This window comes from Notamacropus eugenii, chromosome 2 (assembly GCF_028372415.1).
Source record: "Notamacropus eugenii isolate mMacEug1 chromosome 2, mMacEug1.pri_v2, whole genome shotgun sequence".
NCBI lineage: Eukaryota > Metazoa > Chordata > Mammalia > Diprotodontia > Macropodidae > Notamacropus > Notamacropus eugenii.
The window spans coordinates 376,532,599-376,676,777 of NC_092873.1; the positions used below are offsets into that span (position 1 = coordinate 376,532,599).

The 144,179-nt window shown below is 41.0% G+C and overlaps 3 protein-coding genes across 10 annotated transcripts; all 3 read left to right on the forward strand.

Moving 5' to 3' along the window:
• The first annotated feature begins 41,938 nt into the window (after positions 1-41,938).
• Positions 41,939-54,962, forward strand: LOC140528805 (uncharacterized). Of its 2 annotated transcripts, none has more exons than XM_072646977.1 (2): positions 41,939-41,960; positions 53,356-54,962. In XM_072646977.1, the coding sequence occupies exons 1-2, from the start codon at positions 41,954-41,956 to the stop codon at positions 54,552-54,554; spliced, it is 1,206 nt and encodes a 401-aa protein (XP_072503078.1). In that variant the 5' UTR covers positions 41,939-41,953; the 3' UTR covers positions 54,555-54,962. The 2 variants fall into 2 exon arrangements, with proteins under 2 accessions (XP_072503078.1, XP_072503079.1); XM_072646978.1 differs by lacking the exon at positions 41,939-41,960 and adding an exon at positions 51,662-51,764.
• Positions 54,963-66,359: 11,397 nt separating this feature from the next.
• Positions 66,360-97,122, forward strand: LOC140528806 (uncharacterized). 6 transcript variants are annotated; one of them, XM_072646980.1, is made up of 7 exons: positions 66,391-66,741; positions 70,899-70,972; positions 75,123-75,277; positions 79,813-79,926; positions 81,555-81,769; positions 83,600-83,763; positions 96,467-97,122. In XM_072646980.1, exons 6-7 carry the CDS (start codon positions 83,681-83,683, stop codon positions 96,993-96,995), a joined length of 612 nt encoding a protein of 203 aa, XP_072503081.1. In that variant the 5' UTR covers positions 66,391-66,741; positions 70,899-70,972; positions 75,123-75,277; positions 79,813-79,926; positions 81,555-81,769; positions 83,600-83,680; the 3' UTR covers positions 96,996-97,122. The 6 variants fall into 6 exon arrangements, with proteins under 6 accessions (XP_072503084.1, XP_072503081.1, XP_072503082.1 ...); XM_072646983.1 differs by having other exon boundaries at positions 66,360-66,741; positions 79,813-81,769; XM_072646984.1 differs by lacking the exons at positions 66,391-66,741; positions 83,600-83,763; positions 96,467-97,122 and adding an exon at positions 66,753-68,391 and having other exon boundaries at positions 75,149-75,277; positions 79,813-82,286.
• Positions 97,123-120,458: 23,336 nt separating this feature from the next.
• On the forward strand, positions 120,459-138,165 carry SPRR4 (small proline rich protein 4). 2 transcript variants are annotated; one of them, XM_072646985.1, is made up of 3 exons: positions 120,459-120,534; positions 130,166-130,241; positions 137,423-138,165. In XM_072646985.1, exons 1-3 carry the CDS (start codon positions 120,506-120,508, stop codon positions 137,675-137,677), a joined length of 360 nt encoding a protein of 119 aa, XP_072503086.1. In that variant the 5' UTR covers positions 120,459-120,505; the 3' UTR covers positions 137,678-138,165. The 2 variants fall into 2 exon arrangements, with proteins under 2 accessions (XP_072503086.1, XP_072503087.1); XM_072646986.1 differs by lacking the exons at positions 120,459-120,534; positions 130,166-130,241 and adding an exon at positions 134,816-134,962.
• The last annotated feature ends 6,014 nt before the right edge of the window (positions 138,166-144,179 follow it).

The window sequence follows — 144,179 nt, forward strand, 5'->3', positions numbered from 1 at the left end:
GCTGCTTTTCAGTACACGCAACTTCTCGGTCTCCAGGTCTATTTAGAAAAAAAGGTAAGTTATTTTCAGGACGATAGTCCTCTCTAGATTTTTGCTAGCTTCTGTGACTCCATGGAAAGGCAACTGGACATTTTAGATTAGAGGACTTTGCAAGTCCTTTTGAAATACTGGGAAGCTTGATTTTCTAGGAAGCCTTATGTGGTTAGAGTGAGTAGGGTGGACTAGAGAATTGTCCCAGTTGGAGCTGACCTTAAGGTGCCAGTTCTCCTTTGAGTATTTAGCTCTTTCTTGAAGTAGAGGGTGCTGTAGAATGGAGGACAGGAGCAAGAATGTTAAGGAGAGGTCTGGGGGAGGTGGAATTCCACATCACTGAGAGTCTTCATGGAGAAGGAAAGATGACCATTTGTCAGGGATATTACAAAAAGGATCCTTGGTGAAACTTGGATTTACCTAGATAACTTCTGAGAGCCTTTCCATCTGAATTTCTGGAAGGGAAGGCACTGGTCATGAAAAAAGAAGGGGAGAAAGAATAGCAGAAAACAAGGAAGTAGAGGTCTGAGAATCAGAAGAAACCTGCATCATTGGTTAAGATCTGGACCACATTTCTTTGTTGTACAGATGTTGCCTTGAAGCCTCTCAGATTATGTAGGATAGCTTACATGGGGCCCAAAACAAGGGCTCAGAAGTGGGGGAACTTGAGAGTTCTTTAGAGTTATTGTTGTTGTTGTGTTTGTCCTTTGTTCTTGAAGAGGACATCAAGATGATGACATGACTTGCAGTTGACTTTGATTTGAGTGGGGGAGGGCTGTGCAAGGTCACCAACCTCCCTTTCTTCTCCTGAGCCATCTGGGTCCAGTGGCCTGATATTCATAAGGATTATTGGAGGTGGCCAGGATGCAATGGGAGGCCCTGGCCCTTTTAGGATAAGGTCTTATCACATTTTCACTTTGAGTGAGATATATTCATTCAAACTTGTTTAAGTAGTTACTCAAGGGATGGCCCCTTTCAAAAAAAAAAAAAATCAAACTGGGAGGGGAAGACCTTCAGGGTTCCTGGGTAAAAGAGAAACAACTACGATTTAGTAATTGTAGAGGGTTAGGAAGGAAGGAGTTTCCGCACATTGTGGCCATTAGCCATAGGCTGGTATAACTGTAGAATTAGGGATAAGGAGCTTCATCCCAGAATATGGAGGTAAGAGGAGAGTCTTGGAGTCTCGTTCCAAAACCTGAACTTCTGGGGAATAGGAAGCAGAATTCAGAGTGGGTCCTGACCTGAACACTCTCCTATTTTGGTAGCTTGAGGACAGATGTTATTTACTATTGAGGGTGCTTCCTGAATTTAAATCTGGCCTCAGGCACTGTGTGACCCTGGGCAAGTCAATTAACCCTGTTTTCCTTAGTTTCCTCCTCTGTAAAATGAGCTGGAGAAGGAAATGGCACATCACTTCAGTATCTCTGCCAAAAAAACCCCAAACGGGATCACAAAGTTTCAGATACAACTGAACAACAACAAAATCTGGATCCGAAGAGTCAAAGGACGACTCCCTGAGTTCGTATTTTTAAAAAGAAGGGAGGTTTATATTTATTGAACACTAAGACTTTTGTATTTTCTTTTAGGTTCTCTGACCTTCTGCAAAGATGAGCTGCCAGCAGAGCCAACAACAGTGTCAACCTCCTCCCAAATGCCAGATCCCCAAATGCCAGACCCCCAAATGCCCTCCCAAGTGTCCTCCCCAGGTCCCTGCTCCAATCCCTGCTCCATGTCCACCCCCAGAGCCTTCTGGCTGTGAATCAAGCTGTGGAGAATGCTGTGGTCCAAGCTCAGGGACCTGCTGCGGGCCTAGCTCCGGAGGATGCTGTGATTCTGGTCTTGGCTCCGGGGGTGGCTGTTGTCTATTTTCCCACCGGCCCCGGAGATTCCCTCGATTCTGGAACTATGGATCCAGTAGTGGCTGCTCTGGGAGTGGAGGCAGTCAGGGAGGCTCTGGGGACTGCTGCTAACTTTGTCCCCTTGCCCACCACCCAAGGGGTAGCAGAACTACATTGGCAGAATCTTCAGCGTGGAAGAATCGAAGGTCAATAACCCTGTTCCAGCCTGTAGCTTTCCTTCCTACCTCACTCCTTCTGGGCCTATTGCTGCTGAGATGTTCCAGGGAAGGGCTCTAAGCTTTATCTATCATGGCTATCCCTAGGTTTCCCTAGCAACATGTACCCACCTGTGTTCTGACCTAATATCCCTTTTTCTTGACTCTGCAAACCTGGGCCAGGGAGGCCTGGGTTTTGGGATTGTCTCAGCTCCCAGCTCTCTCTCTCTCTCTAAATGACAATAAAATTCAATGCTCCCTAAATGAGTGAGTAGTTTCTTGTCTTTCCCTCTCATTCATTCCTCAATCTCTAGTTCAGTCTCTGTTTTTTTTGGACCTTTCAGGGAGAACAGATACAGAGAACAAGTCAAATACTGCTTTTATCCTCTGGGAATCATGACATACATAGCTCAGGCTCTCCAGTGCTGGGTCTATGGAAGGTGGGGTGTGGATCTTCATAGCTATGCCTGGAATGTTAGAACACCCTTGTCCCAAACTGATGGGAACTTATCTCCTCTCCTCCCTTCTCCTCCTCTCCCTTCCCCTCTCTTTTCTTCCCCTCCCCTTCCCTTTCCTCCCCTCCCCTCTCCTCTCCGTTCTGTTTCAGCTGGTCAAGTGGGATGCTCTAAAACAGACTGTTCAGGGTATCCCTTAGGATATTGGGCACATTTAGGCTTTATGTTCATAGGGGAGTCAAGATTTCTAATCCAGGAGAGTCAAAGTCTTGGGGCCATATTCAGGGTCTTGTTTTCCTTCCTTCATCCAAAGAATTAGTCAAGGGTGGGGAACTTTCCTGGTCATGTTACTTATATCCCAACCTTCCTCCTCTTTCCCCCTCTTCTTCCTCCATCTCCTCTCCCCATATTTATAGACTGGGAACAAGGCCTCCAGGTAAATTCTCATTCACTATTTTCCAACCACACCCCTGGATGTCCACAAAAGTCCTTCCCAGCTTTACTTTAGGTATTGTCTCTTCCAGAGGGGAAGGGAAAGGGATAAACGTTTATTAAGTGCCTACCATGTGCAATGCAATGTGCCATGTGCTTTGCAAATATTGTCATTTTCATCTGAGAATTGTTAGTTGTTGATGGAAGGGATGGTCTTGTTTGCTTTCATTTGTATCTCCTGAGTTTAGCACATAGTAAGCTATTAATCAATACTCTCTTTTTCTCTTCTCTGTCTTTCTCATCTGTCTACTTACCTACTTAGTTCAAAGATGGGAAATACTGAGGTTAGGCAATAGATTTAATTGAGAAGCTGGAGTTAAATTCATATAGGTTCATGCACACAAGCACATACATACACATACATACACATTTGCTAGCTTGTTGCCAAGGTAACAAATATATTTACCTAGCAAGCTGCTATCTTGAACACAGGGACCATTTTACTTATAGGCAAAGTGGTTCACCACCTTCCAAGTATCATGAGGCATTGTGAATGGCACGGTGAATAGTGTTAGACTTGGAGGCAGGAAGGCCTGAGTTCAAATTCTGCCTCAGTCACTTAGTTTTATGCCTCTGGGTAAGACACAACTCCTCTCAGCCTCAGTAAAATGGGGGTAATGATAGCACCTATCTCAGGCTTATTTTGGGGATCAAGTGAAAAAACCTATAAAGTGCAGTAAACTTTAAAGTGCTATGTAAATCCTATTACGTTTTATCATCATTTCAGAAATGTCTCTTACAGAGAATGGCCATGCCCACCAAATATCTTTCCTCCCTTGTTCTATTTCTTTTCATTGCTCATTAAAAAAAAAAAAACCCTTCTTATCTCTCCTTACTATTCTCTGGAATTCTGCATTGAATTGGGTATATCTTTCCCTTTCACTTTCATTCTTTCCTCTGTTATTTGAAAAGCCTCATCAGACAGACATGTAGTTTTCTTGCTTTTCTTTTCACTGGAATATATTTTGTTACTCCTCCCGTACAATATTGCTAACTTCTGTTCATAGTTCTTCAGGCACCTTTTCTACCAGATCTAATCCCTTAAATCTATCCCCTCTACTTTATGTTCGTAAGGGATTTTATTTAGATAAATAATGATTTTTCCCTACTTTCTTCAATTTAAATCAAAATTTTGCAATAAGAAACTCATGATCTGATACATAGTCAGCTCCATGTTTTGTTTGAATCGACTGTATAGAGCTTTAGCTGCAAAGTATAAAATCAATTTGACTTCTATATTGACCATCTGCTGATGTCCATGTGTAGAGTCCTTTTGGGTTATTGAAAAAGAGTGTTTGTTATGACGAGCTAGTTATCCTGACAAAACTCTGTTAGTCTCTGACCTATTTCATTTTACACTCCAAGGCCAAACTTTCCTGTTCTTGCAATTATCTTTTGATTCCCTTCCTTCACATTCGAATCCTCTATGATGAATGTGACATCTTTTTTTGGGTAATATTCCTAGAAGATGTTGTTGTTCTTCATAGAACTGATCAACTTCAACCTCTTCACCCTAAGTGGCTGGAGCATAGACTTGTATTACTATGCATATTGAATGGTTTGCTTTGGATTTGAATTGATATTCAGTCATTTTTAAGATTATCCCCCAGGATTGCTTTTTTTTCACCCTTTCATTGGGTATGTGGGCTAGTCATTTCTTCTAAGGGATTCTTGCCTAGAGTAGTATATATAGTGAGCAGCTGAAATTAATTCACCCATTCCTGTCCATTCAAGTTCACCAACACCCAAGATGTCAACGTTTAATTTTTTCCATCTCTTGTTTGACCACATCTAGCTTACCTTGCTTCACAGATCTTACATTCAAGGTTTCTATGTAATATCGATTTTACAGTATCGGACATTCCTTTCCTCACCAGACGCACCTGAAGATGATCCTCCTTTAGGTTTTGGCTAGCTGCTTCTTTAATACTGGAGCTCCTTGTTGTTGTTCTTCCCCAGGAGCTTCTTACTATGGCCTACTCCTCTGATTTATTTTTTTCTCCTATCAAGTCACATGCTTTCTCTTCTGCCTGTTTGGCCTCATTCACTATGATGGCCAGGAACAGCAGAAGTAGCAACTCAGCCCTCCGGGGCTGTAAAAGAGGAATTCTGTGTTACTGGGGAAAAGAGGGGAAAAGCACACTGTCCTGAATTATTAATGAGAGCTCATGAATATTAATCAGAGCACTCCTTTTGAATCTTCAGTGATTCTGGAGTTGAGTGAAGGGAGGAGGGGAGAGTTCTGGGTCCTAGTTGTGTTCTCTGCCCCATTGGCCAGGATTTCCTGTATCAACTTACAATGCTCTGCTTCTGAAGGTCCTTTGAGGAAAGGTTGCAGAACTGGGATCCTGTAGGAACTCTATTTATTTGACAGGGTAAAGAATAATAATGGGGGAATCTAAAAAACTTGACTGAATAGAGTCAAAATTAGGAATTCTTGTGACTGGAGACAAATATACTGGGGAGAGGGGCACAGAAAACAGTATGCTCCTGGTGCAATTGCACAGGGATATGTGGGCCATCATCCAAAGAGTCTGACTTACCCCTCTATCCCTTAAATCCCAAACCCTGAGACATGGCAGAGTGGGGGAAGGGAAGACCTAGGAAGAGGCTGTTATGACAATAATATTCTGGGGGTGGCTGGCTAGGACTAAGGGAAGGAGTGGGGAAGTTTGTATCTCTTGAGGAAGACAAGACAATTGAGGTGTGAGAGACTGGGAAGGGCAAGTTAGAAGACAATTGTGGAGAAGATGTGAACCCCAATCTGGATGTCACTATCTGAAGCAAGACTCCAATTACCCTGACCTAGGGATAACTCTGTGACCAAGTAAAAAGGGATACTAAAAGGTAGATAAAATACATTTTTTCAGACCATGACATGATATAAATAATAATCAATAAGAGGGTATGAGCAAAAATCAGATCTATGTGGAGACTAGTTAATGACATTCTGAAAATGAATAGGTCAAAAGCCAAATCATAAAAAAATAGTAAAATAACAAGTTAAAGGCAACAATGATTAAAAAACAGCTAACTAAAACTTATGGGATGCAACTAAGCAATATTCACAAACATTTATCTTTGAAATCTTAAAAAAAAGCAAGAGAAAATATATCAATGAATTTAGCATGCAATTCCAAAGAATAAAAAAAATTGGCATTCTGTAAAGGGAATAGAGTAGATAGGTGGCAGAATGAAATCAGGAACACTCATCTTCCTGAGTTCAAATCCAACTTCAGGCACTAGCTGTGTGACCCTGGGCAAGTCACTTCACCCTGTTTGCCTCAGCTTCTCGTCTGTAAAATGAGCTGGAGAAGACAATGGCAAACTATTCTAGTATCTTTGCCAAGAAAACCCCAAAAAGGGATCATGAAGAGTCAGACACAAGTGAAATGCTTCAGCAACAAAGCAAGGGACACAAAAGAGGAAATGTTAAAAGTCGGAGGAGAAAACGAAAGAAGTTTAAATAAAAGTGGGACTGATAAAGTGAATAGCTCCTTAAAAAGAGTAGCAAATTAAGTAGCCATCTAATCTGATCAAGAAAAAGAGGAAAATCAAAATATCAAATGTGTCCTTTTATATCAAAGAAGAAATAAACAGAATAATCAGAAACTACTCTGCACAGTTACACAGTAGTAAATATGAGGACCCAAAAGAAGGTAGATGTTCAAAAGTATTTGCAAAAAATATAAATCTAAGAGAACAAGGAATTGAGCTATTAAACAAGTGGAAAAGAAACCAATCAAGTCATAAATGATCCAAAGAATTTCAGCTCCCATCTGAGGCCAGATGAATTTATAAATGAATTCTATCAAGAGCTACTGAGGAGCTCTTGATACCTATGATACACATTTAATCATTATAACAAATGACTTTCAAGAGACAAATATGAACCTAATGCCCAAGCCAAGGAGAGAAAAAGCAGAGACAGAGAACTGTAGAACATTCTTACTTGAATATTCATGTGAAATACTTAAATAGTCTTCAGAAGGAGATATAGCCAGAAAATAAATTATGACAAAATCTGATTCATAACAGGGATGCAAAGATGATTCAACATCAGGAAAATAATTAGTATAATTAAACATATGAACAACAAGGATAACAAAAATCCCATGATTATTTCAGTAGCTATAGGAAAAATGTACAAAATTCTCTGCTCACTTATGTGGAAAGGAAAAAAAAAGCCTTCATTGGACATGTATTGTGTTTCAGGAACTGAGCTAAGCACTGGGATACAGACAGAAAAAGTGAATCTGTGTAAGGGTGGGGAACCTGTGGCCTTGAGGTCACATGTGGCCTTCTAGGTCCTTGGGTGTAACCTTTGGGTGTGGTCCAAGTTTTACAGAACAAATCATTTTATTAAGGGGATTTGTTTTGTGAAATTTGGATTTGGTTAAAGGATTTCACTTGAGGACCTAGAGAGCCATGTGTAGCCTCAAGGACATAGGTTTCCCACCTCTGTTCTAGGGTCAGACAAAATACAGGAGTGGGGGCCACGGCAGGGTGTTTTGTTCAGGGAAGTTACAGAACTGGTGAGTGGGATCATAAAGTAATTGGTTGACATGCCCTTTCCAGGAATAGTAGTGTTGAATTTTACTATTTTTCTTAGAACTAGAGGTAGAAAGGGGGAGGGAGGTGATGTTCAGCATTACATAGCGTGACAATGGTAGAGAAAAGCAGCATGGGAGTCTAGGCTGGGCTATGAATGTGAAGGTTCATCAATCTAAGGCAAGGAATCTAGTGCAATTTGGTGGAGTACTCAAGTCCTAATGGAGTTGTGTGTGTGTGTGTGTATGTATGTCTGTGTCTGTGTATGTGTGTGTGAATATGTGTGTGTATGTGTGTGTATGCATGTATGCATGTATGTGTGTGTGTGTGTGTGTGTGTGTGTGTGCGGTCTCGCCCATTTCAAAGTAAAGCATTTGTTGCTGTTGGGTTGTTTCAGTTGTGTCCAATTCTCCATGATGCCATTTGGGGTTTTCTTGGTAAAGATACTGGAGTGGTTTGCCATTTCTTTCTTCAGCTTATTTTACAGATGAGGAATTGAGGCAAGCAAGGTTAAGTGACTTGCTCAGGGTCACACAACTAGTAAATGTCTGAGATCAAATTTGAACTCAGGTCCTTCTCATTCCTGGTCTAGTACTGTATTCACTGGGCCACCTAGCCTCCCAAGTGCTCTAGAGAAAGGCTTCAGAACATAAGATTTCGCTTTTGTCTTTGTTTCCTTAGTACTTGACACACAGTAAACATTTAATAAATTCTTGTTGATTGAATACAGTTTGAGATGAGATAGGGCAATGTTATGTTATCTCCATTCATACTTTTTTCATTACATCTAGGTCCTCATTAGTATGAACAATGAATCTTGTGAATGTGAATGTGAAGTGATTGCATTATTCAAATATGCATGGCATATTTCCACTGGATTGGAACCAGTTACCACAATTTATGTAATTATAACTTGGAATGGTGCTAAGTTGAATACATGTAACCAATTAAGAAGATACATTATTCACAATCATTGAGACCTATTTTTATTGAGATTACAGATGTTTGGTTTTTCAAATGTAATTATCAGAGCAGATAGGTGGCACAGTGATTGAACACTGGCTCTGAAGTCAGGAGGACCTGAATTCAAATTTGACCTCAGATACTTACCAGCTTTGTGACCCTGGGCAAGCCACTTAACCCTGATGGCTTCCCTCCAAAAATGTAACTGGCTATTACCTTATGTAGTTCTATAAAATATGCATTCAGTAATTTGATGAGTATAGTAGGAAGCTTGTCATTTAAATTAGATAGTACAAGAATTTTCATTATATTGGCACAGTTCAACCATAGACAGTGAATAGTTTTTTCAATTGTCTCTTTTAATTCTGTAAAGAGTACTTTTTAGTTGCAGTTAAAGAAGTTTTATATGTTTATAGATAAGTTAATTCTCAAATATTTTATCATTTGGTTGTTATTTAGCACAGTGCCTGGCACTTCGCTGGCACTTAATAAATCGACTGACTGATTTTAATGTAATTTTCATTTTTATCTTTTATCTCTGATTTCACTATTTTCTAGTCAGGATCATGCCCCTGGGCTCCATATTCTATCTCTGGTCCTTCACTCCACTGCAGCTCTCTAGTTCCTTACATGTCTACCCCTGCATTGTTGTTCCCAGGCATCTTCACACCATGCTGTGTTTAAGTACATCCCTTTCTTCTCTACCCCATGCTTTCTACCTCTAGCTCTGGGAACACTTCCATTTCACGAAATTCACAATCAATCGCTTTATAACTTTAGTCATCAGCTCTGTGACTTCCCTAAGACACCCAGCCATGGCCACTGCTCTTGTACGTGTGCTGCCTTCCCTTATTAGAACCAAAGCTCCTATAAGACTGGAACTATTTTTGCTTTTTCTATTTGTATTCCCATCACTGAGCATGGGTCTAGTATACAGCAGGTGCTTAATAATTGCTTTTTCATTCATTTATACAAGTATAAGCAGAATATATACAAAATGAATATAAGGTAGTTTGGGGAAGGGATGCATTAGCAGTTAGAATGTTCTGGAAAGAAAAAAGTATCCTAGACAGAAAGTAGACTCGTTCGAGGAAACTGGAACAGATGGATCCAAAAATAAGATAAGAAACTTAGATTTGTGTCCAATATAAGGCAAACTTGGTCCAGCGCTTTCTTTTTCTCATTCTGTCTTACTTGTCTACAAACTAATAGTTTGTACCTGTTGCCATCCTCTCTTCATAGTTATTGTTGAGAGGACTGAAAAAGAGAGAGTTTTAGGGTGTCTTGCAGTTAAGAAGATATACTAAAAGGAAGGTTTCAGAAAAAAGGAGAGGACTAAGCTAAGTTTCTAGGTCCTAGCTTGGAAAGACTGAATTAAGGCTGAGAGTAATCAGCCAGACTAAGCAAAAGACAAGAGGAATAGGCAAGGACCTACTATGGGGGAGACACAGATCCTACTCTTAAGGGATATTCTCACTCATGGAGAAAGGGAGAGCACAGTTCTTTCCCTCAGAGAGTTATCAGCATGCTGTGACAAAACAGTAGCCACTGCCAGGAAATACAATCTGAGAGAGTTCTGCCATGTTCTTCGTGACGCTGTTCGAGGTTTTCTTGGCAAAGATACTAGAGTGGTTTTGCCTTTTCCTTCCCCAGCTAATTGTACCAATGAGGAAACTGAGTCAAAGAAAATTAAATGACTTGCCCAGGGTCACACAGCTGATAAGTGTCTGATACTGGATTTGAACCTAGCTGATGAGACACAGTTTTTATTCTTGGAGAGCTCATAGTCTGATAGACAGGAAATAATTCTGATCTCTAAAGAACTAATCTTAAAGACAAAGGGATCCTCCAATACTGCTTTGCCTGTTCATAGAGTTGACTGGCAAAGATATAGCTATAGACAGAGTCAGAAACAATGACAGAGACAAGAGACAAAGTCAGATGATCCAGTCATATGCAAGAGGTGCAGCATGTCTCTTAGAATCAGAAGATGTGGGTTTCCATTTCTACTGACACAAGCTGTGACCCTGTGCAAGTTACTTCATATCCTAGAAAGTCTCAGATTCCTCCTGTATTGTTGTTAGTCCTTTATTTTTGAAGAGGACCAGTTAGGAGGCCATTACAAGAGTCCAGGCGAGAGATAACAAGGGCCTGAATTATGGTGATGGCTGAGAGAAGGGAAAAGATGAAAGAGAGGTGGAGGTAAAATGTACAGAACATGACAACTAATTAGAGATGGGATGAGAGAAGACTCAAAGAGGACTCTTCTGTCTTGCACCTGCATGACTGAGAGGAAGAGGAATATAAAATAAAAAAGAATAGAAATCAATAGAAACAGAAGTACTTGAAAGAGACTTAAAGAGAAAGATGGTTAACTTAGTCTGAAATGTCGTTAATTTGAGATAACCATGAGATCTTCAAAGGGAGATATTCAATACACAGGAGGAGATAATGGGACAAAAGTTCAGGAGAGGAGTAAGGGCTGGATACAGAGATTCAGGAGACATCTTGGTAGAGGTGGAAATGGAATCCATCAGAAGGATGGAATCACTAAAGGAGAGAGGATATGAAGAGAGGAGAGGTCCCACGACAGAGTCTTGGGGAATACCTACTGTTAGGGGTCAGGAGGCAGATGACAAAGCAGCAAAACAGACTGATAAAGAGGAATTAGATAATTAGGAGAGCTGGGAGACAGAAGTGTCATGGAAGCCAAGGGAGGAGAAAACATTCAGAAGAAAAGGGTGATCAACAGAATTGAAAAGAGCAGAGAAGTCAAGGAGGATCTGGAGTGAGCAAAGACATTGGATTTAGGACTAAGAGACCTTTGGTAACCATGGAGACAGTAATCAGAGTAGAATGATTGGGTCAGGGCTAGCTTAGAAGAGGCTGAAGAGTGAGTAGTGCAGAAGCAGAGGCAGCCAGTGTAGACTATACTTTTTAGGAGTTTAGAAGTAAAGAGAAGGGTAGATATGATGAGGTCCTGAGGGGATATTTGGATGTAATTGTAGGCATGAAGGAACTAATAATTTGGGAGTGCAGTGGGAGGGAATGAGGGAGAGAAAAAAGAAAAAAAGAGAGGAAGAAAGAAGAGAAAGAGGTTAGTTTAGAAAGGACAAGTGTCAAGGAGGCAACTAGGTGGCACGGTAGATAGAACATTGGCCCTGGAGTCAGAAAGACTTGAGTTCAAATCCAGCTTCTGATACTATCTGTGAGACCCTGGGCAAGTCATTTAACCCTGATTGCCTCAAAAAAAAAAAAAGTGTCGCTTTATCTTTAGCAAGAATGTGAAAAGAACTCCAGAATTCGATTTAATTCAGCAAGTACTCTTTACAATTTTACTCTGCTTTTGATGGGGATGGGATCTGGACCCTTAAAAGAAAAAGACATGTTTTTGGAACCTGGACCCCAAAGCTCCTGAACCCAGATCTTTAGCATTCACCCAAGGTTTGTGGCCCACCTTGATTACCAAGTTTACTTGCCACTCCTTAATTCCATCAAAATATTCCCACAATCTTTTTCCCTAAAAAAATATCAGTCTTGTCGCTATCCTATGTGCAGACTCATTAGGAGTCTAGCCTGCTCGTGCTGGTATCACAAGTAAACCCACTACTTTGACTGGAAGGCTTTAATAGTTGAATTCTTTCAGTGCAGAGCCATGCCCCATACCCTTGCATTGTGGGGTTCCTAGAATCCATAGACTGAAACACTTTTAATGTTGCTACATGACATTAGTTTCCAACATTACCTTCCCCCCTCACTGTTAGCCAAGACTACCACAAATATCATTTAAAAGCAAGAGACAGAAACAACAATTCAGCAAACCCCATCAAACACATCACCTAAAAGTACATGCAGTATTCCTTACTAATAACCCCCACCACACTTCTGCAAAAAGGTTTATTTTCCCAGCTTCTTTCCACAACTTTATTTTCTTATTCTTTCCATAATCATGTCAACAAGCATTTATTCAAGCCCTTATTAAGCTAGGTTTCAAATAGTTTCCAATCTACAGGATGAGGGGAGTTTGTTAACAAGTGGGTAGTGGTTAACAGGGGCTAGGGGTACAAAAGGGGTGGATTAATTGAACTGGGTAAAGATGAGAATGTTAGCAGGGAAAACACAGTTTTTCACCTCGACAGATAATGATGCAGGGTAGAAGGATGGAAGGTAGGAATCTGTTAGATTGAGATTAAGAGACAGAGAATTTTTATGAACACCATTCTCTATAGTTCTCCTTTGTTGTTCTTTAATACTCTAGCAATTCCTTGAGGACAGAGATAATATATCTCTCTCCTTTCCTCTATTCTGTTGTATTGAGGTCCTCGAGAACAAGGACTGTCCCTTGATTTGAAACTTTCTAGGGACAATGTCTGTCCCTCAGTTTTTCTGAGCTAGAGGCAAGTTCATCATTCTGCCACCAGATGGCAGCATGTGAAATGTTGTGAAGCACCTGCCTGGTAATAGAAAGCTTTAAAGGTGATTTCTGACTCCTAAAACCTCTCAGGTAGCTGGGAAACAGAAATGAAGACATTGCTTAACGCTGGCTCAAAGTAGACTGAGAGGGGCTACAAAGACAGAGAGAGAAGAAAACTATTGAAAAGAGAGAGGGGTGGGGAGAGTAGAGAGAGAGAGAAGAGAGGAGAGAAATGGAGAGATGGAGAGAAGAGATAGGAAAGAAGGGAGAGAAAGGAGAGAGAAGAAAGAGGGGAGAGAGAGGAGAGAAGGAAGAGAGATTCGTTTAGAAAGTTAATGTTGCTTTTGTTATATTATGCTCATTTCTAAACATTACCTACCCCTTCCTCTATGAGACAAAACTGTTACAAGGATTGTTTTAAAAGCAAGAGAAAAAAACAACTGCTTAGCAAAACCAACCAAGCTCATCTGAAAGTACATTCAATATTTCACACTGAGTACCCCACCTTTGGAGAGAGAGAGACAGAGACAGACAGACAGACACACACACACACACAGAGCAATAGAGACAGAGACAGAGAGAGACAGAGACAGAGAGGAAGAGAGAGAGAGGAGACAGGAAAGAACAGAGAGAGGAGAAAGAGAAGAAGGAGACAGGATAGAGAGTGAGGAGAAAGAAAGAGGGAGGGAGGGGAGAGAAAGCGACAAGAGAGAGGTGGAAGAAGTGGGAAGGAGACACACACAGAAGCAGAGAGAGACAGAGACAAAGAGAAAGATACTTAGAAATACAGAGGAAGGCAGTGAGACAGAAATTCTACTATATAGAAGAGAAAGGCTTTGGGAGAGAGGGTCACAAGGAAGCTCCAGAGTCCAGACTTTCTCACTTGATATCTCACAGAGCAGAGGTTTTTAGTTTATATTTTGTGCCTTAGATCCCTTTGGCTGTCTGGTGAAGGCCATGGGACCCTTCTCAGAATGGTGTTTTAGAATGCATAAAGTAAAATACAGAAGATTACAAAGGAAACTCATTATATTAAAGAATAACTAATAATAATAATGCCTAGAATTTACACGGCCCTTTAAGTTTTACAAAGTGCTTTGCTAACATTATCTCATTTGATCCTCACAACAGCCCCGAGAGGTAGGTGTTATTATTATCTCCATTTTATAGATGAGGAAACAGAGGCAAACAGGGTTAAGTGACTTGCCCAGGGTCACACAGCTAATAAGTGTCTGAGGCCAGATTTGAACTCACAAAGATAACTTCAGGCCCAGCACTTTATCCATTGTACCACCTCTGTTATAATGCTTAGCACTATATGTCAGGTCAGACAGGGATGGTAGGTGGTGCAGTTCCAGGCCTAAAGTCAGAAAGACTCACTTTTGTTTAGCTGAAATCTGGCCTCAGATACCTGGGCAAGTCACTTAACCCCTTTTGTCTCAGCTTCTTCATTTGTAAAATGAGCTGGAGAAGGAAATGAGAAACCCTACTACAGTATTGTTGCCAAGAAAATCCCAAATGGGGTTGCAAAGAGTCAAATTTGACTGAACCATTACTAATTATATCAAAAGTCAGACAACAAAGGTAGTGGATCATTAGATGCCTACTCTTTCAGTCTTCCTGTCACTTGTGCTGTAAAACCTCCCCCAGTCCAGTGCCAATATCTGGTATGCCACTGTGAGAAGAGGGCCACTTCTGGGCACTGGGGATGGGGGATTCAAGAGAAAGAAATGAGGTCTCTCTCTTGCTGAATTCCATTGTTATGGAGAAACACACCCTCAGACCTTGGAGAAAGGACTCTTACCAGAGGTTATACTTAGTCTTTGGAGTTTTCTGAGCAGGGAAGTGACATGGTGAGACCTTTGATTTAGGGATATCACTTTGATTTCTACGTGGAGGTTGGATTGAAGAGGGAAGAGACAGGAAATTGGGAGATCAATTGGGAAACTATTGCAATAGTCTGGGTGAGAAATGAAAAGGGTCTGAAATAGGTGATGACTGTATGAGTAGAGAGAAAGGAATTCATATGAAAGAAGTTGTAAAGGTAGATTTGGCAACTGACCAGAAATGAAGGATACAGGAGAATGAGGAGGCAAAGATTATTCTGAAGTTGCATATCTGCCTAACTGGAAGAACGGTAGTGCCCAGGATAGAAACTGTTGCTGTTCAGTTGCATCTGACTCTTCATGAGCCTGTGTGGGGTTTTCTTACAACAGATACCACAGTGGTTTAGCCATTTCTTTTTCCAGTGGATTTAGGCAAATAAAGGTAAAGTGACTTGCCCACAGTCACACAGCGAGTGAATATCTCAGGCTAAATTTGAACTCAGGTCTTCCTGATTCCAGACCCAGCATTCATCCACTGACCTATCTAGCTGCCTCTTGATAGAAATAGGGGAGTTCAAAAGGGAGTGGAGAGTTCAAAATGGAGTGGTTTAGTTTGGAGAATGACAGCAAATAGTATGTTCTGTTGTGGCTGAGTTATGTGTGAGATTGCTATAGGACTTCAAGACTGAAATGTCCAAGGGGCTATTGATCATGTGGAATTGGAGTTCAGGAGAGAACAGGCATATAAACATATACATACATATATACATACACACACACACACATACATACATACATACATACATACATACATATACATATCTGAGAGTTAACTGCCTAGACATTAGAGCTGGGAAGCATAGGATAAGATCCAAGAAATATAGTGCAGAAAGAAGTGAATCCAGGACAGAGCACTGGAGGACATTCACCGTCAGCTTGCAAGATAAAGGTGGTGGGTGATCTATCCAAGGAGAGTAAGGAGGCAAGGTAAGGCAGGAAGGAGGACAGTGGAGAGAGGAGAGTCATAAAAACCCAGAGGGAGACAACAGGTTGTAAGATACTGAAAAGGGAACAAAGGAACTATAGGTAATAGTTAGGGAGAGATAGAAGTTTGGAAGGTGGAGGATTATTGTGGAGGCAATTTTCTAGAGGAAATGAGAAGGAATGGGGATGAGAGTAGAAGGAAAGAGAGTGCTTGGTCTTGGTGAGGAGAAGGCTCCTATCTTTATCAGAATGGAGTAACATGGCACTTTACAATTTACAAAGCACTTTCTTTTAAAAAATGTGTCATGCAGGTGTGTGTTAGAGGAACAACCTAGACCTGTGGTTTCATTATTATAGGTGATAGGGGATGGGGTTTGAGCTGGACCCTTAAAAGGAAAAGATCATGTCTTTGGGATCTAGATCCCAAAACCTCTCGACCCAGATCTCTGGTGTTTGCCTGAGGCACCTAACCCATCCCAATTAATAATCCTTTCAACTGTCCTTTCATTGTGTATTAAAGTACCAATTTTCTGCTTATCAAATGTATTGATTCTTAAAATGTGGCCCTTTTATATTAGGGTTACAAATAGTGCAGATTCACTAAGAGTCTGGCCTGTTTCTATTTCTGTTACAACAAACTCACTTACTGGATAGGCAAGGTTTGAGTGATCAAATTCTTTCAAGGCAGACCCCCTCCCTGTATCCTTAGATTTTGGGGTTCCCAGCACCACAAACTGCAACATAGGGAACTTCCAATGTGAAAACTCCACAGGTGCAAATTATCAACTCACATATGCTATAGAAAGCTGTCTGGGTTCAAAGTCAAATCCGAACCCAGTTTTTCCTGGCCAGAGACTGGCACCACACTGCATGTATGAACATGCCCATTTTACAAGTGAGAAAACTGAGGTTTATAAAGGTTATGTGATTTGTCCATGATCACAAAGATACTAAGTAAAGGATGACATAATCACAGTGTTGGAAGGGGTCTCTGGGGCCATCTAGCCTAACCTTGTCCAGAGCAAGAATCCTCTCTTCAGAATCTCCAAAGAGTGGTGACCCAGTCTTCATCTGAAGGGCTCTGGCAGAGGAGAGCCCTCTGTCTCCCCAGATAGTTCGTTCCATTATTAAGCAGCTCTAATTTGGGGAAGTTTTTCAGCCTAAAACTGTCTCTCCACAACTTCTAATCACTGTTCCTAGTGATTGCAGTTATCACTGTTTGCCCTCTGAGACCAAACTGACTAAATCTAATTCTTCTCCAAGAAAGCCCTTTACCATTCTCTTTACCCATCTCAGAATACTGCCCAGCTTGATCCACACTTGCTAAAAGTTGTGGCCTCCTCACAGCAAAGTAGATAGGATGATCATATTTCTTGTTTTGGTCACTATATGCTTCTCATGCAATTCTAAGCTAGTATCTAGCATTTTTGGTTGTTTGTTTGCTTTATCATTCTTTCATTTATATGGATCTCAAAGTCCACCATCAATAGATTTGAGTAGAGATGGTAATTAAGTTCATGGGAGCTGATAAGATCACCAAGTGAAGTAGTATCCATATATTCCCAAAGTGGGTGATAGTGCCTCTGGAGGCTGGCAGTAGCCTTGGGTGCATTGAATAAAGCTAAGGGGGGGGAGGGTGGAAGCATAAGGAAAGAAAGGAAGATAAGAAAATTTTGAAAAACAGTTTGTACAGGTTTCAACATCTGTGTAACAGAGTTAAAGTTGTAGTGATTGCATTATTTTCTAAATAAACACAATACAAGTTCTAACCTATCTGCGGCCAAGTCTACTAACAGGTCTTAACAAGCTAGTGTTGGCAGGCGAGCATATTATGCATTGTCAGGAAGTCCAGCATGTATGGCAGGAATATGTATGTTTAATGACTTTACATTATGTTTATAATGTTTTGTGTGCTTTATATTGTACATATACAATGTTTAATGACTTACATTATGTTCACAATGTTTAATATGCTTTAATGACTTTACATAATATTTACAATACTATACTATACAGTTACATGGTACAATATTACATCATCAAAATTTCAATGCAGGAAAAATCTCACAAATTTATAATGAATTATTAAACTGAAGGTGCATCATTTACAAAATAGTTTATGTTTTTTGAAATGACACAAATTAAAAAACAACGACTGTTAAAGGGTTAAAGAAAGTAGATTTCCAGGGTGGGGGGATGCTGAATAATTTTGTTTTGAAAAGGATATGATAGGCCAAATAAGTTTGGAAACCTCAGGTACAGACAGAGAAGAAAGTCTAGGACAGAACCCAGAGGTACACCTATGATTAGAGGGTGTAATCTAGAGGAGGATCCAGAAAAGCAGATAAAGAAGGGGTAGTCAGATAGGGAGGAGGAGGACCGGGAGAAAGGGGGTATTCTGAAAGCCTAGAGAGAAGAGAGTATCAAGGAGGAGAGGGTCATCATCAGTGTCAAAGGCAGCAGGGAGGTCAAGGAGAATGATGATTGAGAAATGGCCATTGGATTTGGCAACTAAGAGATCATTAGTAAGTGGAAAGAGCAGACTGGGGGAATGATAAGGTCAGAAGCTGGATTTTAAGGGGTCAAGATGAAAGTGAGAGGAGGAAAGTGGAGGCAACTATTGTAGATGGCTTTTTGAAGAGTACTTGTGTGAGTTCATTTTTAAAATTCCAAGTAAAGGACTTTTAAAAAGACTTTTACTCTACTAAGTTTTATCTTTAAAAAAAATATTAGCTTTGTTTTTTGAGAATGAGTCTCTCTATTTTGCCCAGGTGGAAATGGAAGTGTAGCTGTTATTTTCAGATCCAGTCCCAACACTGATCAGCAGGGAAACTTTCACTTGCTCTTTTTCTTTTTTTTTTTTTAACTTGAGCTAGTGTATTCCTCCATGGTGGTCCTTCATCGCTTGAGACCTCAACCTATTTGTGCTGACACCTGATTGTAAGAACACCTGATTGGCTTTTGACCTACTGCAGTTCAGAAGTCAAGAACTCAAGCAATCTACCAGGCTCCATTACTGCTAGTAACAGAAATTTTTACTACCACAATCAAGAGTTTCATCTTTTTAAATGGTGCTCTTAGTAAGTACCAAGCTCAGAAAAATCGCTGGAACTTGCAGAGGGGGAGATTAAGGCTTAGTGTAAGGAAAACTTCTGGAAATTTAGACATGTTTACTTGTCATTGTTCAGTCATTGCTGACTCCTTGTGACCCTGTGTGGGGTTTTATTGGAAGAGATACTAGAGTGGTTCATCATTTCCTTCTCTAGCTCATTTGATAGACGAGGAAACTGAGGTAAACAGGGTTAAAGTGACTTGCCCAGAGTCACACAGCAAGTAAATGTCTGTAGGAAGATGAGTCTACCCTCTGCACTACATAGCTGTCAATGTTTACTTGGTAAGTGACTAAGTGGAAGACTTAAACTCAAATCTTCTGACACCCAGCTTTTTACTCTGAGGTAGTCAATTCTCTTTTACCAGAAATGTTTAAACAGAGGCTAGATTACTTCCTACTGTAGAGGAGATTCACAAATCAGGTATGGAGGTGGACTAGATGACGTAGGAATTCTCTCCCAGAGCTATGATTCTATATTTCTAAGATACCTTACCAGCTGACGCTTGTGAGCCAAATATGTGGACGGGAACTTAACAAATATACACATATTCCAATTTTAGCCCCAGCCAAATAGGCATAAAGAAATTACAATCTAAAATCAAGCATTTCCTTTATTGGGATCCCAAACCCATCCCCCTTCCATTCTATATGAATACAGACATGCGGGGGTGGGGGGGGTGAGGGTAGGGGTAGGGGATGGGGAGAAGGAAGTCCAAGGTACTAGGAACAACCTTGCTCACCAGGCCCTTGGGCTGGGTGAAGTCTTTGCTCTGAAATCCTTTGAGCTCTAGGTGCAGGAAGGCCAACAGCATCCTCTTTCATCACTTCACTCAAACATCCCTACCCTGTTCTTCCTCTCCCAAGTGATGAGGCCCTGTCAATCATAAAATTAATCAGTAGACATCTTTTAAGGTCCAGGCCAGGCACTGTTTGGCTCTGGGAGTGCAGAGATAAGTTTATTACATTCTTTGGGGGAGACAGGATGTATGTGTGCATGTGCATAAACATATATGTGTTATACATACATGATATATAATGTGCGGTGTTTGTTGTTCAGCCATTTCAGTCCTGTCTGACTCTCTGTGACCCCATTTGGGGTTTCCTTAGTAAAGATAACTGGAGTGGTTTGCTACTAAGTGTCTGAAGCCAAATTTGATGTCAGGTCTTCCTGACTCTAGACCTGGAACGCTATCCACTGCACCACCTAGCTACCCTTTGTATATAATGTACACATGCAGAAACAGTGCCTGACATATATGTGTGTATTTGTATGTGTGCACATATGTATATATATATGTATATGTACATGTATATTATATACACATACATTATTTATACTGTATATGAATGCACGCATGCACAATGCCTGGCATGTATGAGTGTGTGTGTGTGTGTGTGTGTGTGTGTGTGTGTATGAGTCACAAAGAGGCAGTTAGGTAGCACAGTGCATAGAATACTAGGCCTAGGGTCAGGAAGACCTCTGTTCAGATCTGACCTTAGGCACTTACTAGCTGTGTGGCCCTAGGCAAGTCACTTAATTCTGTTTGCCTCAGTTTCCTCCTTTGTAAAATGAGCTGGACAAGGAAATGGCAAGCTGTTCTGGTATCTTGGCCAAGAAAACCTCAAATAGGGTCACAAAGAGTCAAATATGACTGAAACAAGTAAACAACAAATGTTACACACACACAAACACAGTGCCTGGAATGCATGTGTGTGTGTGTGTGTGTGTGTGTGTGTGTGTGTGTGTGTATAAAATACAAGATTGTTTGGAAGCCTGGGGTAATCAAAAAAGGCTTCATGTACAAGGCACTACTGATTGAGCTAGATCTTGAATTGGAAGTAAGGGATTCTATGAGGCAGAGGTGAGGAGGGAGTGCATTCCAGGCATTGGGTATGGTTCTTACAAAGGCATGGAGGGAGGAGATGAAGCATCATATGTGAAAAACATCAAGAAGGTCAGTTTGGCTAGACTATAGAGCGAGCAAAAGAGAGTAATATATAATGACACTGGCAAGGTAGGCTGTGGTCAGTCTTTAAAGGGCTTTAAAGGAAAGGCTTTAAAAGAAAGACAGAGGAGGTTAATCTTTTACCTTAATAGGAAAACACTGGAGTTCATGCAGTAGGGCAGTGATAAGGTCAGAGGCTCCTAGAATCTCCCCCACACAAGGCTTAGTCTCATAGATCTAGTACTATCACAGACATTTAATCCAATCTCATTTTACAAATGACAAAACTGAGAAGTGACTTTTCCAAGGTCACATAGGTATAAAAGCATCAGTGCTTGCATTTGAACCCAAATCCTCTGACTCTAATACTAGCATTATTTTGGTTTAATCCTCGTATCACACTTGTGGCCTCATGAGTCTGAAGACAGAACAAGTGTCTTTCCTCTCTCCAAAGTGCCTTGGACCACCTTCTACTTCCTACCTCCTACCTTCCATTTTGTTGGAGACTGGTGTACCAGCTGAGGCTCTCAAACTTTTCAGTCTCAAGACCCCTTTATACACTTTAAAATTATTGAGGACTACCCTAAAGAGTTTCAGTTTATATGGGTTTATTGTATCAATATTCACTATATTTGAAATTAAAACATCTTAAGTATTTTTAAAATTTTATTAATTTTATTTCTTTTTAGTGTTTTACAATCACTACCATATAACTTAGGTTTTTTTTCCCCTCCCTCTTCCCTAGCTCCCCCCTCCCTTGCCAAGACAGCATACAATTTTATATAGGTTTTACACATACATTCCTATTAAATACATTTTCACTATAGTCATGCTGTGCAGAAGAATTAAAATGAATGGGAGAAATCATATAACATATCAAAATGTAATATATACACACGAAAAAAAAGATCTGCTACATTCTGCAATTGAATTCCATAGTTATTTCTCTGGATGTGGAAGGCATTTTGCCTTAAAAGACCATTGGGAATTTTTTTTAAGTCCTTGCATTGCAATGATGTTCCAAGTCTACCAGAATAAACTCTTGCACACTGTGGTCGTTGCTGCGCACAAAGTTCTCCTGGTTCTGCTCCTTTTGCTCAGCATCAGATCATTTAAGTCTTTCCAGGCCTCTCTGAAGTCTTGCTATTCATCATTTCTTACAGCACAATAGAATTCCATTACATTCATATAGCATAATTTATTCAGCCATTCCCCAATTGATGGGCATCCCCCTGATTTCCAGCTTTTGATTACCACAGAGAGCTGCTATAAATGTTTTTGTACATGTGGGACCCTTTCCCATTTTTATGATCTCTTGAGGATACAGTCCTAGAAGTGCTATTGCTAAGTCAAACATCTTTAGTATTATTATGAAAATAGTTTACGATTTGCAGGTACCTGGAAAGGGTCTCAGACCCTGGATCATACTTTGAAAACCACCATGTTTTGGTATACAAAGAAAGATAAGTGTGATATAGCCCATAAACCTCAGAGGAGTTTACAGGTAGCCTCTGATGGTTCAGCTTTAAAAAATTAAATTAGTGTGCAAGGTCTATATTTCAGTTCTAGAAAAGGTATGCAATGTATTAACAATGACCTGTGGTTGCCATCAAGGGCCTCTTTCATCTTTAACTACTGTGAGAGTGTATTCTGCATGCAGATGGAAGGGGTAGAGCTGGGCCCTGACATGGGGGGCTTCTGAGGGGCCTCCACTCTATCCATGTCATGTTTTCAGTCTGTTTCCTTACAGACTATATATCCTAAAAAAGTGCACTCAGTCCAACAACCTTACTCAGATTCAGCTCCTTGAGATGTTCTAGTGTTGTCCCTCAATGGTTCTGTGTGTAATGTGATGTATTGAAGATACACAACCACAACCATAGGATGTGTACAGAATAACTAATGCTGTTTACCCTTTATTTCTTAGTGTTATAAACTCCACTTAAAATTAATAAAAGTGACACAGCCCATACCCTCAAGCATTCTAAAAGAGAAAGCCCCCTAAAATAACTGGAAATTATATACCACTTTTAGGTTTACAAAGAATTTTATATACATTATTTTTTGGTTTCCTTACAACCACTCTAAGGTAAGTGCTGTTAATAACAACAGTACCACCTATGATGTTGGCAATAATAATAATAATGTTTACATAGCACTTTAATATTGCAAAATACTCATTTTATCCTCATAATAATCCTGTGAGATAGGTACTGCTATTATCTCCATTTAAAGAAAAGGAAACTGAGGCAGACGCAAGTTAAGTGACTTGCTCAGAGCCACACAGCTTGTAAATGTCTGAGACTGAATTTGAACCAAAGTCTTCCTGACTCTGAGCAATGTTCTATCCACTGCACCACCTAGAGGTCGTTATTATTCCAGTTTTACAGATGATGAAACTGAGAGCAGGAAAGATTGAATAATTTGCTGAGAGTCACTCAGTTATTAAGTGTCTAAGGCTGGATTCAAATTCAAATATTCGAATCCTCAAGTCCAGCACCCTAGTCACTATATCATCTAGCTGCCTTGGTAGACCAGCCTTTCCAGAGACTCATTCACTGCTTCTCACACTTTGGTCAGTTACTCAAAAGGGTATCCCATAGGCATATACAGTATAAATTTAAGGAGAAAAAAAAGATCCAGCTTGATTCTGTGGCAGAAGGCTTGAACAGCTGGGGAAAAGGCTTCATGCTGACCAGGTTTATTCTTGGTTGTGGTCCAATGTGTGGTCCAATTGAAGAAACATTGACTCTAGGGGAAGGGTGTCAAACCCAAATAGAAACAGTCATACATAAGAATCCTTGAAGGTTGCATAGTGACTTAGGCCTAAAATGCAATGTCACGTGTGTTTTATTGCATTTTTTTCCTTATTTTGTTAAATATTTCCCTTTTACATTTCAATCTGGTTCAGGCTGCCATGTGTTTGACACCTCTGCTATGGGAGATATGGAATCATTTCCAACCTTTTATGCTTACTACCTATGTGACCTTGGGTAAGTCATTGAGCCTCCTAGGGTCTCAATTTCCTTTACAAAGACCTCAGAGATGGGAAATGGAGCTTCATGTATGAGGTACTGGGTGGAGTCAGGAAGACTTGAGTTCAAATCTGGCTCAGACACTTACTAGCTGTGCGATTTTGGGCAAGTCATTTAACCTGCTTGCCTTAGTGTCCTCATCTGTAAAATCGGGATAATAATAGTACCTACCATCCAGGGTTGTTGTGAGAATCAAGTGACCATGATAATTGTAAAGCCCTTAGTGTAACACCTGGTATATAGTAAGTAGTACATAAATATTAGCTGTTATTATTATTAACAATAAAAAGGGCATTTTGACTTGTCATTGGAGAACTTAAAGGGAAGTCATGTGTATCAGGGCTGGAAAGGGAAGATGGAGTCAAGTTGTAGAAGATTTTAAAATGCCAAACATTTAAAGAATGGTTCCTGTGGAAATTGGTGGGGTTAGTGTCTGGGGACCTTTTCTAGAAGAAGATATGCCCAGCTTAATCTCTTGCATCTCCTGTCAGTCACTTGGTCTCCTGGCTCTGCTTTGGAAGAGATTTTTGACATTGAGGAAGAAGCAAAGTCAACTTCATATCAACTATGTACCTGCTAACTTGGAGCATCCCTTCCCAGGGCAAAGTTATGGACAAGGTGATGAGAGCATGGAGAGGTATAGCCAGAAGAAATGGAGAACCAGTGCTCAGGCTGACTGAGAAGATAGAGTCCCATGGGGAAGCTTCCAATCAAATAGAGAAAACACTCCACTGAGGGAGACCCCAGTCTGATGAGAGATGCTATGAGAGAGCTCTTAGACTGATAATAACTAGTGTTTACATATGGTTTTGTTGGCTTGAGTCATTTTTTCAGTTGTCTGATTATTTGTGACCCCATGTGAGGTTTTCCTGGCAAAGATGCTGGAATGGTTTGCCATTTCCTTCTCTAGCTCATTTTACAGATAAGGAAATTGAGGCAAATGGGGTTAAATGACTTGTCTAGGGTCACACAGATAGCAAGAGTCTGAGACCAGCTTTGAACAGTCTTCCTGACACCACCTAGCTGTCTTTACTCATTAATCTGTTCCACTTAAAAGTAATTGCCTTCGTTAAGTAAGAATGCTTCATTATGGAATCAATCAGAATTGCCTGTGAACAGTACTTACATACCTTGGAGAATTAAAGTCATTGTGTGAAAGAGCTGGTCCTTCTGTGACAAATTTCTCCATCATATTTGGTCTGTAAGGGCCCTTCTAGCTATAACATTCTGTGAATCTGAGTATGGATTCGGAATGATCTGGCATTTTGACATCATCTGTGCCTCTTCTCTCTAATACTCAACAGTAGTCATATCTTCTTAGGGCCATTGCTGCAAGTGAGATTACTTTGATTCTGAAACTCCAAATAAGAGCCAAATCTCATGTAAGTCTCTCTCTTACAGGTGGTGCACATCTGTAATCCCAGCTACTGGGGAGAAACTGAAGTTGACACATGCCTTGAACTCAGAAGTTCTGAGCTTCAGTGAGCAACTGATTGGGTGTTAGCACTAAATTCAGCAAAATTAATACAGGGAAGTCCCCAGGAGTGGGGATGGAGCGCCATCGGGTTGCCTAAGGAGAGGTGAACTGGTCTAGGCAGGAAACACAGTGGGTCAAATTTCCTGAACTGATGAGTAGTGGGAGAGATCCCATCGGTAGAGCCTAGATTTTCAACCTGAGATGAGAGAAATAGTTTTTTTAAATTAAATTTTAAGAATAATGAAGTCATAGAGTTCTCTGTCTTTCTCTCACCCGCGTGTGTACGCGCACGTGCGCGCGCGCGCGCACACACACACACACACACACACACACACACACACACACACACACTGCCTCCCCTCCCTCTTCACCCCTCTTTTAGCTAGTTAGCTCTCTGTCAGAGAAGCAACATCTTGACTTAGTGGAGTTCTTCCTGAGGGAAGGATCCTGGATTGCATCACAGACACGTTGCTAATACTGGGTTCCTAAGGCCATAGAGTGAAGTGCCAGGAGGGTCATAGAGGCATTACAACAGTTTCTAAAACAGCAAAAGCAGAAAGTGACACTTCTTTGGCTCCCTATCTTTGGAGTCATGGAGAATTTATTCTTAGGAGCAAGGTTAGGTTTAGCCATGCATGGTTGTTGCCTTCCTACTGCTAAATCCCCTCACCTGGGAAGTGAACCTGTGGCCTCCAGATAGGCCACAGGTTAGGATAATGTAAAAGAATGCTTAGAATGTGAATAATGTCTCTCCAGGAGGCTGAGCCTGGGACTGGAAAGTTGGAACTCCTTGATCCACCTGCCTTCTTCCTGGTCTGTGGTCAGTTAATAGGGGATGTCATTAAAAAAAATACCTATAACATTTATTAACCTCTTCAGAACCCCACTCCATGCCCCACCTCCCCAAACATTGTTTTCCCAAACATTCTCATCTACTATGCACTTCCAATGAGCTCAAAAACTTCAGCACTGCTTCCAAAGAAGCTCATATGACTAGTGGCCAGTAGAGGTGGGAAGGGGAATGGGCTAGAAAGGGGAGGGAAAAAAAGGCTTTGTTTTTCCTTTCATAGTATAAAATGTTCATAGATGAAGAGCTGGAAGGGTCATCCAGTCCAAACCCCCTTATTTTACAAATGAGGAAACTAATACCACTCCTAGGTCTGTATCCCAAAGACATCATAAAAAAGGGAAAAAGAACTACAAAAATATGTATAGCAACTCTTTTCACGGTGGCAAAGAATTGGAAATTGAGGGGGGATGCCCAACATTTGGGGAATATCTGAAGAAGTTGTGGTATATGATTGTGATGCAATACTATTGTGTTGAAATGATGAGCAGGTGGATTTCAGAAAAACCTGGAAAGACTTGTATAAAGTGATGAAAAGTGGAGCGAGCAGAACCAGAACATTGTACACATTAACAGAAACAATTATTGCAATGTTCAATTATAAATAACTTAGTTCTTCTCAGCAATACAATGATCCAAGACAATTCCAAAGGATTCATGATAGAAAATGCTATGCATATCCAGAGAAAGAATGATGGAATTGAAGTTTTCTTTTTTACTTTTTTTTTGTTTTTTTTCCTCCTTTTGCTCTGTTTCTTCTTTTGCAACATTACTAATATGGAAATATGTTTTAGATGATTGCACATACATAACCTATGTTAAATTCCTTACCATCTTAGGGATGTAGGAAGGAGAAAATTTGCAACTCAAAATTTAAAGAAAATGAATGCTAAAAATTGTTTTTATATGTAATTGGAAAAAAAATATAATACTATTAAAAAACAAATGAGAAAACTAAGGATCCACAGATATTAAGTGATGTTCCTAGAATCAAATAGGTAATAAGTGTCTGAAGCAGTATTCAACCCCAGGTCTGCCAGACTGCAAGTCCAACATTCTACCTACTACAACACAATGCCTCTAGTTTTCTTTGGAAAAGAGAGGGAAATAGAAAGTATTTGAGGAATTTGGGAAGGAAAAGGTGTGTATGTGTGTGTGCGTGCATGTGTGTGTGTGTGTGTGTGTGTCTGACTTTTGAGAGTCTCTTGGACAGTAAGGAGGTCAAATCAGTTAAGACTTAAAGAAATCAATTGAGACTACTAGCTTGAAGGGCAAATACTGAAGATGAAGTTTAATACTTTGTGGTAACATAATGAGAAGAGAGGACTCATTGGGAAAGACCCTGATGTTGGGAAGGATTGAAGGCAAAAGAAAAGGTGATGGTAGAGGATGAGATGGATAGATAGTGTTCTGGAAACAGTGAACATGAACAGACTTTAGGAGATAGTGGAGGATAGAAGGGACTGGTGTGCTATGGTCCATGGGATCATGAAGAGTTGGACATGACTGCATGACTGAACAACAACAAAAGGTGTGGGGAATGGTGTTCCCCTGTGCTTTTCAAGGAAGAAGCATCCATGAGTATGAATGCTCCTGGTTTCTCTTCCCAGTGGCTTGTCTTCATGAGAGATGTCAGATTTTCATTTTCATAGCAAGGAAACAAGCATTTTTAAAGCACCTACCATGTGCCATGCACTTTACAAATATTATCTCATTTGATTTTCACAGATTTTATCCTGAGAGGTAGTGCTATTATTTTTCTCCATTTTAGAGTTGAAAAATCTGAGGCAGGTAGGTCAAAATGAGTTGCCTGGGATCACACAGCTAGTGTGTGAAGCAGGATTTGAATTTATGTCTTCTGGACTTCAGACCAAGTCTCTATCCACTGTACCACCCAGCAGCCTCTAGGAAATTTGTGCCTGTTTTTGAAAGCCTATCCTCACCTAAAAACCTACTAAACACACTGGAGAACATAGGAATAAAAGGAGTATTCTTTAAAATGATAAGCAGTATCTATCTAAAACCATCAGTAAGCATTCTCTGTAAAGGACATAAGTTAGAAACCTTACCAATAAAATTAGGGATGAACTGAAAATGCCCACTATTACCACCATTATTCAATATAGTACTAGAAATGTTAGTTATAGCAATATGAGAAGAAAAAGAAATCAAAGGAATTAGAATGGGCAGTGAGGAAACAAAACTATCACTCTTTGCTGATGATATGATGGTATACTTAGATAACCCTAGAGAACAAACAAACAAACAAAACTACTTGAAATAATTAACAACTTTAACAAAGTTGCAAGATATAAGATAAACCCACACAAATCATCAACATTTCTTTACATGACCAACAAAGTACAGCAGCAAGAGATAGAAGGAGAAATTCCATTTAAAATAATTGTAAACAATATAAAATACTTGGGAATCTACCTGCCAAGACAAACTCAGGAACTATATGAACATAATTGCAAAACACTTTTCACACAAATAAAATCAGATCCAAACAATTGGAAAAATATCAGTTACTCATGAGCAGGCTAAGCCAATATAACAAAAATGACAATTCTGCCTAAACTAATTTACTTATCCAGTGCCATACTAATCAAATTACCAAAAATTTATTCGATAGAACTAGAAAAAATAACCACAAAATTCATCTGGAAGAATAAAAGGTCAAGAATATCAAGGGAATTAATGAAAAAAATACACTATACACATACATATTTATAGAGTGATGGATCAGTGGAATAGATTAGGTACACAAGGCACAGTAGTAAATGACCTTAGTAATCTAGTATTTGATAAACCTAAAGACCCCAGCCTTTGGGATAAGAACTCTCACTGTTTGATAAAAAAATGCTGGGAAAAGCAGAAAACAATAGGGTACAAAGTAGGTATAGAGCAACATCTCACACTGCATAACAACATAACATTAAAATGGGTACATCATTTATACATAAAGGGTGACATTATAAGGAAATTCAGAGAGCACTGAATAGTCTACCTGTCAGACCTAGGAGAAAGGAAGAATTCATGACCAATCAAGAGATAGAGAGCATTACAAAATGTAAAAACAGGTAATTTTGATTATTAAATTAAAAAGCTTCTGCACAAATAAAACCAATGCTACCAAGATTAGAAGGAAAGCAGAAAGCTAGGAAACAATCTTTACAGCAAGTGTCTCTGACAAAGGTCTCATTTCTCAAATGTGTAGAAAACAATCAAATTTATAAGAATAAAAACCATTCCTCAATTGAGGAATTCCTCAAATGGTCAAAGAATATGAACAGGCAGTTTTCTGATGAAGAAATCTAAGCTATCTATAGTTATATGAAGAAGTGCTCTAAATCACTTTTGATTAGAGAAATGCAAATTAAAACATCTCTGCGGTACCACCTCACACCCATCAGATTGGCTCAGATAAGGAAAATGATAAATGTTGGAGAAGATGTGGGAAAATTGGGACATTAATGCATTATAGGTGGAGTTTTGAACTGCTCCAAGCATTCTGGAGAACAATTTGAAACTATGGCCAAAGGGTAACCAAGCTGAAAGCCCTTTGATCCAGCAATACCACTACTAGGTCTGTATCACAAAGACATCATAAAAAAGGGAAAAGGACCTACATGTGCAAAAGTATTTATAGCAACCCTTATGACAAATATTGGAAACTGAGGGGATGCCCATCAATGGAGGAATGACTGAACAAGTTGTGGTATATGGTTGTAATGGAATGTTATTGTGCAATAAGAAATGATGAGCAGGCAGATTTCAGAAAAAACCTGGAAAGACTTAAACAAAATGATGCTGAGTGAAGTGAGAAGAACCAGGAAAACATTGTTATCAGCAACATTGTGTGATGATGAATGTCTTAGCTCTTCTCAGCAACACAATGATCCAAGATAGTTCCAAAGACTTATGAAGGAAAATGCTATTCACATCTAGATAAAGTACTGACAGAGTCTGAATGCAGATTGAAGCATAATTTTTTCACTTTATTTTTTTGTTTTTTTCCCTTTTGATTTGTTTCTTCTTTCACAACTGTGACTAATATGGAAATATGTTTTACATAATTACACATATATAACCTATATCAAATTGCCTACCATTTTAGGAAGAGGGGAGGGAGGGAAAAATTAGAAATTCAAAATCTTGTAAAAATGAATGCTAAAAATTGTCTTGACATATGATTGAAGAAAAAATACCATTAACAAATGAAAAAACAAAGTCCATCCAGAGACAGAGTCCTAAAATCAGATTCATTGGGTGTTTGGGAAACCAAGAACAAAACAAGATCACCTAACCTTCCCCCTGATTCTTTCAGATTCTCTCAGATAACAGATAGCCCATCATTGTCAATAACAATTCTGTCAACCAGTCAAATGCCCAAAGGCCAAATTATGGAGCCCAGTTGTGTGGTGTACAAGTGTGTAGAGCCCCAATGTGTGGCATCCTGATTTGTGGAGTCCCAGTGTGTGCTGCCTAAGCACTTGGAGCTCAACTGTGTGGTGGCCAAGGGTGTGGAGTGTAGGTATCCAGAGTCCCAAACTAAGATGCTTGTGCCACAGAACACTGGTCAGCAGAGTCCTGAGCCTATTAAAAAGGACAACATCATTCACTAGAGCTCCAGACCTGAATGACAAACCCAGCATATAGACCCAGTAGCCACGTATGTGTCTGGTTCCAAAGTTACTCTTCATAAGATAACATGAAGGACTGGTTCTGCTAGCCTCTTCCCTCCTTCCTCTTACTCCTAACACCTTTGCTCCTACAGGGCCATCCAGAGTTACTCTTTAACTTGTAACCTGCTCTCAAATCCACACCCTTCCCTAGGAAGGTTCTGGCTGTCACTCTCTCTTCCTCCTTGGTATGCTACAATGTGGAAAGACTGTTGCTGGAAATGTGAGAAGGGAGAATTGAAAGCCTTTGCTCTGCCTTGGGGGCTTCTAGCCAATCCATCCCTGTACAAGGACAGATGCTAATAAAGTGATCAATTCAAAGGAAAATGTCTCCAGCTCCTCCTTGGGGACCCCCTCCCCATCCCTTCTCCAACAATGTTAAAAGCAGCTTCTTGCCTCAGTCTCCCTTTACTTCCCTCTTCCTGGAGAAAAGCTTACAATATGTCAGGAAGAGTGGTGGGGATGGGTATCATGAAGTAACTCTGGTCTGAACTCAAAATTTGTCCTATTTAGATGCAATAAAATGCTCCAGGTCTCAAGTGTACATCAGGCAATTGCTTTACTTAATAAGATAAGTAATGAATGGGGCTACCCACACGCAGTCTTTCATTGTCTTCTACTGTGTTTAATCACCCTAGTAGAGGTGGCCTGCCTAGAGCTAGAGATCTGAGGAGTTCCAGAGGAGCAGGCAGAATAACCTCTACATGTTTCTTGTCTCTCCAGAGACACATCCATCCCAGTGCCCTTTGCTAGCTGCACCTCAGGTGATCCACTTGGGGAATGGCTATTGATAGCTTTGATTTCTTCTCTTGAGAACTATTCATATCCTTTGACTATTTATCAATTGGCCAATGGCTCTTAGTATAAATTTGAAAAAACCTGGGTATATTCCCTGAGATGTTAAACAATGCTCTTACATTCTCTGAGACCTCACACAAGATATACCCACTCCTTTCAGCACCTCCCAAACTCCTGGTTGCCTGGTTGCCTGGTTGCCAACATCGAAGCGCTTAGACTTTTATACTAATGACTATATATGACCCTGGGACATCCTCTAAGCTGTCATATTCTGAAGTCTTTCTTCTCATTTACATGACTGACCATGATCTCAATAATTCCCATGATCTACACTCCTTCCCTTCCCTCCTCTCCTCTTAATAGAACCTTTCTTTGTGTCAGAAAATCATAATAAGGCAAAACAAATCAATGTCTCTGGGTCATGCCTGACAATATATGCCTCCATTTGTAACTATAGTACATCGCTGTTGTACAGGAAGAGAGCAGCATTGTCAGCTTTCTATCTCGCACTTTCAGGCCCAACTTGGATAGAGCCAAGGCTACTGAAGCAATAATAATTAATAATAATATCAATAATAATGATAACTAGCACTTAGGGTATGCCAGACTGTGCTAACTGCTTTACAAATGTTATCTCATTTCATCCTCAGGACCCTAGGAGGTAGATGTTGTTATTATCCCAATTTTACAGATGAGGAAACTGAGGTTAAGTGACTTACCCAGAGTCACACAGTAAGAGTCTGAGACTGGATTTGAACTCATTTCTTCTTAACTTGAGGCTTAGCGCACTATCTACTGTGCTACCTAGTTGCCACTAACTGACAGTAGCTGGGAATTTGGACCCAGGAGTTCCTGGACTGAGGGAGAGGAGTCTTGAAGTTCCCCTCAACATCTTCTCACTCTCACTGGGCAAATTAATGTGAGTTGTACAGCAAAGAAACCCAGATAAGCATTAGAACAAGGCATAGCAGGCTGTGGTAGGTTGGATACCTGAGGAGGGGTGGATCTTTCTCCTTCCCCCTTCCCACTGCTCTGAAGGGTAGCCAGGAAGAAAGTAGCCAGACAGGTTATAAGGGACATCTTAGTTAGTCAGCAAGCATTTATAAATGCCCACTATATGCCACATATTGTACTAAGCACTGGGGACACAGGAAAGGCAAAAGCATGGTCCCTTGCCCTTGAGGAGCTCACATTGTAATGGGAGGTTATTTTTATACAAGAGATATGGAGTAAATGAGAGCTAATCCCAGAGGGAAGGGGAATGGGACCAGGTAGAGAACAAGAAGTCTCTTGTAGGATTTGAACTGAGTCTTGAAAAAAGCCAGGGAATCTGGGAGGCAGAGATGAGGAGTGAGAGAATTCCAGGCAGAATCAGGAGGAATAAAAGTGCTGCAGACTAGACCCTGTCAGTTTCACTGACCCCAGTTTGATGATTTGGCCCAATCTACTCTCTATATCAATCCCCTCTCCTTGACCCATCCAGAAGTATCTTCTCTTATCTGCTCAGTACTTCACTTCCCAGTCTGATTTCTTGTCCTGTTCCATGTTCCATTGAGGAATGACAAAAGGTACTCGATGTCCATTTTCCACACCAGGCTCTTAAGGAAGAGCTAGAACTTCAGGATTACCTTTCCTCCTTTTCCTCTTGATTTTGTGGCTTCCTTCTCAGAAGGATGTTCCTTCTTAGGTCAATGGCCAAGAGTTGGGGCACTCCCATGTTGCATCTTGAAGCCCATCAAATCTCTGTGGCAATGTCTATGGGGGAAGAGTTATATGACATTCCATCTCCAATTTCTGTGACCTTGTACATACTGTCTCGGATGGCTAGAATGCCTTCTCTCTTAACCTCTGCCTCTTGAAATATGATATAATATAAAATATAATATGATATAATATATAATGATAATGGTGACAGTTAAAATTTATAGAGCACTTACTATGTGCCAAGCACTGTGCTAAGTATATTACAATTATTGTCTCATTTTATCCTATAAAAACCCTGAGAGTTAGATACTATTATTATCCCCATTTTTACAGTGGAGGAAACTAAAGCAAATAGTCAAGCGCCACCTCACCAAGAAGTTTTTACTGAGTCTCCCACTTGTTAAAACTCTTCCTATCCCAGAAATCACTTTGTATTCACCTTGTATATAGTTTGTATTTATCTGTTAGCAGGTTGTTTTCCCTTAGTGAATTGTGAACTTGATAAGGGAAGGGATGGTTTTCATTCTTTATGTTTTTTGTTTGTAACCCTAGTGACAAGTACAAGGCTTGGAACTCAGAAGGGATCTGGCTTTCATTGAATAGCATTTCAGTTCTGCTGGGACATTACAAGTTGGTCAAAGAAGTAGAGCTATCTTTTTCTTTTAGTCTAGAGAGGAGGTGGATCAAGATGCTAAAATTGTTTTGGAATAAGCAGAGGTCTGTTAAGTTCCTCTTGGGTGACTCCTAATCCATTTTTCCTTCCTCCAAGTGAAATCATGATCGTAGAATCATATTATTATGATTAGACTCTAAGGTTAAATAAGACCTTTCAAGGTTCCAATTCCTGATGCATAATTCTGGTTGACAAGATCCTTAACAAGGGGTCATCTGCAAGACTACCAATGATGGACAGTTCACTTTCCCCATCTTCCAACTTTCTATGATGCAACTTAGGCTATTTTGGATAATTCTAATTATTAATTATTCTAATTATTAATAGGGGCAGCTAGGTGGTATGGGGTGGGGGAGACAGAGCACCAGGTTTGCAATCAGGAAGATCTGAGTTCAAATTTGGTCTCAGATACTTAATAGTTGAGTGCTCCTAGGCAAGTCACTTAACCACTATCTGCCTCTGTTCCTAAATTGTAAAATGGGAACACATTGGAGGAGGAAATGACAAATACTCCAGGAACTTTTGCCAAGAAAACCCTATGGATAAGTCCATGGGGTCATGGATAATCAGATCTAGCTGCCCAATGGTAAGAATACGACTGGCTTAGAATCTGAAACATGTTTAGGCCAGCTAGATATAATGGGCCATACTGACATATTCACCATGTGTGGGATGGCTTGGATCTCTACTTAAATTAATTACTCAGAGGCCTCTCAAAGTGATGACAGAAAGATTTATTTATTAGGTTCTCAAGAATCGGGCAATTCTTGTACTAGTTCACCTGGAGTAGGAAAAGCTGAAGACAAAGGAGAAGCAATGATATATATAGACTCTAACTCAAGTCCCTCCCTCCCCACTGACCATTATCCTCATTAGCTGAGAATATGATCTTACATTCTAGACATGAAATCTAGCCAATCTTCTTTGAAATGAAGACATCGAAGAATTATGTAAGTTTCATCCAATCATTGAGACCCTAATGTACTACACAGTTTTATATCCTTATACGGAATTATTCCACTCTAAAAATATTGTAACCTTGAGCCTCTTGGTCTTACCTCACCCCTGGGAGAAGAATTACAATCTGAGAAGTCTTCACTAAACCTATTCCACTCAACCAGTTAGGATGGCCTAGGCCCTAGAGTTAAAATTTCAAAGATGAGTGGATTAAGTAACCCCAAGAGTATGGTCTCTAGTGGTCTGGTGGTCTAGAGGACTCAGAGGCAAGAGAAAACTGAGGTGATCTAAACATATAAATATCATATCTGTATTCTATAGCTAGGTCATAGGGTCATAGAAAGTTAGAGCCAGAAAAGATCTCAGCAATCATAGGAAAATAAAATATAGAACTGAAAGGGACCATTGTTGTTGCTATGTTTGCTTGTGTCTGACTCTTTGTGACTACATGTGAAGTTTTTTTTAGCAAAGATACTGGTTTGCCATTTTCTTCTCCAGCTCTTATCCAGATAGATAAGGAAACTGAGGCAAAGAAAACTAAGTGACTTGCCCAGGGTCAGACAGCTACAGTTGAATTTAGGTCTTAATGACTGACGCAGTGCTCTATCCACTAAGTTACCTAGCCTGGTCTGACTCATTCTAGTCCAATTATAAGGGCTTGGAGTTGCAACAGAGTGAGGAACTTACAGACAATATAACCTTTAACAAAAGTAAATTCACTAAATAATAGCATGGAAAGGACATTCAGCAAAGATATGACCTTGTTTGAGCTGTGTGCAGCTCTCCTTGACTCTGTATTTGCCACAATGGTATATCCAGTCAGAAGCGTTAACTCACATATGCATTGGGCTTTTACGACTTAGTGACTCAGAAGTAACATTGGTGGTTGTTCACTCATTTCAGTTGTTTCCAACTCTTCATGATCCCATTTGGGGTTTTCTTGGTAAACATACTGGAGTATAATTTCCTTCTCCAGCTCATTTTGTAGATAAGAAAACTGAGGCAAAGAGGATTAAGTGGCTTGCCCAGTCACATGGCTAGTAGGTATCTGAGGTCAGACTTGAATTCAGGTCTTCTTGACTTCAGGCACTGGGTCACCTAGCTGTCTTGGCTTGAGGATGACTTTATTGCCCTTTTAAGGAAAAACTAGCTGATAAAGCAGCTGGTACCAGGGGTCCCAGACACATTAGTAGTAGATGGTGCTTCTACCACATTTAATCGGAGTTCTCTCTGAGTTAACCCAGCAGGAACAGAGATTTCCTCGCTTTTTCCTTAATTTCTAGAGTCTAATATGATAAAGAGAGCAATAAACTAAGGGGTGTTTTTACCAGCCAAGAGTAGGGGAAGGCATATGGGATATAGGAAAATGTGTGATGGAATAAAAGAAATTCAAGAATTACTCCTAGTGAGACTATTATCAGTCAAAACATGCCTGATTTGAAGCCAGAGGATTCAGATTCAAATAATTTTGCTGATACCTACCATTTCTGATCTTGGGTAAGTCATCTTACAATCCTGGCCCTCAGTTTCCTCATTTGCAAAATGAGAGGATTAGACTAGATAGCCTTTTTAGCTCCTACATCTCTGAATCTCTGATTCTCAGGTATTGGACAAAGGTCCAGGCCTTGCATGCTTCCTTCTCCCTTAGAAAGTTCATCTTCTCCCTCCACCCCTCCATGACCGCTACCTCATTGTCTCTCACCTGTCCCTAGCCTACAAGGAAATATCCCACCAATAGGTAGGTTGAATTTGCTAAGTCAGTTTTCTATCTTCCTTTTTTTATAGTCATAAAATATTTTATTTGTAAATGTGAATCCTCTGTTTCCACAGATTCCAAAACCCATAATACTTTGTATACTTCAAAAAATTTAAAACTTTTTTTGTCAACATTAGGTACTATTATATAGAACAGAAAAAAAAATCCTGTAAGACAAATACTGGTAGGATGTTGGAATATTGTAGAAAAAAAGAAAAATATTCAAGAAACATTTCATAAAGCTATTTATTAAGAGAAAAATATATACCATTGATTTATTCTGTAAGATAAAAACACGTCATGCTATATAGATTACAAGTTTAGAACTGTGTCACTGATGTACTAACAGTTATACAATCTATTTTAATTGTGCATACACAAAAAACTTCATTTTATACTTAGCTTGTGAAGTGTCAGTATCAGAATTTTAGATATAAAATACAATAAAAAGCTAATCAGGTTCAAAATGCTGATTAAGTTTCTACAAACAAACAGAAACAGTGTTATTTATTTTTTAAATGCAACCAAAAACAGTCCATACAAGCTAGGTGAGTTTTCTAGGCTCCACCACGCCTGGCATTCCTCTACGGAGTGGAGTTCTTATCCCCAAAACAGCACAGTTTCCGTAAAAGGTTAAAGAAGACTCACTCAGTAGTAGAATGTAAACTGCTTGAGGCCTTTTCACCTTTATTTTTGTACACCTAGGTCAAAAAAAGGAGAGTTACTGATGACTCAGCAAAGAACCTTCTTGTTACCAAAGTCCTTCCCATTGTTAAATGCTTCTGCATCAGAAGTGGACATGATTTTATCAGTAGAAATGGCATTTAAAGATACTGTATCATCTGCTCTGCCACTGCGTGCCATGGGAACTTTCTATGTGACTTGCAGCTGAAAATTTCCACATCTATCGTTATCCTCATTAGAATGTGAGCAAAGATTGTTTTAATTTTCCATCTGTAAAACCCAGAACTTAGCACAATGCTTTACACACTGTTAAGTGTTTAATAAATACTTATTTGAAGGAATAATAGTTGACCAATGATTACCTATTGAATTGAAGGCTTGGGGTTTGAAAAGAAATGTCTTCAGTTGTCTTCAAGTGCTTGAAGACCCACGATGTGGAAGAGGCATCCCATTTGTTCTACTGGGCCCAGGGACAAAACTAGAGGCCAGAATGGGCAAAACTTGCAAGGAGGCAGATTTTGGCTCGATGTGAAGAAAGGACCCCAGAAATTAGAGCCATCTCCAAGAGGAGCAGCCTCCCTGAGAAGGCTTCTTATCCCTAGAGAGCTTCAGTCACAGTTGGATGAACACTGGCTGGGGATGTGGTGGAGAGGATTTCTGTTGAGGGGACCAAGTGACTTCTGAGGTCCCTTCTAGTTCAAGGAGTCCATGATTCTGACATTCTGGGTTGACCCTCGTGATGGAGTAGAACAGAACACCTTGGACTATGGAACTGGAATCTTTTGGTTTGCTAGCTGGCTACGTGGAGGGAGAGATGTGTCCACTTAGTACTGAGAGACTTTGCCTGAGCTAAGCCTGAGTCTCACCAAACTTTGCCTTCCTTTGCTATGCTCTGGCCTATTCTTGCTCTCGCTACTTTCTATTGAATTCTCTGTCCTGTTAATTGAGTCTGATGAGCAGGACCTGTTTGAGCCTGGAAGATTTGGAGCTTCCTGACATTCCATGGAGCTGAGGAAGACAAGTCATGCATACTTGTTCAGGCAGACTTCCCAAATAATAGGTATCCAGGCAATGTGAATGTATAAGTGTTTTAATGTGGATAAAAAATAGAGAAATAGTCAGACTGAGTCAGGAATGCCTTCCTGAGGGGAGGAAAATTTTGAACTGAATTTGGAAGGATCAAGCAGAGGGCAAGTGGGATTATTTCATCAGAGGTAAAGGGGGAGGTCAGAGAAAACATTTATTAAACTCCTACTATGCAGCAGGCTAAGACTTTTACAAATATTGCCCCATTTGATTATCGCAACAATTCTGGGAGATGGGTGCTATTATTATCTCCATTTTACATTTGGGGAAACTGAGGCAGAAAGATATTGAGTGACTTGTCCAGGGTCACACAATTAATAAGTGTTTGAGACTGGATTTGAACTCAGGCGTTCTTGTCTCCAGGTCTAACACTCTATACACTATACCACCTTGGATAGTGGTGCTGCTTAGACAGTGATTCCATTCTCCTTCCTCCCCTCCTACCAAGCCAGGTACTAGTCCTGGCTCTGTCATTAATCAAGTTTGATCTTGGGCTTGAGAGGAAGCATGGCATAGTAGAGAGTCAAGAAGGCCTGAGTTCAATTTCTACCTTATCAGCTCTATAACCTTGAGTAACTCCCTTAAGCTTTATGTACCTCAGTTTCCCCATCTGTAAAATGAAGAGATTGGAGTTAGTGGCCTTCAAGGTCCTTTCCAATTCTAAATCTATGATACTTTGAAATCATTTGTCTTGGATTTTGTTTTCCACATCTATAAAATGATCATGAGAAAGGAAGTGGTTTGTCAAATGAGGAAGTTGTATCTGATGACTTCTCCCTTCCTCTCTAGTTTCAATAGTCCCACATTAATCTAGATTGTCTATACTTATGAGAGTGAGGATGTGGTAGTGGTGATAGGAAGTGGGGAGACGGAGGAGTTGGGAAAGAGAAATGGAAAGGTAGAAGAGGGAGAGAGTGATGACTGGTTCATCTGAAGCAGAGTTTCCGGAGTCTTCAGCTGAAGTGAGATTTGAGGATATGGCGGAAAGGGAAGGGCTGGTTAACATAAATTAACAAGTGTGTATTTGCCTTGGAAAGCCCTGAGCTCCGATTTTCCCTTTGTCCACTTCTTTTTTTCCATTTTTGGTTTAAAAAAAGAAAACTGTAATAAAAGGATTTAGTAGCAGCAGCAGCAGCAGCAGGAAACTGGGAACCATCTTTCCTATCTTCATTCTCCCATCTTCCTAAACTAAAGCTCAGACCTCATTCACACCATTATAGGACAAGCTTGACCCTAAAATCAGCATTCAGATCTTTACAAGGTCCCAGACTTGACATTGCCCAACCAGACTCACAAAAGCTTTCCTTTATAAATCTCACCCATCTTTGCTCTCAGTATTCTTACTTGTCCTCTCAGGGTTCTTCTACTTAGTTGGCATTCTATTGATTTTAATATTTTTCTGCATCCCATCTCTCTCTTATCCCACTCAAACTGGGAGCTCCTTGAAGGCAAAGATAGTGTCCTTCCCATTAGATGGAGGGGGACTATGGTCAGGGTGATCACGGACTATGTCATTCCCATCAGATTATGATTTTTTATGGTTACGGTCTTTCTCCTTGATCAGATTGCTTCCCCCACTCCCTGATTAGGGTAGGGACTGGGTCTCCTCTATCAAACCAGGAGTGGACTAGGGATAGGGACTCCATCTTCCCCCACCAGATTGGGGTTTTCAAAATGTGGAATCTGTGTCTCCCTCCTGCTGGGGGCTCCCTAAAGTAGGGGGCTATGCCTGTTCTATCAGACTGGGAGTTGCTCTTTCACCATCTAGTGTCAGAAACTTAGAAACTTCTAGTAAACGGCCATTGCACATAGTGTTAGGATCATTTTGATCCCCCATGTGGAAATTAACTCTCAGTATTTCCCCCACAGCCTAGGGAAGAATTTGTTCTTGCTATACTTTTACCAAGGATAAGGGGAGTAACCATGTTCTCTGCCTGATTGACCTGAACATGACTGGCTGATGATATGAGGGAATACTTGGCTTGGTATTAAATCTGAGTCTCCACTTGGGTGAGCAAGTTACTGCCAGAGGGCATTTGGCTGCACTCTGGGTCCCCACAGGACTAGCTCTCCTAACCCCGACTCTACCCAGCCCCCCACCTCCTCAGAAAGGTCTTTGAAATCATTCTCATGAGCAATTTAGGAAACAATTATACCTGCCAAGAGGCAGCTGATGGAGGATCAGGTGATCATACCCACACCCCCTCACTCCCTAATTAACCTCAGAGGAAGGGAGAGAGGAGGAAGACATGTGGATGATGGGTCTGAGCTGTTGTGAGCCCAATCTGAAGATTCTCCTAGGGGTGGGGTACAGTACTTGAACAGATGAGTAAATTCAAAGTCCATTGAGAGGGGAGGCAGCATTAAGAATTAGAGGGATTAGAAAAGGCACCCCTCCTCCCCAGTAGCATACGAGGGGACCCTTCAAGGATTCTGAGAGACATAGGAGAGCAAAGTATATTTGAGGTATATAGTGGTCTGCCCTTACAAAGGCATAGAAGTGAATCATATTATGGCATCATGCCATCAGGCTGAGAAACTAGTAGGGGAACATAATGGATTTTCAAGCTCTTGAAGGGCTGTCATACAGAAAAGAGATCAGACATGAATTGCCTGACCCCAGAGAGCACAATTAGAGGCAACCAGAAGTTGCTGAGGCAGATCCAACCTCGGAGGTGGCTAAGTGGCACAGTAGCCAGAATGTTTGTTTGGAGTCAAGGAGACAGATTCAAAATATTCCTTAGATACGTATTAGCTTTGTGACACTGGGCAGGTCGCAACTTCTCAGCCTCAGTTTCCTCACCTGTAAAAAGAGGATAATAATAGTACCTACCTTAGGGGACAAGCGAGGTTAACATGTAAAGTATTTTGCAAATCTTAAAAGAATTATATTAATGCTAGCTATTATTGTTATCTTGATATAACAATCAGTGGTATCCCAAAGGGATATGGGCAGTGTTAGTATTAAGCTCCCCATCACTGGAGGTTTTTTTAGTGAGGAGGGGGGGGTGTCAGAAATGCTATAAAAAGAATTCTTTCTTAGATACAGAGTGTGCCAGATGACTTTTGAGACCCTTTCCAATTCTGTGCTCAGGGGTATGTTAGAGCCAGTTCAGACCAGCTAAAGAGCCAATTGTTAAATGATCAGTATATTTTATTAATTTGATTATCTTGCCTTAAGAAAGAAATGGAGAAAATTGTTAAAAAAGATTAAATTTAAAACTGTATCCTGCTTACATTTTTCCCCAGCGGTCTGGTGTTAAACATTAACCAGCACTACTGCTTCACTTGGTGATCTCATCAGCTACCATGGATCTAATTACCATTTCTATGCTGATGATTCTCAAATCTACTTTTCTTGCCCAAGTCTCTCTGTTGACCTCCAGTTTCACATCTTAAATTGCTCTTTAGACAACTCGAACTGGATGTCCGGTAGGTATCTTAAATTTAACATATCCTAAACTGAACTCATTATCTTTTCCCCTAAAAACTTTCCCTCTCTTACCTTCCCTATTACTGTAGAGGGCAACATTATCCTCCCAGTGCCTTAGACTCTCAACCTAGGAAGTCATCTTGGATTCCTCACTATCTCTCACGCGCTGTCAATTTCACCTTTGTAACAGTCTCTTGAAAATAACCCCCTCCTCAACACTGTCACCACTCTGGTACAAACCTTCATCACCTCACATCTTCCTTCCTTCCTTCCTTCCTTCCTTCCTTCCTTCCTTCCTTCCTTCCTTCCTTCCTTCCTTCCTTCCTTCCTTCCTTCTGTCCTTTCCCAAAACCTTAAACCAGTGTACGCTGAAGTCCATAGATTGCACACCAATAGGTTCCTGCCCAAACTTCACTTGATGGCTGTTTTTGGGACCCTCCTGGCTTCAGAGTGATTATCAATAATAACTGTTGCTCTTTTCCTCCCAGCTTGACTTACTTATTTTTTTCTTTTGCTTATTAAAGGGGCCATTCCCTGATTACTTCTTAGAGAGGCTTAGTCACTGAATGGCCTTACCTCATTCTAAGTGAGTGCCTGAAAAGGCCAAGGTCTCCCATTGCATTCTGGGCCTTCTCCAGTCATCCTGATGAATATCTGGTCACTAGGTCCAGATGGCTCAGGAGGAAAAGTGAAGCTGGTGACCTTAAACAGCCCTCCCTCACTCAAAAAGTCAAGTGCCAGTCATGTCATCATTTCTCTGATGTCATGGTCTTCTTTGATAACCAAGGACCAACACAGACAGATTCTCATGGTAGCAAATCTTAAATCTCAGGTTGCCTTCTTTGAGAAATGAATTTCCCTCTGTGATTGTTGATGGGATTTGCAAAAAGCCCAAGTGTAGTAACATAACCTTGTAGTCCTTGCTGTTTGTGAAGGCCAAGGCTAATCACTTGAGGTTTGGAGCTCTGAGTGGCAGTAGGGCTAAAGAGGACCAAGCGTCCACCTTAAATACAGTACTAATATGCTGAGACCCTGAGGGTGAAGGACCACCAGACTGCCTAAGGAGGGACAAATCAACCTAGGTCAGAAAAATAGAGCAGGTTAAAGCTTCTGAACCAATCAGTATTGGGATGGGATCCATGAGTGGCCACTGTCCTTTAAACCCAGATGAGATAGGGAGAACCAGTCCCCCCCCCCCAAAAAAAATGAAGAAGAAATTGAATGTGCCTAGTGAGGGACAGACTTTTGTCATAGTAATGAATCTCAGTTTCCTCATCTATAAAATTAGAATAATGATAACTAATATTTATATAGCTCTTTAAGCTTTGCAAAATGCTTTATATATATTCTCATTGGACTGTCCCAGCAAGTAGGAGCTATTATTATCCTCATCTTACAGATGAGAAAATTGGGGCTATGAGAAATTGAGTGACTTACCCACAGCTAGTCTCAAACTTGGATATTCTTGACTCCAAATCCAATGCTCTATTCACTATACCACCAAGATGATAATTATGCCTATGCCGCAGGGTTATTGTGGGGGAGGGAATGACTGATAAGCCTCAAAATGTCTTAGAAATATAAGTTATTAATTATAATTATTATTATTGTTAAACGATGGGTATCATAATCCCAAGGATTTTTTCACCAGAAAATGGAGGACAGAAAGGCAAGGGTTCTTCAGAACAAAAAGGGTAGCTGGGCTTAGATATAGGGAAGGAGGGACAGAATACAGGTGTACAAAACACGGACTTGTGGGCTTCCCTTCAAAAATAGTGGTTCCATTCAGAGTAAAGCATGGGAGTTGTCAAGTCAAATCAAGTCAAGTCAAGTCAACAAAGATTTATTAATCATTTGAATGTGCTGGCTACTCTGCTAAGGGTGACATAAAGAAAGGCAAAAATAGTCCCTGTTCTCAAAAGGCTTATACTTAGTCTATTGAAGCTTGTACCAGGCATCAGAGCCTTGGAGGGACAATATTAGGATAACTGCAGAACCTCCAAGTTGTATGGGACCATAGTAGGATGCCATCTAGTCAAATCCCCTCTATAATATTTCATACAAATAGTCAACCAACTTCCACTAGAAAAGATGTCCACTGATGGGTAACTCAGTACCTTCCTAAGTAGCCAAATTCACTTTGAGACAGTGCCAATTGTTACACTGAACTGAAATCTTGCCCTCACCAACCTCTATCCTCTGGAGTCCAGGAAGAACAAGTACAACACTTTTTCCCTACTGCAGTCCTTCAAAGTGAAGATGATGGCCATGTCCTTCCTCAGTCTTCTCTTCTGCAGGCTAAATGCCCCACTTCCTTCAACTGAACCTTATATATGATGGCGGTAACATGATATAGTAAAAAGTGCATTGGATTTGGAATCTGAAAATCTGGGTTTATATCTGGGCTCTGGCAAATGAGGAGTGAATGTATGACCAAGATGTGCTCTGGTGGTAGTAGCAGAATGGCTTTTGCTCTAGGAGCAACAAGCATTATTGAAGCTAAAGAGTAAAATGGAGGAAAGGCCAATGGGCTCTAGATAGAGTTTGGGGTTCATGTTGGCTTGAAGCTGGCCACATGCGTCTCAAGTATTCCCCTATGCCACCTCCAGTCAATTCAAAGCTTATTATGCATCTATTAATTACAAAGCACTGGGCTAAGTAGTAGGAATATAAAATTTAAAAATGACAGTCTACACCTCAGGGTGCTTATAGTCTAATGGGGAAATAGAATGTGTATGCAGATAATTGCACTTTTATACTCTAAGCCCCATTTAAATAAAAACTTGAGACCCACATAAGCTAGCACATGGTCCAGACACAGCAGAACAGAGGCAAGAATGCTGAGATTCTGAGTTTGAGCCAACCTTGTACATTTGGGAAGACAAAGACATCAATGGAAAGATGGCATCCTCATGGAACATCCATTCTACTGGGGGGATATAACATTCTACTGAGATAAAAACAAAATATATACAAAGGAATACAAAGTAATTTCAAGAAGGAGTGATTGCTAATAAGGGGAGAGGTTGCAGTTAAGCATTAGGATATGGCATTTGAGCTGTGCTAGGGATTCCTTTCTACAGAGATGAGAAAGGAGTGTATTACAGTCATCTGGAGGTCATTTGTTCAAAGGCACCATAGAAGGAGAGAGAATGATGGATGGAAATGAAGCTCAACCATGAATCAGAAATTGGGACACCCTTTTACTCATATATTAAACAGGGCCAATGGGCCTTTAGGCTCCGTCACAATCAGAGCTGAGCCCAGAATCCTTGAGTCAGTCCTACTTGAGACAAATCAAATCATAGAGACTTGGAGTTTCATCCAACAACTAGTCTGACCCAGATAGGTGAGAGACATTGCTATTCTCTTGTCATCTTCGTGCTATTCCTGTTCCCAGCCCCACCCCAACACACATGTTTAGAGCTTGGAACAACAATCAAATTATTATTTTACTATCTGCTATTTACTATCAAATTACTATTCCTGGTAAGAATTATCATGATCAAAATTTAACAAAACTGAGTTAAGTTTCCTCAGGCAAGATGTCATTTATTAATAGGGGCATGCTACCTGATGATAAAGGGTCAATGACCTTCCTCCATTTATGCCAAAGACCCTGAGCCAACAGGCAGCTCCCCTTTTATAGGTCTTGGTGAGTACAGAACAAAGAACAGAACAGGCTAGGTGACATCATGGGATTGAGGACTACATGATTGGTTACAGAGGTGAGGCACAAGGAACAATACGATTGGTTGGAAGTTTGGTAATGAGGGGCTAGCAATGACTCCCTTCTTCCCTCCTGAAGCCAAGAAATGCTCATTGTTTGAGTCCAGGTGCAAGGTCAAAAGATAACAGACCAATCCTTTTGGACAGCAAATGAGACAATATTAAAGGAAGGCTTGGTGGTGTAAAGATACTAGATCCGATGCCTTTGTGTTCACACACATCCCCCAAGGTTTAAGCTGAATTCCTTGAAGCAAGAACAGAACAGTGATTAGCAGGAGAGCTGGATTTCTAAAACCCATTACAAGTCAACTAAATTCTGAACCTAAGTTCAGGGTCAGAGATCCATGACTTAAACAATTACAGAACAGAATCAATTAATTGTAAATAGGATCAATAAGAAAATGACACAGGATCAATTTTAATCTTCTCAGAGAATGTCAATGATTTACCGTGTGGCTCCACTCACCATTTCTGCGACTTTCCAGTCCAAAACACCTATCACCAGCCCCCACTCCCTCATCTTCATAGCTTTCCCTTATTAGAATGGAAGGCTCTTGAGGACAGGATGTCTTTCTTTTTGTATCTCTATCCCCATCACTTAACATAGTACCAGGCACATAGCAAATATTTTAAATATTTTTTTTCATTCCCAGAAATTAGATTCTTTGACACTAGGAGAAGCAGTGGGCAGCTAGGTGGCTTAGCGGATAGAGCTCTGAGTCTAGAGACAGGAAGTCCTGAGTTCAGATCATCTCAGCTTCCTCATGGGGATAATAATAGCACCTGCCTCCTATTGTTATGAGGATCAGATAAGATAATATTTGTAAAGTACTTTGTAAACCTTAAAGTACTATGTGAATGCTATTATTACTATTATTATTACTATATTATTACTATTATAGTTGGAGGTTATTATAGTTCTTTACTACAAACTAACATCATGATGGTGGGTAAGTCATTTTATTTCTTTGTAGTTCATTTTCTCATCGATAAGTGGATGAGAAATTTATAGATTTCTACAGTCGGACACAGACATGCTCTAACTTGATTCTAGCATAGTGATGTCATTTTGGTCCTCATTGAGAATGAAGGACAATAACCATTAGGTACCTTCAGCATGCCTTGGGTGGGTGAGGGGAATATTGAGACATGGATCTTTAAAGTTCCTTATGAGCTCCAGAATTCAGATCCAACTGTGAGTTAGGGCTTTAGGAAGCAAGGAAGAGTAAGCAAAAGGAAAGACTAGCAAAGGGGTAGAGTAAGAAAGGCTAGAAAAACCTTTGAGATTGGTTTGGGGCCTGAAGACTGAGCTCAAATGTGAGGGAGAGAGCATGAATCCCATCCAAAAGCCCATTGTAGGCTCAGGGCTGGAAATGCACTCTGGAAACCTCATGCCCTCATTTCCTGACTTCTCACCTCATCCCTCATGCCCTCCATACCGCACACCTAGCCTAGAGAAGGGCCCCAGCCTCCACTCCCTCCTATATCTGCTGCACAGGGTAGAAGTTCACTCTGCGCTTGCCTCCCTAGCCCTTGGGAAAGTCAGGATTAGAGAGTGAAAGTGAGTCACTGAAAGTCAAAGAAAATGAAGGTGGCAGAAAGAAGGAAGAGAAGCCAATAATGCAACAGGCCAAGCCCAGGTAGGGGTAGGGGAGACTCAGAGTGGGAGAGTCTGCCCTTGCCCCTCTCGAGGTGTGCTGGGGCCAGCTCCAACTTTCTGGGTGAGCATTTATACAGCAGAAATCAGCAAACTACTGATCAGAGCTTGAAGTGTTTACTGTGTTGTTGATTGTCTAGAGCAGGGGTGGGGAACCTGCAGCCTCAAGGCCACATGTGGGCCTCAAGTGTGGCCATTTGACTGAATCCAAACTTCACAGAACAAATCCCCTTAATAAAAGGATTTATTCTGTAAAACTTGGACTCACTCAAAAGGCTACACCTGAGGACCTAGAAGGCCTTATGTAGCCTCGAGGTTTAAGGTTCCCCACCCCTGGTCTAGACTGATGATGGAGAAAATGTTATTAATGCATATTAAACTGAAAAGCATGATGTGGGGACATTTTGGGGGGTAGATTAGAAAACCCACTGTTAAAACACTTGCCAGTATGCCCCTTCTCCTTCCTTTCCTCTTAAAACCTGGCTATCTTTTTGCTTGTTAACTTGCTAATGCACTCATCATGTTAGAGTGTATATTCTACCTACCTGTACTGGGGCTTATATACCCCGACAAGACTGTAAACTCCATTGTGTGTGACTCAGACTTTGCACTGGGAGCAAATACTAGCATAGTGGGCATGCTGAAGGTGCTTAATGGTTGTTGTCCTTCATTCTCAATGAGGACCAAAATGACATCACCGTTAGAATCAACTTAGAGCATGTCTGTGTCCAACTACAGCTGGTCGGACCAATATGAGCTCAGCATGTTCTACCATAGGTCGGACACAAATAATCCATGTCAATATTTGGGGTGGATTCTCTAAAATATTACTGTCAGTCTGACAATGGACCCTGAATCCTTTTCCTCCTTGCTTCCGTTTAAAAAAAATATTTTATTTTCACCCCCAATTATATATAAGAAGACTTTTTTGCATTCTTTTTTTAAGTTGTGACTTCCAAATTCTATCCCTTCCTCCCTTTCCCTCTCCTCCCTGACACAGCAATCAATATGATATCTTGCTTCCATTTCCTCTCTTCATTAGGGGCAAAGAGCTTGGTTTGAAGGAGAGGGTTAGGGAGAGGAAGGAGAAGAAAAGATCCCAGTGAGTCCAATGGGTAGAGGAAGCAAGTAAAATCTAGGTAAGAGGTAGCCTTGATTGAGGAACAAGCCCAGGGTTGTGGCAGAGATCTATCTCATTTGATATCTTCTCAGGACTAGCTATTATGCATGCTCATGTCAGCATATCTAGATGGTGAGAACATGATGAAAGCTGTCCCTGCTTCCCCTCCTTCCTCCCTGCCTCTCCTATACCCCCCCCCCCCAAACCTAACTCTCACCCTAACCTCAATCTGATTTGGAAGGAAGATATCAAGTTTGATTCTTAGATGCTTTTGCCCTTTTCTTCCCTAAATATCGGACGAAACAATACCTCACTATAGACAGACACCAACAAGTTCCCTGCTCCGGAAAGGAAACTGCCTTTGGACTCCTGGCCCAGGCTGAGACCTAACATTGCCCCTGATGGTCTGGGGTAACAGGGGAAGAGATCAGAGAAGTCTCAGGTGTCGTGAAAGATGAGCTCATCTTGGTTATCCAGGGCGGGGGCTGAACAGCTACACTCATCATGTGAGTTTGTGGATCTGTGAGGTCAACCCCGAGGCAGGCTGGGGGTTAGAGAGAAACCCACTCAAGAATAGTTCTCTCAAAGGGCAGAGAAGTGGAGGACCTGGTCTTGAAGGCAGAAACTCGGGGTCTGATTTTTCTAGCTTTGCTTGGATTCTCTAATTTTATCTTCTCCCTCACTCTGCTCCCTCCCCTCCTTCACCCTCTTCCTTCTCTCCCTCCCCCCCCCCCCACCCGTTCTTCTTGATTTTCCTGGACTGATAGAATGCTCACACAGACACACTCCCCCCTAAGGCCCTCATTATGCTATGAATCAGAGGGTGGAGAAGATGTCTCAGATACCCCTGCCCAAGAAACTCATTCAACCGGTGCGATTTCCTTTTGACAGCTACTAGCTCTTGGCTGTCACAGACTTGCCAGGGCCATAGGTTCCCTCTGAGCTCAGCTTTCAGAGGTGAAAGGGACAGGTCATCATGCATGTAGGTGAGGCAATACAGGTTCTAGGAGGAGCCCAGTTTCTGGGCTTCTTTGAGTTGTATGATTTTGAAGCCTGTGAGAGATGAGGAGAATGTTCACTGCTCTAACATCACCCCCAGAGTTGCCACCTTAGGTCTAGGATTTTTGTCCACATCCCTCAGGACCTCCTCCTGCTTCTTTTCTCTCACTCCTCACCCCTCCCTCTCCCCTTCAAAACTGGGTCATTACGTTAGTTGAAAAGGAAGACTATAGGGTTAAGACAGAGGGTCTGACTCCTCTGACTCTCCCCTCCCCCAGGAAGGATTACAAGGGTTTTGGTGTAGGCAGATGGGACAGGGAGAGAGACAGGGCATGGATGAGGTCGAGAGAGACTGGCCATTTCCAGAATTGGAGAGTCAAGCTTCTCCTCCCTCCCTTGTTCCCTATCCTACCCCCCAAACCAGTGAGATTTATGTCAGCCTTGGCTCACAAGGAAAGGCTAGGGAGGAGAAGGTTACAGTGAAAGGTCACCAGTATAGGGGTGTAGGGGGTAGAGAGGATGAGGTCAGGGGAGAGAAAAGGAGGGAATATGAGGAAGGCAGGACGCAGAGAAGGAGGGATGTGGGTAGGAGTTGGTGTGAAAGGGATAAGTCCAGGGGGAAAGGAAGATACCTATAGAGGAGGGAGAAAAAAGTTCAGAGTTGAGAAAGATGAGATCTTTCTGAAGGACACATTTCCATCAGTCAGTCAATAAGCATTTATTATTTACTTACTATGTACTAGAGAATATAAAGATAGGCAAATACAGTTCCTGTCCTCAAGAAACTTACATTCTAGACAGGGAGAAAATATGAAAAAAATAAGTAGGTGTACCCTTCTGTGTGTGTGTGTGTGTGTGTGTGTGTGTGTGTGAGTGTGTGAGTGTGTGTGTGTGTGTACAAACACATAGAGGAGATTTAAGGTAACCTGGGAAGGAGTGGTGGTTACAGCACCTCTGTGGGGATGGGAAAGGTGTTCTATAGAAGACAGACTTTGAGCTGTCTTGATGGAAGCCAGGGAAACTGAGGCAGAGGTAAAGAGGGAGATAATCTCAGGCATCGTGAATACAAAGACTGTCCCACAGAAAAGGGGGAAGGTCAGTGTGATGGAATTGCAGAGTGTATGGAACAGAGTAGAGCTTAAAATGTGAAGGTAGGCGGGGACTAGATTAAGGAGAGCTTAAATGACAAAGTAATTTATATTTGATTGTGGTGGTAATTCCATCATTCTCACCAATGACATCCTCCTCCTCCTCCTCCTTTCTTCAAAGAGCTTTTTGGCATTTCTTGCTCCACAGCTTTGATGCAAAAGTAGGAGAAACTGGAGAACAGCGAAACCTCATTGGATCTATCCCAGATGGGAGCAACAACAAAGTTTTCTGGCATTGCAACATTCCCATGTTTATTTTATGTTCTAAATGGAAATAAAAAGAAGCACAATGTATTCCCCACACCTCCCTATAGTACTGTGTAACCAGTGTATATATGACAACCTTTTAGAACAGGGTCCTTTAGGGACTTCAGTTAAATTGCTGCAAGAGAGTGCCCAGAGTGGTTCTGGGGATGTGGTCATTGTCCAATTTAAAAGGGAAATATCCTTGACTTGATGTAAAGATAGATTACCTTTATAAAATTTAGTCTTATTAGTTATGCCAAAGTTTGAACTAGATGACTTCTAAGATTCTATAATGTGAAGTCACATTTTATATGGGGAGGTCCAGAGGTATGTCCTAGATAAACTCCAACCCCCCTTTCTTCTTCCTTTGCAGAGGGTTCTATCCTTTATACCCTTTTTCCTCTAAACCTTTGAGATTCATCTCACACGTCAATAAATGTGATTATCCTATTTTACAGATGAGGAAATGGAGGTATAGAGGAGAGGCAAAGCTAAGGTCACAAGGGGAAATGGGGCCCAGAACCCTGAGCCCATTTTACAGGTGAGGAAATGGAGAGATCTGGCTAAGGTCACAAGGGAAGAGGAAATGGGGCCCAGGACCCCAAGGCTATATGCCTCACCCAGTAGAGACCCTAGCAAATGCCCCATCAGGTGAGTGTCACGCTGGAGAACACTTCAGTGGCATAGGAGTTATCCCTGGGAGAAAGATCCCCCTGGGGGATTTGAGCATGAGTCAGGAAGGGACTGGAGGAAGTTGACCAACTTGGGGTGGTGAAACCAGTCAGTCCCCATCCCGCTCCAGTGCCCCACACGTTGAAGGTTGGGTTATAAAGCCTCTCCCACCCCAGTGCTCAGCACTGTATACTTGTGCAGCCTCCTGTTCCGCTTCCCCTGGCGAACACTGGTAAGTCTTAGCCAACTGGTCCTGGGGGCTTCAGGGCAGTGTTGTTTCCATCATGGCCAACTTCAGGGCCACAGAACTCAGGGAAGCCTGGCTGGCCATGGGATAGGGAGGGTTGAAAAGGTTATGAATGCTCTCCAGGTGTATCCTGGATGTGTTTCCCTATCTCAGTAATGTATAATTAGCCTGTGAATCTTTGTCTACATGCTTGGAGAAGGGAAGGGATAGCATAGATGATCAAAAAACATTTAAGGGACTATAATAATGTATTTGGCTTAGAAATGTAGTTTATGATGGAAGGGAAGAGGTGGTGGAAGTGCATCCCAAGCCTGGGATCTGGGAAGAGGCGTGTCAGCAATCCCTTTCCAAGAATGGAATTTGGAGTACCAAGGATCAGAGTGCTAAGATCACAGAATCAAATTTAGATCTGAATAAGACCTTACAGGTCATCTAGTTCAAACTCCTCATTTTACAGTTAAGAAAACTGAGGCAAAGAGAAGGTAAGTGAATTACAGAGCCAAAATCCTAACCCAGGTCCTCTAACTGCTGATCTAGGAAAGCAGGCTTTCCACATACAATTCTGAAAGGATCTTATCCAGTGGGTGGAATGTTGGTTTATTCCAGATTTCAGGTTTAGGAAAGGAAGAGCCTCACAGGGTAGGCTCCTTCTCCTTCATTCTTTTTCTCACATTTGCATTTCAACCCTAAGGGTAGTGGTATTAGTTGTTAAAGAAGGAAGTATGCTATGTCTAGCAGTTAGGTGGCACAGTGGATAGAATGCTGCGCATGGAGTTAGAAACACTCATCTTAGTGAGTTCAAATCTGGCCTCAGGCATTTACTAGCTTTGTGACCCTGAACAAATCACTTAACTCTGTTTGTCTCAGTTTCCTCATCTGTAAAATGAGATGGAGAAGGAAATAACAAACCACTTCAGTATCTTTGCCAAGAAAATTCCAATTGCAATCATGAAGAATTGGACAAAACTGAAAAACGACTGAACAACAACAAAAACGTGTTATATTGGAAAGAGGTAAACTAGAACAGAGTGCCTAGATCCAAATTAGACGTTGGAAAAGTCATTTATCTCATCTTTAATATGAGGAGGGTGGTCTAGATGTTCTGTATTGCCTGCATCTCTTTCAGGGAAATACTTGGAGGGCTGTTGATTTACTCTGTGATTAACAAAGACTCAGTTCCCAGGGTACAGTGTATAAAGTGCTAGACTTGGAGTCAGAAAGACTTGAATTCAAATTACTCCATAGACACTTAATAGCATGTGATTGTTGTGAGGATCAAATGAGATGACATGTGTAAAGTGCTTTTACAAGTCTTAAGGTCTCCAGAGCCAGGATGCTGACTTGATACCACCAATAAGGATTATCACTAAGCTACAGTTGTCTCTCTCCTCATCCCTAACTGTAAGCTTAAACCACCAATCTCTTTCATTTTCAGGAGAATGGTAGAGCTTCTCAATTCACAGCAGAGTGCTCTACAAATGAGAAGTCAGGTACTGTCTATGGTTCCTGGCTTCTAACCTCTCAACTAGGTCCTGGGCCCCTGTGCTAACTTAAAAAAATTTTTTTTTTATCTTAGGTAGAATTAATATCACCTCCAAGATGTCTCATTATCAGTACAAACAGCCTGTGAGCCTTCCCCCTGCCCTGAACCAGGAGCAGTGTAAGCAGCCCTTGCCCCAGATACCTGTTCCTGTCCCACAGGAACAAGTGAAGCAGCCCACGCCAGTACCTGCACCATGCCCAGTGCCTGAGCAAGTCCCAGACATGCAAGAAGAGCCCACTATTCCTGTGAAGACAGTTCCTGTTCTTACTCCACAGTCAGAGCAGAAAGGAAAGCAGCAACTAGAAGAGCAGTTAGAATATAAGCAACAGCTGGAAGACCCGCTGGAACATAAGCAAGTGCAGCAGCTGGAAGAGCAGCTGGAACATAAGCAAGAACAGCAGTTGGAGCAACAGCTGGAACATAAGCAAGAGCAGCAGTTAGAGCAGTTAGAGCAGCAGCTAGAACAGCAGCTGGAAGAGCAGCTGGAACATAAGCAAGAACAGCAGTTGGAGCAACAGCTGAAACATAAGCAGGAGCAGCAGCTGGAAGAACAGCTGGAACACAAGCAAGTGCAGCAGTTGGAAGAGCAGTTGGAGCAGCAGCTAGAACAGCAGCTGGAAGAACAGCTGGAACACAAGCAAGTGCAGCAGTTGGAAGAGCAGCTGGAGCAACAGCTGGAACACAAGCAAGAGCAGCAGTTAGAAGAGCAGTTGGAGCAGCAGCTAGAACAGCAGCTGGAAGAACAGCTGGAACATAAGCAGGAGCAGCAGCTGGAAGAACAGCTGGAACATAAGCAGGAGCAGCAGGTGGAGCAGAAAGAAGAGCAGCTGGAGCAGCAGCTGGAGCAGCAACTGGAGCAGAAAGAAGAGCAGCTGGAGCAGCAGCTGGAGCAGCAGGTGGAGCAGAAAGAAGAGCAGCTGGAGCAGCAGCTGGAGCAGCAACTGGAGCAGCAACTGGAGCAGAAAGAAGAGCAGCTGGAGCAGCAGCTGGAACAGCAGTTGGAGCAGAAAGAAGAGCAGCTGGAGCAGCAGCTGGAACAGCAACTGGAGCAGAAGGAAGAGGAGCTGAAGCAGCAGCTGGAGGAGGAGGAGAAACAGCAGGAGGCTCAAGGGTGCATTGAAATTCCTATCCCCATCAAAGAGCCTGAGCTGGTCCCTCAGGCTCCAGAAGAACCTTTCCCTCCTGTGGAGCAGCAGCAGAAGCAGCCAGTGCACTGGCCCTTCAAACAATAGTAACTTTCTCCAGCTCCCCCAACCCCCAGGACCTCTTCTTCCTACAAAATGAAGTCAGAGAGAGAGAGAGAGAGAGACCTGGCCCAGGCTTACCTCATGCTTTCCCCAGCCTCGGTGGTCTTCCTCATCCTGTGAATGAATGGCCTTGATTGCCTTCCTCTCTCTGTGTATTTCATGCATCTCTAGGACAGGGGGCAGGCACCCCACCTCCCCCTGCCCTTTCCCCAGACTCCGTCCCAACCTCATCCGCACCTTGGGAATTGAGCCTCTACTTAGTGGACTGTATAACCTTTTGCGGTGTCTTAAATATCATCCTTAAGTTTTGTGTCCTGCTAATGTGTCTTGTGTGACCGTCTCAATGTGAGTGGGCATTTGTGCTCCTCCTAATAAATCTTGGAATTCCTGAAACACAGTGTCCTCTTCTCCTTTATTCACAAAATACCCCCTTTGTTTCCAGCACCCTCCATAGCTGATATCTGACTTTCCTTTGGCCATTCTCTTTGTTCTTTAGCATGATGCTCTAGAGATAAGAGTGAACTGGGATTCAATAGATCTGGATTCAAATCCTATCTTTATCACTTACTACCTTTTATCACTTTGGGTAAGTTACTTCTCTTGGCCTGAGTCTCCTTGGGGTGGTGTGTTGGTGGTGGGGCAGGTAATTAAACTAGGATCAGGGGTGGGGAATCTGTGACCTTGAGGCTACATGTGGCCTTCTAGATCCTTAAATGTGTGAATTTGGATTCTGTCAAAAGGCCACACTTAAGTATCTAGAAGTCCAAAATTTACAGTTCTGTTAAATTTGGATTCTATCAAAAGTCCACACTTAAGGATCTAGAAGGCCAAATTTTACAGTTCTGTTAAATTTGAATTCTGTTAAAAGGCCACATTTAAGTATCTAGAAGGCCACGTGTGGCCTCATGGCTGCAGGTTCCCCACCCCTGAACTAAGTGGACCAGGTCTGAGATGCTCAGAAATTTCCTGCAGCTCCCATACGTTCCCATCGACTCCATAGCTATAACAATTCCTGACAAAGTAAAACAAACGGAAATGAGGACATCAAAACTCCACCAAGTTATTAGGCTCTGAAACATTCCCTGAATGCTCCTCTTATATCTGAATCTAAGACCATTGACTTAGAGCTAGAAGGGGCCTTAGAAGTTTGTGTATTCAACTTCCTCATTTTTGAGATGAGGAAACTGAGACCCAGAGATGTTAAGTGACTCACCCAACGATGCCTAGATAGCAAGTGAGATTTGAACCCGCTTCCTCTCTTTCCAAATACGTTGCTCTTTCTGGTGCCATTGTGCCTTCGAAGAGATTTGTCATCTCTTTTAATAAAATTAGGTCACCTCCTCCTATGCCCATGGGTGTGTCTCAGCCTGTCAGTGGATCCCCAAGGGAAAGAATCTTGGGGAAGAGGGAAGAGAGAAGAGAGAGGCATGAGTCAGCAAGTAGCGGGGATAAGTCCTCATCCTGGTTTTTGTTTCCCTACTTCCCTTTTTTTCCACCTCAGTTTCTCTCCCTATAAGTGAGGAAGAGTTGCTATTAATCTGGCAGAATGTGGGTTGGCTAGCTGCTTGGTTAGTAGTCCAGAAGACTTCTGTCAGAACCACACTTGTGATGGGGCAATGGGACCTGGCCCAGAATACTGGTGCCTCTGCCCGTGACACCTGGCTCACCCCAGTCCTCCTAGATCACCTAATTAATTTACTTGACAATCCTTTTACTGTCTCACTTGGCCCACCTCAGACTACTGGTTTATACAGACCGCTCCTTAGTCCCACCTAGATCACCTAATTAACCTACTTGATACTCCTTTCACTGTTGCACCTGACCCACTCCGGACTACTTACCAGTCCTTAATCCCACCCAGATCCTTTCACTGGCCCTTTTGTATATAAGCATCAGCCTCATCCTCATTAGGTTGCAGGTTCACCCTGCCCATCTCCATTGGTCTTAAATTAACTTTGCCACTTCATGACAATTCATTCCAGGACATAGCTGCCCTGTACCCTTTTGGGGATTCCCAGCAATCCCAAATCGGGTCAGTACGCCAGTGAAGCCTTCCTGAATCTACCATGTTAGTTTCCCTTATGTAGACTGGTCCATTGTGACTCCTTCTATACTGGACAGTCACCAAAAATGTAATCCCCCCTCCCAGAATACCCTCTCTGATTTAGGGGTATTCATTCTTTCTCTTCCCTCTACCATGAATCAAGTTCTTTCTAGATTAATTCTCAGTTAGTTAGGAAGATTTCTGATGCATGGGTGAGGGGAGGTTTGTGGCATTTCAACCAAATAACTAGAGTCTATGCAATCATTTAATAAATTAGCTATTTCCTCCCCCTTGGGCATAGGCTTGGAACAAATTCTCAATTTACAGATAAGGAGTCTCTTATTGTGCTAGGCACTTTGCTAATTGTTCACTTGATCCTTACAGCAACCCTAGACGTAGGTGCTCTTAAAATCCCCTTTTTACAGTTGAGGAAACTAAGGTAGACTGGTTAAAATGACTTTCCTAGGGTCACACAGCTAGTAAGTGTCAGAGGAAGCATTCAAACTCAGGTCTTCCTGGCTCTAGGCCCAGTTCTTTATCCAGTGTGGCACCTGGCTGCCTCTGTAATAACAGCTTTGCTTCTCCAGCATTTTACATCCTTCATATCATCTGAATCTCAGTTTAGAGACTTGTCTAATGTCATGTGGTCAGTAAGTGCCAAAGCCAGACTGGTTCCTAAACCATGAAGCTATTTTTCTACTGGTGTAAACATACAAGATCAACCTGGTCAGTAGTGCCAGAAACTGAGAGCAAAAAACCAGCTCAGTTTAAAGGCATAGCCTGCCCTAAACCTTAGAACAATTCCACCCCCTCCCATCATGATTGATTTTAGCTGTCTCAAACAATAATTCTCACACCCATTTCTGACACTTCAAAGACAACCAAGAGGCTCATCTCTTTAGTTTAAGGCTCTAGCTCAGGTTAAAATGCTAATATCCCTGGGAACCCTTATACTTCAAGCTCGTTTCACTCATTTACATCTTAATGTGAATAAACTGATTTTAAGATTTTGCTGGAGGGGAGGGAGCTCATTAGGGCAGAGCACTTGAGTGAATTACCTGCCAAGAAGGGAGAAATATGGGAAAGGGGGTGGTTGGGTCAAAATGACAGCTAAGTATGCTTATTTTTAAAAAAATGACTACTTAGAGGCCACTCCCTCCTAGATACCTCTGTCCCTGTCACCCTAATTCCTTGTGCCTAAATCTCCAGGAAGTGGAAAACCTAGTTGAAAGAGTGCTGACTTGGAAGTTAGGAGATCTGGGTCTAGGTGTAGCATTGACTGTGTGACCTTAGTCAAATCACTCTTAGAGTCAGTCACATGACTGGGCTCAAATCCCAGCTTTTCTACTTTCTACTAGTGTGACCTTGGGAAAGTCCTTCAACCTCTTGGGCCTCGATTTCCTCATCTCTAAAGTGAGGGAGTTGGATTAGATGATTTCTAAGTCATCTTTCAGCTCTAAATCTATGAGTCTTTGATCCAGGGATGCCTCTTACAGTTTTATACAACAGAGGGGAAATAGCTAATCCATTACATGATTGGGCACAATCTAGTGGTTTTGATGTGGTTTGGGGTTCTGGGAGCCCTGATGATGCAGCTTGGGGTTTCTAGGAACTCTAAAATGTTAGGGTTCTGGGTGAGTCTGTCTGGAAAAAATTCAAGCACTCGGCTTTCTTTTAGTCAGAGCAGCAAGATTTACTGTGACTCCAATAGGATGGACTAGATTCCTAAAGAGTCTGCAGCTTGATGAGGGTGAGATTGATGCTTATATACAAAAAAAATTGGATAGAATTAAGGAGTGGTAAATAGTCTGGAGAGGGGGATACCTTGGGGGAGATGCCAGGGACTGAGTAGTGTGGGAAAGTTCAGGGACTGGGTTGCTGAAATATGTGAGAAAATGTATACTTCAAAACCACTGAGAATGTTCTGGGAGGAATGATTACATTTTCCTCCATTTCCCCAGACTAGACATGGGGACCTCATAAGAAGAACCTTAGAGGTCTTCCAGTCCACCAGTCTCACTTTACAGATGAGGAAACTGAGACCCAGAGAGGTTAACACTCCTTACCCGATGTCACACACAAAAGGATTTGGAGCCCAAGTCCCTGGACTCCAAATCAACACTTTTTCATCTTTCTTAATGAAAGCTTAAGGGCACATTTCCTTTAAACCAGCTTCAGTACTTATTTAATGATTTCAAACATCTGAGTGGCCCCAAGCAAATCACAAGCATATTTTGTAAATCATAAAATATTTTATGAGATGAGTCATTTTCACGATTTAGTAGATGGTCAGATGTTTCTCTTGAGTTGTGGTAATGGAAAAAAAAATCATTACCTGGGTCTAGCCAGGTGATGAGTCTTCATGAATTTAATGAGGCTGACCTACTCATGACATATCTCCAGGCTGGGCCTGTGTGTATGTGTTTCCTACTTGATAAGACTTGCTTGAGCTTGCTGACTTAGCCTGAGAACTCAAGGCCATGATGAGGCATTCCAGGAAGATATTATGTAGGAATTTTTTTCTTTTTACTATACACTCCTGATTAGGGGATGTGATAGAGCATAGTGGAAAGTGGGCTGACTTTGGAGTCCAAGGACCTGAATTCAAGTCTTGCCTTTGTTACTATCTGTGTGACCTTGGGCAAATAACCTCTCTGGTTTTCTTTATCTGTAAAGTGAGGATGTTGAACTAAGGTTTTTTCCAACGCTACATCTATGATTGATTAGGAAGATCTTATGATTTCCCCTTGCAAATAGATCTTAAAAATACGCCTTTAAAAAGTGAGGAGGTCTATCAATTGGGAAATGGTCGAACAAATTCTCGTATATGCTTGTGATGGAATATTATTGTGCTGTAAGAAATGCTAAGCAGGGTGTTCTCAGGAAAACTAGGAAAGACTTACATGAACTGATGCAAAGTGAAATGAGCAGAACCAGGAAAACACTGTTCCTCAGTAGCAGCAATATCGTATGATGATCAACTGTGATTGACTTAGCTCTTCTCAGCAATAGAATGATCCAAGACAATTCCAAAGGACTGAGGATGAGAAAATGCTAACCCTCTGCGGAGAGAGAACAGATGGATTCTGAATGCAGATTGAAGCACACTTTTTCTGTGATTTCTTTATTCTTTCTTGCTGGCATTGTTTTGGTCTGTGTTTTCTTTCACAACATGACTAATGTGGGGGAAAAAAGAATATGTGCCTTTGTGTTCTGGGAGAAAGGAAACAGAAAGGAAAGGGAATGGGTGCTAGAAATTATTTCCAACCCAAGAGAAGTAACTATACCTAGTGCTAGAAAGGAAAAAAGGATGATCAGAGAAACAGGAGAACCAGGACAAACCCATGTCATTAAAGTCAAGGAAGGAAAGAGTATCTTGTGGTCACCATTGCACTGATAAGAGTTCTGGGACAGCTAGGTGGTGCAGTGGATAGAGCACCAGTGCAGGAGTCAGGAGGACCTGAGTTCAAATCTCACCTCAGACACTTGACACTCACTAGCTCTGTGACCTTGGGCATGTCACTTAACCCCAATTGCCTCATCCTGGGTCATCTCCAGTCATCCTGATGAATATCTGGTCACTGGATTCAGATGGCTCTGGAGGAGAAGTGAGGCTGGTGACCTGCACAGCCCTCCCTCACTCAAAACAAAGTCAAGAGCAAGTCATGTGGTCTTCTTTGGCAACGAATGATGAGCACACACACACATAAGAATTCCTAAGTCTTTCAAATTGGCTTTTCTTTACAAATGCCATTTTGTAATTGTTCTCTGAGGTAATTAAACTCAAGGAATAAAAAATGATCCACTCTTTTTGAACATAGCCACTGTGGGGGTTTGTTTTGTGGGACTAGGCTTATCAGTCATGAGAATTTTCTTTTGCTTTCATTTTGATGGGGGTCAGGGAGAGGTTAGTAAAGATATCATTAAAATTTTTAAAAAAGAGAAAAAGAATCACTGATGTATTTAAAATACTCCGATGAGGACAAAATGATGATCAGGAGGACAAGCAGTAGAGCTTTGAAAGTAATTTGTTGAATTTATTATATACTTATAAAGAAAAGCAAGTTGTTCATAATAGATTTTCAACTTCATGAAATAATAGCTAAAATTTATATAACACTTAAAGATTTGCAAAGCTTAACTCACCTGATCTTCATGACAGGCCTAGGAAGTAGGTGTTTTTATTATTTCCATTTTCCAGGTAAAGTGACTGAAGTCTAGAGAGTTTAAGTGACTTGTCCAGGGTAACATAGCTAAGCATCTGAGGCAAGATTTGAACTCTGATCTTCCTGACTCTCAATCTAACACTCTCTCCACTGTACTGCCTAGCACCTTCTAGTTATATAATTTTGTTTTCCTATTCCACTTCATATATGGAAAAGTTGATCTTTTTCTGTGTTGATTAAATTCAAATTAAAAAATAAAGAAGAAAGGTGGTGGTTCCTTGTGTCAAATGCTGCAGAAAGATCCCCTTCTCTTTTAGAACTCAGTGCTGATTGAAGTGGAAAGAATACTAGATATAGAATCAGAAGACCTGGGTTTGAATTCTAGTTCTGCTAATTACTATCTGTGTGATTTTGGACAAATCTCTTTATCTTTCAGGGTCTATAAGATGAGAGTATTGGACTTGATTACAGGTTCTTAATGTTCCCTGCTTCATGAATTCCTTGGGCAGTCTGGTGAAACCTATGGTTGTCCTCTCAGAATAATGTTTTCAAATGCACAAAACAAAATGCATAGGACTCCAAAAGAAACAAATTGTATTGAAATACATTATCAGAGAGTAAACAAACCAACAACCAAAAAAAACCACCCCTCAACCCCAAATTCATGGACCTCCTATTTAGAGAGTAGGACATGAAGTCAGAAAGTTATCGTTTCCCACCCCTGGCCAACCAACTCCTAATGCCTTTGATGCCTGCCCTACACAGCTCCACCAGCTGAAAATCTATCCCATTCTTCAAGATCCACTCTCTCCTTCCTGACCCCTAGAGCTGGAAGTATTTCCTAATTCTTGTGAATTGTCATAGCACTCTCTCTGCACCTTTCTTAATTACTTTTTGAGTTGACTTTTACTTGTAGCTATTTGTGAAGATATTCGCCAAAGTCTTCCTTGTTATGAGACCTCACTCATACACACTCTAGGGTTGTTATGTTTTTGTCACTGCTCCCCTCTTGAGGTCTGGGTTCATTCATACTCCTCAGGGATTCTCCTTGCATGGAGATATAAAGGAAGAGAGAAGGGGAAAGCTCAGAAATATACTCATTCTGATATCCAGGATGTTATTCAGAACCCTTATCGCTGCTTTTCAAAACTGGTATTGATGTGAGTGAACAGGGGCTCTGAACTTCAAAGCTCACACTCATTTACTAAGCCTCAAGGTTCAATGACAGGTGGGTTTTATCTGTCTCCGCATTCATTCTAGTACTCATTTATCTCACACTCCCTCCAATCAAGGCTTACTTGACTTTAGACACAGGCACAAGCTGCCAGGGTTCCAGGTCCTCATTTCTAAGTGAATTGATTTTCACTTGCTCTAAAACATTTCAGACACTGGCTCTCCAACTTTCTTTCATCCACCCTGGGCTTTTTTCTGCCAACATGGCTTCTCAATCAGCAGGTGATGCATATACCTAAGTATGCCTGAAAATTTGTGAACAGCTGTATCTTGCTGCAGTGTCTAGCTGCTCCATCCCAGTCTAACATTCCTCCAGTGTCTGGCACACAGTCAGCTCTTAATAAATGTCATTTTGTCTTGTCTTGTCTCCTGAACCTCACCATAGCCCAAAAAGAGTCCTGATTCTTGAAGGCTATTCCAAAGGAGTACAAATTCTGTCAGGTCCTACTAAGGTGAACTGTTTTAATTCTAGGCTTTGTGGTGGAATATTGTCTACTAAGATGTGGAGGGGTTGATATGTGCCTCCATGGAAGGAACATTTCCTCCTTTACTTCCAAAAGAAGCAAACATGGCAGCTCATCAAAGAATTATAACACTTGTTGTAAGACAGATAAACACAGCACACAGGAGGACTGCTAGCACAGGTTTACTCTTAATCTGGTCAGACAGGAAAGACACTAAGAAGGGGTTAATAATCTTGTTTTATTCTAGTCTAGTTTTCTCAGAAGAGGATTGCTGATAATAGGAGCACAACTCCTACAACATTCCCTAATCACCCTTCTCACAGGGGTTGGAGAGAAGTGGGGGCAACTACCCCTATATCTTGATGGGGCCAATGGAAACAGGCACAGCTTGTGCTGCTTTCCCTAAATCCCCTCAGGCCTCAATGGGGGCCAGGTGAGGCAAACACAAATTTCCACCCTCCAAGCCTTGATGGTGGCCGATCAAGGCACACACAACATTCCAGCTTGTGTATTCAACCCTAAGGTTTCCCATTCACTGACCAATGCCCATCTACTTTATAGGGCAAGAGATAAAGAAGGCATATTGCCAGCAATAGCCTCACAAATTTACATGACCTCATCCCTGTTATCTCACTGTGCAGTCACAGTGGATGTTCATATTATTTATCATTATATAATGCTGTATAAGCATGGTGGAGATATTTTGAACCATAACAATTAGAGATTGCTATGACTATGAATTCTGGCAAACTGAACTCTTAAGAAATAACAAAAATTCATTTTACACATCCTAAAATCCATCTTACTTACACTAAAATTCACCATATATACTTATTGAGAGCAAAATTTAAACACTCAGTATATATAAAGAGTCTGGTTCTTTGCCCTCATCATTTACCTCCAATCCCTCCATGCGTCAGTTTTTTTTCCCTAGGTCTTCACTCCTACACTGGCTACACTCTCATTCTTTCCCCATTTTGATGCCTTGGTAAACCAGTTCAAATCTACACTGTCCTCTTTTCTTGTGTTCTTTGCCTCTTTATCCTATGGCTGATCTTGCCCTGCCAAGCCTCAGCCCACTATCCTCTGCCTTTGCTCCTATGTACTTAATGAAATGAGTAAGATTAACTCATAATGTTTAATGAAGCTGGAGAAAACAGAGGAAACTGTGTTGATTGGGTCCACTACAGATTTGTTACATAATCTGAACTGGGCCCTCACTTCCACAAAGCAATTCTTTTACTTCTCCCTTGTTGATATGTTAACCCACTCATCATGGCAACTTTGTCAAACATTTTCATCCCTCCTCAAACTTCCCATGACTCTTCCTTCCTCTCTCCACTGTCTAAGCTGAGAATCTTGCCTTACATTTCATTGAAAAAAATTGAAACCATTTGCCAAGAGTTCCCTGTTCTCTTCTCTTTGTCTCACATTACTCAGGAACCGTTTCCCAATATCTCTTTCTTCTCCCCTGTCTAATATGAAAAACTGACCTTTCTCTTTGCCAAGGCTAATCCTTATTCATGTACAAATTATCTCATTCTATTCTATCTTTTCCAGCATATTGCGCCTTCTAGAATTTATATTCTCTCACTAATCTTTAATCTCTCGCTGGCTGCTTCCCTTCAGCCTACAAATACTCCCATGTTGCCCCCATCCTCAAAAATCAAATCAAACAAACAGAAAATCTAAACCCTCACTTGATCCCCTCTAGCTTTGTTCTATACTTCTGTTAGTGCTAAACTTCCTCTACAATTGTACCTCCCTGTCTTTTGCTCTCACTCTTTTAACTGTACATTGTGACATCTGACCTCATGTTTCAAATGAAGCTACTTTCTTCAAAGTAATCAATGATCATTTGAACATCAAATTAACAAGCTTTTCTCAATCCTCATGCTTCTTGACCTCTGTGTAATCTATATCATTGATCATGTTCTTCTCATTGAAATTCTCTTCTCATTAGGTTTTTGTGATACTACTAGATTTTTTTCCTACTGATCTGAACACCCCACGCATAGATTTTCATCTAGGTCCATAACCATTATTGTGAGTTACCCTCAAGACTTTGTACTGCTGCTTCTTCTCCTTCTGTGCTATTTCACTTGATGGTCTCATCAGTTTACATGGATTCAATTATCAACTCTTTGCAGATGATCTCCAGATCTACTGCTCCAGCCTTAACCCCTCTCCTAACCTCCACAACTCATGTCTTCAACTGCCTATTGGACATTTAGAACAAGATATCCTATAGACATCTTAGAATCTAAAATTCAGATGCAAAACATACAAAATGGAAAATATTATCTTCCCTCCAGGCCTCATTCTTTTCATAATTTGCCCATTATCATTAGCAGTATTACAGTTCTCCCAGTGACTAAGGCTCACTACCCAAATCATCCTACCTCTCTCCATATCCAATATGTTGCCATTCTGTAAATACTCCCTTCCTAGCACCTCTTGTACATGCCCTTTCTCCCCTCTGACACTGCTACTACCTTGATGCAAGCCCTTGTCTCCTCATACTTGGATTACTGCAATAACCTCCTGGCTGGTCTTCCTGCCACATGTCTGTCCTCATTGCAGGCCATCTTATGCTCTGCTGTCAGATTGATCTCCCTAAAGCACAGGTCTAACTGTGCTACCTCCTCCCATCACCCTCCCCTCCCTTTCAATAAACTCCAATGGCTCTCTGTTACCTTCTAGATCAGACATAAAATGCTCTGTCTGACATTCAAAGTGCTTTATGATCTGCCTCCCTCTTACCTTTTCAGTCTTATACCTTATGCCCCCAACATAGTCTGCTGTCCAGTTAGGCTGGCCTCCTTGCTAGACCTCACCCAAGACATTCCATTCCCTGACCCTATTCATTCTCACAGGCTACCCCCCATACCTGGAATTTTCTCCCTCAATGCCCTCTGCCGGGCCCTGAGACTTCCTTCAGTCTCAGCTAAAATCCCACCTTCCCTGATTCCACTTGTTAGTGACTTTCCTCTGTTGATCCATCTTTAATTTATCCTGTATGTTTCTTGTTTGTACATAGTTATTCACATGTTCTCTCTCCCATTGGTCTGTGAGCTCCTTGATAGCAATGACTTGTTTTTGGGGGGCAAGGTGTTCTTTGTTTCCTCAATGTTATGCGTAGTGCCTGGTACCTTTGTTGTCGTTCAGTCATTGCAGTCAAGTCCAACTTGTAATGACCCCACTTGGGGTTTTCTTGGCAAAGATACTAGAGTGGTTTGCCATTTCCTTTTCAAGCTCATTTTACAGATGAGAAAACTGAGGCAAACAAGGTTAAATAACCTTCCCAGGGTCACATAGCTACTGTTTGAAGCCAAATTTGAGTTGAGTTCTTCCTGATTCCAGGCCCAGCACTTTATCCACTGTGCCATCTAGCTGCCCTTTGGTACCTAGTAAGTGCTTAGTGAATGCTTGTTGATCACTAGTTGACCAATATAGAACTAACATTAATGCCCTGCTAATTGGTTCTTGTTCAATCGTTTCAGTCGTGTTTGACTTTTTGTGACCCCATTGGAGGTGTCTTGGCAAAGAGATTGGAATGGTTTGCCTTCCTTCTCCAGCCCTGCAAGTAGTAGAAGCTTTATACATTTGTTATAGTCAGAGCTTAACTACAGTATGCCTGTGCCTTAGTTTCCTTACCTAGTAAAGGAGTCTGTTGCATCAGATGATTTCTTAGCTTCCTTCCATCTTCTTCTAGTTGAATGAGCCTGTGGGTGATTTTTAAGAATACAAGTACAATGAATGGGAGGAAAGAGCTATTGTCCAATGCACATATTTATTGGGTGAATCACTACACGATAAAGCCTGAAAGATCAGGTCCCCTAGTCATTGGGACTTGTCCAGGCCGGGGAGCCTATCTCCTGTAGTTTGTGTATGTGTGTGATCATGGGGCAACAGGGGATGTGTCTGGGCAGGATGAAACCAGGCAAAGCCAGTCTGTTGGCTCTTTTCCCTGAGAGGAGGAAATAGCAGGAGGGAAAGTGACTAGACAGCTATGAGCAGATCTGGGCTTTGTGATTCAAACTTGGACAAGTTATTCTGCCTTCACAATTCGAAGTTTCCTTACCTAAAAGGTCAGGGGCTTTGACTGAGTCTATGTTAGATTCCCTCCAGCTCGGAGATACTTCTCTGTTCTTTGACTGGAGCCTGTTCTACAAATAGAACCTGGTTCTGCCTTGGGAGTTGGGCCATGTGGGAGCAAGGGTACCATGGAGAGAACTGAGAGACTTGAGGGGACTCTGCAGCTGGTGAGGTTCATTTGCACAACTTTCTGTCCTGTCCTCTTCTCTCTGTCCACTCATCTCTGTTTCCCTGCCCTACCTCCCATTGCTAGGGAACACAGTGAATCACAGTGGAGAATAATATAGTGTTGTTGTTGTTTAGTCATTTCAGTCACGTCCAACTCTTTGTGACTCCATTTGGGATTTTCTTGGCAAAGGCACTAGAGTAGTTTGCCATTTCCTTCTCCAGCTCATTTTACAGATGAGGAAACTGAGGCCAACAGGGTTAAGTGACTTGTCCAGGGTCACACAGTTAGTAAGTGTCTGAGACTGGATTTGAACTTAGATCTTCCTGTATCCAAGTCTAGTGCTCTATTTAATGTGTCACCTAGCTGCCTGTAGAAAATATGGCATGTCAATCCCAATGATTCATTCCTTTATTCATTCTTTGATCGGCAGCACTGTGGTATTATTGACAAAATGTGTGTGTGTTCGTCCTTCTTTGCTGAAGAAGACCATGCCATCGGAGAAACGATGACATGACTTGCACTTGACTTTGTTTGGAATAAGGGAGGGCTGTGCAGGTCACCAGCCTCACTTCTCCTCCAGTGACCAGATATTCATCAGGATGACTGGAGATGACCCAGGATGAGGCAATTGGGATTAAGTGACTTGCCTAAGGTCACACAGCTAGTGTCAAGTGTCTGAGGTGAGATTTGAACTCAGATTCTCCTGACTCCTGCACTGGTGCTCTATGCACTGCACCACCTAGCTGCCCCTTATTGACAAAAACCACTAGTCAGAAGATCTGAATTCTAGTCCCACTTTCATCTATGATTCCTTATAAGTCCCTGAACCTGCCTAAATTTCAGTATCTTCTGTAAAATGTAGATAATAATCTTTGTATCAATTATCTCATAAATTCTTGTGTGCCTCAGATAAGGCAATGTTTGTGACCTCACTCTAAAAGCTGTGGAGTTCTATACCCATTACCAACATCAATTAATTAATTGATTGATTAAATATTTTGCTGAGCATCCATGTAGCATGCAGTTGGTAGTTGCTAGGGGGATTCAAAGATGAGGACGGTCCAGTTCCTGACTTTGAATCATTCATTTCTAATTCCAAAGGGGAAGGCAGATATGTACAATTAACTAATGCATACACCAGAATATGAAAAGACAGTTTCTTTATCTGTAAAATGAGAGGGTTTTTAATTACATGGCCTCTTAATGAAGCAATGCTAGCTCTTTGTGATAAGGAAAGAGGAAAGGAATGAGCATTAATATATTGTCTATTATGTGCCATTCATATAGTGTTTATTTTATACCCCAAGCTTGTGAAGACTTCACCCGGTAGAATGGACAGATAAGAACAATTTGTTGCAATAAAGGTGGTTGAAGCAGGAGTTATGGAGTACTTAGAGACTGGAGGACTTAGAGACATCAAAGATGCCAAGGTCATCCACCGCATCCTGGACCATTGCCAGTCATCTTGACTTTTTTCTTGCACTGGACTTTGATGACTCTGTGCAGCTCTGCCTCACTTAAATCCAAGTCACATACAAATCAAGACATCACCCAGTGATGTCTTTGGCCTTCTTCGGATATGAACAAACAACTATGTGCCAAGCAGTTTATCTTTATTCTCATTTAATTCTTACAACAACCCAGGGAGGTAGGTGCTATTATTATTTTCATTTTACAATTGAGGAAACTTAGTTAAACAGATTAAATTTCTTGTCCAGAGTTACACAGCTAGTAAGGCAGGATCTGAATTCAGGTCTTCCTAGTCCCAAGTCCAAATCTCTTACACAATGCTTCTACCTAACTACTTAGTTACCTAGCCATTTTTATTATTTTATTCTTCCCTTTTCAGTCAAAAAATTATTCTTCTTGGCAGAGAAATCAGAAATAATTCATTTAATAATTCTCTCATTCATTGTTGTTCAGTCATTCAGGTGTGTCTCATTCTTTGTGACTCTATATGAACTTTTCCTGGCAAAGATACTGGAGTGGTTTGCCATTTCTTTCTCCAGTGGGTTAATACAAACAGAGGTCAAATGACTTGCCCAGAATCAGATAGCCTGTGAATGTCAGAGGCTGTATTTGAACTCAGGTCTTCCTGACTCTAGATCCAGTTCTCCATCCATTCCTCTCATTCATAAATGTACCTAAATATTTTATCTAAAAATAAACACATATAAGCTTTGTAAAAATTTAAAACTTAACATCTAGCATTAATGGAAACAAGAAATATGTAAAATCTTTTTGAAGCTAATTATCCTTCAACTTATATCATTTCTAAAGGAACCAAGTTCTGTTTGCTTGCTGCCCTTTGTGTAAAGTAGAACTTCTTTTTATTTGTCCTTCTTCAAACCCACTGAGTGAGTGTTAAGAGACCTGAATTCTAATTCCAAGTCTAGCTCTGCCACTGACTGACTGTATGACCTTAGATAAGTCATTTTCTCTTTCTGATTCTTAGTATCCTTATTTGGAAAAAAGAATAAAAAAGTGTTCTACATGATCAACAAAAGTTCCCTAAGTTCCTTCTATGGAGCTCTAATTTCTATGTCCAGAGTACTGCATCCCCAGTTTCTTTTCAGTTCCATCATTTTTATGTTCAAATGTTCTGTGTTTCAATTCTACCACTCTATGTTCTTTGTACTAATAGCCTGTGTCTGAAGCTTCTTTCCAGCCCTAACATTCGAAGATTTCCCCTAACTCTATAAGTCTCTTGAATGCTAGAATTCAAGATCAGACCATTTGGTGATCATTGTACATATCACCCTTTTCCTATTGTCTTCATAAATTTGTGAATTGAGTAACATCTTTTCTCAACCTTTTGAGGCTGTTTTCACAATATAGCCTTTTCTTACCATTTAAAAATAAAAAAGAATACATTTTAAAAAACACTACATTTCCTAACTGTGAAGATCATTTTGATACTCCTACTCAATTTGATTACTATTTACTCAGTTCATTTTATTTTTTTTTGAATGCAATCAGAGTTAAGTGACTTGCCTAGGGTCACACAGTTAGTAGGTGTCTGAAGTAGAGTTGAACTCAGTTTCTCCTAACTCCAGGGTGGTGCTCTATCCACTAGTTTATTATGTTTTACTAAGAATCAATGATTGCTTTAGTGAATTAAGTAAGATAAACTGAGTTTGAGTTAGTTAATACAGTTAGGAGTTATGAGTGTTAGAATTAATTAGCCCACTCTGTATGAACAATTACATTATTTCTATTTGATTTATAGGGAAGATTTATATTTTCTTAGCTACAGATTTATGATTTGTTAGGCCTATGCTGACTTGTGTTAGAGACAGAGAGAGAGAGAAAGAGAGAGAGAGATAGACAGAGAGAGAAGAGAAAGATCTGTTGTATTAACACTACCCCTGAGTGTACCATAAGAACTGTGCTCCAAAAACTAGTTTCCTTATGTCTTCATTCACTTATGCCTAATGTTCATAATTATTTGTAGAAAGTACCAGAGTTGTGTTAACTAAACACTGGTGTTTGATGGATATCTCCTTTGGTCAATCATAAGATTTCCCCTGGCTTTAGAAACTGACCAATTAATGAATCGTAATACCTAATTTTATTTTTAATGATCTCTCTGTGTCTATAAAACGGGCCAGAGTTCAAAGCAGCTGAAGCCTTGACCAAGAGGAAGATCTTGGATCTACATGCTTAGGGGCCACCAGTCTCCCTAATAAATTGATATGTGATTGTAGCTCTGCCTCAGTTGCCTTTTTTTGTAATCCACCCAATAAATTCCCAACTAGACCTCCTTATAGAGCACCTTCCCTCAGTTTATCGATGGTCAACAAAAAGAACTCAGATGTGGAAAGACTGACTTTTGCATTTGGACAGCATTGTTACCTTTTCATGCTGACTTTATTATATCTTTATAAAGTCATTATATATGTTGCTTTGGGCTGCACTTTTTTCACTATGCATGGAGTATAGTTTTTCTTGCTTTTTTGTGACATGGCTAATATGGAAATGTTTTGCATGATTTCACATGTGCAGTTGACATATAGTTTACCTCCTCAATGGGTGGGGAAGGGTCTTGAGGGAGGGAGAGAATTTGGAACTCAAAATTAAATTTAAAAAGTGTTAAAAATAATTAATTTTAAAAAATTACTTCCCAGTAATTGACTGTTTGGGTCTATTAACCAGGTGACAGAAAGCTGAAGGCTGTCCTGAGAGGGAAAAAGCTGCTTGTGCCCTGGTTAGATGCTCAGACAAACATGGTAAGGTATCTTGCCCATTTTTCCCGCAGTGGAAGCTCTTTAGGGTTGTGGGTGTCTGATGCCCTCTAGTGTCTGTATTTTGAAAAGATCTATTTCAGTCAAGTCAGACTCCTCTTAAGTCATCCAATTTCAAAGACATAACTATCTCTGTCTAAGTCTGATGCTGGGGATGTGGAACCTAGATCGTAGAGTAAGAGGCAGCATTTCCATGGAAACTGTCCCGATATCCCTCTCCAGACAATTTGAAAATATAGAGTCAAATCAAATTCTAATAATTCCGCATAACTAAAAAAAGGTTGGGGTGAGACATTTTCCCAGCCCAGGACTACTTAGGAGATCAGAAGGAGAGGTCTGTGGCATTGGGGTGGGGGCTGCCCAGGAGCATAGTGTTGTGGCAGCAGGGTCACTAGCCATGGCAACAGCACCAGAAGCTCTCACCAGCAGAGATGGTCATGGGATTGGATAACTGGTCAGAAAGAGATTTCAGGGAACCCTGTGCTAGCACTGAACTAGCACAGAACTGACTTCTGTTTTTCATCTTCACTGTCTTTTATGAAGTGCTGGGTTGTAGTTCTGGGAGGAGAAGAGTGTTCCTTTTATCCATTTTCTGGGTCAGAGTTTCAGAGTGGGGAAGAATGTCTGCTGTAGCAAGGCAGCAGGGGTCTTAGTTCTGGGTCACAGCATCAGGGTGAAGAGTGCTAGTGCTTGAAGTTACAAAGGAGTAAGTAGGGGCCCTACCTGGATATGGATCAAAGTTCCAGGGGGGAGAGGAAGTTGTGGTCACTACATAACAGGACTTTTCCTGGGTAAGGACCAGAATCAGAATACAGACCTAGAGAACAATGGCCATACCTTTCCTTGGATCACACCACCTTGGAAGCACTGAAAACTTCCAAAACCTGAAGTTTGGGACAGTGACTCCTGTTCCCCCTCAACCAGAGGTGAGCATAGCTCAACTCTAATATAACATTCAAAGTCAAGTAATAGACTAGGAGAAAAAGATCCTAACCATAAAGTTCTCTGATGATGACAGGGAAGCTCAAACTACAAACACAGAAGACAATAAGGTGAAAACATCTATAAGCCAAGCCTCAAAGAAAGATGCAGATTTGACATAAGCCTAATAAGAATTTCTAGAACAGCTAAATAAAAAGGATTAAAAAAGAGCAAAAAAGAATTCAAATAAAAGCATTAGAAGAAAACTTGGGAAAAGAAATGAGAGCAATGGAAGAAAATTATGAAAAGAGTATTAATAGCTTGGTGAAAGAGGCATAAAAAGTTATCGAAGAAAATAACATCTTGAAAAAAATAATTGACCAAATGGTAAATGAGGCACAAAAACTCACTGAAGAAAATAATCACTTAAAAATTAAAATTGGTCAAGTAGAAGCTAATGATTTTATGTGATATTAAGACTGGGACTGGATATTACAGGAAGTTGCTCTTTATACCAGTGATATCACAGGTTTATCCCTATCCCATCCCTTCAAAGAAAATAGATAGGCAGCCCTCTGCCCCTGGGAGCTTACAAGAAAGAACAGATCATCATGATATGATGTCATTCCAGTAGGCATTTATTGTGTCCTTTATGTATAGGGCACTGTGGTTGATGTGTTTGTGTATGTGTGTATGAACTTAAAAAATATGTAAGTCAGGATTCTACTCTCTAGGAGTTTGTAATTTAATGAGGGAGTGGGTATGGTCTGCATGAAGGCATATTTCCACATTAGTCATATTGTGAAAGAAGAATCAGAGCAAAAATTAAAAAAAAAAACATGAGAAAGAGAAAAAAAGTGAAAATAGTATGCTTAGAATTGCATTCAAACTTCATAGTTCCTTCCCTAGATGTGGAAAGTATTTTCCATCATGAGTCTTTTGGAATTGTCTTGGATCATTGTACTGCTGAGAAGAGCTAAGTCTATCGTAGTTGGTCACTGCATAATGTTGCTGTTACTTTGTACAATATTCTTCTGTTTCTGCTTGCTTCACTCAGCATTAGTTCATGCAAGTCTTTTCAGGTTTTTCTGAAATCTGCCTGCTCATCATTTTTTTTTGTTTTCTTATTTTTAAAATGAATTTATTTACTTTTAGTTTTCAACCAACACTTCCACAAGATTTTAAGTTCCAAATTTTCTCCCCATTTCTCCCCTCCACCCACCCCAAGACAGTGTGCATTCTGATTACTCCTTTCCCCAATCTGCCCTCCGTTCTATCATACCCCTCCCTTTTCTTCTCCCCATTCCCTCTATTATCTTGTAGGGAAAGATAGATTTCTATACACCATTGCCTGTATATCTTATTTCCCAGTTGCATGTAAAAACAATTTTTAACATTCGTTTTTTAAAACTTTGAATTTCAACTACTTTCCCTTCCTCCCTCCTCACCCATCCCCACTGAGAAGGCAAGCAATTCAATATAGGTTATACATGTGTAGTCATGCAAAACACTTTCATAACAGTCATATTGTGAAAGACTAACTATATTTTCCTCCATTCTATCCTGCCCCCCCATTTATTCTATTCTCTCATTTGACCCTATCCCTCCTGAAAGTGTTTACTTCTAATTACCCCCTCCTCCCATTTGCCCTCCTTTCTATCACCGCCCCCCCCCAATCTCTTAAGAATGTGTTTATTGCCTTGGATGAAAATCATTGTAAGTAGCTATATTCTTTAATAATAATAATTTCAAATATCATAAAAACTTCAACAAGCATTAAACACTGCCTATAGCAGGCTATGATAGAATGTACAGCCAAGAAAGTTGTGTCTCTTCCCCACCATCCCTGTTCCCCACTGGCTGGATAGGGAAGCATGAAGGAAGTAAAAAAAGTAAACAGAATGCTACTTCAATGGGTATAGCAGATCAGCATGGCTTGAAGTCCTCTACTTCTTGTGTCTTTCTATGTGGTGTCTCTCTTCAGTCCTAGAGCTCCTCTCCTGGAAGAAAGTTATTTGCAAGATCAAAAATACTCAGAAACTTGGAAAACTCTAGTTAAATGCACATGTACCTGTACCTGTCTTGCAAATTCTCTTTAGCCCACCAAGTCTCCATGGCAACAGCTTGGGGACCATCAGAAGGGAAGGTAGTCAACCAATGGACATGGGAAAAGCCAACAACAGGGTAAAGTAAAGGGGCCGATAACAAATTGTCCTATGCAGAAAATATTCAGGCAGGGTATGGTAGGGTGCAGTGCAGAGTAAAGAAGTGAGGTGGGGTGAAGCTGGGCAGGCTTCTTGGAGAAAGACAAATTTGACTTTGAATCCTGAGGGAGGAGTCTTCTAGCTTTCTTCATTGTGTGAGGGATGAAACTATGCCCTTTTGGTGGAGTGAATATCTATGTCCTAAACACTGAAACACAACTCAGATGCTTGGGGGAACTCCCTGATTTTCAATAAAATAATAATAGCATTTATTGCAATAGTTTAAGGATTTGTAATTCCATTGGGAGGGCAAGTAGGGGACATAGTGAATAGAGTGCCTGCCTTGAGTCAGGATGACTCATCTTCCTGAATTCAAATCTGATCTCAGACATTTACTAGCTGTGTGATCCTGGGAAAGTCACTTAACCCTGTTTATCCCAGTTTCCTCATCTACAAAATGAGCTCGAGAAAGAAATGTAAAACCACTCCAGCAACTTTGCCCAAAAAATCCCCAAAGGGTCATAAAGACCCCATAAAGGGGTCATATGGTTGATATGACTGAACAACAACAACCCCTTTCGAACAGTTGCAACTCTCCATCCCTCTTTGCCTTTGTGGGTAGTTCTGTGAGTTACTGTGACCAAAAAAAATTGATCTCCTGGTGGCCAACACTTTGGCAATGAGCCCTTTTCAGTGTAGGAAAACGGGTGCTTCCTCCAACCAAAAGACCATCTTTTGTCAAGACCTGTGTTGGAGACTTGACAGAGGTTGTGCTAAAACTGGTGCTGCCTGGAATCTTCCACAACAGGTGGGAAGAGAATTTCATAGGTTCCTGGATATAGACTGGGAAAGGACCTCAGGGGCCCTCTAGTCCAACCCTATCATTTAACAAATTATGGGAACTGATTTCCTCAGAGGTTACTGCAGAGCTTGTGTTCTTCCCATCATTCACATGAATATAGAAATTTACAAAGTATTTCTTAGCCACTTATGCCATTTGATTCTCATAGCTGCCTCCATGCTATGCTACCGACAGCTCTGGATTCTCCCTCCTGGGTCCCAGCCCTGTGGCTCTGGGCTCCGATTGGTGAGCACCAACATCCCACTTGGAGGCCATCTCCATTTCCTCCATCTCCTCCTTCCTTCCATCCCTTTCTACCAGCAGGTAGGTACCCACTCCCTCTTGTCAATTCTTGTTCTAAGAGCAGTAATCAAAATAACTCTACAGTTATTATATATATTATGTTATATATACCATACAATTATTATGCATACTAATATTACATCTCAAGCAATTGCTTTTTGCTTCTAGTCTCCATTTTCTCTGACATCTTTTTCCAAAATATTCCTTCATGGGCCCCCAATCCCCTACTGGTACTGTTTTTCTCTTTAGAATGTAAACTCCTTACCAGAAGAGACTACCTTATTTCTTTGTTTTTGTATTCCTATCCCTCAGGAAAGTATCTGGCATACAATAAGCATTTAATAAATGCTTTTTTCATTCATGTATTGATTATAGAATAGGAGACAGATTCAGGAAAGTGAAATGATTTATTCAAGGTCATTTGGCCAGTAAGTAGGGATGTTATTTGAACACAGATCTCACAACATCAGGTTCACTAAGTCTTCTAGTACATCACGGCTGCCCCCTGAACTTCCAGTGACCTCAATGAGTGACCTCATTGATGCTTTCCTGTTGGTGGACTGAACAAAGATTCATAGAATCTCACAATTTGGTGGTCATCTAGTGCTATCCATCTACAAAAGGAATGCCCTCTTTGAAGACAACCAAGGAGGAGATAGCCTATCTCTGGAGGCTCACCATTCCAGGTTAGGATGGCTCTAATTCATAATAGCTGCCTCAGTGAGCCTTGTTGGGGAAGGGTGTTAGCTTCTGTGGCTATTTGTTCTTTCTTAGAACTGATCCCTGAGGAGTAAGCTTACCCTTGGACCTAGGGCTTCCTCCTTTGTTAAGTTCTCATCTTTATTGGTGCTTCCCTCCTTTACTAAACTGTTATCTAGAAGCCCTGCTTCAGAATTCTGTCTCCCCAACATTAGTTTAGTATTAACTGGGATTTATGTTCTGCTTAAAGTTTACAAGAGCATCCTATGCACATTATCTCCTTGAATCCTCATCATCACTCTGTGAGGTGGATACCATGGGTATTATTAAACACCTTACAGATGAGGATGCTGAAACAGATGAAGATGATTTGCCCAGTACAACTAGGTGGCTCAGTGCTTAAAGTACTAGACAAGTCAGGAAGACCTGAATTCAAATCCTGCCTCAGATACACCCTAGATGTGTGACCCTGGGAAAGTTACTTAACCTCTGTCTACTTTGGTTTCCCCATCTGTAAAATGGGGATAATTATAGTACCTACCTTCCAGGGTGGTTGTGAGAATAAAATGAGTTAACATATATAAGTTCCTTTGTAAACCTCAAGGTACCATATAAATGATGATGGTTGTTATTATTAATTACTAGCTTGCAAATAACAGAGGTGAAATTCAAGTGAAGACCTTCCTGAATGCAAAGTCAGCATTCAATCCTCAATACTTGGAGTTCCTTGCACAGTCCTCCCTCAAGTGCTAGTCTTGTCATCATTTCTCTGATGTCATGGTCTTTGAAAACAAAGGATGAACACAACAACAACGTGTACCCCCAGAGTATGAATTTTCCAAAAAGTATGGGAAATATCTGGCAAATAGTAACATTATACTACTGAAATTAATTTATTTTATTTCTTATGTGCAAATTATGGGAGTTTATTTCCTTTCATATTGGATAGTGAGTATGAGAAGGTTTATTGAAAGCTAAAGACGGCGGGAATGGAAAAAGTTGGGTCCTCCTACTCTATGCAACAAAGTCAAGTCAGTGTATGAACAAACCTTTATTAGTCACTTGCTAAGAGGCAGGCTCTGTGCTAAGCTCTTCAAATGCAAATATTAGCAACAAAGAAAGACAGCCTCTGCCCATAAGGAGTTTCCATTCAAATGGGGAAGATCACACATAAAAGGAAGTTGAAAAGGGATGTGATGCAGAAGATGCTTTGCACAAGGGCATGATGGAAAAATCCAGAGGAGTGTAACTTGCTGGGAAATAAAGAGAAGGCTGCCTTAGGAATCCTTAAATGGAGCCTCTGAGAGGAGCCCTCCACCCTCCAATTAGAGGGAGAGGCCCCAGGGGTGGAGAGAGCTTTGTTTCTCATTTTTGTCATTCTATCATTCTTTCCCACTCTAGCACTCCAAAATACTTTCCTTTAGTCTTCTGTCATAGTCCCTGAATCTTGGTACTACTTCTAACACTCCCTCAGACAGGGGAGATCCTTCTCATTCCATGGAATGTCTAAACTGTTTTTCTGAATTGGGATCCTCTAAGGCATCCATGTAGTCTGAGTTCCTTAGTCCAGTAAGGACAGGACTCCTCATCTTTAAATATCATTTCCCCCATTCTGCTGATGAGAAAGAGTAGTCTCAGAGAGGTTAAGTGATTTTTCCCAAGGTTCTTCAGCTAGCAAGTAACAGGACCAAGACTAGAATTCAGAGGTCACCCAGCCACCCCAGATGAGTCTTTTTCCCCCTTATTATTCACTTGACAAAATTCTGGCTTGTGCTTGTGGAGGGATCCTGAGGCCCATCTATCAGAACACTGGGCAGTTCTACAGGTTCAGTTCATTCTGGTTCATTCCAATCTCTTCCTGCTGTGGGACCTTTACTAGGAGGAAGATGGAGTAGTTGTATATGATAGGATTATGTGATGTTAGAGCTGAAGGGAATCATTTGAGACTTTCTAGTCCCATGCTTTTGTTTGATTCAATTGAATTGGAAGCGTGGCAGGGGGATGACCTCTTTACTGTGCCTTGCACATGAGATACTCTGGTTGTGCCCCATGCCTGGAATGTTCTCTCTTCTTGTCACCAACCCCTGGCTTCCCTCGGCTTCCCTCAAGTCTCAGCTAAAGTCCTACTTCCTGCCAGAAGCCTTTCTTAGTCCTCCTTAATCTTGGGGTCTTCCATCTAAGCCTACCCCCAATTTATTCCTTATATATTTTGCTTGTTCTTAGTTGTCCCTCCCCTCCTCGCCCCTGACTGTGAGTTCCTCAAGAGGAAGAACTGTTTTCTGCCTTTCTTTGTATCTTCAGCTTTTAGCACAGTGCCTGCTTCATAGTAGGCTAGTTGATTGAGTGACTGACTGATGGATGAAATGACCTCCAGAGAATCCTACATACCCCTGAGTTTTGGTGAATGGCATAAGGTTGTGCTATTATGCTATGCTAAGATGGCATAGGGTTGTGCTATTCCTGATCTCTCTTGGATAATTGTGGGTTTAACAGTGGAAAGGCAATGTTGTATCAAGCCTCTCCCCTTTGTAATCCACTCTCACCACAGCTACCAAAGAGATATTTTAAAAGCCCAGGTCACTCCTCTACTTAACAAGCTTCTTTGGCTCCTTGTCACTTCTAGGATAAAATATCAACTCTTCTTTTAAGCATGTAATATATTTTTATTCACTTAGCATGTAATATATTTTTATTCACTTATTTACATGGGGCTGCCTGGCACCCCATCCCACAGTAGAAGGTAAGATCCTTGTGGACTGGGACTGCTTTGTTTTTGTCTTTGTATGTCTAGCACCTCATAAGTGTTTTAATAATAATAGTTAGCCTTTATATAGCACTTACTACGTGCCAGGCACTGTATTAAGAATTTCATAATTGTCTCAACTGATCCTCACTATTACTATCATTCCCATTTTACAACTGAGACAGAGTTAAGTGACTTGCTCAGAGTGACACAGCTAGGAAGTATCTGAGGCTAGATTTGAACTCAGGTCTTCCAGACTCCAGGTCTCTATCCATTGTGCCACCTAGCTGCCTTGTACATAGGAAGTGGTCAAGAAATGCATTTTCATTTGGAGGGAAGTGGATGCCAGGAAACAAAGCATTTATATGGTGCCTACTCTGTGTCAGACACTGTTCTAAGTGCTTTACAAATATTATCTCCTTTGCTTCAATGACCTCCCTACATCCTGATCCTGGATGACATATAAGAGCAGTCACCTAGCTCTGTGACCTGAGTCATAGAATCAGAGGTTTTGGAAGTGGGAAACAGTTTAGAGATGATCTATTCCAATTCCTTCACTTTGGGTCATTTTCAGTTATCTTGATTTATATCTTGCCACTGAGCCCAGATGGTTTCCAGAGGGAAAAGTGAAGCTGATGACTTTGCATAGCCCTCCTTCAATCAAATCCAATTCACTTGCAAGTTATGGCATCCCCTAGTGTCATGGTCTTTTTAGAGAATGAAGCACAAACAACCACAATAACTTTGCAGGTGAGAAAACTGAGTCCCAGAGAAGCTAAGTGACTTTCTCAAGGTCACATAGCTAGTAAGTATTATGGGCTACACCGGTCCTCAGTCTCATGCTCTAGATAAGAAGTCCTGGATAGTCTTGTGACTGGAGGCCCCAGGGGAATGACAGGGAACAATTCTTAACCCTGAGTCACCATGATACCGTTCTATTTATAACCAACCAAGGAACAGAGTCATCTATATAAAAAGAAATATTTAGGGATAAGTAGCCCTGTGGGTGCTGTTGTATATCTGCATATGTGGGGTTGGATATATTTGTATTGGCCTAAGTGTAGACTTCCCCATTTTTCCCTCTAAATGAGCATACCAATGTTGTTTCTCACAGAATCTCATGGTTGGACGAGATCTTAGATGCCACCTGATTCCACCAGTACCTGAAGCAGGAATTCCTTCTCTAGAACCTCATCCCTAACAAGTGACTGGCAAGCTTCCCCTTGAAGTAATGGGATCCTTACTGCCTCCTCTGGTGGTCCATTGCCCTTGGAGGCAGCTCTAATTATTAGCAAGTTTGTACTAATCTCAAACCCGATTCTGTCTCAATGCACCTGTCTCAATGCAGCACTCCTCACTATGTCCTGTGGGGCCATGAAAAACAAATCTAATCCTTCTTCCATATCACTGCCCTTCAAATACTCAAGGACAACTGTCATGTGATCTCTTCTCTAAGCTAAGCATCTTAAGGTCTTTTAGCAATCCTCACATGGCATAGTCTCCATTTAAACTCGTTTAAATTGAGTGTTATTTCAATTTAGTGTCAATACATCGATAAGAGTTTAGTGTGTACAAATAATTGTCTCCATCTCATTTATCAGCTTGGTCATCCTTCTCACAAATTCCGTCTTGAGCTCAATATTCTTCCTAAAAGATGGTACCCAGAACTAAGCAGAAGACTTTAGAGGAGGTATTTTCTTCTCAAAGAAATTAACTTTTAGGGGTGTCACTTGGACTCAGATTGATAAAGTAGAAGGTTGTGTGGCAACCTTATTCACTCTTCTAACTCACCATTCACAGATTCTGTTTGGACCATGTTATCTCATTGACATATTTGGGGAAATGCTTTTTTGGAGAGAATGAAAGACAGTCTCAACCCTTTAGTTGTTGTTGTGTTGCTTTTTAGGGGTGTCTGATTCTTTGTGATCCCATTTGGGGGTATTCTTGGCAAAGAAACCAGAGCAGTTTGCCATTTCCTTCTCCAGCTCATTTTACAGATTAGGAAACTAAGGCAAACAGGGTTAAATGAATTGCCCAGAGTCACATAGCTAACAAGTATCTGAGGCTGGATTTGAATTCAGGAAGATGAGTCTTCCTGACTCCAGGCCTGGCAAGGTCTTTCTCTTATTAACACTTAGTATTTAATAAATATTTGTCCAGTCTCTCAATTCTCTCTCTCCTTGTTTTCTCAGCTCCTGTGCTCTGGCCATTATAATAGTATTGCAATCCTTTTTGAGCCAATTATTTGTCACACCAACCCTTTGTCATAACATGTTTTTGTATCTGTCCCTTTTCGGGAGTTGACGTGATGTAGTATGATGGGACAGGAGACCAGGATTTGAAGTCAGAAAACTTGGCTTTGAATTGTCACTCTTCCACCTACTAACTGTATGACTTTGGATAAGGCATGGCATTTGTCCCTGGACCTCGATTTCCTTATGTATAAAATAAGGGGGCCTTTCATAATTGAAGCTTGATTTAAAGTCAGCCTAATATGGGGCAGGCACTATGTTAAGCACTGTGGATAAAAAGAAAGACAAAAGCAAAAATAAAGAAAATCAAACAGTCCCCTTGTTCCAAAGAAGTTCAAAGTCTACTGGGGAAAACAGCAAGCAAACAGCTATGTACAAACAAGATACAGACAGAAAGAATTGGAAATAATCAACAGAGGGAATAGACTAGAAGTAAGGACTGGAAGAAAATCTTGCTTACAATTAGAGATGTCCATGGTCTGCCTCAACAGACAGTGGATTTTCCCCTCATTTCCCCTTTCAGCTATTAGTACCCTCCTCTTCCCCCCAAATTATCTTTTTATTTTTCTACATGTTCTTACTGATGTATTTGTTTTCTCTGCAGATAGAAGGTAAAACTCCTTGAGAGCTGAGGTGATATCATTTTTGCCTTTGCCCAGGACCTTCCTTGTACAATGTCTGGCACCTAATAAGAACTTAATAAATACTTGCTAATTAGTTGATTGGAGGAGATTTGGGGGGAGAGTATGAGTTGGATCAGGGAGCTGCTGAGCATCTTTCTCACTGATATTCTGGGATCCAGAGTCTGTGATCTCTTAGGTAATGGTTGACTCCAAGATTTTCTTATGATTTGATGGCCTTAAAATCTTTCCATTATTCCAAACTTGGTGTTCCCTTCCTGTCTCACTATAAACTCATACTCTTTTGCTTCTGCTGAGCCAATGCTCTGCCTTCATGGGGCCCTTCAACCACTCAATCTCCACCAGCACGTCAAATACACACACACACACACACACACACACACACACACACACACACACACACACAATCCATTCTACTAGTTGCCGCCTTTCCTCCCCACACATATACATAGAGCTAATGTATCTGCTTTCCTTATCAGATAGAAACAAAGAGAGGAGCTGTGTTGGAAGGGGCCAAATTATAAAGAACTACAGGGAAAATGAATATGACAGACCCTCCTAGCTGGACTCCCAACTTAGCCTAGATCCCATGTTCAATTTCTTTATGTTCTACCTACTTGTATTACCCCCTTCATCTTCTACCAAATCACCTCTCCTTCCATTCACCTGGGACCAGCACAACCCTGTCCCCCCAATCAAAGCAGAATTAACAAAATAGAATATTTTTTTAAAAAATTGAATTAATAAAGTACTTTTCTAAGAGAGTGAAAAAATTTGGTAAATTATTAACAAATGTGATAAAGAGGGGAAAAGGAAAAATGAAATTCCCCATTTAGAAATGAATAAAAATGAAGTAAAGAATATTGTCAGACTATTTCACTCAGTTATAAGCCCCCCCAAGGACCCCTAGAATAAAAATGAAATGGATAAATATTTACAAAGATGAAAAATATTTAACTAGTTTTCCTTCCCACCCCCTCTCCCCCAATCTCACCTGTGTCCCATTTTTCTATTTTTAAGTCTACCAGGGGTGAGTAGCCTATGGCCTTGAGGCTACATGTGGCCATCTAGGTCCTGAAGTGGAGCCCTTTGACTGAATCTAAATTAGTCGAAAGGCCCCACTTTAGGACCTAGAGGGCCACATGTGACCTCACAGGTTCCCCATCACTGTAGGTAGCCTCTAAGTCATAACCACCATGGAAGGAAAACAGTAGCTCAAGGGGAACCATTTACATGAAGCTTCTCCTTGATGCCCCAGCTGCCAGCGCCCTCCTTCCAATTACTTTATGTTAATTTTGGAAATATGTTGTCTCCTATCAATAGAATATAAGCTTCTTGAGGGTAGGGAGTGTTAAGCTTTTGTCTTTGTATTCAAAGTATTTAGTACAGTGCCCAGCACATGGCAAACACCTAATACTTGCTTCTTGGCTGAGATCAGCTTGTTACAAATTTGTGAAGTTTGGCTTTGATTCGGCTCTCATCAGTGCTTAGGGAACTTCCTATTTCTTTTTCCTCCATACTCCTAGCCTCACTCCTTGAAATGGTTCTTTTATACTTTTTCTAGTCTCTTCAAGCCCCTACTCTCAGCTTTCCTCCCTCCCCTTCATGGGAAAAGTTGCCTCCCCAAAAACTGTTGAGTCCATCCTCAGCCACTTTGGTTTCTCCATCAACTAGATGTAAGCCTTAATATGCTGATAATGTTTAACAACCAGCTGAGAAAACAAAATACCCTCAACACACTTTAAAGTTTAATCTGAGTTATTAACATTTTCTCCAACACTTCTGAAGTTTTTTGAAAAGTCTTTTAGGCAAAACAATAAATCTAGCCATGATGTGTAGTATTTGCTGATTTCCAAGGTGTAAAATGAAAATTTAACAATTAGTTATTCAGAGCCATTATGAGTTGACTCCAGAAAACTTTATCAAATTGCTTAGCTATGCTTAAGGTGAATGCTCACTATGCATCTGTTGATTGATTGATTTTTATCTCTTTTTGTAATCTCTTTAGGATCTGGTATGCAGGGGTTCTGTGTACATGAGTGCTTCATGAAGGTTGGGGTTCTGCGTATGTTTGTGAGTGTGCAAATGTATGCAGGGGCACATGTGTTATGTATTACACACCCTTACTCAGAACCAGGGGATAAACTTTTCAATTCCAGAGAGATCTCACAGGTGAGGAGGAAACAGCGCCACCTGTCAGGTGGGTGGAGGTGGGTCCTCTTATTCTTGTTGGCCCACCTGAAGGGTGTGTGTGGGGAAGGAGGGAGAGGCTGAGAGAAAAGCCAGCTGTGTCCTCCTCTGATGCTCTTTCCGAAGATCTGGTGCTACATAGGATAGGAAGATGGGTTAGATGACTGCTAAAATTTTTCCCCCCAATTTTAACATTTTACAATTCTATGATTCTACATGTAACACTTTATTCTTAAAATCTCCCATGGATTGAAGAGTATGTGGGAATGTATAAATAGATAAGGAGCAGAATCTCTCTGTCTTTGTCTCTGTCTCTTCCTCTGTTTCAACAGAAGGAACAACAATGAAATAGAGACAGAAAGAGAGAGACAGAGAAGAAAGGGAGAGAGACAGAGAAAGAGAGAGACAGAGAGGGACAGAGACACACAGAGAGAGCCAGAGAGAACCTGAACCTTAGAGTTAGAAGGACCTAGGTTTAAGTCCTGATTCTGACCTACTGACTGGGAAGATCATTTAATCTCTCATTACCCTAAGCTAACTCTCTAAGAATATATGGTGAAGAGAGCAGGTGTAGAGGGTGAGGAGATGGAGTGCATGGGAGGCTTTAGGAGGGATGGAAAGGTTTGGAATAGCTACTGTTGTGCTACTCCTTACCTCTCTCTCTTTCCCCCCCCCCAATTTTCTTTTGTTTTTATGATGAATTTGACAAACTTTAACCAATGTAAACATTTCCACATAAAAAGAGTGGAAAAGTGGTTTGTATGTGATGCTATGAATTTGTATTATATTATATTATATACAACTTTTTAAAAAAGTGCATGTTAAATTTATTTATTTATTTATTTCAGATTCAATTTTATTCTATTTTCAGTTCCAAATTTTTTCTCTCCCCTCTCTACCCACTGAGAAGGCATGAAAAATCAATAAATCCTGTTAGAAATATATACATATATACACATACATACATCAATATCATATTTTATCATGAGTCCTTTGGAATTTAGGGTCATCATTCTGTGACAAAGTTCCTAAGTTTTCCAGAGTTGATTGTCTTTATAACATATTTGTTACTGTATAAATTTTTTTTGGTCTGGCTAACTTCACTTTGCTTCAGTTCATACAACTGGTGTTTTTTTTGGAAGCCATTCCCTTCATTACTTCTTATAACACAATGTTATTGCATCACTTTCATATATCAGAATTTTTTCAGCTATTCTCCAATAGATGGGCACCCCTGAAGCTTCCAGCTCTTTGATTCTATAAAAAGACTGTGATGAATACTTTTGTGGGTCCTTTTCCTATTGCTTGGATATATTCCTTTCTACAAGAAAATAGACCTAATAGCATTGCAGAGTCCAATGTTATGTTTTGTTTATATTTTCAGTTTAATTGCTTTTTGGGAATAGTTCCAAGTTGCTTTCCAGAATGGTTGGACAAGTTCACGCTCCACCAACAGTGCATTAAAGTACTTGGTTTTCCCACAGTCCTTTCAGTATTTGTCATTTTTGTTTTTTTGTTAACTTAGCCTACCTGATGGATGTGAAATGATACCTTGGAATTGTTTTAATTTGCCTCTTCTCATCTCACATCATCCAAAAAGCATCCTTGATCCCATACCATACTATCTGGCAAACTACTTCAACTATCATTGCCACTCTCTCTTATCTTCAGTCTTTTCTTGTCTGCTGGCTTATTCCTTGCTTCTTATAAGCCTGCCCATCTCTATCCATCTTAAAAAAACAAAACAAAACCCACATTTGATCCAACCGTCATGGTTAGCTCTCATTCTACATCTCTCTTTACCTTTTTGCCTAAACTCTTTGAGCAAACCTGTTTCCTCTCCTGTCATTTGCTTTTAAGCCCTCTATGTTCTGACTTCCAGCCTCTTCATGATACTGAAACCAGTCTCTCTAAAGATGTCAGAAATTTCTTACTTTCCAAATATAATGGCCTTTTTAAATCTTTATCTTTCTTCCAGGCTTTGACTGTTGATCACACCCATCTCCTGGTACTCTCTCCCCTTCTGGATTTTCATGATACTGCTTTTCCTGGCTCTTCTCTCACCTGTCCGAACCACTCCTTCTAAGTCCCCCCCACCCTTTCAAGGTTATACCCACTAACTGTGGATATCTTCTAAGGTTCTGTTCTTGACCCTCTTCTCTATAGCATCTGACTTGGTGATCTCATCAGCTGCCATGAAATCATTTCATTCCTATACACTCTTCCTATGTCTATAGATTCAACTCTATTCCCTGCTGATATCCAGTCTTGCATCATCAGATGACTTTTGGACATTTCCAAATGGATGTCCTATACACATCTTGGCCTCAACACGACCCAAACCAAACTCTTCTTGTTTCCCCAAACTATTCCTCTCCTTCTTCCAAACTTCCTACCACTATCTTCTAGTTACCTATGCTTAGAACCTCGGTGTCATCCTCAATTTTCCACTCTCACTCACCCCACATATTCAATCTGTTTTCCAATCTTGTCATTTCTACATTCATAACATCTCTTGCATACATCCTCTTCTCTCCAGTCACAGAATCATTTCTGTGACACAAGCCTCTGTCACTTCATACCTGCACTATGATAATAGCCTTCTGATTGGTCATCTGCCTCAAGGCTCTCCCTGCTTTAATCCACCCTCTTCTCAGCTGATAGAGTGATTTTCTTGAAGCAGAACTCTGATGACATCCTACTCTCCCACCTCCAAACATATACATTTGAAATACTACAGTGGTTCCTTATTAGCTCTAGAACAAAATATAAAATCATCTGTTTGGCATTTAGAGTCCTTTACAATTTCACCTCTTCCTATCCTTCCTGTTTTCTTATACTTTACTCCCTTCTGTGCACTCTAAAATACAGCAACGCTGGCCAAGGGGAAGTGTAATTCCTTTCACATGACAGTGACTGTACCCCCTGCCTGGAATGCTCTCCTTCCTTTCCTCCACCCCTGGCATGCTTGGCTTCCTGGAGGACTCAGTGCAAAAACCACTTCAGTAAGAGGCTTTTCCTAGTCCCTTTCTCCCCATCTTAATGCCTTCTCTCTATGACTCCCTTCCATTTGCACTATATATGTCTTGTTAAATACATACATACTGCTTATAATATGCATAGTTATTATATATGTATATGTATTTATAATGTCCAGTCTCCCATTAGAATAGAACTCCTTGAGGGCAAGACTTGTGGGTTTTTTTCCTTTCTTTGTATTCATAGCACATAGCTAGTGCCTGGTACATATTAAGTACTTAATAAAATTCTTGTTGATTGATTGATAACAAGAACCTACTTTATTTTTATTTTTGGACCAGATAAATTTTTCATTTCCTAACTGCATTCCAGTTGATGCTAGGGAAATTTTGTTCTGGAAAAAAGTCGACTTCATGGGATAGGACAACTGTCTTGTTCCTGAAATCTATGGTCCAGCCGAACTGACCTCTTTCTCACTCCATCTCCTTTCTTTGTCTTTCTACGCACCTTTCTCTCTACCTGGGAATGCCACCTTCCATACTTCTACTTACAGAATCTCTCAATTCCTTCAAAACACAGCTCAAATATTTATCTTCTTTGTGAAGACTTTCTTGCCCCTCCCCCTCTAATCTGTATTTATTCTGAATATACTTACATCTATACCTGTTGTTTTTCGCGATAGAAGATAAGCACCTTGAGAGTAGGAATTATTTCATTCTTTGTATGTATATATCCAAAGCAGTGGATAGAGAACTGGCCTGGGAGTCAGGAGGACCTGAGTTCAAATTTGGTCTCAGATACTTCCTAGCTATGTGACTCTAATCAAGTCACTTCACCCTGTTTGACTCAGTTTCCTCATCTATAAAATGAGCTGGAGAAGGAAATGGCAATTCACTCCAGTATCTTTGCCAAGAAAACCCCAAATGTGGTCATGTAGAGTCGAACATGACTGAAATGACTGAACAATAATGTATATACCCAAAACATAGCCTGGTGCCAACAACATAGTCGGTACTTGATAAATGCTTACTGATTGGTTGATTCAAGTATTTGAAGAGCTATTACCCAGGCAGAGGAGGATAATAGATTTGTGTGACTTAGCCCTAGACTACATGACTGGTAGAAGTTCCAGATAAACATATTTCATCTTCATGTAAGGAAAAATTTCTGAACAAAAGGAATTATCTAAAAGTAGAATGGATTGACATATGAGGTTCATCTGACTCCTCAGAAGTTTCTAGCAGGTCTTCTTTTGAGGCTCAATGCCCATTGATGGGGGATATTTGTAGAAGAGAATCCTCCTCAGGTAGAGGTTGGACTAGGTGGCTACTAATGTCCATTCAATTCTGTGATTCCATTAAGAATCCTCCTCAATGTCATATTTTTTATTTTCTCAATATATGGGAGAGGGGGTGGAGGGAGAGAATTTGGAACTGAAAATAAAAATTAAGAAAAATTAAAAAAAATTAAAAAAGAAGGAAAATTGAGACAGAAAAAAAGAAATGTCTCTAAGGGCTTAGAAAAGAAATTGGGGGATGGAGGAGGAAAGCAAGTGTGGGAAAACTGTTGGCTTCTAACTGGATAATGTATAATGAAGCAAATAAAATAATCTGGTGGAGAGTTGAGAGAAGTCTTTTCCCTTAACCCAGGGGTGAGGAACCTATGGCCTCAAAGCCACATGTAGCCTTCTAGGTCCTTGGGTGCAGCATTTTGACTGAGTCCAAGTTTTAATCAACAGATTCTTTTATTAGGAGAATCTGTTCTGTGAGGTTTGGATTCAGTCAAATGGCCACACTTGAGCATTTAGAAGGTCACATGTGGCCTTGAGGCTGCAGCCTCTCCACCCCTGCCCTAACTTTTCTATGGAGTTTGGAATTCCTAACTTCCATAGCCCATCTTCAATCATCAGATGGACTGGAAATCCATTGTTTGGAGTTCTTAGGGGTCACCTACTTCAGGAATGCAAACCTCTCAGGACTGTGGGCCAGTAAGAGGTTGGATGTTAGCGAATTCTCTAGTTCCTCTTGCCTAAGGAGTTTAACCTCCTCTGACCACTAGGGGGCCTTCTGAGTAACATCTTCCTACCTTGGACATAACCTGTTGGCCTGAAAGTTCCAGATGTGCTTTAAGGTTTGCAAAATGCTTTCCTCAATTATCCATATTATCCAAATTATCCTAATTATCATTATTTTACTAGACTTCACTTGTACAAGGAACTCTCAGTGAAAAAACTCCACCTCTCAGTGCAGATCAGCACCTGTTCTCCTACTCATAGCCTTAGAGAGTTGCCTGATACACTGAGAGGTTAAGTGCTTCCCGGGGTCATATGGCCATCAGAGGGAGAAGGACTTGACTACAGGTTGTCCTGACTTGAGGCTTATTCACTATTACATGCTGCTCCTCTTCCTGAGTTTATAGGCATAGAAATTAAGACTCAGAGAAATTTGGTGACTTCTCCAAAGTCACACATCTGGCAAGTTGTCAAGCTCATACTTGAACTCAGGTTTGTCAACCGGTATAAGTCACTTAAATGTTCCAAGTCTCAGTTTCCTCACTTGCAATATGAAGGGATTGGATGTGATAGCTTCTTAGGTAATTTCTAGCTCTAAAATCTGTGATTCTATGCACAGTGGAAATGGACTATCTTGTGAGGAAAAGTGAGTTTTCCTTCTCTCCTCTCATGTATGGAGGTATTGGAGCAGAGATTGAAGGTGTTCTTATTAGAGGTGTTATAGAGGAGACCCATAAATCTGACAGAGAGGAAGACTTGATGAGTTCTGAGGTGCTTTCCAAGTTTGAGATCCTATTATCCTATGAACTGGTTAAGTCACCTCTGACAGGAAGAACCTTGGTTGTACCATAGGTGGGGTTATCCTGTGAGTCAAAGTGTATGCCATCCAGGTGTACACAGTGACAGGTGCAGCATCTGCCATTGGACCCCATAAAGCTTGGCAGGGGGTGGGGTGGGGGTGGAAGGGCAGGAAGTGTCTTTTCTTCCTCATACTAGTGCTATAATCAGGTTCTCTGTCATTTCAAGATCTCCAGTAGAAAGGGAAATAGAGGGATTACTTCTATCCTTTACTGTCTTGCTGCAAATTCCCCCCTAACACATGTTAATCCCACCTCAATAGAGGGGACTTAGGTTTCTGAAGTTTTAGGTTCTACCAGAGACTTCTTGGCTCGGTTCTAGAACATCTCCCCACCTGAGCCCTGCCCACGCTGGGTGGGGAACTTTCTTTTGTCCACTTCTTGATGCTCTATGGTTGGGGAAATCCTGAGGAGTCTCCTTTCAACTATTGTCCTCTTGGTAAATCTACATATGGTCCACTATGTTTAGTCCACCCACTGCTATGCTTCACCTTACTCTCTGCCATCTGACCAGCCCACCCTGCTGACACTATGTATCTTCTGCCTACCCTTTACAGATCCCCACCCTACCCCATTCTCAAGTTCTGGAACAATAATAAAAAAATACTGCTGTTGCTACTGCAAGGGGTTTGTCCAACTTTGTTCCCTTGTGTCTTAACACTCCAGTAACTTTCCAAATAGCCTGGCCTGGCTGCCACTGTGTCCATCTATTGTCACCCTCCACTAGAATGTAAGCTTGAGGGCAAGGACTGTCTTGGTTTTTTATTTGTAATCCCAGCATTTAGTTAGTATAGTGTTTGGCACATAGTAAATCCTTAATAAATGTTCATTCGTTCATTCAAGATCAATATTCCAAGAGCCAGTAATAAATATTCTGTTTGGTGGATTATCTGGAGTTACAGTCAACTAGATGTTTCAACTTGGGTATCCTCCGGGTCCATGAACTCAACACATACAGACCCAAACTTATCATCTTCCCCACTCCCAATACCGTTCTTCCTTTTGACAACACTATTTCTGTCCAAAACATCATTGTTTTTCCAGTCAGCCAATATCCAAATATCTGTTTTTACTTTGTGTTTCTCCTTCCAAATTCAATCAATCATGACCCATATCTATTTTCATCTCACAGTTTCTAGACCTCAAATCACTTCCTCTGTATTCCTGCTGCTACCACTCTAGTGAAGGCCCTTATTACTTAAAATCTAAAATGTAGAAATCACCTCCTCACTGATCTCCCTGGTCACTGATCAGAGAGTTATGAAATCTCAAAATAAGAAAGGTCTTCAGAGATCATATAACTGATCTGTACTTGAGCACAAATCTATCCTGAACTTCCATGTGAAGTGGTATCTAGTCTACATTCGATGGCACACAATGCCAGTTTTGAAGTCTTCTCTTTAAGACATCTTTCCTGATTTGGAGCCAAGATTTCCCTCCCTCATATTTTTACCTTGATTTATTTTCTGGCAACAGGCAGGATAAGTTTCTTTCCTCTTCCATATGAAAGCCAATCCTTAAAATACACTATGACTTTTATTTTTCAGACTAAATATCTCAGTCTCTTCCCAAGACTCCAATCCATCCAACACCTCTGCCCAATTAGTCTTCCTAATGCGTAGCTTTCATCAAGTCATTCCCCTGCTCTTCATCCTTCAGTGGCTCTCTGTAGAATAAAACAAACTCAAACTCATTACTGTGGCATTCAAAGCCTGCCACTATTGACTATAACCTACTTTTTCTATTTATCATGCACTGCTCCCCTCCAAAACTCTCCAGTTAAGCTGGTCTATTCACTCTTTCCAAAGCATGTTGCACACATTGTTCACACAATCATTCTACCTCCCACTGCAAATGCCTTTCCTCTATCTCTTTCTAACCAAATTCTACATCCAGGGGAATATCACTTTATTCCATGAAGCCTCTCCTGATGACAGTGACCTCTATTCCTCCTCTTAGTTCTTAATTGATTACTTAATTGGAACTTGTGTTTTTAGTTAACTTTTCATGTGTGCACACTTTTCTTATCTGCCAAACCAGATCAGGCAGGGACTATGCTTTATATGTCATGCTATGGTGGGCCCAGAGTATCTACCTCCTGGATGTTTATTGACTTATTAATCCCAATTTACTTACCCAGACAGCTGGTTCCAGGATAGTCAGGAAGAAAAACTATGCTGTGGTCTAGGGGGATCAGTCCCACAGCTTTGCTTTGGAGATTGTAGGTGTGGATATGGGAAGGGAGAGATTGATAGAGCCTCAGGGTTTTCAAAATAAAATAATACAGACAACCTTCGTAGCTCCTCTTCCTCTACCATACTAAGTTCCCCACTTCCTGCCTAAAGTTTTAAATTCTATAAGCTTCTATCTTCCCCAAGAAGGGGACCACAACAAATGCCTGGTGCCCCAAGCTCACTTCACCATGCAATTTAAGTGCTACTGACTCACGATTCTTCCAGTGGTTAATCAACCTCTACTCCAGATTTTCTTTGTATTATATATGTGTGTGTATATTATATATGTACATGTAAATATATATACACATATGCAGAGGCATATATATGTACATAAAATATTCATCTGAAAACATGGTTGTTTCTCTCTAGCAGGATATAACTTCCTTGAGGATAAAGATTGTTTGAAATTTTGGGTTTTTTTGTTTTTTGGTCTTATTATACCCCCTCTCCCCCCAGCACTTAGCACAGTACCTGGCATATAATAGGTGCTTAATAACAATTTGCTTAATTGAATTGAATATGTGATAGACAGCTCTGTGTAGGAGAAAGAGACAAAATGAGAGTCTAATTGAATATCTTGCATAATCTCATAGACATAGTTTTATATTAGCCATCGAAGATAAGACAATAATGATCCTGTGTCTCCATTTCCTAAGTGCTCCTACAAAGGAGGAAAATTAGAAGGTATTCTCATCATGCACCTCCTATCAGAAATAGACAAAAGCCCAACTAATCAGAGAACTGACTCTGAGAAAAGGAGTCCTCTGAGAACATTTAGGAAACCCATATGAGGAAAAAGAATCAGAATTCTGCTCTTCAGAGAACCATGAGTTATTTGTCCTACTATTAAGATTTAATTCTTCTGCTGATAAAGGCCTGTTCCTAAGCTTTTGGATTCCCAGGTCATCTGGATGTCGATTCTGATACAGATCCCTCTTCCCACTTTCCTTATATCTATTGAGGACACTCAACTCTCTACTCTTCCTCACTTCCATAAATACAATTAATTGCCAAATCTTGGTTTTGGTGAGGTCTGAAATCAGTCCCAAACAAACACTGAAATAATTGCTTCTGTGTACGTGTGGGGGAAGAGCGAGGAAACAGGATCCAGAGGACTGAGTAGCCATTGATGCTATGAAATTCCTGGGGAGTGGGAGGAGATCCAAAGAATTGTCAGAGTCAGATGTGGGAAGGAACATTCTGCTGGTAGGGGCCATTTGTCCTCATGAAGTCATCTTTCAAAGGTTATAGATATTCCCTTACCACTCTTAACTTAGAATCAGCATTTTAGAGCTGAAAGAAACCTTATTATTGATCAGGGATTCTTTTCTGTGTCTTGGACTCTTTGGCAGGCTGCTGGAGCTGATGTACTCTTTCTCAGAATAATATTTTTAAATGCATAAAATAAAATACATAGGAAACAAATATAAAGACAATCAATTATAGTATGGCATACTTATCACAATATTTTTTTTTTAAAACAAGTTCACAAACTGAAGGTTTGAAACTCTTGTACAGATGAAGAGACTGAGGGTCAGAGAAGGGAGATGCCTCCTCCAAAGTCTCGCAATGGCAGGACCAAGATAAGAACTCTGGTTTCCTACTCCTGGACCAAGGTTCTTCCTGCCATATCATACTATCTCATGACTTTCTTGTCATATAAGCCCTATAAATCCTTTCTATAACCATTCTTGAACCTGTTTCTATTTTGAGTCTTCATTATTCCATGAAGGACAGCTAGGAGGCCGAGTGGATAGAGTATGAGCCCTATAGTCAGGAGGACTCATCCTCATGGGTTCAAATCCAATCTCAGACACTTACTAGTTATATGATTCTGGGCAAATCATTCAATTACATTTGCCTCAATTTCCTCATCTGTAAAATGAGTTGGAGAAGGAAATGGCAAACCACTCCAGTATCTTTGCCATGAAAACCCCAAATGGGGTCATGAAGATCAGACATAACTTGAAAATGACTGAGGACAACAAAAATTATTTCCTGAAGTAATAAAGGCTGCTAGATTGTCACCACTCTAAAGTTGAATATGACTTCTTTGCCTTTTAGCATTGAAGAGGGAGGAAGGGGAAACCCTTTGAGCTTGCATGTATAGGTTTAGTCCATGTTAAGCCACACTATGACCTTAAGAGTTTGAGAAGCTTGGTTATATTTTCTACCCCACCTCTTCTTTCTGCAGTCTTCTCTCTAGAAGTATCCAAGCCTTTCCCACTTACTGCTTGTGTCTCTTTCCCACAGTACTCCTCTCCTCTTTCATCCCATTTCTTATTACTCTCAGTTGGTCCTTGCTCACACTTTCCCACTCCCCAAAGGGAACTCACTCTATCTAGCCACTTCAATACATGGCCTAAGTTTCCTCTGTGCAAAAAGAAATTTTGACAGAAGTAGAGAGGGACATAGGGCATTAGGGTAGCCAGGTATAATGGCTTTGTCATCAGAGAACCTAATTCCAATCTTGACCCTTCCGCTTGACCCTTCTGTGTTTCCTTAGAAAAGTTGCTTCTCTTTTCGATGCTTCCATCTACTTGCTTATCTGTAAAATGAAGACATTGAACTAGATAATCCCAAAGGCCACCTTCCTAGGATCCTAAGGAAGAGCTAGATTCCGTAAACTCGGGACCTAATCTGGTATTTCTCTATTATGAGTTCACTACAATGCAATGCTTCATTGCCTACAGGTCCTCCGCCTTTATGGTAATCACCTCTCTGGGAACCAAAAAGTCTGGGTTACTTTAAAGAGGGAGATAGAGATAAACACCTTTCTTGGTAACTGGCCAGCTCTAGATCATGGAACTTAATGATTTTCCTAGTAGCAAGCAGAGAGTACCAGTTTAGGGGGAAGGGGGTGACAGTTTCTTAAATATCTTCGTCAAAAAACTACTGATGCTTTGAGCCTGGCTGTCCTTGAATGTCCAAGCTGGGTAGTTAGCACGGGGCTCATATGAAATAAAAATGAGAGAATTTCTGGGTTTAATATGCATCCAATAGATTGTCAACTACAGATTGGGCAATCATTTCTGTCCTCCTTTAAAGTGCTGCTATCCCTATTTTTGACCCAGTACTCAATCCTCCCTACTCTCAGAGAAACCCACTCAAATCCCCTTACAGATAGTTAGCCCCCACCCTGTGATTCATTATTGCCTAGGATATTGGACCATCCCAGATGCCAAGCCTCTAAGTCAAAAGCCATGGGTGGGTTTGGAAATCCAAGGAACTCAGGCCTTGTAAACTACCAGGGAGGTGGTGGCCAGGGTGCTACCATCCTGAAGTTGGGTGAGGGAAATAATGCCAAGAGGGAGGCTGCCGGCCCTGAGGGGGTGAGTAAAGCCTGAAATTTGAGGAAGGACTAGTGGATAGTATTGTGACTGGGAATTAATTGGGACACCCCAATCCTGGGCCACCTCATTGCCTTGGGCAGGGCTCAAGGACCCTATAAAAGAAGATCCGGCACAGAGATCCCCAACTCATCTAACTTCTCCTGCTCCATCTTGCTGGTGAACTTGGGTAAGTCTGAGAATGTCATATTTCAGGGAGTAGAGATCTCTTATTGTCTCTTGCCCTTTTCACCTTCCTTTGCTTTCTGTCTTGCATTGGCTGGATGTACTTGGATATGAAACTCTAAGTAGCCAGTCAATTGCGCTTGGCCTTACCTTGGGGTCATCTCTCTCCCTCCTCTAGACCCAAGGATCATAACTTTTTTATTTCATCTGAACTGATATCCATATTCATCAACATTTTCGGGGACTTTCATTTAAATCAAACTTGTGCCTGGTGATTTTTTTGGCTAAAGATGGGTTGAGAAGAGAAGACAGGGTCTACAAGGAGAAGTATAACTTTCTTACTTGGGCTAGATCTTTTGAAGAACTTGGGAGCAGGGAGGGGTCGTTTCTCACAAGATGTGGGACTCAACCAACACCTGGTGTTCTGGAGGGCAACTTTTAGTCTGAGATGTAAAGGAACAAGAGGACAAGACATAGGTTAGGAAACTGGAATAGATGAGATCTGCCACATTAGCTTTGAGATGCAAAAGAACTAAGGAAAAGCAGGAGATATTATAAAGACCACTAATAGGGGTTCTTAACCTGGGGTCCATGAACTTATTAAAAACTTTTTTTAGATGGTTGTTTCTCAATATAATTATTTTTCTTTGTAACCCTATGCATTTTATTTTTTTCATTTAAAAATATTCTGAGAAGTGGTCCATAGACCTCGTGAGACTGTGTTAGGAATCCATGACAACCCAAAAACCTAAGAACCCCTTTACTGAGGCTAGGAAGTACATTGGAGAAATCACTGAATTAAATCAGGAGATCCGGACCTTGCTCTTAGTATGGACATACACTGGCTGTGAAATCCCAAGCAAATCCCTTCTCATCCCTGAACCTCAGTCTTCTTACCAGGAATGTGAGGGCATCAGACTTGGGTGTTCTTTAAGGTTTTGCCCAGATCTTGAACCTTGTGCCCTCTGCCTGTGCTTAGGAAGCAGTTAATTTGCTGGCAAAACTTCTAGGTATTTTGTAGATTTGACCCTTGGGGCCCTTCTCACCCCAACTTCCTTTTTGTCTCCTTCTATCTTGTTTTTACAGTCACAGGACTCTCTCGGAATGTCTCAGCAGCAGCAGCAACAATGTTGCCCCCCAAAACAGCAGTGCTGCCCCCCGCAGCAACAATACTGCCCCCCGCAGCAACAATACTGCCCCCCACAGCAGCAATGCTGCCCCCCACAGCAGCAATGCTGCCCCCCCCAGCAGCAGACCAAGCAGCCCTGCCAACCTCCTCCTAAGTGCACCCCCAAGTGTGCACCTGCTCCGTGCCAGCAGAAATGTCCACCTGCCCAGAAGTGCCAGAAGTCCAAGCAGAAGTGAGCTCACCTCTCGCTCTTGCAGAGAAAACAGAGAGCACCCCATCCCCAAGACTTGGCTACTCTTTCCCCCAACCAGCCAGCCAGCCAGCCAGCCAGCCAGTTGCTCACCTGGCTCAGGCCCCAGCATGCCTGCTCCTCACTGCCGCTGTGTTTCTGAAAGCAGCGCCAACGTGGCGGCCTCCTCCATCCCCACCTGCTATTACAGTGGCACAGAATCCCCGACAAGAATCACATTTGTTGGGAGCGTCTAGTCATCACCGCTGACATGTATCTACATCTCTTGTCTGGCTGCTGGGACTCCCTGGGCACTGTGCCTGCATGCTCTTTCCCATTACTCTTTGTTTTCTGATCCATTAAAAAATAATTGCTCCAGCACTAGCTTCTCTGCCTCCACTTTTATTTTAAATTATTGCATGATACTTAAAGATTGTTCACACCATATTTTGTCATAGTTTCCAACAGGTGGAGGTTGGAGAGTGAAAACAGTAAATAGGTATATAGATGAACATTTAAAAGAATCCTAGAACCATAGATTTAGACGTGGAAGGGACCACAGAGACTGTCTAGTTCCAACTCCCCATTTTACATATGAGGAAACTGAGGCATACAGAGCTGAAATAACTTGTGTCCTAGGAGATTGGAGAATTGAGAGTGGGGAGGAATTGGGGTGATATCTATACAGTACAGGTCCATGCTAGTGCTCTCAGAGAAGTAGAGGGTCAATATTACTAACACTTAGAAAAAACACATGGGGAGGGAGAGAAGGAAGTGAGTCATGTCATAGAATAGGAGACACATGGAACACAAATGCTGGAAGGGACTTTAAAAATCATCCAGTTCAACCATTACATACTACAGATGAGGAAACTGCGACCCAGGTTCAAGTGCTTTACCTAAGGTCAGTTATGTTATCTGCTTCTCCATCTGCCTTGGAAATTGATCCAACTATTTCCCATGAAAGACCAAAGATGCTCCAAGTCCTAAAGAGCTAAGTAAATATTAAGGCAATAATCAGTAATGTAGACTGTTCCAAAATGTGCCTCCCTTTAGGGTTTCTATTTCCACACAAGAGGTAGCACAGGCAACATGGTGTATTGGAGGGAAGAAATCTGGGTTCAAGTCCTAGCCATGGAATTTAGGCTCTATAGAAATTGTACAAATCACTTCTCCCACAAACCTCTCCCTTCTACAAAGATAGGAGTATGAATTTTCCCTTTCTCTTCTAGTTCCAGCCTTGAGTAGGAGAGCTAAGGATGAGGAATGTTTCTAAAGATACTTGGAAAGAGAAGTGGGGGAGAGGAAAGGCAGAGACCTCAATGGGCAGCCCCTGAATAGTTGAGAGGCAATGAGATCACTGGACCCAGAGTCAGGAAGAAGTGAGTTCACACATGGCCTCAGACACTTACTAGCTGTGTGACCCTGGGCAAGTTGCTGAGTCTTGTTTTGCCTCAGTTTTGTCAAATATAAAATGGGGATAAAATGAGGATAATAATAACTACATCCAGGGTTGTTGTGAGTATAAAATGAGATATTATTGTTATTATTACTGATTCCTGTGTCCATGGGTAATTCCATTCTCCAACAGCCTTGTACCTTTCATTTTATCTCTTTCTGACCATTCCCTTTTTTGCTGCTCTATCTGACTGTCCAAGCCACATGAAAAGGGTCCTGGCTTTGAAGCCAAGTGACTTGTCAGTCAGTCAACAAGCATTTATTAAACACTTCCTCTGTGCCAGATATGCTAAGCGACATAACAACAGGTGAAAACATGATCTCTGACCTTAAAGAACTTGAATCTAATGGGTGAGACCACCTGTAAATAACTAGGTATTTACAAGATATATACAATGTTAATGGAAGGCAATCCCAGAGGGATGGCATCTGCCATGGAGGGAATGACATCCTGAAGAGTTAGGTAAGAGGAACACTAAGGAAGCTGGGGTAATTAGATGGCAGAGTGCGTGAAAAGGAGGAAGGGAGTCAGGCTGTGAAGGTCTTAAAAGCCAATTCCATTTCAGTCCCTTACTGTCTGGGTTACCTTGACCTCAGGCTGGTTACTTCAAATCTCTTGGTCTCCTCATCTGCAGAGTGGAGACAATAATCTCTCACTGCCTACATTACAGGGTTGTTTTGAAGATCGAATGGCATGATACATGTGAAACCACTTTGTAACCACAGAGCACTAAGTCAATAGGAGCTATCACTTGCTATTCATCATGCAGTAGCAGAGTGGCAGCATGGGTTGTTTGTTCTTCATTTTCAAAGAGAACCAGTGACATAACAAGGTATTGTCTTGACTCGTTGGTGAATTGGATTTAAGTGAAAGCAGTTGCACAAAGTCATCAGCCTCTCTGTCTTTTCCAGAGTCTTGTAGTGAACAGAGAGTTAACCTACAAGCCAGAAAGACCTGAGTTTCCATGCTGCTTCTGCAACCCAGTGGCTGGCTCTGGGTATGCCACTGAACATTTTAGTGTTCCAGGAAATTTTCTCAGATTATAAATTGCCAAGAAGTTGCATACCCAAGTTAGTACAGGAGGTCTTCTCACCCAAGAGTTCCTTATACCATTGAAATCATAAATCTGGGCTTTGTCCAGAAATAAGTAGTAATTGAGCAACATCTATGCACTCAGGTCGAATGAGGCATTATGGGAGAGCTTACAGTTTAATAGCGAAAACAAAACCAACACATGCGAGACAAAGGAAATAATTTTATACTGTATATAATTAAAGGATAAATTATGTGACACAGCTTGTAAGTGCTGTGGGATTTCAGAGGTGAGTTTCATTAGGGCTGGAACAGTTTGGGAAAGCTTCACAAAATCTGACAAAAGAAGGTCAGTATTAAGCTGGCTTAGAATTTGGGTAAGCAAGAAGGAAACGAGGGCATTCCAAACAATGTGGGTGAGGGCAGGGAGGAAAACTCTTAGATCTAGAGCTGGAATGAACCTAAAAATTCATCTAGTTCAATCTTCTCATTTTAAGAAGGAAGAAACTTGAGTCCCAGAGATGGGTACCACCTTGAATAAATTCAAACTATAAAGTCACCCTTGTATTTGAAGTCAGGTCTTTGAACTTTAAAGCTGGGGTTCATGTGATATAGTACAAAGGAATACATTTTTTGTGATATAATGAAGCCTGACTAGAGTGGAGGATATGTGCTGGGGAGTAGTGAGAAATAAAGATTTAACATGTTAGTTTGAGTATTCCCTTTTGGCTACCTTCTCCTCATCCAGGAAGGTTTATATCGACTGATCAGAATTTAAGGAGATGAAACCATTCAGAAGAAAGCTACATAAAGAAATAGAAGGTCTCTAGGAAGTTCTGTTTCTATAGGTGCTATATTTTAGTAAGGAAAACGATTGGCACACACATACATATATTCTTGCGTTCCATATCAAGAACTAGCCCACTAATCCCATTGCTCAGAAACTTTCCTATTCAAGAAATCTTCCTTATTTACCTCTTCTCAACCTCCACCCCCCAAACCTGATTCAGACCCCTTCTTTACTCCTTGAGCCACTGAAACTTACAGACCACATTAGCAGGTACTTGGTAATATGGAGGGTTGTTAATTTCCTTCTAAATGTGGAAGTTCCATATGTTCAATTAGATTATGAGCTCCCTGAAGCCAGGAACCCTGCCTTTCATGTGCTCTCCTTACCCAAGTCCTAGTACAGACCCTGCTATTGAGTGGCATGATCAATTGTTCTAGGTTTCAGGATGTTGTTTTTTAAACTTCAGAAGTAGTGCACTGGATGCTTAAGAAGTTCATGGAATTGATTTGACTCTATCTCATATGCTCTGATACCTTCTTCTCCTCAAACTCCCACATCATGGGTAGGATTGGGACTTCAGAATAGGAGAATGGGATAAATGTAAAGCAACTTCACTACCCTGGATTGATCACTTCTCCAAAACACCAGGCTGCTAATAGTTGATATTGTAATAATTCTTTGTAGAAGGTACAAAGCACTTAAAAAACTCTGTGAGGTAGCAGGACAGAGTCATAGAATCTCTGAATTGGAAGAGACCTCAGTGCTCATCCAGTCCAACCCATACCAGATTCCCTTTAAAAATATTTCAGGTACCTTTATGTGCTATACATCTGGACAATGGCTTCCCAATGACAAACCCAAAGTCATGCTTATACCTCCATCAGGATCTTTACTTTTTATCATCAAAGTACTGGGAGGTAATTTGCTATTTGAAGTTAAGTAAATGCTTTCTTACTCCCATTTTATAGATGAGGTAACTAAACTCCCTGAGGTAGAGTAATTATACCCAAATGTTATAGCTAGTAAGTGGTGGATCTAGAATTTGAACCAAGTTTCCCAACTTCCATTCTAGTATTCCATTTATACACACACAGTACACACTGTACACATCATACTATACATAATGAAAAAGCCCAAATTTTACTCACCCTGTTCCAAGGCATACAACTCCCCTAACCACTACCCTGCCTCCTGCAGTGATTCCTAAGCACAGCCCACAAGTGAAGGTTAACTAGAGAGGAGATAACCTGTGGCTCTTGAGAATCTTCCGAAGTGTGTGTGTTTGTGGGTTTGACCCAGTTTGTCCAGTCCTGCCCTGTCTAGCATTTGTTTGTACATGTGGTGGCTGTCTGGCATTACTCAAGTTATCACTGTTGTCCTTCATCAAAGAAGTATCTAACCCTTTACAAGTCTGGGCAAGTGGCAAAAGGCATCCGGGTCATGCAAATGCCATCTGGTATCGTGTGTGTGTGTGTGTGTGTGTGTAGTTCTTGTGGTTTGCATTTTTTTTTTTGTCCATGTGTGAAAAGGTCTTTCTGACAGAGTCCCAGTTCCTATAATTATGGGCATTCATTCCTAATTCCTTATAGGTATCATAAAAATTCAGAATCTTAGAGATGGAAAGGACCTCCTCAGTCATGGAATCTAACTCCTGCTTTAGAAGGAATCTCTTTAATGACATTTCTGACAAGTGGTTATATAGACTCTCCTTAAAAACCTCCAGTGGCAGAAGTATTCCCTTATTAGCAAGGGTCATAATGGCAAATGTAGTTTTTCTGAGCTGGAAAGAGAGATTGAAGGATCATGGCATGGGGAGGCACCAGTAACTTTTGATCCCATAAAGAATCTAGGGCCTTGGGGATTTGAGGACTGGCACCAGTGCCATAATCGCAATAGACAGGTATTGCTACACTGAACTGAATACAATCATGAGCAGTTAGAGACTCACCTGGCTCACTGAATTGCATAAGGAGGGATCTGCTTGTACAGATTTTTTGCTACATTAGAACCAGGGGAATTCATCCTCTTTTTTTTACTTCTTCCCCTTCTCTGCCTCACCACTGGTTGGCAAACTATAGTATCACTAACCCATCAGACACTTACTAGCTGTGTGACCTTAGGCAAGTCACTTAACTCTCTTTGTCTCAGTTTACTCACCTGTCAAATGAGCTGGAGAAGAAAATGGCAAATCCCTCTAGTATCTTTGCCAAGAAAGTTCCAAATGACATCACAGAGAGTCAGACACAACTGAAAAATGACCAAGCAATAACAACAGGCTCAATGAATTCTGTCTCTAGATAAAGATAAGCTGATTTTTGCTGTATTCTAAGGGAATATTTGCTATAATGGAGTAGGCAAAGGGGAGGAGAGGTCCAAAGAGAACCTGAGGCCAGTTGCCTTAGACTTAACCAAAAACCTTTATGATCTCCCATTTCCAGCTTGCTATATGCTGAAAACTCATTGATTGCTTAAGTAACCCATCCCATTTTTGTATTCTTTACCTTAACTCATATTTATTCTCTTCCTCCACCAATCAGCTGTCCACAGGTGCTCTTCCCTGGGCCCTATCTCCCCTCTAAGAATGGCTAGGTTTCTAGATTACTTGTAGGAATCCTCAGGCGCTATGAGGCATGTGTGTGTGTGTGTGTGTGTGTGTGTGTGTGTGTGTGTGTGTGTGGCAGGGGGGGGGGGCAGGTAGAATCTTATGCTGCTTCCATTAGAGCCTGTGTAAACTTTGCTGAAACTCATGCCCAAATCTGAAAAGTCCTAAGTCTCAGAACTCATTTTCTTCCTTCAAAACTTTAGAACTGAAGCCAAATAATTTAACTCTCCCATTTTACAGATGAGGAGACAGCCCAAGAAGACAAGTAGTTTGTCTTAGGATATCAGCTACTAAGTGGAATAGTAGGGATTCATACATACACAGGTCCTCTTCCTACAAATTCAACGTACTTTCACTCTTCCAAGATGCCTCTTTTATAAAAAGCTCCCCTCTTTTCATGGACAGATACCATGTGATGTATGGGGTTTTCAAAGAGGACTAACATCTCTGGTGTAGAGACTTGCCAAGCCTTTTTTGGAACTGCTCATCTGTCTTTGGTGTCTATCTGTGGCTCAACTCTCACCTGTGGCTCCAAGAAGCTGTGGCATGTGTAGTGGCCCCACCCTAGTAAACTCTCTTGGTGAATGGGCTAAATCAGGCTTAGGGTAACCAACAGGTCTCAAAATATCACTGGGTTAGGGTGGTATTTATCCTAAACATGTGAAAACTTCTTCATGCAGAATGGGTGAAAGAGAAGAATCTGTTCCAATGGCCATGAAGATGGTTGAAGCAGACACTGTGCAGTGCTTAGAACTTGGGCAGACTTTGAAGAAGCTAAGGTCATCCACTGCAACCCAGGCCATCACCAGTTGTCTTGACTTTTGTCTTGTTAATGGACTCTGATGACTCTGGAAGAGAGAGTGAGGCTATGACTTTGTGCAATCTTGCCTCACTTAAATCCAATTCACATACAAGTCAAGACATTGCTCTACACAACTGCACTGTGTAGTAGTAGATAAAAGTAAATAGAGATCTAGACTTAAAAGTTGGGATGCCTTGGGTTCAAATCTGTGTATTTCTGCACAGTCAGTGACATCTGGCATTGTGCATGTGTGTATAGTTCTTGTATTTTACCCATATGCAAAATGATTTTTCTGACAGAATCCCAATTTCTTGTATTAGGGGGCATTTGTTCCAGGTTTCTTATAGATACCATAAAAATGCAGAATCTCAGAGTTAAAAAGGACTTCCTTGGTTTTAACTTGAACTCACAGTTGGGCAGTTAAATGGACAGTCCACTTAACTGCTTTCTGACCCAGTTTTGATCTGCAAAGAGCATGATAACAGCATAGAGTTGTGAAGGTCAAATGAGATATTGTATGTAAAGCACTTTAAAAACCTTAAATTGCTACTTAAATGTTGCATGGACAATAACATCTTTGACCTACTCTGTATGTGACCATATCAATTACACTGTCCACAGGGCCTTAGTTGAAAAAGGCCTAGGAAATATCTTAGGGATAACTGTGGGATAATTACAGACTCCATCATATTGGCTGAGAGTCTAAGACCTCATTCAATATCATCTTCAGGAAAGATAATCTGATGTATAGGAAAGATCACTAAATTTGGAGTAAAACTTGGAGTTAAAATCAAGCAAGTTCAATAGTTTTTGACTCTTTGTAACCTCATTTGGAGTTTCTTGGCAAAGATTCTGGAGTGGTTTGCCATTTCCTTCTGTAGCTCATTTTGCAGTTGAGGAAACTGAGGCAAACAAGGTGAAGTGACTTGCCCAGGGTCATACGGATAGTAAGTGCCTGAGGCTGGATTGAAATTCATGAAGAGGAATCTTCCTAACTTCATGTCCAGTATTCTACCCACTGAGCTATCAACTGCCCTTTTGTAGTAAAACAAAAACCAAAAAACCAAAAACCTGGCTTCAGATTCAGTTCTGCTACCTACTATCTTTGTGACCTTGGACAAGCCTCTTCCCCTCTCTGGAGTAGTCTTAGTTTTCTTATCTGTAAATAAAGTGGTTGGACTACAGGATCTCAAAGATCCCTTTCAGGTCTACATCCTCTCAAATGTTCAAAGGAATCTGTGATCCCCTTGTAATCTCTTTGGTTTGAACATTTTCTCCAGAAATGCAGATCACAACCCACCCAGGCTGGCTTATCCCATTTGCCTTTTGTCTGTGCCTTCCATAAACTTGCCACAGGAAGTTTTAGTCCAATGTTCTGGAGGTCTTTCTTGCTTTCTCCTATCTTGAGGGTGCCACAATTCCACCTTGCCATTAGAAAAGTCCACCTTCTTTTTCTAGCATACATTTCCTCAATGACATCTTTTACTCTTCAGTGTTCCTCTTTGGTTATGTTATAACCTGCTCAGATGTACCATATGCCTCTCCATTGTCCTTTGAGTGATTCTTATTTCTATTTTTTCAGAGATTGTTGTGTTCCATATTTTTCAATCATACAACAAGGGGTAAAGGAAGTCATGGCTAGAGGTTACACAATTGTAGGGGAATTTAAGAATCAATTCACAAGATATCTGAAATAGAGAAAGATATCAAATGAATGGGATAAGTCAAGTAAAGTCAACAAATATTAAATACCTGCTATGTGCCAGACACTGTGTTAGGCACTGTCTGTCTGTCTGTTTGTCCTTCGTTTTCAAAGAAGACCATGACATCAGAGAAATGACAACATGACCTACACTTGACTTTGTTTTGAGTGAGGGAGGGCTGTGCAAGGTCACCAGTCTCACATTCTCTTCCTGAACCATCAGGATCCATTGGTCAGATATTCATCAGGATGATTGGAGAAGGCCCAGGATGCAATAGGAGACCTTGGCCTTTTCAGGTACTCAGAGTGGGGTAAGGCCATTCAGCGAATAAGTCTCGCTAAGAAATAGTCAGGGAATGGCCCCTTTAATGAGCAAAAGAAAAAAATAAGTACATCAAGCTGGGAGGAAAAGAGCAACAGTTACTATTGATAATCACACTAGAGCCAGGAGGGTCCCCAAAACAGCCATCAAGTGAAGTTTGGGCAGGGACATATTGGTGTGCAGTCTATGGACTTCAGAGTGCACTGAGTTTAAGGTTTTGGGAAAGAAAGAAAGAAAAAAAGGAGGAAAGAAAGGAAGGAAGGAAGGAAAGAAGACAGAAACGAAGAAAGGAAGGAAGAAGGAACAACCAAGAGAGAACAATGTCATGAAAATCTAGAGAAGAGAGTACCAAGAAGAAGTGATCAACAGTGCCAAAGGCTACATGGAGGTAAAGAATGGTAAAGAACAGCATTAAGAATGGCTGTTAGATTTGGTAATGGGGAGATCACTGGAAACCTTAGAGAAAGAGTTTCAGTTGAAAGATGAGATCATGAGCCAGATTACAGAAAGTTAAGAAGAAAGTGAGAGGAAAGGAAATAAACAGTCTTCTTAAGGAATTTGGCCACAAAAGAGAAAGAGAAATAGGGTAACAATAGAGATGGAATAAATCTTACTAGTAACAATAATAACAACCAAGAGAACCTCAATAGTCAATAGGCTTGTATATCTACTTTTCTAATTAGACAGAATCTTCATAAGAAGTATTTACACACACATTAGGGGCATTCTCAGTAAGGCTATTAGTAGGAAACAGGCAGATTTTTACAAGTGATATAAAGAGCCTACATTTTTAAGATCTACAATGGCAGTCATCTGTACACATTGTACAATAGACCACATCTTTGTCATCTTGTAATTGATTGGAAAAGACCCAATTGTGTGTACTCTTTGCTCATTCTGAAAAAACTCCCACACAATTGATTTGATAGAGCAAAATGCTTCTTTGTGTTCTGTTCCAAAAATGCATTAAAGTCATTCAAGATTCCTTAAAGATTTAATAGAAATAACCCTGACCAATGACTTTATGATCATAAACATCAGCAAAGGCATAAGGCAGGTAGATATATGCATGCCAGAGGTGTTTGCCACAGTGATGGAGGAGATCTAGTGCACAGTCTAAGTTGAAAATGGATTTCCTGTAAATGCTCCTCTTTGTGGATGACATCATGCTGGCCAAATCAAGTTCCAGAACACTACTGAGCATTCTAGTAAAGATCTTCAACCACTTCAAAGGGTTTGAGCTGAACATCCACATAGGAAAGACCAACTGGATGAAGAATGTCTATTGCCTAGATTTCAACATGTATTTGCTTGGGCAATCTATATAGTTTGCCTGTCAGTATGCATATCATGGAAAAATTGGGCCCAAAATTAAATGGGGGGGGGAGGATGGAGTGTAGACTGGATTACCTTCAGGAAGTTGGAAAACTCCTTTAATAATCCCACAAAGGTTTGTCTTTTTTTAACGCTGAGATTCTAAAGTTTTTGATCCTAAAATTTCTCTACCCCTAACAAAATCATACAGGCCAAATCTGAATCCAAATGAATTACTGTGAGCTTCTCAGCTCCAAAGAGTTGGAAAAATACTGAAGGCTTGGAAATGAGGTAGGCAACCACATTCCATTCATTTCTTGGCTTCTGGTATTATTATGGTATTATATGGCCTATGTGTTCCTAATCACATGTCCTTGTCAGAAAATCTGGCTTTGACCAGAAGATCAGAGTATCCTACAGCCTAGTGCTAAATGAGACCTTAGAGGTCATCTGGTGCCTGCAGGTGTGTTCATCCTTTGTTGCCAAAGAAGACCATGCTATGAGAGAAATGATGACATGACTTTTGACTTTGTTTTGAGTGAGGGAGGTCATCAGCCTCACTTCTCCTCCAGAGTCATCTGAATCCAGTGACCAGATATTCATCAGGATGACTGGAGATGACCCAGGATGAGGCAATTGGGGTTAAGTGACTTGCCCAAGGTCACAGAGCTAGTGAGTGTCAAGTGTCTGAGGTGAGATTTGAACTCAGGTCCTCCTGACTCCTGCACTGGTGCTCTATCCACTGCACCACCTAGCTACCCTGGTGCCTGTTAAGTCTGCTAATCTCTACATCTAGCCAGCTCTATGACATTCATTTAGTACAGAGGACTATATTTTGGTTGCTCTCTTTGTTTAAAGTCAAGCCCCGTGCCACTCACTGCTTTATGGTGATGCTGATGGTAAAGTAATAAGATGATGATTAATTACAATGAGGTATTACGGTGATGACAAAGAATTATGAGGTATTATGGTGATGACCAACTTTATTAGCTACTTTCATGTTATTATCCTTCCCTGTGGGGAGTCTATTATTGCTTTGCGTCCTGGTAGACAAAGTCCTATGTGAATTTTAAAATATGCTAATATTTCTGCTAAGAAGACCACGAGGCCTGAAGCTATCCATGAGACCTCTGTGTCACTTGTAGGGATTTTAAGAAAGAAGACAAAGCTTTTTTTTAAGGAGGCAAATCCATGAGACAGGGATAGGGTTTTAATTATCTACTGATCTTCTCCTCAGGGACTACCATCACCTTCTATATATAGAAAGTCTTTAATAAGTAGTTATTAAATGAATAATCAGAAAACTGTGTGATTTGGTAATGAATGAATGAATAAAGTATTTATTAAGTACTAACCATGTGCAGAACACTACATTAAACTGAGGATATACTTAGTAAAGCAGAAACAGTCCCTGTCCTAAAGGAGCTTACAGGGGAGACAAGATAGATAGAAGATTTCAGGTATAAGTCAGATGGAAAAGTACCATGGTCCTTAGGACGTAGCAAGAAAGCATGTGGCAATGCCTCTTCTTTAACGATAAAATGGGGAACCGCAGTCTCTTAAAAGAGGTGTGCTAAGGACCCAACTCTTGATTTGGAGAATGAGGTAATAAAGCTCTAAGAGGCGGAGGCAAAGAGGAAAGAATGATCATGATTTGTTTCCCCTTTGGCCAAAAGGAAATGGGAATTTCCAGAGTCAACAACTGAAGTAGTTGTACAAAGCAGAAGTGAGTAAGAGGGTGAGGGTGGGAGGGGATGGTCATAACCAGTCTCTGTACCTATGTACACAGCAGACACTAGATACATGTCTACTTGAAGGGTAAAAGAGTGCTGCTGAATTGATTGAATTTAAACAAACGAAAAAGAACTACGTCTATACACATAGAAGAATACAAAAGGAGAATTCTACATGAAATCCCAAACCTCATTTTTTACCTCTTGGTTTTTTGTTTTACAAAGTAATAAATTCTACACATTACTTTCAAAACTATCCTGTATGTCTGTACTTCCTCTGGAATTTCCTTCTGTGAAATTAAAAGAAAAATTTAAAATATTCCCTTTTCTCTTTTTGGCATCACTTGCCAACTTCTACTCATTAATAGAAAGAAAGAAGAGAGGAAAATTCTTAAAACAAATTATATTTGTATAATCAATCCACACGTCCCAAAATGTATGCTTCTATATTTTGTATCCGTTAGCTTTTTGTCAAAAGGTAGGTAAGATGTTACATCATGGTTCTCTAGAAACATATTTTTCATCTCTTAGTTTATCATCAGAGTTCCCAAGTCCTTCCAAGTTATTTTTTTTCACATTGTTGCTGTCCTTGTATAAAGCATATCCTTGTTCTACTACCTAGGATTCTCTGAAAACCTTTTTTTTTTTTTATCATTTATTACAGCATAATAATATTTCATTACATTCATATACTACAAATTCATTCAGTTCTCCCTCAGTTAGCTAAGAGGCAATCTTAGGTACATCATTAGATTCTCATTCTTTCCTTTCCTTTCCTTTCCTTTCCTTTCCTTTCCTTTCCTTTCCTTTCCTTTCCTTTCCTTTCCTTTCCTTTCCTTTCCTTTCCTTTCCTTTCCTTTCCTTTCCTTTCCTTTCCTCTCCTTTCCTCTCCTTTCCTCTCCTCTCCTCTCCTCTCCTCTCCTCTCCTCTCCTCTCCTCTCCTCTTCTCTCCTCTCCTTTCCTTATCTTTCTTTTTTTCCCCTTCTCTTTTAATCTTCCTTTCAGGATCTGGAACTTTGTAGACAGCTAGGTAGTACAGCTGATAGTTCCAGCTGGGCCTGGAATGGTAAAGACCTGAGTTCAAGTCTAACCTCAGACAATTATTAGCTATGTGACTCTGGGCAAGTCACAACCTCAATTTCCCCAACTCTAAAATGGGGATACCAACAGCATCTACCTCACCAGGTTGTTAGGAAGATTGTATAAGGTAGTATTTTAAAGCGCTATTAGTATGGTGGCTGGCGCATAGTAAGTGCTTTTTAAATGATTATTCTCCTCCCTGGTTGTGACTGTTCCATCCCCTGTATTATCCTTCTTCTTAATCCACCTCTTCCTTCTTATCCTCCTTACTTGTTTGATGTGTTTCTACACCAAACTCTGCATGTGTGCACATGTGTATGTGCATGTATGTGTGTGCGTACACATGTATGTGTATGTGTGCATGTGTATGTATGTATATGTACATGTATGTGTATGTGTGCATGTGTATGTATGTATATGTGCATGTGTGTGTATGTGTGTGCGTGTGTATATGTGTGTGTGCTCCTTTGTCCATTTTGTGTAAGCTTCCCCCACCCCTTCCTCCATGTTTTCATACTCTTCTTCTCACATATGCCAATTATGAAATATAGAAATTTTGCCTGTTTTCCCCCTTGTTTTATATACCAGTCTATTCTTTTTCTCCTATTTGGTCTCTTAGAATAGAACGCATCCACCCCTAGAGTCTCTATTTTTCATATTTAACTCCCTCAATAGCTTTTGAGGTTTAAGATTATAAAGGGATACCTATTTCTTCTCCCTTATTTTTAGGAAGTTAGCAGGTGTAACAATATAGCTCCTAATTGCTCAGGCAAATTCACCTTTCTAGGTTTTTCTGGACTCGTTTGTATTTCAGAGTTCCAACTCAGCTCTGATCATTTCATCAGAGGTCATTTCAATAGATGACTTGAAAGTCCTTTGCTTTATTTAAGGTCTATTCTCTTCCCCACTTCAAACCCCATTACATTTAGCTTTGTATGGAAAATTGTTCCTGGTTATAAACCTATGATCTCCTGTCTTGGAATACTGTATCCTTAGATATCCTTTCACCTTTAGCAGAAGCTACCAGGTTTTGAGTGATACTAACTATGGTTCCTTGGTACATGAACAACTTTTTGCTAGACAGATGCTTTTAGTTTCTTTTGGTCCTTTGGTATGGAAACTCTGGATGCTATCCTGGCACTTTTCCTTTTGAGATTTCTTTCAGAAGGATGTTAGTGGCTTCTTTCTGTCTTTACTTTACTCTCTTGTCCCAAAAGATCTGGGCAGTTTTTATTTATGATTTTCTTGAAAGACTGTAGGTTTTTTAAAATAAATTTTTAATTAAATTTTTTTTAAATGAATAGGATTGGGTTGGGGCAATGGTGCCATCTAGTGGTAGACCAACTGCATGGGCATGCCCAGTATAAAAGACTTCATTTTTTTATTTGCGTGTTTGTTGTTAACTTGAAACCCAGATCTCATTTCTCAGATGGGGTGCAATCTTTTATTGTATATTTTAGTTTTTATTTCTACATAGGGAATAATGTTTAGTGTGGAGAGTGGTGTGTAGAGTAGGGGGCGGGATTTACAAAAAGTGTATTTTTCAGATAATTTTTAAATGATTTAGCAATTTGGTGAATCATTTCCAGTTTCTGCAGCTGAAGATTCTCACTTTGAATCCCTCGCTTGATCATACAAGCATACATTGTATTTGCAATATCAAGTATGCACTTTTGTCTGTTAATGATTGTTTCACGTGTGTAGCATTTTGGTTAAAATGTTAAATGGTGGAAGAGTACTGTGGATGTGAATGTGGGAAGTAAATTTAATTTTACCTGTAATTGGTCACAGGGTCAAAGTTGCAGCAACTAACTTTTTGCTGATTTATTTAACAATGCCCTCTTGCTTGGTATGTGTTTAATGTTTGAGGGTAAAGACTGTCTGTATATCCATTAGGGAGCCACAGCATTTCAAGAGACCAATCTAACGTTACAACAACTTTGAGGTGGCCAAATGCTGGTAGTTCAATTTGGATTGTCATGCCAAAAAACCAACCAAACAAATAAAATAAAAGACTCATTTATGTTGTAGAATCATTTATGTCACCAGGCATGTATTAACCTCTCAGGTGCTGCAGGTACAAAAAAACAACAAAATAGATTGTCCCTGCCTTCAAGCAGCTTCCATTGTTTTCGCAGGGAGAGAAATAAGCATTTATATCATGTCTTCTGTGTGCCAGTCATTGTGCTAAGTGCTTTATGAGTTTTATCTTATTTGATTCTCACAACAACCCTGTGCAAGGTAGGTGCTATTATTATTCCCAGTTTACAGATGAGGAAAGTGAGGCAAATAAAGGTTAAATGACTTGCCCAGGGTCATATAGCTAGTAAGTGTCTGAGGACTTATCTAAACTCAAGTTCTCCTGACTTTAGGTCCAAGTATCTTTCCATGGTGCCCCCTTGCTGCCTACCAGGAAGAAATAATATGCACATAGATAATTAAACATAAGATACCTATCAAGTAAATACAAAGTAATTTTCTGGATGAAAAGAATCAGTCATAAGGAGAATAAGGAAAGGACTCCTGTTGGATGTGGCCGTTAAACTGGGTCTTGAATGGATCAAGGAATTTCCAGAGGATGAGGTAAGTGGAGGGAGCATTATAGGTATGGAGGATATCTTATGCAAATGCATGGAGGCAGGAGACAGAATACATGTATGGAAAAGAGTAAATAGGACAATTTGACTAGAATGCAAAAGGGGAATAATGGGAAATGAGTCTGGATACATTACAGCCAGATTGTGAAGGGTTTTCAATGCCAAACAGAGTTTTTATTTTATCTTTGTTTTTCAGTCACTTTCAGTACTGTCTGACTCTTCATGACCCCATTTGGGATTTTCTTGAAAAAGATACGGGAGTGGTTTGCCATTTCCTTCTTTAGCTCATTTTACAGATGAGGAATCTAAGGCAAACAGAGTGAAGTGGTTTGCCCAGAGTCACACAACTAGTAAGTGTCTGACGCTGGATTTGAACTCAGGAATCTTCTTGTCTCCAGGTCCCCTCGATTTTTCCATTGCATCACCCAGAGGCCCCAAGGGATACAAGGCTAAATAAGAAAAAATTAAGAGAGGAAAGGTGGCCCTTCCAGCTCTAAATTTTATAAAACATGTGAAGAAAGTGAGGAAGGGCTGCTTAGGAGAGTAAACTTGGTACTGCAAGCCTATAAAAAGAGAGCTATGTGAGAGGTAACCTAAGGAATCAGATGCAACGTTATTGTTGCAGATGTTAAAAATCACCTGAGCTACATCAAGGTCTGATCTCAGCTGAAAAAGATCTTAGAAGCTATGTATTCCAATTTCTTTATTTTACATCCTTAAGAGGATAATGACTTGCCCAAGGTCACTTGGTTAATTAGTAGCAGAGACAGGATTAGTATTCAGCTCTTCTGACTCTGTATCCGGTCCTGTTTGAACTATACCAGGCTAACTCTCATGCTCCTTGATTGGCAAGACTCTCCTGTTTCACATTATTATTCACTGTCCCCAAGATATAGGTCTATCCTTTTCTTGTTCTCCTTTTAATTCCATGTATATCTTTAAGCCTTTATTATTGTATTTAGCATTTTCTATAAGCTTCACTTAGTTCTGGGGTTTAGCCTTCTTGACTTTATTCTTATAGGCCTGTGTTATTCTTTTGTATTTTTCCTTTGTTATGTGACCTTCCTTCCCTCTTTGTGTAGTTTCTCTGAAGTACTGAGATCATCGAAGAGATCTCTGTTCAGCCCAGGTTGGTTTCTTCATTGACCTCTCCCTTTATTTCCTCACCAAGATGATTCCTAATGGATTGTCTGAATCCAGTTGTCCAGAGCCTCCTGACTTGAGTGAGCTGCAGTCTTCCCTTTTAGTGTTTCATGCGATAAGACCACAGGTTCAAAGTCTACATCAGACACTTGCTAGTTGTGACATGACCTGTATATATTTCAGTTTCCTTGTCTGCAAAATGTGAAAAGAGTTCTTGGACACCATGGCCTCTGAGGTCCCGTCTACCTCTTTACATCTTTCTGTGATTCCCTAAACTTTTAGAAATCCATTTTCTTAATGTATCTAGTTGATTTTGCCCAAGTGTATCATCCTTGACTATCACAAACACTGAGATGACATCGTTATTTTTTCTCAAGGTTTCTGTGGTTTCCACTTCACCAATATGGAAACGTTCAGTCCTTCTCAATGTTTCATTTGTATTTCAAGTCCTGAAACTGCCAACAAAGCAAGTCAAGAATTTATTAAGTACCTTTCTTTTAGCAGAATGAGATTGTCTGCAGATTCTAGATTGTTGAAGTAGCACAACATTTTTGGACTGTGTTATCCATTCCTTTCATTTACTTGGATGGCTTCAAGGGTATCAAACCTTGGACCCAGTAATAGCACTACTAGGTCTGTATCCCAAAGGGATTAAAAAAAAGGAAAGGAAAAGGACCTATCTGTACAAAAATATTTGTAGTAGATCTTTGTGGAGGCAAAGAATTGGAAATTAAAGGGATGCCTATCAACTGGGGAATGGCTGAACAAGTTGTGGTGTATGACTGTGATGGAATACTATTGTACTATAAGAAATGATGAACATGCAGATTTCAAAAAAACCTGGAAAGACTTACATGAACTAATACAAAATGAAGAGAGAAGAACCAGCAGAACTTTGTTCTCTTTCTCTCTTTTGTCCTCATCCAAGTGTTCTTGGTCATATTTTTATTCCCAAATTTCTGAATTTTTCATGTTTATCAGAATATCAAAAGAGGACTGAACTTAGAGTTTGAAAGATGTAGGTTCAATTTCCACCTTAGACACTTACTAGCTATGTGACTTTGGACAATCACTCTGTGTCTCAGTTTCCTAATATATAAAAAATGAACGGTTAGACCTGATGGCCTCTAAAGGCCTTTGCAGGGCTAAATCTGTGATCTCTATATTTTATATTTAACTAAATATTTTTGGTATCTGTCGTTTTTTCATTGCCTTCATTTCTGAACATATTCCAGCCACTCCCCTACACAATGACTCATCTCTGAGTTAGCAAATATTTTAAAAGTGAGGGGGGTGAAAACAAAAAGAACTCAGAAATATTATCCAACGTAGAACTGAATCTGATACATGCTGTAGGTCCCCGAGAGTCCCTACTTATGCCAAGAAGGGAGGGGCTTGTATTTTCTCATCTGTTCTCCAAGAACACACTAACGGCATAGCAATCAGGCTTTGTTGTCATTATTGCTGATTTTTTTTATGTTTGCATTATTGTATATTTAACATAATGCTTGGTACATAATACGCCATGAGGAAATGTTTATCGACCGACCGACTCTCATAGTTATTGTATATATTGCTTTCCTGGTTCTTTTCTCTTAGCATAAGCTTATAGAGGTCTTCCCATTCTTAGCAAATGCATTTCTTACAGTGAAGCATTATCTTGTTACTTTCAGGTACCATACTTTGTTTAGCCACACCTCTTTCGTTTCTAAGTCCTTGCTGCCTCGTAAACATATTGCCACCAATATGTTGGTTTGTTTCAGACCTTTCTTTCTGTCTTTGCTTTCCTTAGAATATATGGCATATGCTTTCTAGATTTATGGAGCCTTTTTGCCAGCCTTGTGCTATTGTAGAAAGGATGCTTCATCGAGAATCATGAAATCTGGAGTCTGTTCAAAGCTCTATGATTATCTGCATGACTTTTGACAAAGTTGCCTCTTATTACATTTCATTATCCATAAAATGAAGGACTGGAATTAGAGAATCATATAGAGCTGGAAAGGACCTTTGAGATCAGCAAATCCAGAGGTGAGGAACCTGCGGCTTCGAGGCTACGTGTGGTCTTCTAGGTCCTCAAGCGCAGCCCTTTGATTGAATCCAAACTTCACAGGGCAAATCCTGCTGCTCAACAGCCTCATTTTACAAGAATAATATTTGCATTTTTATAGTAGCTACTTTGTGCCAGGCGCTTTACAAATATGTCATTCAATCCTCACAACAATCCTGTGCCGTAGCTGCTATTATTATTCCCATTTTATAGTTAAGGAAACTGAGGTAAACAGAGGATGTGTAATTTGCCCAAGGTCACAGAGTTAATGAAGTCCCTGAGGCTGGATTTGAACTCAGATCTCAACTCCAGGACTAGTGATCAATTGACTGTACCACCTAACTGCCCTGAGGAACAGAAAAGAAACTGAAGTTCGAAGAGTTGAAGTAACTGGCCCAAAGTAATATGGGCAGTGAGTAGCTGAGTCAAGATTTGAATCCAGGTTCTCTGACTTTGGATCATGCACTCTTTTTTATTTTTTGGAGGGAATCCGAGTTAAGTGACTTTCTGAGGGTCAAACAGTTAGTGCCTGAGGTCAAATTTGAACTCGTCTTCCTGAGTTCAGGGCCAGTATTCCGTTCATTGTATTACCCACCTGCCCCTACAAGCACTCTTTCCTCTCTCCTGATTAGATGACCTGTAAGCTCAAACCTAATTCAATATTTTTATTCTAGGCATGGTATCTCTTTCTATTGCCATCTTCTGGCCATAGGGAACTGGATATAGAATCAGAGCGATTCAAATCCTCCCTTGATTACTTTTTAATTATGAAATCCTTGGCAAGTAATTTGACATCTGTTTGCATGTACGTTTCATTATGTGCAAAATGGGAGGTGTGTGGGGCTGGACTCAGTAGCTTTTGATGTCCCTTCCAACTCTAAACCTATGATTTTTACAATTCTCTAAGTTCCATCCCTAGTCTTACCACTACCCATGAGATATTTCCTTCTTGTGTTGAATTTGCAATTTCACTCTATATTTTGTATTGACATATGAGCTTTGAGGGCTTTAAGTATTGTTTCCAACCCTAGAATCATAGAGTGATAGAATATTAGAGCTGGCAACTAGTTCCTTGAGTTATCTTGTAGTTCGGACCCCTCTTCCTTCTCATTGTCTCTTGGGAGGCTCAGTAGATAGTGTGCTGGGCCTGGAATCAGGAACATCTCCCAATTCAAATCCCACTTTAGACATTTACAAGCTGTGTGGCCTTGGATAAGTCACTTAACCACTGATTACCTTATTTTTCTCAACTGTAAAATGGGGCTAATCAAAAAGCCTCTCAGTATTGTTGTAAAGATCAAATGAGATAATGTCTGTAAAATGCTCAGTGCAGTGCCTGGCATACAGTAGTTGCCACACAAAACTAGCTAATATTATTATTCAACCACTTTTTAAATTTTCTTCCATAGCATTCAATTTTTCAATTGCATGCAGTATCTTCCTACCAGCCTTCCCCTTCCATGTCTCCCACAAAGGCCTCTAGGCCTTGAAGCTAAGCCTCCTGCCAAATGTATTGTTAGCTATATTTTGCAAAATGCAAAAGGATTGTTTTATTGTTCCTTTTGCTGGAAAAGGCTTCTTATTGAGCCTCAATCATTGAATAGGCATGGCCCAGTCAAACTCAGATAGGTTAAAGATCTTAGCTCAAAAAAGCCAAGTTCCCCCATTGCATCTTGGGCCATCTCTAGTTGTCCTGATCAATATCAGACCATTGCCTCCGGATGGGTTGGGAGGAAAAAGTGAGGCTGGTGACTTTGCACAGCCTTGCCTCACTTAGATCCAATTCACTTGCATGTCTTGTTCAAGAATGAAAGACAAACAACAGGTCTGTTGAATGTCTACCCATCCTTTAAATTTCAAAAGCTATCATCTCCAGAAAGCTATCTCTAAACTTCCGTGTTGGCAATGAATTTCCCTCCCTCAAACCTCATTTTGCTCTTTGTTGAGTACTGGTCTAACAGAATTATAGGCCTGTGCATTTTGGTATTGTGTTTTATCTCCTTGATAGAGTATAAGCTTCACAAGGGCAGGAAACTAGTCTTATCTAAACTTTGTACATCCCTCCTTCCCCAGCCCATGGAATTTCTGTTCTTAGTAGGTACTTAATGTGTGTTCATCCTTCATTGGTGAAGAAGACCATGCCATCAGAGAAATGATGACATGGCTTGCACTTGACTTTGTTTTGAGTGAGGGAGGGCTGTGCAGGTCACCAGACTTACTTCTCCTCCAGAGCCATCTGAATCCAGTGACCAGATATTCATCAGGATGACTGGAGATGACCCAGGATGAGGCAGTTGGGGTTAAGTGACTTGCCCAAGGTCACACAGCTAGTGAGTGTCAAGTGTCTGAGGTGAGATTTGAACTTAGGTCGTCCTGACTCCTGCACTGGTGCTCTATCCACTGTACCACCTAGCTGCCCCAGGTACTTAATACATACTTGTTGAATTGGACAGAATTAGAGTGAAGTGACTCATCAGGCAAGGATGGTGTTTTACTATAACGTTAATTTCAAGGTCTCTTGTGAGTATGGTGAGAAAATTATAGAGGAGACTATTCTATTATAAGGTTTTTGGGGCATTACTGCAGTCCCTTTGGATGATATCAACGACAAAGCCACCTGATCCCATATTTTTCTCTACAGTGAGTAGTAGTATTATAGGAAATACAGTCACAGAAGTTAGAATAGAAGGAAACAGGAATACTCCATGAGGGAGAAAAGAGAAACGGAACAAGTATTTCTCGAGCACCTGCTATGTGGCGAGTCCAAATGCTGTTCATCCTTGTTTGAAGAGGACGAATGACATCACAGGAGATATCTTGACTCGTATGTGAATTGAATTTGAGCGCAGCAGAGTTGCACAAAGTCATCAAGCTCTAAGCCAGGGGTGGGCAACCTGCTAAAATGTTCCACTACATCTGCTTCAACCACCTTGATGGTTCTTGTTGGAACAAGAACACATTCTTCTCATCAGCCTATTCCGCCAGGGAAGTCTTCCCATGTTTGGGATAGACACTCCCTCCCCTCTCCCCTCACTCACTGATGGGGTTGAGGCTTATTGCTCACCCTCAGTCTGGTGCATTGGGTGTTCAGGAGGACTAGCACCTCTGGTGTGAGGGCTTGCTGAGTCCTTTGCAGGCATACTCATCCACCTTTGGTGTTTACCTAACATCCAGCTCTCACCTGTGACTCTAAGCAGCTAAAGCATGGACAATGGTCACACCCTAGTAAACTGTCTCAGCAGATGGGCTAAACTTTACAAATATCTCATTTGATCCTCACAACAGCCCTTGTGTTGTTGTGAGGTAGATGTTATCATCACCCCATTTTACAGCTGAAGAAACTGAGGCAGACAGAGGTTAAGTGACTTGCCCAGGGTCACATAGAGAGTAAGTATCTGAGGCTAGATTTGAACTCAGGTCTTTCTGTCTCCAGGTTCAGCGCTCTATCCACTGTAGCTCCTTTCAACCCATAAGAGGCAGAACATGGAAACTGTATGTTTAAATAGTATAGAATCATTGATTTCTTCATTTTCAGTGAGTTAGTAGAAGAGGGTTCAAAGACCTGGGTTTTAGTCTAGAATCTGCTGTGTGACCTTGGACTAGATACAAATTCTAATCCCCTCTCTAATGCCATCTTCCTGTGTGATTTGTCCTTAACTTCTCTGTACATGTTTCCTTATCTGTCAATGAACTTCAACTCAGTGACTCCTGGGATGCCTGCCAACCTTGATGATCTTATGTGCCATTAGAATTGGAAGGGACCTTAAAGAGGTTTAGTTTTACCCCATTATTTTTACAGATAAGGAAACTAAAGATCACAGAGGTCAGGTAACTTCCAAAGGTGATGCGAGAGAGGGGATCTAAACTTGGCCTCTGAGTCTCAGTCTATTGCTTGCTCCATTAGCACACACTACCTTTTTAATGATTTTATGAGAGAGATACAGAGACGGAAACACAGAGAGACAGAGACAGACACATACGCACAGAAACAGAGAGATAGAGACAAAGAGAGAGACAGAGATAGTGACAGAGAGACAGAGACAGAGACAGACAGAGACAGAGAGACAAACAGAGACAGAGAGAATGACAGGGCGACACAGACACAGAAAGAGACAGAGAGATAGAGAAAGGAGACAGACACACACAGAGACAGTGGCAGAGAGAGAGACAGAGAGACTAACAGAGACAGTGAGATAGTGAGAGACAGAGACAGAGACAGAGAAGAGAGAGACACAGGGACACACATGGAGACAGAGATAGAGAGAGACAGAGACACACACAGAGAGATAGACACATAGAGAGATAGAGACAGAGAGACACAGAGGGACACACAGAGAGACACAGATGCAGAGACAGAGAGACAGGGACAGAGACAAAAAGAGAGACAGAGATGGAGAAAAATGGAGAAAGACATGAAGAGTGACACAGAAAGAGACAGAGAGAGAGCGGGAGAGAGAGAGAGAGAGAGAGAGAGAGAGAGAGAGAGAGAGAGAGAGAGAGAGAGAGAGAGAGAGAGAGAGAGCAAGAGACAGAGACAGCATTATTCAGTACTTACTTTATGCCAGCTATGCTAAGTTCTGGAGTAACAAATATGACCAAGTAAGAGGGTCTTTGCTCTCGCTTGTATTCTAATGGAAGAAGACCACACACGAAGGGGAGCTGGAGAGGAAAGGGATGGTGGTGGTAAGGCAAGATCGACAGCATGGAAAGGGCTGGGAAGTGACCTATAGACTGGGGCTGGGTAAGAGAGGAGAAATGTTACCTATCACATTCTAGGGACCAGCAGAACCCAAGGTCCCTGGCTGTCAGAGACACAGGGACAATTGCCTCCTCCTGGAGCAGAACAGAATCCTCAGATGTCAGAACTCATGGCAGAATCACAAATAGCCAGAAGCTGTAGAACGCACTTGTGCCATGAATACAGCTCGGGGCTTACAGGATCTGCTTGAAGAAATTAATCCCGTGCCCTAGAAGAGACTGAGTAAAAATAGTCGCATTGGCACCATGGGCTCAGCAGAGGGTGCTCTCTACCTTAGCTGCCCAATGGGCTGGTTAATGGGGTTTGGCAAGGAGAGGTAGCATACTTGCCTTTCCACCTAAAGACTCCAGAAAGGAGCCAACTGGCCATTTTCCATGGGGAAATTATGTACTTTGAAGATTATCTATATCAAAGGTAAAATCTTGGGTTGGTTTCTCGGTCTTCCCCTCTCTTGGCTTTACTAAGTTTTTTATTTCTTTTTTCACCTTTATTCAGCTGGCTCTCCTCCCCTGTCCTCATTTGTAGTTTTGCATGTATATAGTGATTTACATGTTGTCTTCTCTGGTGGAGAGGAAGCTGGAGGGCAAAGACTGTCTCTTGCCTTTCTTTGCATGTCTAGTACTTAGTACAGTGCCTGGCACAGAGAGAATGAGCTCATTGACTGACCCCACTTATCTAGCCAACCATCTCATTTTACAGATGAGGAAACTGAAATCTAGAGAGAAGCAATGATTTGTACCAAGTCACCGAGATAGAGTGGCAGAGTTGGAGTTTAAACTCTCCACTCTCAGGAGAGGATGATTTTTAGTTTAATATCATCCAGACACAAAGATAAGAGAGATCTTCCGAACCTGTTCATTCCTGACCAGTCTGTTCATCCTTGACCAATGTCATAATGTATCTCTGACTGAGAGCTATTAGTAGACAAACAGAATGAGTAACAATTGATCAATACATAAACAAAACATTTATTAAGCAACTAATATGTATTGATAAGTAGCAAGTTAGGCATAGGAAGACAAGTCTAAAGAATGAAGTGATCCCTACTCTCAATGAACTTGTATTCTAATGGTGAGACAAGAACTACATATAAAAATATGTAGCATAAATTAGGGCAGCTAAGTGACATGGATAGACCACCAGACCTGGAGTCAGGAAGACCTAAGTTCAAATCCAGCCTCAGACACTTACAGGCTGTGTGACCCTGGGCAAGTCACTTAACCCTGTTTGCCTCAGTTTCCTCAACTATAAAATGAGCTGGAGAAAGAAATGGCAAACCACTCCAGTATCTTTACCAAGAAAACCTCAAAGAAGGTCATGAAGAGTCAGACATAACTGAAAACGATGGAACAACACCAACAAAAGCATAAGTTAAAGTACACAAACTTGCACACATGCACAGCAGTCAATTCAAGGCACTGTGAGTAGTTGGAGGAACAGAGAAGGTTTAGTTTGGATAAGGGAACATTTAAGGCTCACATGACACTGTCTTCTTGGTATTTAAAGGGCTCTAAGAACAGTCAGACATCTGCATTGAGTAAGGACCATCAGTAAGGCGAAGGGCCTGTTGAGCAGAATTTAACCCCACATAAGGAAGAACTTAACAATTCAGACCTCATTCCTAGGATTACTTGTAGACGTATTTATTCCTTTCTAACCTCCTCAGTAGGTTGTAAGATCCATGAGAACAGGGACAGTTTATAGTTTTCATTGTTTTTATCCCCAATGCCTAGCACAAAGCCTTGCACACAGTAGGTATTTTAAAAATTGGCTACTGGCAGTAGCTTGGAGCCTGTGGACAGTAAAGTCTGAGTAAGAAGAGTTTGGTCATCACCAAGAAGAACAAACTCATGGGGAAGGGGCAAGGGGGGAAGGAGAGGAGAAAGCTCGGCTGCCCCATGCTGAGACAAAACCTAGTGGATCTGTGCCAGTTACAGCTCTGGCTCTGGCTCCTATCCAGGTGGTATGTTGTGAGCCTGCTCATTTTGCTAGGAGCCCTTGTGTGAGAGTCACCTCCAAGCCTGGGCAGCTTTGCTAGGGCAGCCTCTGTGGTCAGTGATCGTTGCCTCTGTGGTTGAGCTAGCTTGTTGCTTGGACTCAGCTTGCTCTTGTTTATTATGTTTGCTAATTAATCTGTTTGGTTTCTGATCCCCTATCAGGGCCGCTATAGCCAGCTGCCCTGCCTGGGGCAGGGGTGTGTCCTACTTGTCATTCCCCATCCCAACTCTTTATGCAATTGGAATCCTTGGCTGGTGATCCAAATCACTAAGTAAAGAAAAATAATAAATATCTACTCAGCTAGGTATTTTTCCAGCATCATATTAACTTTCTTAATGATATTTGTCTCTGGCTGGTACTCAACTGAACTTGTATGATTAAAGCTCAGACAAGCTGAGCAGGAAACATCCAAGTAGCAGCTAGAAATAGACATGGTAGAAGCCTGAGAAATAAACATTTGCCCCCAGGAATCCACAGAGTAGGCAAAATTAACCAAGATCAATTGATTGACTTGATTTTGTTGAGTGCTTACTTTGTGACTGGTAGATTGGGAAAAGTCCTGTCTTTGGAGAGGAGCTGGGTTCAAATGCCTCCTCTGATACTTAAATCCAACTCAATGTCTTTGGGACTCAGTTTCCTCCTTAGTAAAATGAAGGATTGGACTCTATGGGCCTTTCGAGCTTTAGAGCTATGATTCTATGAATGAGGCATTGTGTAAGTGATGGGGAGCACATAGAAGCAAAAGAGTCCCTGCCTAAAGGAGAACAGCTGGGAGCAGTGACTATAGAGAATGGCTTAATGGGAGGAGACAACATGTATATGTCTATAATTCTACCCTTAACATCACACAAAATGAATACAAAGGAGTCTGGGAAAACTTAAGGAATAAGGAGAGGAAATGGTAAAGCCCCCCTGTCCTATCCCCAGGATTGACAGGTCAAGGTCAAATGACTGCTCCCTTCACCCCCTGAAAAGAGAAGATTTAAGAACCCTGAATCCATCCTTTGTCTGGTCTTATGTTGCTTTGTATCTGAGTTATCTGTGACCACAGCTCTCCCCTCCCTGAATTACAAGCATGTCTAGAACCAGGTCTGTGACATCTCTTTTCCTCCACACATACAACATGTCTCATACACAGTGGAGACTTCATGTAGGAAGCAGGATGAAGCGGGAAGAGCTGAATCTGGTAGTCCTGCAACCTGGGTTCAAATCTTGACTATCTGAGTCACCTTAGCCAAGTCACTTAATTTCTTTGGGCCTTAGTTTCCTCCCTTTATAAAACGAGAAGACAATAGTGATCAGTCAATAAGCATTTATTAAATGTCTATTATGTTCTAGGCACTGTGCTAAGAGTTGGGGATACAAAGAAAGGGCATAACACAGTCCCTAACCTCAAGGAGCTCACAATTTAATGAGGGAGACAACATGACAACAACTACATACAAACAATATGTGTGTCTGCCTAGGAGATGTTTCCTGATTGTGCATTAAGTTATCAATATTGTATTTGGGAAGTTTTTCTCTGTCTCTGTCTCTTCAGGCAGCCCAATAATTTATAAATTATCTCTACTGGATCTATTCTCCAGGTCAGTTGTTTTTCCGATGAATTTTTTCTTCTATTTTTTTCATTTTTTGGGCTGTTATATTGTTTCTCGATGTCTTATGGAATCATTAGTTTCCCCCCTGCCCAACTCTAATTTTTAAGGAATTATCTCTCCTGTGTGTGTTTAGATGCATATAGGTATGTATATTCATATATATACACACATACACATACATATACGTTGGTTGATTGTTGTCCATTTTCAAAGAGGACCAAAATGACATCACCATGATAAAGTTAAGTTTCAATGTGTACAACTGTGGCTGATCAGACCAATATGAACTCGGAATGCTCTACCACAGACTGGGCACAAATAGTCCATGTGAACATTTGGGGTGGATACTCCATTTTTGCACATCCTAAGTCTTCTTTGTGCTTGTTTCAACTCTGCTTTGCTCATAGAGCATAGCATCCTTTCTCACATGGGCATGCGATGCTGAGCAGTCCTGTGCCAGTGTCTCCCATGTTGCACAGTCAAATCCAAAGTTCTCGAGAGAGACCTTGAGAGTGTCCTTGTATTGTTTCTTCTGACTACCACGTTATTGCCTGTCCCATGCAAGTTCTCCATAAAATAGTCTTTTTGGCAAGTGTACAATTTGCATTTGAACAATGTGGCTAGCCCATCGGAGTTGCATCTCTGAAGCATAGTTTGAATACTTGGCAGTTCAGTGCTGAGTGGTCCTGTGCCAGTGTCTCCCATGTTGCACAGTCAAATCCAAAGTTCTGGAGAGAGATCTTGAGAGTGTCCTTGTATCGTTTCTTCTGGCCACTATGTGATCACCTGCCCTATGCAAGTTTTCCATAAAATAGTCTTTTTGGCAAGCATATGTTTTGTATTTGAACAGTGTGGCCAGACCATTGGAATTGCACTCTCCAAAGCATAGTTTGAATACCTGGCAGTTCAGCTCAAGCAAGGACTTCAGTGTCTGGTACCTTACCCTGCCAGGTGATCCTCAGAATCTTCCTAAGACAGTTCAAATGGAAACAATTCAGTTTCCTGACATGGCTCTGGTAGACTGTCCATGTTTCACAAGCATACAACAATGAGATCAGCACAATGGCTCTGTAGACATTCAATTTGGTAGTCAGTCTAATACCTCTTCTCTCCCAAACCTTTCACCTGAGCCTCCTAAACACTGAGCTAGCTCTGGCAATGCATACATCAACCTCCTTGTCAATGTGTACATCCCTGGAAAGTACACTACCAAGGTAAATGAACTTATCCACAGCATTCAAAACTTCTCCATTTGTTGTAACCAATGGTTCCATGTATGATTAGTGTGGTGGTGGCTGATGGAGCACCTGTGTTTTCTTGGTGTTAATTATTAGACCAAAATTAGCCCAGACAGCAGAGAATTGATCCATATTTTGTTGCATCTCAGCGTCAGAGGCTGCATTGAGTGCACAATCATCTGCAAACAGAAAATCATGCACCAACATTCCCTCCACTTTGGTCTTGGCTTGTAGCCTTTTCAAATTGAAGAACTTACCATTAGTACAGTAGTTAACCTTGATGCTGTGTTCATCCTCAACGAAAGCATTTGTCAACATGACTGAAAACATCATGCTAAAAAGCATGGGAGCAAGCACACAGCCCTGCCTCACTCCATTGGTGACTGGGAAGGCACGAGAACATCGTCCACTATCCAGAACCTGGGCAAACATGCCATCATGAAATTGGTGTACAATACTGATGAACTTCTCTGGGCAACGAAATTTTGACATAATTTTCCATAAGCCCTCATGACTAACAGTGTCAAAGGCCTCAGTCAGATCCACAAACTTTGTGTACAGATCTCTGTTGTGCTCCTGGCATTTCTCCTGGAGCTATCTATCAGGCAGCAAACACCATATCGACTGTTCCTCAGCCCTTTCTGAAGCCACACTGGCTCTCAGGTATATGACCATTTTCCAGGTGAAGGATCAGCCTGTTAAGGAGGACTCCAGCAAGAATTTTGCCAGCAATGAATAAGAGAGAGACCCCCATGTGATTGTTGCAGCACAATCTATTCCCTTTGCCTTTATAGAGATGAACAAAGGAGGAATCCTTGAACTCCTGGGGGATAACCTCTTCTTGCCATATAACCTGGAAAATTTCCACTAGCTTTTGTATGAGCAATGGTCCCCCAACCTTGTAAATGTCAGCTGGAATAGAATAGGCACCAGGTGCTTTGCCACATGAAAGGAGCCTAATGGCCTTCAAGACCTCTTCTTCAGTTGGAAGTTCAGCTAAGGAGGGATTGACTTCAGCCTGAGGTAAACAGTCAATGACCTCCTCACGTACACACATTTTGGAGATAATCGACAGAAAGAAGGCACTATCATTAAAGGGGACAGGAAAGGCTCCTTGTAGAAGCTATGTTTTAGCTGAGATGTGGAGGAAACCAGGAAAGCTTGGCAGAAGACCTGAATCCCTTGAACTATATTTACAAACTCCCAAAGGGTTCAGAAACCATTAAATGGGAGTCATTGGGTGAGACAATCTCTGAGGTTTCTTCTAGTTCTTAGTACATGATTCATGATATTATGACTTATCTGTGTCTCTATACCTAAGGTCCCTTTCAGCTCTAGATGAATGATCCTATGAAATATTTATTGAATGAATGAAGGAAGTTTTTCAAGAAGGCTTCCAAGGACTGTCATGTGGAAGAAAGGTCATATTATAGGATATCTGAGGTCTTTTCCAGGGCTAACATTTTCAGGAGTAAGAAGCTGTTGGTCTATTTAATGTCTTGTCCAGCCAGGGCACTCTTTGGGTACCTAAGCATTTCATTCACTGCTGCTCAGTAACAGCCAGACCATTGTCCCCTGTGTTAAACTAAGTCAGAAATACAGAATCCCAAAATTATAAGAAATCTCAGAAGTCATCAAGTCCAACTTCAGGAGGAAGGCCTTCTTCAACATTGAGTCATCTCATCATTACTTGAAAACCTTCAATGATGGGGAATCCATTACCTCCCAGGACAACCTGTTCCATGTTTGGTGTGAACTAATTGTTAGAAGTGGCTTTTTGCCCACTTGTGTCAGGCCCAAATTGGCCTCTCTGAAATGTCCATCCATTTCTCTCACTCTTCTGCCCTCTCATTGAACCAGAGAGTCTTATGGCTGGAAGGGAATTTAAAGACAATTAGTTATAACTGCTCTCCTTTCAGGGCAGCAAAGTGGCATGGTAGATAGAGTGCTGGGCCTGGAGTGAGGAAGATTCATCTTCTTGACTTCAAATCAGGCCTCAGATACTTACTAGCTATGTGACCCTGGGCTAGTCATTTAACCCTGCTTGCCTCAGTCTCCTTATCTATAAAATGAACTGGAGAGAGAAATGGCAAGCCAGTCTAGTAAGATATTCTAAATGGTGTCATGGAGAGTCAGACATGACTGAAAATGAATGAAAAACCAAAGTTTTTTTATATGTGGAAAAACTGAGGTCCGAGAGAAATGAGAGGACAGTGGCAGAGATGGTACTGGAACTCACAATTCTGGTGTCACAGTTCAGAGTCCATCCCACTATGCCAGTCTTGGCTCATGGGATTGCTGCTTGCTGACAGTAGAGGGACACTTAACAGTTCTATCCCAAAACTCATCAGTAAACAACTCCCAAATTTCTCCCCAACCTGGACTCTAATCCATCCCACCAATTTTCCCCTCAGTTTTCCTTGCCTGCATTTCTCTCATTCCTCAGTCCCTCTTGGTGGAATGAAATAATTTCTTATGTCCTTTCCCACACAGCTTGAGTTGATCTCTGAGCCCACACCCTTCTTCTCCCTGGCTCATCCAAACAAAGCCTGAACCCTTATCTCCTACATTCCATAGCACAAGGTCATGGACTTATGGTTGGAAGGGTCCTTAGGGGTCATAGGATCAGCAAATTAGCAATTTGGAGTCAAAAAGGACTTGGAGATATCCACCTCCACCAATTCATTTTGCAGAAGAGGAAACAGGTTCAGAGCTGAAGGAATTTGCTGAAGTTTGGGCAGGTCGTGAGTGACAGAAATAATATTTGAACCCAGGTTCAAATACCACACTGGTTTTGTGAAAAGTCTCTGATTCACACTAAATCCTCTTTCTCTTCCTTCCTTTCTTTCCAAGGTCAATTCCTGGAACTAGCACAATTAATGTGGGCTGGGAGAGCAGAACTCAACTTGTCTGTTCTTTTGGTGGCAAAGGTTCCCTCCCAGAAGCCATCAGACAAAAGTGACTAGAAGAAGATGTGTCCTGATTTTGCATGAAATGATTACTATTATGTTTGGGAACGTCCCCTCCCTATGTGTATGGAGCTCAACCAGCAGGTTATCCCACTGTTTGTTTATGGGGCAGGTCCCCAAGTTTCTTAAGCTTTTGACTCAGCAATGAGTATTCCTAGTGCCCTGCCTTTCCAGGTTCTTCTCAGGCAAATATCTGTTTTCTCTGGATTCTGGATGGAGGTTTGAAGCAGCTGGAAACATTATCCAGTTTTCTTAGTCTCCCTTGCATTCACACACACACACACACACACACACACACACACACACGAACAAGAATTTTGAGAATAGGAAGATTCAGGAGCAGAGATGGTCTAAGCAGCTTGGTCTGACAGAGATCAGAGGATCACCCTGCCAGCTTAGATCTGGGAAGGGAGCTTAGAAGCCACCAAATTCAAAACCTTCATTTTTACTAATGAGAAAACTGAGATGCAGAGAGGTTAAGTGATTTGCCCAGGGTGTCTTACTTAGGTGGTAGCAGCCTCCCTAGTGTGCTCTGAGAAACCCGTGAAGTCTCTGTTTCTTATTCCAGCCCCCAATTTCCCTAGAGTCTATTCATGTCTATGGGTCTGGATAGAAACTTCTACTTTCAAAAGACCATTTACAAAATGCAAATGTTCTTAGGAAGGGTCATACCACAAGAGTAATCAACCAACTCAAAGGCATTTATTATCAGAAGATTTCTGAGTTGGGGGTTGGATTAGATGACCTATGTACCCTGACCAACTCAGAGGTTCAGTCAACTCAGTGATAATGGGATCTTGATGACTGGGGGTATAAGGAAGGGAGGAGAGAGAAGGTCCCATATTAACCTTCTAATGCTATAGATTCCAGTTAAGCTAGTGGAAGGAGTGAAGGTTTGGATGGAAGTCAAGAGAACCCGGTTCTAGTCTCAGACCTGCCATTTAGGAGATGAAATCATTTGATATTTCTAAGTTTGTTTTCTCCTCTTTTAAATGAGGATAATGGTTACCTGCCCTGCCCACGCTCACAGGGCATCATGAGAACCATCTATGACAGTGTGGACTAGCAAAAAGTAGTCAATAGTGAATAACAGGACTAACTTCAAGTGTTAGTGCTTATTGGCTGTGTCAAGCCATTCAGTCTCCAAATCTCAGTTTCCTCATCTGTGAAATGAGGAACATAATACTTGGGCTCCTCGTAGACACTGGAAGGGTTGGAGGAAAGAGGACAGAGAATAAAGTCTTCTGTAAAGCTGAAGGTGCCACCTCAATGTGAACTAGCCCAATGGACATGTAGGTTCTTTGCCATAGATGATGCTTAGGTTTGGGTGAACAAGTGAACCTATTCCTTGAGGGAGGAAAATCAAATCAAATACTGATCTTTCTGATGTGGAGACACAGATAAGTCATAAGATCATGGGATCATAGATTAAGATCTAGAAGGGATCTCAGAGATCATGTAGCCCAATGGTTTCCATTTAGTGGTTTCTGAACTCTTTGGGGGGAGGTGGTCACAAACATGATCCAAGGGGTTCATGCTAAAAATTCTTCAATTCTTTAAGCTGTAAATAATTGTAGGATATTATGAATACAATATTAAAACACTGAGGGGGTTCACAACACATTCTTTGTTTGTTTTTGAAAGGAATTCAGGGACAAAAAACATTAGGAACCACTCATTTAGTTCAATGCCTCCATTTTACAGGTAAGAGAACAAGGGACAGAAAGGTAAAGTGATTTGCCTAGCTCAGGGGTTGGGAACTTGCAGCTTTGGCCTGGAGGCCACATGTGGCCCTCTATGTCCTCAAATGTGGCCTTTTGACTGAATCCAAACTTCATAAAACAAATCCCCTTAATAAAAGGATTTGTTCTGTAAAACTTGGCCTCAGTCAAAAGGCTGCCCCCATGGAGCTGAAAGGTTGCACGTGGCCTTGAGGCTGATGGTTTCCCACCGCTGGCCTATAGTCACACAGTAAGTTGCATAAGGGGATACCCAGGTTCTCCAAATCTAATTCTCTTTCCATTGGTCACATTAATTTGGATGCTTAAGTTTTAATCCCCTTCTCTCCCCTCCAAACCTCCTCAAATTGAATGAGACATTCAGAGATAAATTAAATCAGTGAAAAGAATGAGAACATTGAGGAAGAAAATGAACTCCAATTAGCCTGCAATTGAGATGATACAATTGAAATGCCTGGACTACTGGTATGCCACTTTCCTCTAATTGCATTATTTCCTTCCAGGGGCCTCGGCTGGTGTGGAGGTGTCTATATTAAAGATGGAATGAGGAAACCTGAACCCAGAAGGCTTTGTCTGAAGGTTAATTGGGCAGTAAGGGAGGAGAAGGCCTGAAGGGTTTGTTTTCTGTTCAGGCTACCAAGGAGAAGGGACTTGGCCCATTGTGGACAGGACCAGAACCTAACAAGGAAGGAAGAGCCCCTAGTCCTTTTAGTCACAAAGGTCTTCCCTCAACTAAGCCAAGTCATCCTCTTCTGCCATAGAAATGGTAGTTTTCAAATACAGTTGTTGTGTTGAAACTCTCTGGAGCTATCTCTAAGTGCAGACTTCTCTACAAGCTCAAATACAGAATGTAAGGTCCCTGAGGGAAAGGACTGGTTCTTTTTTCTCATTGTATCCTCCAGTATAGTGCCTAGCACATAGTAGACACTTAGTAAATGCTTGTTGATTAAGATATTGATAACTCCTGATCTTCCATTTACAGCAGGTCAAGCAATTACACAGAGGATAATAATTTTCACCCCGACTACATTAACAATAGTAAATAACAATGATAACTTTTTAATTAATTAACTAGCATTTACTGAGTGCTGATTATATGCCAGGCACTATATGAAGTGCTGAGGATACAAAGGAAGGAAAAAAAAGAAAAAGTCCCTTCTCTCAAGAAGCTCACAGTCTAATGGGGAAACGACATTCAAACAACTTTGTAAAAATAAAAAATATACAGGATAAATCAAGGGTAATTTAAGACGGAAGGAGGTGACTAGGTGGCTCAGTGGATAGAGCGCGGGACTTGGAATCAGGAAGACTCATCTTCCTGAGCTCAAACCTAGCCTCAGACACTTACTAGCTGTGTGACTTTGGGCAAGTCATGTAACCTTGTCTGCCTCAGTTTCCTCATTTGTAAAGTGAGATGGAGAAGCAAATGGCAAACTGCTCTAGTATCTTTGCCAAGAAAATATCAGTTGGGATCCTGAAGAGTCAGACCCGACTGAAAGAATTGAGCAACAGAAACAAAAAGGGAAGGCACTAAGATTAAGCTTCTTGGGGAGGGGGGAGTATCTTTTGCTGTGACTTAAAGGAAGCCAGGAGGCAGAGGTGATGAGGTGCAGCATTCCAGACATGGGGGAACAGTGGAAACAATGGGCCAGTGTCATTGTGTCTTAGTGTACCTGAAGGGGAGTAAGATGTAAAAAGACTAGAAAAGTAGGAAGGAATCAAGCTTTGATGGGGCTTTAAAAGCCAAACACAGGCTTTCTTTCTTTCTTTCTTTTTTTGGATCCTGAAGGTAATCAAGCCACTAGCTTGAGTATCCAGGGATTGAGATCACAAAAATCTCTTCTTTCCTACCTGTAAAAGGACCAGAAGTCTTACCTGGAGTTGGCTGAGTCAGGCAGGGTTGGGGTAGGGTGGGGTGGGGTGGAACATGTCCAGGTCTGAGTTTTAGGAAGATCAGTTTGACAGCAGAGAATGAATTATGATGGGGAGAGACCTGAGGCAGGGGAATCAACCAGAGGACGATAGCTGCAGTACAAACGGGAGATGATGGAGGCTTGCACCTGACCGGATGCAGGGTCAGAGGAGAGAAGGAGACATATGGGAGGGATTTTATAAAGGTAGAAATTGCATGATTTGACAGCTAATTGGATATCGGAGGTGAGAGAGATTAGAGTTGGGATAATACAATTTTCACGTGGTGCTAATTTAAGATTTGTGAAGCACTTAACTTTATCCCACTTGATCTTCTGCTATCATGATTCTCATTTTACAGATGAGGAAAATGAGGCTGAGAGAAATCCTCCTAACTGTTATTAATATCCTCATTTTATATTGGAGGAAAATGAGGCAGGCAGAGGTTAAATGACTGCCTAGGATCACACAGTTAGTAAGTGTCTAAGACTGGATTTGACCTTGGGTCTTCCTAACTACAAGTCCAGCACTCTAGGTAGCCACCTACCTAGCTATGCAGTGTGCTCCAAGGAACACATGAAATAATGGATGCCAAATCCCTTTAAGAAACAATAAATGACCAGCAAAAGACTTGGATCCTAGTTCTGGCTCTGTTACTCAGTTACTACGTGCAAAGAGGCAGTATGGCGGAATGGAGGGAATGCTGAATTTGGAATTGAAGGAAGCTGATTAACAGCGTGCTGGGCTTGTAGTCAAAACGACCTGAGTTCAAATGCAGCCTGAGACACTTACTACTTGTGTGACCCTAGGCAAGTTGTTTAACCTCTGTCTGCCTTAGTTTCCTCAATTTTAAAATGTGGATAATAATAGCATCTATCTCCCAAGGTTGTTGTGAGGATCAAATGACATAATATTTTGTTTTGTTTTTGGAGGCAATGGGGGTTAAGTGACTTGTCCAAAGTCACACAGCCAGTAAGCGTCTGAGGCTGGATTTGAACTCAAGTCCTCCCAACTCCAGGACCAGTGCTCTATCTATTGTACCCTCTAGCTGTCCCATGACATAATATTTGAAAATTGATTAACCCAGTAACTGGTACAAAGGTGCTTAATTAATGCTTGTTCCTTTCCTTCTCATCCAGACCCTCTCCTTCCATCTCTTCCCTCAACTCCACCCCTGAAACATTTCCGATGTGATCCTGGGCAAGTCCCTTTGTGTCTCTGTAACTCATTTTTTCTTCATCTGTTAAAAGAGGGAGCTAGATTCAATGACCCCTTATTGTCTCTTGTTTTTGAGTCATTTTTTCAGCCCTGTCCGACTCTTCATGACCCCATTTGGGGTTTCCTTGGCAGAGATACTGGAGTGGTTTGCCATTTTCTTCTCCAACTCATTTTACAGATGAGAAAAGTGAGGCAAACAGAGGTTAATGCCTTGTTCAGGGTCATACAGTTAGTGTCTGATGCTAGATTTGAACTATCTTGACTCCAGGCCTACTGCTCTACCCACTATACCACTTAGCTGTCCCTACCAGCTCTACATTTACGATTCTATGACCTTAAGCATGTCAGCTGTCCTCTTTGCACCTCTGATATGAGCAGTTTGGCCCAGATGATCTCCATTCAGCAATAACATTTGGCAATTCTTTATGATTCAAGTTGCTAAGTTGAGTATCCAGAGATTCAGATGACAGCAATTCCTTCCTTCCTGTCTGTAAAAGAATCAAAAATCTAGGTTCTCCCCTATACAGGACATCTTCTACACTTTGCTCTGCCCAAAGTTGAACCATTCATTCCAGGAAGGGCCTAGGTAAAGGAAAGGAACCTGTCTTTTTATAGTTCCTACTATGTGCCAGGTGGGAGCAGCTAGATGGCACAGCAGATAGAGGGCTGGACCTGGAGGCAGAAGAATCATCTTCCTCAGTTCAAATCTGCCTTCAGATACTTCATAGCTATGTAGCCTTGGGCAAATCAATTAACCCTGTTTGCCTCAGTTTCCTCATCTGTCAAATAAGCTGAAGAAAGAAATGGCAAACCACTCCAGTATCTTTACTAAGAAAACCCCAAATGGGATTGCTAAGAGTCAGACATAACTGAAAGTTGACTAAGCAACTAAAATGTGCCAGATTCTGTGCTAATTGCTTCACAAAGATTATTTCATTTGATCCTCACAACTGTTATTAATATTCTCATTTTACAGTTGAGGAAAATGGAACAGGCAGAGGGTAAATGACTTAACTAGGAATACACAGCTTACAAGGGTCTGAGTTCAAATTTGAACTCAGGTCTTCCATAGTCTAAGCTTTGGCTTCTATCCACTGTGCTACCTTGAAGAAGGTATGAGGGAGACTTATTTCTGCCTAGGTATAAGTTGGGGCCTTTCCAGTATAAGGTGAATGTGATACTAATTACGTTATGGAAGCACCAGAAGGGGCTTCTACACATCACCTGTGTCCATAGCAGTTACAGAGCTTCCAAAGCAGTATGGAGATGGAAGATCTGAGTTTAATCCTTTTGTCACTTAACACCTTGGTCAAACCATTTCATTTCTCCAGCCTTCCTTTCACCTTGAGGGTAAAGATCATGACATTTTTCATCTGCATAGCCTCATACTTAATAGATACTTAATGCAAATTTATCCCATTGATCTGAATTTTCTGAGCCTCAGTTTGCTCATATGTAAAAAGGGAACAATAGCATGTTTCCTATTTCCTCTCTTAAAGGCCTTCTATGAAGCTCAGTTGAGATACTATTGGTAAAGTATTTTGAAGGTAGCTAGCTGTCACAGTGGATAGTGCTGGATGTGGAGTCAGAAAGACCTGAGTTCAAATGTGACCTCAGACATTTACCAGCTGTGTGACCCTTGGCAAGTCACTTAATCTCTGTCTGCCTCAGTTTCCTTATCTGTAAAATGGGAATAATAATAGCACCTACTCCCAGGGATGTCGTATCAAATGAGATAATTTTTATAAAACACTTTGCAGACCTTTAAGTACTCTATAACTGCTAGCTATTATTATTGTCATTATTATTTAGCACAAAATGCTACATGGATATCAGCTATTTCTGTGATATAGAAGCTGCCTCCCCACTTCATTTTTCTACTCCTCCACTTCCCCCACCCTTTGAATACCTCATCTGATGTGTTTAGGTGGAGAAGAACCAGGCATGCTAAAAGCACCCAGTGGGTGTTTTCCATCAAAGCAGGCTAGTAAAACTAGTCCCTGTAGGAAGTGCAGGTGGGAAAATCTGGCGAGTTATTCATGGGGATGTGGTAGTCATGGGCCATGTCAATGCCCCAGGCAGTTGGGGGGACTGTATAAATCTTCCCAAGGTCTAGGAGCTGAGCCATCTGCTTTCTGATCCTTCCTCGCTCGTCCTACCTGCTGCTTTAGGTAAGTCAGGACCCTTTGGCTCTCTCAAGGCCAACCCTTGTTGGTCTTTATATTTTTCTGGGATTCAGGGAAACCTTTAAGTCACTTGAGTATTCTGAAAAAAGTGGCCTCATAGCTAATTATTTAATTTAGATTACCATTTGCCTCAAAAGACTCCTGTTTAGGAGAGTAGGGGAGTTGGGGTTAAGGATGCTGCCCTGGAGCTAGGCAAGGATACTCCAGTGTCCTGCACCTCATCAGATAGAACTGTGGAGGCAGAGGGAGATGGAACTCAAAGGAACTTTATAGATCATGTAGCCCAATGCATATCCTTGCTGTGTCTATCACTTCCTTTTTGGGGACCTCAGTCTTCTCATCTGTAAAGTGAAGGATTAGTTCAAATAATCTCTTTGATATCTTCTAGCTCAAACAGTTGTCTATGAGTCTAAAGATGGGACAGAAGGGGTACTTTGAACTCAGATATCCTGACTCCCAGGATAGCGCTTTTTCCAGTACATCCATGTGATGTCTGGAAATGTGCTCCGGTTTCTCAAAGCACCTTCAAATTCATGATCTCATTTGCTACTCCCAGCTCCTCTAAGCAGTTAGCATGGAAGATATCATTATTCTCATTGGACAGATGGGGAAAAATTAGGCTCAGAGGCGCTAGGCTTTCCTTTACTCTAGGTCTTCAAGAAGAAGGTGATTATCCATTTGATGGGAAACTTATGGTGCTGGGGAAAGTTAGGTGATGGAGTGGATAGAGCAGTGGTCCTTAATTCTGGAGGACTTGAGTTTAAATCTGGCCTCAGACATTTGACATTTACCAGCTGTGTGACCCTGGGCAGTGACATAACCCCGACTGCTTAAAAATAAAACAAAACACAAACCTTATATGGGGCAATTCTTGCTTAGGTTAGCCTAGTTGATCTCTGAAATTTCTTCAACCTCCAAGATTCTGTCACAGACTGTCTAACTAAGGTTACAGAGAGAGTCAGGAGCAGGCCAGGACAAGATCCCAGGGCTCCTAAATCTTAATCTAGTGATACTTCAGTTATTTCTCTCTCATTGTTGTTCAGTTATGTCTAACTCTTCATGACCCCTTTTGTGGTTTTCTTGGCAAAATATTGGTTTGCTATTTCCCTCTCCAGATGAGGAAACTGAGGCAGACAGGGTTAAGTGACTTGCCCAGGGTTACACAGCTAATAAGGATCTGAGGCAGGATTTGAATTCAGGTCTTTCTGACTCTAAGGCCAATGCTGTATCCAGGGTGCCACTCAGCTACCTAAGGGGACTAATCACCTAGCTGGTAAAATGAGGAAAGGCAGGAATCTCAGAATTCGAATGGACCTTAGAAGCCATTCAGATAATCTCTGTGTGACCAGGAGCCCCCTAACAACATCCCTGGTGATATCTCTGCTTGATGACTCCTAGTGATAGGGAATTTACGTCCTTTTAAGGCAGCCACATTGGGGAGAAGAGGGTCCTGGATTAGGCACCATGGCTAGGGCAGCCATCAGCCAATTCACCACCCAACAAGTATTTAGTGAACATAGTAGCGTGGAAATCATGTTTAATTTGGAGCCAGAAGATCTGTTTTCAGATTCTGACTCTTCTGCCTCCTACTTATATAGTCTTGGGAAAGTAAACTCACCTCTGTAAGCCTCATCTGCAACATGACGATAATTGCTAAGGTATTTCCCAGATTTAATAAGTATTTGTTTTTGTTCGGTTATTTCAGTCACGTCTGACTCTTCGTGACTCCATTTGGAGTTTTCTTGGCAAAGATACTGGAATAATTTGCCATTTCCTCCTCCAGCTCCTTTGACAGATGAGGAAACTGAGGCAGACAGGGTTAAGTGACTTGCCCAGGGTCACTCAGTAAGTCTGATGCCTGATTTGAACTCAGGTCTTCCTGACTCCAGGCCTGGCAATGTGCCCCCTGTGCCACCTAGCTGCCCTTTACTAATAATAGCTAGCATTTATATAGCGCTTTATGGTTTGCAAAATGCTTTACACGTATCATCTCATTTGATTTTGCAAAAGGAAACTGAGGTTGAGATGTTAAATGATTTGCCCAGGATCAAATAGCTACTAAGTGTTAGAGGCTAGATCTGAACTCAAGTTTTCCTATTCATCTTCTTCCTGGTCTAGCACTCTGCGCCTTATACCTGTCCAAATTCATAAGCCTATAATCCTGTTCTGTGCTCAACTCTGTCCTAGACATTGCATATGGAAACATGTAGGAAGCTACAGTTGTGGCTGAAAAATGATTACAGGAATTGGAATCCAAAGACCTGGGGCCATTGACTGTATTACCGTCAGCAAGACATTTTCTTTCTTTGTGCTTCAGTGTCCTCTTTTCCAAAATGAGGGGCAGTTGGGTGGGCTGATTCTTAAAAGATCCAAGACTGTGATTTCTTCTTTCCAGCGAGTTTTGGGCTAGCAGTTAATGTCATCTGTGTGGTTATCTCTTTCAAGCTCAACCCATTGGAGAGAACAATGTCATCCCAGCAGCAGCAGCAATGTCCCTCCCAGCAGCCTCAGCAGCAGCAGGTGAAACAACCCTGCCAGCCACCCCCAGTCAAGTGCCAGGAGCCGTGTGCTCCCCAAACCAAGAACCCATGCCCACCCAAGGGCATGGTTGTACCAGACCAGCAGAAATGCCCACCTGCCCAGAAGTGCCCACCAGCCCAGCAGAAGTGCCCACCTGCCCAGCAGCCCAAGCAGAAGTAAAGACAACTGGGACCCATGCCTAGCCATGCCCTCTCTCTGTAGGAACCGTGTATGCAGAGAGATTCCTCATCTTCCTACTTCCTTTAGACCTTCCTGTTTCCTGCACTAGAAGGCCAGTAGCTCCAACAGGTTCCCCTACCTTAGCTCTGACCCTGCCTAAGCCCTAGGTGGGGCAGTAAAATGTGCTTACTCCGTGTTCTCTGAGACCATGAGACCTGACTTGGGAGAGGAGAGTTGACTCAGCTTTACTTTCACCATCTTCTCTTTTCTCTTTCCTGCTCACAGTCACAACCCAGGCTCAACTGGGCAGCCAGAACAGCCCAGCTAGGGAGCATGATGATTTGGTCAGTCTCAAATTCCATTGCCCTGATGGGGAGATGGAAGGTTTAATGGACAACTGTTCGCAAGGGCTGCCGCTCCCTAATCCAATTCACAGTATCCACCCTTCCCTGACCTTCTTCTCCCAATAAAGCTGATGTTACATGTTACCACCTGTCGCCTGGCCTGTTCCTCACCCTATATTCTGTGCACTATTCTTGTGTGAACCCTGGGGGAGGGAAACAGGGAATGTGTTGGAGGTGGAGGGAATACCACGGGGAGTATATGGAAAAGGGGTGAGGAAGGATATGTGTATAAGGTTCAGAAGTTTGCAGCCTCTTTAAGTGGGGGATGTGTGTGTGTGTTGAGGGATGAGGAGGACCCTAATGAGGAGGTGGGATCAGGAACCTCTATAAGTGTATGAGTTGGGAGATAGGAAAGGTCACATATTGCAGCTACTTGGGGTTGATGAATGGAGCTAGAACAAATAGGGACTGAGGAGGGTCAGATCAGTATTCCCTATAGACAGGGCTTGTCTTAGACTTTTTTTTTTCAAATAACTGTGTGGTATTAGGAACACAAGACAATACAGATTAACACAACCCCAGCAATTAATAAATTTAGAGAGTTGCCTAGACACTGAGAAGGTCAGTGATTTGTCCATGGTCAACACAGCCAATATAGGGGTGGACCTTGAATCCAGGGTATATATCCTGTCAGAGCTAGGCAGATGAATCTGACTAGTGTTTCTGAAACCCTGCAGCAAATTATCCTGCAGCCCTGCTTGCCCATGCGGCTGCAAAGAAGATCACTCATTGTGAGCTTCTTCAGAGTCCCCAGTCCTCAAAATGACTTAAGTTGCCTGTGTTACATTCCTACTGGATTTTTAGCTGCTCAATAGACTGAAAAAATAGGAAACAGACTCCAACCTGAAAGGGGGTGGGAAGCAATGGCCTTGAAGGCTGGAACTCAGTATTAGAACATTTCATTCTGTGATAGATAAGGATAGGAACTAGAACTGTGAGAGGGAACCCCTCAATGGAAAGACTCCTTTAACAATGCAAGTTGGAACCTTCTCTGGAACTTATAATCTTAGAACTTGTCTAGAGTACTAAGAGGTTAGGGGATTAGCTCAGGGACATACAGCCAGTATGTTTCAGAGGTAAAATCCATATCTTTCTGGCTTCTAGGTCAATTCTCTAACAACTATGCTATGCTGTCTTTCATTCATAGGAACCTCCTGTGATATATGTGACCAATGCTTCTGTATTCTACTATGGTTTTGCCAATCTAATTAAACTGTTTCATTAGACCATGAGCTCCTTGAGAGCAGGGACTGTTTTTCTTTTTTTTTGGCTCTTCTTTGTATTTTCAGCACTTGACACAGTGCCTAGAATATAGTAAGTGCTTAATAAATGCTGGTTGACTGTTTCTTTAATTACAAATTTGAACAATGATGAATGTTAACATTCATCTATGTGGATCTATCAGAAGGTGTTTTCTTTGGGTAAGGGAGAGTCAAGTCAATGATTGATAAGTAATATCCCTGAACATAGAATGTGGGATATAAACACCTGACTCATAAGAGCTTCAAATCTAGAATACTCTTTCAATGAGGACAATGACCTATTATCTTTGGGGTTATCCTACCACATGTGAGATTATTTGGTTCTAGCCAAATATCAGGACATCAGTTACACTTGCTTGGCTTAAGGCATTCCTTGTTTTCAGACCAAAATATCTCTCTCCACAGCTTCCTGGAGTCCCTGGATTCTGCCCAGCACCATAAATGAGCTCTCAACTTGGAACTGTGCTGAAGAATGCTGCTCCCTGCTCTTAACCTTTGTCTTATCTGGCTTTCATTTGATCAAAGAATTCCCTCCTTGCCAGTCAGCGTAGAAATCTTCTACCTGGATTAAAATGCCCTTTTTCCTGAAGCCACCTTTTTCTTTATTTTTTAAAAGAACTATTTATTTACTGGACTTGGGTCAAATTAGGTACACATTCAATTTTAAATTTACATTGTTGTCCTTTATTATCAGGTCCTGTAATCCTTATTTGACAGGTAGGGAAACTGAGGTTCCAAGGAGTGATTTGTGGCCATGAGATGGTTACCCAGCCCCAAGAAGCTAGAGCCTTCCCCACAATGTACCCCCTGTGAGATGAGGATCTTACTGTAAACTGCTGTCAGAGAGAACAGATACTTCAGGAGATCAGATTCTACAAGAAATTCATACAATACTAACTCCCTTTGGGGTGGAGGTTGGGGAGAAGAATTGATTGGAAGCTGGGATGGTAAAACTTAGAAAAGGTTGAATAGAGTCCATAGGTTCAAAGATAGGAAGGCATGTCACCAAAAGAGAAAGCAATGAGTGAAAATACAAAGAGCAGGACCTGCCTCTACTCTTGGAACAAAGGAAGGAAATATGCATGTATTAAGTGCCTACTATGTGTGAGGTACTGTATTAAGCTCTTTATCAATATTATTCCATTTTAATGCTATCAGTGTAAAACTGAATTTCATCTACTTTTCTTACTGAACCAAGAATACTGCATCTCTTCTAGCTTTGCTTGTACTTTACTTTAAACACTGCCTTTTTAGAAAAGAATGAACTATTCTCTTGATAGACCTTGTAGAAATCAAATTTTTCATTTAGTAGTTTCTGAATTTCCCCATAATTTTCATCAAACCAGTCTTGATGTTTGCAAGTGTTCTACCCCAGATGAGTAAATGCAGCACTATACACCAAATCTCTGAAAGCTGCCTGCTCCTTTTCTGCTCCACTGTTACCAACAGTATGTTGGCTTAGTTTTTCCCCTAAGTCAATAACCAACTGTTCACACATGGTGAAGTTCTAATCTGTTGATATTGAGTCTTTTGATAGTCATCATGCCCTGGGGCGACTGCTTTTGTTGAATGTGGATGTTTAGCTTGGAGAAGTCTATGATTGGTCCAGCACTCTTTGCTGCACATAGCCTTTGGCACTCACATCCTATCATTCTCCGCTTACAATGACACAATTTATTAAATACAATGTTTGCTCAGAGGATGCATCCATGAAGGTTTGTTGCATTTAGGTAAATAGAAGACATTATTGGTAATAAGAAGGTCAAGAGATGCACAAGTCTTCAATAGTAAGTGATTGTTGCTGTTTCTGACTCTGTTTCTCCCAAAGACCCCACACCATGTTTAATAGTCTGTGCCTATTTTGGTATTAAAGTCATCCAGAATTATAAGCTTGCCATATTTTGGCACCTTGATGATGAGGATCTCCAGGTCTTCGTAAATTTTTTCTTTGACCTCATCAGGGTTTGTCATAGTAGGTCATAGGCGCTGATGATGGTGGTGTGACATTTTTCTGCAAGGGGCATTCACATTGTCATTTGCTTGTCCTACGCTACAAGTTTGTTGATTAGATTTTACTGTGAAACCTATGCTAACTTCATGGCATTTTCCATCACTGCAGCTACTCTGGAAAGTGCATATTCAGTTCTGACTTTGGTAAGCTGGTAAACTGGCCTTCATTTACCAACCTTGTTTCAATCAAGGCTGTTAATTGGATGTAAAACTTGCTGAGTTCTTTCACGATAACAACTGTTGCTTTTTCAGGTCTATTGAAGTTCTTGTTGCTCCTAACCAAGCTCACATTCCACGTACCAATAGTGAGTGTAGTCATCATTGCAAAGTTTTATATGTGTTTTTGTGTCTTAACTGTGGGATGGGATTCCTGCCCACTGCAATAAGTAGGCCAGGGTGATGTGAAGCAGACAATTTTTAGGGCATCTTTTCTAGCCTCTTCCTAAAAGCAGAAGGTGAGCAGTGTGGTTCTTAAGAAGGCTATTCAGACACCTAGGGGGCTACTGAATCTCACTGCTGCTTCAATCCAGTAAGAATACAACTCTATGGTTTGGGCTGTCTATTTGTAGAGTTGTGAGTATAGCTTCCATTGTATCTACGCTTGACAGTTGACATAGGATTTCAAGACAGGTAAAATAATAAAAGGGTAAAATAACTAAATTATAAAATTTTTGAACAGTAAAATAATAAAATTGTAAAATGGAATTGGTGATACCTTTTGACTCTCACATAAATTGGATTTAAGTGAAGCAGAGTTGCTCAAAGCCGTCAGTTTCATTCTCTCTTCAAGATTCATCAAGTGACAAGACAGAAGTCAAGATGACTGGCAATGACTCTGGATGCAGTGGATGACCTTGGCATCTTTGGTATCTGACCAATCTCTAAACTCTTGATAGCCCCTTCTTCTGCCACCTTCATGGTCAGTTGAAACAAAATGTTCCCATTCCCGTATTCCCCTGGGGAGGTCTTCAATTGCTTGGGGTAGACATCTCTTTAACTCACCAGTGAGTTTGTGGTCCATTGATTGCCCTCACCCTGGGTTAGCCCATCTGTTGAGATGGTTTTGCCACTGTGCGTGTTGCAGCTTCTTGGAACCACAGGTGAGAGCTGGGTGGCAGGGGGCACCAAAGGTGGATAAGCAGCCCTGAAAATGTCTTGAAAGCCCTCATACCAGAAGTACTAGTCTTTCCTGAAGACCTCATACACATACATACTTACAGATGGCATAGGTGAAGAAAAGAAAAGAGGATTAAATATATATGCACCAAATGGCATAATAGCTAAGTTCATAAAAGATAAGCTGGTTGTTTTGCAGGGAAACACTATAATAATGGGACACTTTAATATTTCTTTGACAGAGGTAGATAAATCCAACATAAAAATAAATAAGGACAAAAGTATAGAGTGGAACAAATTGTTGGAAAAACTAGATTGTTAAAAAACCTATAATGAAATCTAAATGGGAATATAAAAGAATTCCCATTTTTCCCAGCATTCCATTCTTAGAAAAAAAGTTGCTGCAGCAAAAGGGAAAGATAAAGAAATATAAAGGTATATATAAAATATAATAAAGCTTTTTATAGATAACAGCACAATAACATTGTATTTCCTACATCAATAAAATTCAAACTTAGACAAAAAACTATTTTGTAATAAAACTAATAATGAGTAAAGGAAATATGAGTTAAAAATATAGACTTAAATAGAGACCAAGTAATAGCATTCTGAATGATGAGTGGGTCAAAAAGGAAATCATTGAAAGAGATAATATTTTCATTTCTCATCTGACTGAACTCCTTTGATTTTTCCATCATGCCTTCCCAGAACCTCATCACAGGGAAACCTCATCATCCTTAAAGACTGAATCAGCTTTGGTTCTCATACCTCATCAGTATCCTCTGTCTTCTGATTGGAGGGCAGCTCTATGTGCTCCAAAACTTCCACTTAAGGAGGTTGTGTGTTATTTTCCCCCACTAGACTGTAAGCTCCTTGAAGGAGTGAACTGTCTTTTCTCCCCCTATATTTGTATCCCCAGAGCTTAACACAGTGCTTGGCATACAGTAGGACCTTAATAAATGCTTATTAACTAACTGACTGAGTAAAATAATAATGACAATGACATGACATCCTGAAACTTATGAAATACACCTAAAGTAATTCTCAGAACAACATTTATATTTATTAAAAATATATATGAGCATAACAGGAAAAAAGAGGACTAATAAACTGATCAGGAAATATAAAGACTAGAAAACACAATAGCTCTAAATGTATACAAGAAGAAATCTTGAAAGTTAGAGGAGAAATGGAGAAACTTAAATATCACAAAATTAGAAAGAACAAGCGTGTTTTTGCCTTCTCATTGGGTAAGGAAAGGGATGTAGGGAAAGAGAGAATGCAGAAGTAAAAAGAAAATAAAAAAATGGGCATGTCTTGAAAGAATATGAGAAGATATGCCCATGCCACCCTTTTGCAGGGATGTGAGAACCAAAAGTGGTCTACGTTGTACATATTTTCACTTTTTCGATGTACTTATCAGTTATGTTGATTTTTTTCCTTTTTTCCTATTTTTTGTCTTTAAAATCTATTTGTTATGTGAATCTCTAGAAAGGAGGGAAAGGGAAGGAATACTGTGGGAAATTATGGTAGTATAAAAAATAAAGGATATCAATATAAACTTATTTAAAACAAAAAAAAATGTATTTCTGTTTTCTCTATGTTATAATTTGTCCTTTGCATCCCTTCCTTGTTTATAGTCTTTCTCCCAATATAACTAAAAAAAAAAAAATCTCATCATTCTTCTTAGTTTTCCTTGACAACATCAAT

Excerpts from the sequence above, each read along its gene's own strand:
- SPRR4 (XM_072646985.1), top strand. The coding sequence starts at position 120,506 with ATGTACTTTGAAGATTATCTATATCAAAG. Across the intron at positions 120,535-130,165 it reads GAAGATTATCTATATCAAAG|GGGCCTCGGCTGGTGTGGAG; the intron begins GTAAAATCTTGG and ends ATTTCCTTCCAG. Across the intron at positions 130,242-137,422 it reads CCAGAAGGCTTTGTCTGAAG|CTCAACCCATTGGAGAGAAC; the intron begins GTTAATTGGGCA and ends ATCTCTTTCAAG.
- LOC140528806 (XM_072646980.1), top strand. The coding sequence starts at position 83,681 with ATGCAGGGGCACATGTGTTATGTATTACACACCCTTACTCAGAACCAG. Across the intron at positions 83,764-96,466 it reads ATTCCAGAGAGATCTCACAG|TCACAGGACTCTCTCGGAAT; the intron begins GTGAGGAGGAAA and ends TTGTTTTTACAG.